Source organism: Xiphophorus couchianus, chromosome 15 (genome assembly GCF_001444195.1).
Source record: "Xiphophorus couchianus chromosome 15, X_couchianus-1.0, whole genome shotgun sequence".
NCBI classification, from domain to species: domain Eukaryota; kingdom Metazoa; phylum Chordata; class Actinopteri; order Cyprinodontiformes; family Poeciliidae; genus Xiphophorus; species Xiphophorus couchianus.
In genome coordinates this window covers 17,825,487-17,967,544 of record NC_040242.1, presented here as the reverse complement: position 1 = coordinate 17,967,544, position 142,058 = coordinate 17,825,487, and the positions used below count along the sequence as shown (strand labels likewise).

The following is a 142,058-nucleotide window of genomic DNA, read 5'->3' as shown; positions in this document are numbered from 1 at the left end:
TTAAATTAAAAAATGGAGAATTTACACATTTACCTGCAGGATATATACATTTTATAAATTAAGTTATGCTGGTTTTCAATTTTAACATGAAGGGAAAGCAGAATTTAGGGGTTTTTTCGGCACAAATCGTGAACGCGAGGCTAAATTCGTGCAGTTTCAGTTTTTTGTGCGCTCCAACCTTGCTCTGGTTGAAGAGTCGCTGGTCGTACTGAGCTTCGCTGGAGGTACGAGGGTTGGGCTTGCCCAGAGCGATGAGCTCGCTGACGTCTCTGTCCTGATCTCTCTGGAGCTTCGATCTGAGGGGGAAACAAAGATTCAAAGGAAACATACAAGAGATGAAACATTTATGTCAGAGGATTCAATAAGCAGGATCCCCATCAGTAGCAAAATGATCTTAAGGTTCTAATGAGGGGTAAACAAATAACATGAAAATAATGTAAATAAAACTCCAGGAAAATGTCAGTCTGTTGAAAGGAAACAAATCAAAATTAAACTGCAGCTACTCTTTGAGCAACAGCTGAATATTACACATTACTGTATGCAATGTTTGTAATCATTTCCGCTAGTATGCTAATAGAGGAGCTAACTTTTTTTTTGTTTAGCTCCTTTGCTAACTTTGAACACATCTAGTGCACTTAACTTTCCCTAAACAAATTTTTCCAAATAAATTCTAAAGTGTGAATTTCCTCGACTATTTTGTAAACTCTCAGTTAAAATCACATGACCTTCTTACATCTACAGTCCAATCAGAATGCTCCCTTTCAAACTGCAGCCTTTTTCTCCGGTTTGCAGCTTTCCGATGCCTATTCAGCTGTTCAGTCCCAAGCTCTAGGATTCCCTTCACATATAGTGTGTACGGAAATGCTCTAACTTTTTCTTAAATACAGTGCCAAGTTCTACTGTTGTTTTCTTCTTTTGGTGAACACGATTTGATGACTGCAGTCATTCACCTTTTATTTCTGACCAAGTTTCATCCTCGAAGACAATGGTTCACCGCTCCTTCCAGTCTTTCAGAAATGTTGGACAGTTCTCAACTCAATTTTAGTAGTTTCTGCATCTCCTTGGATGTTTTTTAAAAAATTATTATTTCTGCCTGCCAGGCATTTTTCACAGATTAAACAATCTCCCAAACATGCATAAAAATAAAAATTAAAAGAAAATTGATGAGGGAGTAACATAACACGATGTAGAATTACAAAACCAAGGCCAACTTGACGTAATACTGCCCCTTTAATAAATGAGAAGATACTCATTGCATAAGTTATCAGTACAAAACCAGAAGCTTAGCTGCTGTGGGGACTTTCTTATGTACTTTATTGCTAAAAAGAGAAAAAAACAGCAGAAGGAACAGCTACAAAAAGCTCTTTTTGAAGAGTAAACATTTGGCGTGCTTTTTAATCAGCAAACAGTATTTTCAGATTGAACTCGGGAGCCATTTTTACACAACAGTAATGGGCTTCCCTGTGAATTTCACTTTCTCTACCTTTCCAGGGACTCACACCCCCCATCACCAAACAAGCTGACAGAGCAAATGGATTCCTAACACACACACACACACACACACACACACTGATCATACATAAAACCTACAGATATGGAAGTGCTACAGCACCGCCACCGCTGCGTGATTCAGCAGAATGCGGAGCATTTCAGTGTGTGGAACTGAGTAGATGACTTCGCATGCTGTGTGTTTAGAGTGTTTTCCAGCACCTCTTATCAGGAGCCGCCCTGGAAATGTTCCTGTCGTGCTGTCGGTCTTTCCTCCTGTCGTGGCGGATTATGTCACGCTCCCTGGCCTCGTTGTCCTCACCGCCTGAGGAGAAGATGAGAAGTGAGAAAACGTTCCAGTGGCGCGAGTTGCGCTGCGGTTCAGGACCCACCTTTGTCGCCGTGGCTCTTGATCCCGGCCCTCTGGTCTCGGGCCATCTGAGCCAGCTCCCTCAGCTTCTCCTCCTTCTTCTCCTTCTCCTTTTGAGCCATCTTCTTCTCCACCTGCGCTCGCATCTCCACCGCTTCTCTGGCCTGATCGCGACATCGGCGTTAACATTTGCTCACTGCATATGGAGGCACCTGGCGAAACTACTCACACTCACCGAACTTTGTTTTACATTTTGCTGTGCTACGATCACAAACTTTAATGCATTTCATTGGGATTTAGTGTGCCCAATTTTTTTTTTATTTATGATCATTTGCCATACTGCAATAAAAAAAACTTACACTACATGCTACGTTTTTGCCTAATATTTTACATGGGGGTGAAAAAAATTTAAACAAAGTTGCAAAATTGCCCCACTCCGTCCCCATTAGTGGTTGGAACGTGACCAAATACGGAAAATTCAAGGGGTTATGAATAGTTTTGCAAGGCCCTGTATATTTTTAAACGCAAGATATTTACAACTTATCACTTTTAATGACACGTCACCTTTCTATCTGCAATATAGAGAGCCTCGGCCAGCTTGGCAAAGTTCTCGTTAATGTGAACTGTTTGCAGACCCCTTCCATCAGCAGCCAGCCGTTTGTCTAGTGGGATGGTGTAGCCCTGAAGGAAAACATCAAATTAGCAGGAAAAGATAAAAAAATAAATAAAATACTCTCAGTGTCGGTATGAATGAGGGAAGAGAAGGCATTACCTTTGCGTTCTTCCAGTTGGAGATGCACGGAGGAATCTTCCACTCCTGCTGCTCTTTGACCGTCATCTGGAACAAAGAGGGAGAACTGTCCCAAAACAATCCTACTTTGATTCATATTTTAGACCTGAAAGGCTGAAAAGCAAGATGAATCGGGAAGAGTATTTCCGTTGAATCCTACTTTTCTGCTAGGAGAATGCATGACGGGGGCCGGCGGTGACGGAGGTCCTCTGGGAATCTTCTTGTTGATTCTGGAACACAAATTTATCCACGCTACATACAGAAGTGCAACGTTTTCCTTCAGAAAGTAAAACAAAGAGTTGTGGTTTTAAAGGCAACTGAAGCGACATGCGCGGCGCGCTTACTTAAAGCGAGGAGGCTCCATGGGGTCTTTCTGCATCTCCACCATACGGATCACTCTCTGTTTGGCTCCAGAATTGAAAGCTACTCCCTGCTGGGACGGCGTATATCTAAAAGAGGGGGAGAGAAGCAAACGTTTTATCAGACGTAAACGCTGGACTTTAAAGGAGACGCACCAATTGGGGCCAAATGGAGAACGCTAAACGCTGTACCAGCATGAGAGTTAACAAGTTGCAGATTTACATTTTAAAGTAAATGCCACAAATATAAAAATTCTTATCACAACAAAAATAAAAAATAACGTGAAAAGCTTCTAAAGCAATACCAACATGATTTTAATGAATTTAAGTGGTAACACTGACAATTCAGACTCATTGTCAAGGACGATTTTCTTTGGAGCCAGAGGCTGTTTAAGGAGTTAAGCAGTCAAAAATATGATTATAATATGCAGCAACGGAGTAGACCGCATTAGATTCTTTAAAACGAGTCATGAGCCTTTCTCAGCTCATCTTCATTGTGGCTAGAAATCAAGTTTTCTAAATGAAATGATGCTAATAGTAAGCCAGCTTTGATGAGTCTTTGTTAAAAACAATAAATGTTTATTTTAATACAAAAATGGTGATCACTTAAGACTAAGAATATTGGTAGTAATATCTAATAAGGGATGACAAAATGTCAAAGCTTCATAATGTTTGATGACATAAAATGCGGGTGCCCTTAAATGGCAAAAAATGTCATCTAAGAAGATAACCTGAGTTTTTCTTAGAACCCACTGCAATCTTAATTAAAAGCTAGTTGCTTTCTTTTCTTTTTTTGACAAATCTAAAGTGTTGCAACTCATCAACCAACTAAAACACAAACCTGATGTATTGTGCAGGGGCCTGCTTGTCCGCAGCTCTTACAGGCATGGCGGCAGCAATCTTTTGAGAAACCTGCTTCTCCAGGGCGGATCGGGTTTTCTCTGTCAGCTAGGAAAACAACAACAACAACAAAAAAGCATAGAACCATGTAAAAAAAAAGACAATCTGGTAAATTACCCAGCCCCTTAGTGCTTCAATAAGAGAAAAACAAACTTGTGTTTAAGGGTTTGAAGAATCCAACAGACAGATAAGAAGTTTTTATTTTATTTATTTTTTTGCTTTTCTAAGCCTTCAATACCTATTGGCAGGTGAAGGAGGAACTATCCTGACCTGGATGACTGTAACTCAGGACAGACGCAATCAATCATCTTTTCTAATAACACTAATAAGACTTAAATGCTCTTGGGGAAAAAAATACTTCTATATGCATGGATGACAGAAACTACAACTAGAATATTTGATGGAAACCTGGCTGTAGCTCTTGACAGACAGGTAAAAGATACATATAGCACTGTACCTCTCTCACAGCCTCCTCATCAGGTCTCTGGAGCTCCTGAGCATCATCTTTAAGAACTTCCTTCGGGAGCAGGTCCGTGTATTTGCTGAAGATCACCTGAAACGATGAAAGACATTTGATTTTGCAACAAATCGGAAGACATTTTGTACAGCGAAATCTGTTACACCTGGAAAGCAACAGACCTTCTCCTTCCCCTGGCTTTGCCTCGCGATGGCGTCATATTTGATTTTTCCTTCTGCGTCCACTTGTACTGCCAGGGCATTGGACGTTTTCTTCTTCCTGCCCATCTCCAGTGGAAACTGGGCCACGTGGATTTCTGGGAAAGCGCCTCCATCTCCAAAATCCTACAAAACACAGATCACTCAAAGTTTGCAACGACTTCCAAGCGCGTAATAAAACTACTGGGTTTGATGAAAGCAGCCGGAACAACAGGTAGGCACAGAGAAAAACCTGGTGTCATATCGGACACTCGGAAGTGCGCACCTCAAGCGAGCGGGGCACCCAGCCTTTTCTGTGTCCGTAAGGAGGCGGCTCTCTGCGGGATGCCACCAGTGCGGTGGAGAGGGACTTTTGGGCCCGGAGCCTCTCCTCTGCCTCCAGCTGGTCCTGCGACAGCTGAGTCGGGGCTGGTAAAAAGCTTCACAAACAACACATACCTCCTCAGCTTTACTAATGAAAGGCATAAATAAAACACCCTCGTCAGTTTTACTGTTATATAAAAAGGCCAAATACTGGAGTCAAACAACACCGTTAGCCGGCTGCGACTGTTCCATTTTTTAAGGTTTAGACCAACAAGAGCGATATTTAACCATGTTACATATTGTAACAAATAGCTAAAAAAAACAATGAGCCATAGCTTTGTCGGACTAAAACATAGCGTGAAATAGAAACACATCACTTTTTAACCGCCTGCTACTGCGTGAACATGCTAAGCTAATGCTCACGTTAAGCCCTAGTTTTACTCGCTAGCCGCAGCTAAAGCCGATAGCATTAATTAAGCAAAAGAATAGCGGACATCTGGGATTTTTAAAACCCTACACGTTCCACCAACATAACGGGGAGCACAAATCAGATCGTAAAGATGACATATTTTTCGCTTATGAAGCCGTAAAGCTCAGTTGTTTAAGGACTCACCTAGTAAGAGACATTTTCCTTTCTTCCTTACCGATTAACTGGGCATGCGCGGTGACAGGCTGCAACAGGAAATGAGAACAGAATAGGTATGGAGTGGCAAAAGGACCAAAATTCAACAATCAAGCAAGACGTTACATGAAAACGTCCATCTATCCGTTATCATACACGATTATTTAATGGCGTTGCGAGGGGAGCTGGTGCCGATCTCCAGCGGTCAACCGGCGAGAGACGGGGCAGACCCTGGACAGGAGTACATTAAAACATCATTATTCAAATTAAATGGAATATACATTCCCGTTGTCACGAAATAAAAATGTCAATGTAGGAATTGGTAGTTAGCATTTATATTCATTATATTGTTAAAGTGTGACTATTTCAATATTGACTGTTATTATTTATTTATTTATTTATTTATTTATTTATTTATCATGATAAGCACTGTGACTATTTGCAGGAAAGCTAGTCTAACTAATCAGTATGAAAGAGTATTTCATGAGCCACACTTACAGTAATGGAAAATATTAAATAGTTAAACAACCACTGACGCTACTGTGCAAAGACTTAAAATATAATCAGTTGATGTTTTGAGTGGCACGTTAAACTTTTTTTTTTTTTTTTTTACAAACATTTCTGTTTTTATTTTTTCATGTATTTATAGAAGATATAGTTGCAGTCTTTTTAAACTTACAAATAAATGAAAATTTATCTTACAAATTAATACTGTATATATTGGTTGGATTGTGGCACTTTTTGGGGGATTGTATCTGCCTCTCTGTGCCTCTGATTTATTGTGCTATACAATCCTATGATTGAAAAAAAAAGCTTGAAGATTTTCCATCCAGCCTCCTCGCACTGGTGGCTTGAAAATTTTGTTTGCTTTTTTTTTGCATTAAAAAAGAGAAAATGTTTAAATTATGTTTTGAATGTTTCACCTCATAATTGTTCCTTACAAGGCTCTATGCTAAACAGGGATGAATAGTTTTCAAAGCATTTATTTGACACCGCTCTTTAAAGGAACAAGCTTTACAAATTTACTACAATTAATTTTATACTGTGATGACATTTGATGCATGTTCTTATTATTGAATCATTTTTTTGTTGTTTTGTTGATCACACTTGTAAAAAAAAAAAAATCATACAAGTAAAAACTTTTTTTATGATTATTATTGATTATTTGTGAAATTATTAATATGGTCACATCAGCTTCCAATTACTCTGATAATTTCCTGTGCAGTGCAACTCATGAAGCAGATGATTTCATCTCTGGAATGCTTCACAGAAGCCGTTGATTACCTCTTGTAAGGAGTTGAAACTTTTTGCTTTTACAAAGAAAGGATTCTGCAATTTATGTGATGATTGTACTACGGCTGGCTCAATTAATTCCAATTAACTATGATTCATGTGGCCTGACACTTTTATTTTCTCCATGCTTTGGAAAGCCATCACACCGTCTCTCTCGTCACGCCTCGGTCGGGCTGCAGACGGCTGCTAGGCGTCAAAGATTGATGCTTACTTCGGTGCCAGTGTTTGGAAATTAGCTGCTGTGTTTTACTGGCTCTCTTTAAGCAGCAGCTGAGAAACAGCAACTTCAAACTGTGTCAACTCGAGAGGCGATGTGTGAGTGACGTGTTCGCACAGTCATGGCCGTGTACTGTGCATTGATTCAGGCACAGCACTCAGCTAACACAATGTAAACCAAACACAGTCACTCTGTAAGGATCAGTCACAAGTTTGAAGCCACAGACAAAGCTATCAAGGTTGAACATGTGGCTGTTATTTAACTTTAAGACGGAAACCTTTAATTTTGACTTATACATCGCCTTTTACTTATTGAACGTTTCATACTTCCATACAAGTCATTTAATACTTGTGTTTGTGTATTAAACACAAACTTCTACGTATTTTGTTTGGATTTTATGAAATAGATCAAGCCAAAGGAGCACACCTATCAGCTTTTTTTTTTCAAAATAAAATCTGAAAACTTTGGCATGTTTTTTCCTCCAATTTTGAACTTGAACATATAAGAACAGGGGTTTTTGTATAACCCGATACAAAACCTTTGCCCTCTATTCCAATGCCTAAATCCTTGTACTACTTTTACCTTTATAAGACACTTTGCTATTAGATATCTGTTAGCAACTGAGTATTTAAAAAAACTGCAGTATTTCCTGGGGCAGCGCTCTTAGAAAAAAGGTTGAAAGCCTCTGCTCTCCAACAAAATGCTCTTCTTATCAAGGCCCTGACCTACAATCAGCTCTATCCTGCAAATCTGATGTCTTTTTTCTTTTTTACTGAGACATGACAGGTGGGTTGAGATTCACAGACGGATTTTTTTATTATTATTATTCAGAGATGAATAATAGATGGAGTACAGTAACCACCTCTTGGATCAGAAGAAAAACTCCACATCCGACTTCTTTCTTTTCCCTTCTAACAGAAAGCCTTCAGAAAGTCAGTCAGTGTCAGCAGGGTCGTTATAGAATTACTTAACCTTTGCATATACTGGTAGAAAAATGAGCCAACATGCAGCAGTTTCTTTGCTACTTTTAGTCACAGACAGCATTTTTCTCCAGTTTTCCTCTTGTCTCCTGAGGAAAAAAAAGGCCTGAATAACACAAAAATAAAGTCAGACAGTCACAAATTTACATCCAAACATCATATGCTCACAGTGCTGGCTCTTGGCGTAGGCCACATGGACGGTTGCCCGGGGCTGCAACTTCTGTGGGGCGTGAGAATAATAGCAATTGACTGGGACTCTTTGTTTAAAATAAAAGATGTTTTCCTAATAAAGGTACTGAAGCTGCTGCACAACATGTTATAAGTAAGGATTTTTTTTTTCATACTGCTCTAATCATAGGTAAAAATCCAATATGAAAACATGAGTCAAGCATAAGTCGTCACTTATTAAAACAGAAAAACAAAAAACGGTTGTAACTAGACTTTATGTGTTTGGAATGATTTTTATTTTGTAACACCTAACTGGGTCAACATTTCAATCATCCAAACTCAATTGTCGGATTCAGATTTAAACAAAAATAAAAAAATAAAATGTTTGTAATATTCAGCAACAGCACAAGAACCTGTTGGGGTCAAGCTTCAAATTTGTCAACTTCACCTCAGATCAGCAGCTACAGTTAACTGGTTGAACATAACCGGGTCGTCTAACAGGACAGTTATTCCAAACACATGAAGATCAATTTTGGGATTTATTAAGAAGGCTTCGGCCATACATACTAGATGCCTTGTAAATATCCCACAAATTCTTAAATGTGTTTGAGCTGCCAACCCTTTCAAGGCTGCGGATATCCCTACTGCTTTCCCTCCACTCAACCTTCCATTAATAAGCATGTGTCTGGCACTCAGTGAGCAACCAAAAAAAAAATTGTTTTGTGGCTTTTTTTCCCTGTGAACGGTGTATCCCTAAACACGCCACATTTTCTCTTCTTTACTTAACAACAAAAAAATGAATGGAAATTTACTCAGCAACCAAATAAAACTGCAGGTGCTTTATTGCGGAGATGGGACAAGAGAATCGACACAAAGAGGCCCATTTTGGGCGGCTGAATAACAAGGGTTGTAATAATTGTTGCAGAAGCTTTGCAGATGCACGTGTGAAGAAAGTGCTCCTCCGTGGAAAAAGCCTAACTCTGCTGAAACCTCCCCATTTAGCAGCCTTCCTATCTCCAAAGAGCACAGCCGACATGCCTCCATCAGCCTGCGTTTGTGCTCAGCTGGTTGCCGGGCGGCCGGAGACAGCTTGATAATGGGCCTCCGCTCAGCGCGTCTGCTTTTTATAAATGTGCACGGTCGGAAGATGAATGAGATTCCTTATTCAATGAGGTAAGAGGAAATTGGTTCTTTGGCACTGCCTTTGTGCGCGGGCTCGATGTAAACAGTGAACATATTGTTTGGGCCCTAATGGAATCCTCGGGTCGAGGACGGGGGCCCGTGATGGATGGCTCCTTATCTCGGCTCCACAAGGAAGCAAACCCAAAAGTATTAAGCCGCGTTGAGTCGCTGCGGCGCGGCTTTCTGCCCGTTGGAGTCGAAGGAGGAGGAGAGGTTAGTTTGTCTTGCGACGCCTTTTGGTGATGCTTCGCTGTTACATCTCTGTTCAGAGGCAGCAGGGCAATAAGACGTGTTCTCACACTGCTGCTGCAGGAGAGTGAGCAGAGGCGAGAGCGAGATCTTTTCTTCTTTAGTCTTCCGTTAGCTATTTGTCTTAACAAAAAAAAAATAGTCAACTCATCCTGTTATATTAAATGACAAATTTTATATATATATATATAGGCATATATATATATAAAACCTTGATTCCTATAAACAGCAGTCAATGTAGATGGGGGGTTTCATATTGCTTTAATTTTTTTTTTTTTACCTGTTATGAAACCAAGGATTATAATAAACAAAGTAAAAAAATAAACAAGAAAATAAACCTCCATTCCTATTAACAGCAGGCAATGTCATAGTTGTGAATTTCATATTGTTTTTAAAATATATATTTATTTTATCTGTTATGAAACCAAGAATTACAATAGGTAAAGTGGAGAAAAAAAGAAACAAGAAAGAAAATAAACCTTGATCCCCATTAAAACAGGCTGTGTAATAGTTGGGGGTTCTATATTGTTTTTAAAAGGTTTCTCTTTATTTTTAGATCTATTATGAAATCTAGGATATTGATGGATGGTGGGCGTACCTTTGGCCAATTTATCATTTAACTGTGCACATTCTTCAATGCAAATGAATTCTTTCTGATTAAAATGAACATTTCAGCTATTCAGAAGCTCATTAGCTTTATTAGATTGATATTGAAGGAAAAGCTCCGATGGTCTCCATTGGTTCCTTGTGGAAAAAGGAGACACATCTAAGCTGTCAACCATTGTTAGAAATCTCCAACAAGCCGACCTTTAAGAGGCTGATTGAATTTTACAAAATAAGTTAAGAACAAAAAACACTTTAGAGACTGTCGGATCAGGAGGAACCAAATTATTTTGGACATGTTTGGCCTACAGAACAGCTACTGATCATAGCTTTATCTCTTCCGTATTGCATGGTGTTGGTTGTATTATGATGTTGAGATGCTTTGCTCAAAATGTGTGTGGATTTAATTCAAATTAACCATCTGAAATTACATAAATCATCTGCTCTGTTTTAGAATCTACAACATGTCAATTTAGGTAGTATGAAGATGTTACTTTAAGTCCGTTTTACTGCCAAAAGTCTCTGAATTTATTTATTTACTTTATTTGAACATTTCTGAGTTTGGAAAGTCAAAAACTTGCTTGAAAAAAATTTTTTTTTGAAAAAGAAAAATCTTGGAAATTTTAGTTTCACACGTCCAAAAATGTCAACTTTTGGAAAACATTCCAATTTCCAACTTTTGAAACACAGAACTCTTCAAACTGTTTGTAGAATATTTTTCAGACTAATCTCAAAATGTCTTAGTGTTTTGGCAGAAATTTACTCCGTATGTTCTCATCAACAATGGCCCTAATACACCATCATAAGAATGTCTGCGCACTCTGAAGAATTTGAATTTACGTCAGTTTCAATAACACTTAATTTCCCTTTGAATCTAGTTGAATTTGAATTTAAAAAGCGAAGAGGTGTGAATATTTTTTGAGTGACACTGCGATCCCTGAGCAAATCAGAGCAGGAAGGACAAACAACTGAGGACATTGGAGGGAATATGTGACAAATCATATAACCTTGGGTTCATCAACATAGAACATAAAAGGAGAAAATTGCCAAACTTATGTTGCTGTGTTGGTTGGTGAGACCATATAAGCAATGAATAGCAGGTACAGTAAAGCTCTTCCTGTTTTTCGCCATTAGAGATTGTTACACCTGTCTAATTCTTCCCTCCGTGAGAGATTATCCAGACCGGAGGCTTCCTCTTTCCGGGTCGTGGGTCAATCAAGCATGATAGACAGACTTGACAGGCAGACTATTTCGCAGAGAGCCGCAGCCACTGTGCGCCTCTGAGCTGCTCGGGTATTGATGAATGAGTCCTGGCCTGCATATGCACAGGAGAGAAACTAATGATGAGAACATGTTTGAGTGACAGCCGGAAAGACGAGCTGCCCAGGTGCGTGCTGCTGGCACAGGATGCGAGTTTGACAGATTCAATTTGAATATTCGGCCCGCTGAGCAAAGCCCCACGCTGAATTACAATGGAAAAAGTAAAGTTGGTTCTAAAAAGGAATCGGCGTACTGTCACAAAGGCCCAAGCTGTGAAACCCTTCAATGCAATTAGAGAACACCTGGTGGCACAGAAACAAACGAGCCTTTCACAAACACACCAAATAAAACAAGACACACACCCATTTAGTACGACCCGTTAATCTCCGTGCCGTCGCGGTCGGCTGTGTTGAAGGAGGATCCAAACGCAGCGAGGCTGAGACGGCGAGTAGATTGGATGTTTTAATGAAAAATGAAGAGCAAAAAATAAATAAATACATGAAAAGTTCACAGGGACCCAGAGCAGAACAAAAAAAACACAGGAAGCAGGAACAAATCCAGCAGAGTGAAACAGGTGGAGAAATAAACATAAACTAGACTAAGAAGAACTGAATTAATTAAGTTAAAGAAAAAAAGAAACAAAGCTGATCTAATCAAAGAAAGAGACTAAAGAATGAAACTAGAATCAATCATTCCAACCGCAAAGCTCCTCAAAACAGGACAGTGGCTTCGTTTCCATGGACCACAAAATTACATTGGAAAATGGCTCCAATACCTATTGTGTGTAAGCTTAATAAAGCTACTAAAATTGCTAAGAACGTATCTCTATATTATCATATAAAAATAATGAAAAAGTTAACTATGCTTACCTCAATTTGAGAACAAACTGGAAACATCAACAAGTAGAAAAAAATGACAGAGTATGAATACTTTCTGGTGACATTGTAGCAGATCGTTTCTCAGGATGTGAATGCCGACGAGCATAATTCATAGCAATGAGTACAGTCATGCTAATCACTATGGTTACTGGTGTGCTAGTGTTATTTCATCACGTCTTATTTACCCCACTTTAGATGCCACTGAAGTATGGAAAAATGGTTGCTTGCCAAGACTTCCCATCGCGACGACTCTTAATGTGCTGTCAGGGGGAACGGGAGGAGGAACCGGTTCTCCTGGCAATTTCATTAGATGACATCAAAGCAGGAAAACTGCAAAAGAGAGCGGGAACGGGTGCTCTGTGATGAGGAAATATCAGGCCATTAGAGTTTTACTGCTGGAGAAAAAAAAAATCAGAAGTGACATGGAGAAGTTGTAGATTTTATTTATTTATTTATTTTTTATACAACGCTTTTTCTCCACAGGGGAAAAATAGCGTTTGCTGGCTTTCGGATCGTGATGCAACACAGAGCAAATACATCATTTTATCTTTTAAAAGGGTGTTTGTGTGAACGGAGGCATTTAGGAATCCCTGCCAAACCAAAAGGGGTTTTATGGCTGCCTGTCACCGCCTGATGCGAGCCTCTGAGTGATATAAGTCACTACCGGCTGTGAGTCGGGAGGAAGTTAATACCTGATGGGAATTGAGAATCCAACCAACGCCATCTTCTCTCCACTTGGAGATATGTCGTGCCTTGAGACAATATTGATTTCCCCCGCGACTCCGAGCTTTACTCGGACTTTATGGCGTAGTGGGCCGACACAAAGCAGCTGTGAAATCAAGGAAAAAACGACAACTGGCTTTCAAAACACCTTACAAGTGAAAACTTGATAATCTTAGCACACAATTTACATTTAGTTCTCTTTGCTTTCAGATCCCTGTGAAGGCCTCAGAGGTTTCACAGAGATCATTGGAGAACAAAACAGCATCGGAAATACCAAAAGTATCAGCAAATTGGATATAAATGCTATAAATTTGAAGATAAAGTTGTTAGATGACTTAGTAATATTCCAAAATGTCTCTTAGGGGAATGTTCAACATCTTAAAAACGGAAGGAGTATTGCTAAAATTGAGATCTTCCAATTTGCAGATTTGGTTTCTCTTTTAAACAAGAAGTAATAATAATGTTCTGGAGCCGCTAAAAATGAGCTAAAAATGAAGATGGTGCAGAGAAAAGCCTTCCAACCTCGATTAATACCAGTCAAAATATGCTAAAAAAAAAAATCTGATCAGTAATCCTACGAAAGGTTATATTGCTATAATTCCAATAAGGATTTTAGCTTTGATCATTAAAATGGATATAAATGAATTCCAGCATACTATTTTATTTCATGAATTTCAAATAGAAACTGTGAGGATTTGGGTTTTTCTTTGTGTTAATTTAGGTTTCTGTGTCTTTTTCAGTTCATTTAGTCTCTGTGTTGTCCTGTCTACCCCATGATTGTTCCCAGATGTGTCTCGTTTTCCTGATTACCCTCTGTGTATTTAATCCCACCTGTGTTCCTTGTGCCTTGTTGGGTCCTTGTCTGATCTGTCTTGTCGAGTCTGTTGTGAGAACTCTCTTGTTTTCCAGTTGCTACCAGTTTTGAGCGCCTTCTACTCAATCTGTGCTGCCTGGATTTTCGGACTTATACTTATTTCATTGTTAAAATGATCATTTCTTCACACCAACCTGGGTCCTCTGCGTCTGCCTCACCACCGCTGACCGCAAATCATGACAAAAATGGAGAATTATAAACAAATGCTACCCGTTTTACACTGTCCTGTTTTATCTTTTCCGATATCTCTCTCTCAGTTCCTATCAGCAACACACTTGATCGAATTAAAATGTGTATGACTAAGTTGGTGCTTGACATTGCCTGCCTTTCGCACTTGCACTTCAAAGAAAACGGATATAGAAAAACCAGAGAACTCTGGAAGTCAGAAAAGGTACGGCACAGACATGAAAAAAAGTGTCCTAACCTGATTCAATCTGTTTGACAAACAGCAGCTCTGATTAGGAGTTAACACATAGTTGTGAGCGCGGTGTAGAGATAAAAACCATCACCGATTTCTTCTCCATTCAATTCGGTATGATTTTCCATTTTATCAGAAGGATTTTTGCAGCCATTTTCAAGCGCTGAAGCCCGATTCGACTATATTTTCCTTCTAACCCCCTGCTTTGACCCTATTAGTGCTGAGTCCTTATCAGCTTCATCAGGCTGGAAATGGAGAGACACTCAGTGGCCTTCATGTGCAATGATAAGAGCTAACCAGGCTAAGAGTCCATTATCCCAAACCAGAGGTCACGACCTTGAGAGGAATGTTAGAAAGAGTTAGGAATCGAATCATGAGCTGTTATCAGTGTCTTTAGGTGAAACATCCACTAAAACACACCGATTGGCTAACCAGCGTCACCTAATGCTGCATTAACTCCTCTGATTGTAAATTTGCTGAGACACGGGACTCTTGCTCTTTAAGCTGTCCAACAGCGCCATCTAGGAGGTTGAGACAAAAAAAGGAAAAAGAGGTGTTTGCAAATGTAGTTTCCTATTTTGCGTTTGAAGAGTCTGCAAAAGACTCCACTTGCACACCGAAATGCAAATGCATCCAAATAGGAAGGGCAGGATTTGCGCTGCTGCCACACCGCACGAACAATCACTGACTCACATGCTGACAGGCACGTTTCACACCACCACACCTTCCGAACAGGAAGAGGGAAGGAGGCAAGACTTGGAATTCTGTCTCCAGTTTCCCAGCACTAAACGAATAATCAACTCTGCATGGGGTTCTGCTGTGAAATGCATCTGCAAGTCAATGCTGAACATGATCTTGTTAATATTACAATTACCGTGTGCGCTTTGAAGCAGGACGATTTTATTGGACAGTTTAGCCGTCACACGAGGTTTGTTGCATTATAAGTTGAAAAGGACTTTCTTTAAGAATTCTGCAGGAGATCAGATGACAACATCACTGTGGAAAATGCTGACGCGCAACTTACACATGTATTTTGTTTACAAAATTGCAATCAAATTGCTGCACACCAGGATTGCGGTGCAATAACAAGGCAGTATTTAATGTTTTAAAATAAAATAAAAGCAAAATAAAATCCCTAAAAATAACCCAAAAAACAGTAAAAGTAATAAAATCTATAAAAAATAAATAATCGGAATAAATATTGAAACACATCCACTAAGAATAAGCAATTCTGTGATGTCATCATTGACAGTAGTTGCCTTACCTGTAATAGAAAGATGTGATAACACCATGAACTTGTTGTCAATTTAAGCTAGTAAGTCAAATCTGTGCTACTTTAATCCAAAAATATTAGCTGATGTAGTTGATCAGCTGATTGTGAGGCCTTTGGAATAAACAGGCCTCCTGTTTGTACACAACATTGCCAGAAGTATGAACTTGAGAGACAACCCATTCTCAATCTACTATGATGTAGTCTCCCAGTCTTTTTTCAGCTTTAAGGTGTAGGAGTTCCTCTATGGAAATTGTTTACTGTTCCTCCAGAGGCGCATAAGCCACCTAGAGTAATTTGCAGATCGCCAAATCATAGAAACACGATTCTCCATCACGCGTCGACACTTTGCATTGCACCTGGTTATGTAAGGCTTGAATGCAGAGTTTTCGCAGAGCCAATCTGCAGGCTTTGGTGCTTGATTTTTGTGCTTTTGGCCCTGGGAGTGGCTGCATGCAACACGTGAATTCAGTGATTTGAATGCGTGAGTGAATATTTCTGTCACTACAATGTAACCTAACGTAAGAACTAAAACCAACAGTGAGCTGTTGTTTAGTTTTCATTCTTGGAAGCGTTTCACAAGACCTAAGGACAGCTGAGAGTGTTAATGATCGCAAATGTTAATGAAATCACCAAGGCTATCTTTTTTTTTAGAGAGATATTTTTGTTTTTACTTTTTCTGCTAGTCTAATTTAATTATCTTTATTTGTTTCTATTGCACTTTCACTATTTAAAAGGTCATCATAAGTCATCATAATTGAAGACTTGTCTCTTCTTTTGTGTTAAAGTCAACTTATTAAAGTACATTTTTATTGTTTTAGAATTGCTTTGTTGTTTAACTATTTACATTTTTTACTGGCATTTCCTTGTTACAAATAGAACAGTGATATTTTACGTGTGATTGTATTCTATACATTGTAAATTAAGATTCAGTTATTTATTTAATATTTGGTTTCGCATTTACAAGCGACACTTTTGAATTGTGATTATTTTAGAGCTATAGAGAGTATAAGTCTGGAAAGTTCTCTATAAACCAAATCTGATTCATATTTGCTGAACGAACGCCAAACAAAACGATATTATGGTGATGGAGACGCTATTTCTCTCCTCTCCGCTTCCCTAACTTTACTTTACTTGCATACCCCACCTTTACTCCTGTGTATTTTTCCAATTCAACCCAGCAGCGTCACTGGAAAAGGTTCTCGGTCCTAAAAGGTTACCATAGGTTATATCTATGTGGGCTGAACGTCACGGCGTCTCACGCTAAAGAGAGACTGAAAAAATGTAAGAGCTCTCACAGTGTTTCAAAAGACGCCGAATGAGCTGCGGCAAATAAAATGCTGCCCAGATTCTGATAATAATGATTACTGTTTAAATAGACGATCTTCGCATTGACTTCACGCTATTGGTTGATAGAACCACACAGGGGCGTGAATTTCCGGAAACCTCGGCCGCGGTCACAGGGCAGCTGCAGAGTGGGCGTCGAATCCGTCTCCCCCCGCCCTCCTTATCTCAAATCCCGACTTCACATTCTCAATCGCTACAGAAGTTGAGTCCACTCAGTTCGTGAAATTTCCCCGGGGGAAACATGACGGAAAGCTCCTCGACGAAGCTGCTGAACGGAGACGCCTGCCGCCGGACGATAAACGGGAAAACCGCGAGTAAAAATGGCTACGTGAAGAACCGCTGTCTGTTTCAGCAGCCACAGAAGTACCGTCGCTCCGGGGAGAAGGTAAGGCCCAACCGTCACGGAGAGAAGACCGGAAGAGGCTAGTAACAAACGGTTACTTTCTATTTTATATTTTATGAATTAAACATAGTATCCGATTCGTTCTATGATGTATATATTTATATTTGCCGTGTTTATTTATATAGCGGCTAAATTCTTGTGTGGGAGTGGTTTCCCTGAGCAGGAACGTGCGAGGCGCGGCTACTTGTCAGTATAACAATATGTCTCTGCTAATATCATTGCAATTACCTTGTACAGTTAGCTTCTAACGCTCTTTAGTGGGACTTGACGCAAATATTTGTATTAGACATTAGCTGTGTCGTATAGCACACATTTTCTATTTCTTGTTCGAAATGTAAATTCTGAAATGCCAGTGTTATTTTCCTAATTGTCCATTTCCTAGGGGGCTACTGGAACGGCCACCCTTACCTTGTGTAATTTCAACACTGTTGTGGACTGAGAAACCTGATCAGGGACGATTGTAGTGATGACTCCCCCCCCCCCTCACCTTCCTCCATCTCCTGTAACTTTACACCCTGTTGTTTCCATACCGTGTTCGCCGCTTAGTCAGGTCTCTGTTTACTGACTTGAGTTTGAAGAGGACAAGTGTCCTGTAGTGTCGGAGGTGGTGTCTGTTCCCAGGGAGAGGGAGGCTCAGCGGTGCTTTGACTTGTCCCATCAGCTGGATATCTCCAGGCTTGATAGGGCGCGGTCCGTTTTAATAGTTTGATTTTTTTTTTTTTTTTAAACAGTACACATTCTTCATTCGGGTGTGAGGGTGGGAACTCTCTCCAGAAGAAGATCAAATACGCTGGAGTGAACGTCATATTCCACTGGTTCAATTGTCTTCATCCATTGGGTTCATGTTTTGAGCACAAAAAAATAATAATAAAAAATCAGGTCAGCCTACAGGAGGTTAAGGCAGAGATGCAATCTTATCACAGCTCAAATTGCTTTCCGTAAGAGGTGGGATTTATGGCGTCAAAAGGAAGAATGTTTCCTAGCTAGTTACCATCTGGAGTTGTAAATAGCAATCAGTCTAAAGTAGAAATGCACCACCAACATAATATTCGTGAATGACTTCCAGATGGAGTATTTTGTAATCGCTGAAGTTGCTGGTTCTGACTCCAAACCGTCTCTTCCATCAAGGACGACGGTCGTCTGACAGCGATTTAAAGAGCAGCAGCAAAAGCAAACGATGTGGATTAGCAGCGCTTGCTAGCAACCGATTGCGTCATCTGTGGAATATGGAAAATTGAGCTATTGCATGGGTCACAACAACGTATTTTAAATCGTCTCCGAGACTAAACGATAACATTGTTGTTTTGAGACCATTTCTAAGAAATATAATGCAAGTTCACTCTCTCAAACATCTATAAACTTTAATTTTGTAAAGAACACTTTACATTGGAATTGGAAGATATTTTAAACAGAAATAACAATAATGACCAATAAATTACACATCACAAAAAACAAATAAAATGGACTACAAAGTCTCTCTAAACCACAATAGCCCTTCAAAAAATATTAATCATCAGAATGGAAATTGTTGCACTCCTTTTATTTGATCATGCAATGAATTGATTTATTGCTTATTGCCACAGGTTTAGTCATGACAGACATGGCACCTTCATAGAACAACAATGTCTTCAGTCAGAGGCTTCTTTAGATTCTTTGCAAGCCTGACTGCTACTGGAGATCCTTCCTGCTCACAGCCTCGTCACTCTAAACAACTCTGAAGATAATTTGATGATATTAGTTATGGTATTTGATTTCCCTCTGGGATAAATGAAGTATTTTTGATTTGAAGAGATTTTGGACTACCTGATCGCTGGTTAGAGCATGTCCGGCTGAAAATTGCACGTCCAAATTTCTAACCATTTTTGTGTGGTCTCGTCATAAACAGGGTTGCTGCTCCTTATATTGGGTTTGGTCAATAGAAGGATCCAAAGAGCAATGCTGTGTAATTCCACTTTTACAAAAAGTTAGATATTATTAAAAACTCTAATCCACTTCTAGCTGTAAATGTTTTTAGCCCTGAATTTTTTCTTAACACATTTGAGGTAACTCTGACGTGGGGAAAGCGTCCCGATACGGGAATCTGAAAGGCATGTAAACAATCCCTGCTGTACTTCAGATTGTCTCCACACCGGATCAGCATTTTTAATTTTATTTCATTCTTTTATTTTTATTTATTTATTTATTTTTGTGCAAACAGAATTCTGCCTTGCTTACTTATTGTCCAGCTTGAACCAAACACAATGTGCTTACACCACAAGCTTCCCCCTATTGTGTACACAATGTACCGTAATCTGATCGTCTGCCACCGAGATGCAGAACAAGCAAGTGAAACATTCTCTTCACTTCTTCTGGTGCCCACTTCACTTTAATCTCTGTGTAGCTGCTTAATTCATTGGTATCATTTGCTCTAAGAGGCTCATTTTGAGTTTTTTTTTTTTTTTTTTTTTTTTCTCCATAAACTCCCAACTGTCCACCATGTCGAGTATTTTCTCGGCTGCTTCAGAGCTGAACCTGTTTGGCAGACTTTTGAGTGCACAAACGATACACACTGTGCACTTTGAGCAGCTCTGAGGTATTTCATTGAGAAGCATGACCGGTCACATGAGAAGTGGCTGCTCAGCTGCTGGGCAGAGCTCGTAATGAGCGACTGCTCTCGAGTAGAAATTCCTCCCGTTTAGCTCGAAATTCTGCTTACATGTTCTCCTCCGACAAGATTTAAGTTCTCCTGCATTCCAAGATCAATACATTTTCGACTCTGGATTAATAACTTCTTTGCTAACCGGTGTGTGCAACAGACGGGGTCTTTGTAAAAGAAAATGCATTGGAGTCTCAATTTACTGTTTAACCTTTTCTAAGATAAAGAGTTTAATAAGTAATCCCTGCTGTTCTGTAACCCACGAGGAGCCTGTGTCCTTTTCATGACATTTCTGACCTCAAGGATAGATAAACGGTTATCTTTTTTAATAATGTGACGTTATGTTTAACGTCACATTATTGTTCAATTACGTAAGTAGTAATTAAAGTTGGCACATTCCTTTTTTGTATTTATCCTTTAAAACTTAGCAAAAATTGGATTGAGAGTTCTTCGAAAGTTAGAAAGTCAAATTAAGACAGGAAAATGTGTAGAAACCCCGTTTATAGAAGAATCAGGGCTTCTGTGCAGCATAAACTTTCATTTGGACTTCTGCCTTGGAAGTCACTGAAAACGTCCCTTTCTTGTTCCTCAGAAGCAAAATGCGACCCATAATCCCAGTTTGTACAAGAAGCCCTTTGTGGAGTCGTTCGAGGAGACGCCTCTGCTGGTGGCTGTGCTCACCTACATGGGCTACGGCATCCTCACCATCTTCGGCTACCTCAGAGACTTCCTCCGCCACTGGAACGTCGAGAAGTGCCACGTGGCTCGAGAGAGAGACGAGCAGAAGGTGAAGCAGCTTTTTTGCGCGTTTGATACATGGAAAGTGTCGGATATCGTAGTGGATTCTTTGAGTAGTTTTGACAGAAATCGAAGCGTTTCCCTCTGTCTGGTTTGTGTTTTAACAACGATTTAGCAGTATTTTCCGGAAAACGCTGCTAAAAGAATCTTTCTGTTAAGAAGCTACCGGCCCTTCACTGCAAAAACTCTACATTTTACCAAGTGGTTTTTTTGTCCAGTTTCAATTGCAAATGTCCCAGTACACTTGAAATGAGATAAAAACTAACTTACAAGTAACTTTTCAGCAAGAAATAGGATCTTGTTTTGAGTCAATAATTCCTTAATTTTGATGAAAAAGTGCTAGTCATGACATTTTTCCCACATTGTAAGTTGAAGTGTATTGTTCCACTGGGAGGTTATTTCACTTGTAGTTAGCACTTTATCAATATTAAGGAATTATTGACTTAAAACAAGCTCCTACTTTGTGCTGTAAGTTATTATTATTTTTTAAAATCTTATTTCAAGTGTATTAAGATATTTGCACTAGAAACTAGACCAAAAATACTTGATAACATTTTGTGTTTTTGCAGTTTTATCATTTTGTCAGTGTTTTACGCCTTTCATTGCCTTCAGACCGATTTATCTTGTCAAACTGTAAATATTTCCTTTTGCTCGGAACAATGATAACTTGTGCGTACTGGAATGCCACGATAAACCTAGAAATATTTCCTCCATTTTCCACAGGATTTCGTCCCTCTCTATCAGGACTTTGAAAACTTCTACACCAGGAACCTGTACATGCGGATCCGGGACAACTGGAACCGGCCCATCTGCAGCGTCCCCGGAGCCAAGATGGACCTCGTAGAGAGAGTCACCCACAACTACAACTGGACGTTTGAGTAGGTTGCTGCGTTGTGTTGACATTTGTTTGTTCATTTTGAGGAAAGTATGTCTCACAATAAAAATAAGTTCATGTTCTCTTCTGCCGACTGGGCTACATTCCACATCTGTCATTACAAAGTAGATATAGTTGTGGTTTTCCCCGCGTACAGTGGCAGTTTGTGATGATGCTGATCTAGGATCACGCCCAGTGGTTGCGTAATTTGCACCCTGAACAGAGTGACTTCATTTGTGATTCAGGAAGTTATTTTGTACGCACCAGTATCTGTCACATGGTCTTTATCTTAAACTATAAAGACATTAAAACAACGTTTGTTGTGTCTAAATGTGGTTACAGTGACCCTGTACATCAGCTTGGAAAGCGTTAAAAGGCGTGGCGCCAATCTAATTATATCCCACTATCTGTGATCGTCTGTCATCTCAAGAAAATGGAATGCGTCTTTATCACATTTATGTACTGACCACTGATAATTCTGCTTATAATTCTGATAATTCAAAACATTAACGTTAGTGAATATCTCAACTGTTTCACAACAACTAAAAGGAGTGCAGGGCATTCATCACTATTTATGTAGACTAACAGCTCTGTTAAAATTCTGGCTGAGTCATACACCTTCCTGTTTATCACGCTGGTATGAGAAGTACCTACAAGAGCGCTGGAAGCTTTTTAAAAAATTTTTTAAATAAACTCTCATTGTTAGTATAGATGAAGACAAAGGCAGGTAAAGCATAAACGGTTAAAAATAAAAGCAGACGCACCAAGCAGACACGCAAATGTAGTCAAAGTCTGACCCAATCTTAGCTTTTATATTCTTTTTAGTAATTATAAATAACTAAATTAGAATAAAAAATAAATAAAAACTGAACTTTCACAACAATTACATGTTTATAGAGAAATAAACAAAACACTTGATTTCTCATAAACAACCCAAAGTCATACAGACTTATCTATCTAAAGACGAAGAGATGTTACCGAATCCTCCAGGTTATTAGACATATGTAAGATCTACAATTTCTTTCTACTATATCATTACTAAAACTGTCTCCGTTGAATATTGAATGAGAAAAAGCTCAGATTTACTATTTGTCTTTAAACCAAAAATGTATTTAAAAAAAACCCCAAAAAAACCCATAAGCATCTGTCTGTCATGGTCTATCATTGTTTGTCATCCAGGCTGAAGTCGCATTTTGTGGGAGAGCAGTCAACGTTACATAGTTCCTCTGATATAAAGGATTCCACTATTATTATTACTATTATTATTGTTGGAGTTGCCATTTTAAAGTGTCTGTAGCAACTGTATATGAGCGATTGGTGCAGTTAGCATTAGCAAAAACAGCAGTCTCTTTTTATCGCCTGTAGTGTTTATTTACCGTTCACTGCTATCTTTGGGGAGAAAAAGACAATTGGATTCCACTAAATCGTGAAACAGAGTGGCTTTGCTATGATTTGTTCATCTTCCTGTCATTTTCTGATATCTAACTTCCTGTTTCAGGAAGCAGCCTGAATGAAAACAAACCCGTCACTGCAAAAACATGGTTTCCTTTCCAGAAGCCTCCTACATTCTTTGTGCTTCCTCTCGCTTGATTTTTCAAAATGCCAGTGCAGAAAACGGCTAGCTAAATCCTCTTCCTGCAGTAACAAACTCCTGACTGAAGAGTGTTGTTACCGTAACCTCCAGACGTTTAGGTATGGTGCGTTCACAGACTCGGAGGGTAGGGGGAAAAAAATGATATGTTGTAGTTTCCAGCCAACTGTTTACAGTGAACGTAAAATCAATGCTCTGGCAATTAAAGCAGACATTCTCCTGATTTTTTGACCATTTATTTATTTATTTATTTATTTTGGTTTCAGGCACACCGGCAAGGTGGTGAAGGACGTCATCAATATGGGGTCATACAACTACCTCGGCTTTGCTGAGAACACTGGCACTTGTGCTGATGCTGCTATCGAAGTCACACAGAAGTATGGAGTCGGCGTGGGAAGCACTCGCTGTGAGATGGGTAGGTTAATCATCCTGTAAGTTGGTTTTTGGAGGAATTTCCAAAATTTAAAAGTTAATTTTATGTTGATTTTTGTTTCCAGCCGCTACATCAGTTTTCAACAAATAACAGTAATCTATTTCATAAATAAAAGGGTGCAGCTAGGATTAAAATTGAACACTCTCTCTTCTTTTTTTTTTTTTTTTTTTTTTTTTTTTTTACAGGCAACCTGGACATCCACGAGGAGTTGGAAGAGTTGGTGGCCAGGTTTCTGGGTGTCGAGTCGTCCATGGCCTTTGGGATGGGCTTTGCTACCAACTCCATGAACATTCCTGCTCTCACTGGGAAGGTGGGGGTGGGAGAGTTTTTGTCTCTTCCTTTATGTTTTGTTTTTTGTTCCCTGCTGAATCTGGCGTAACTCCTTCCTTTGATCCTGTCCAGTTATTGTGGCCTTCTTCCAGCAACAAGTTTCACTGTTACTGGAAAACCTGCCGCATCGTCTGCGTAAATGGTTCAGTCGCGTGTTCAAAGAGGAAGGCCGGCAGCTTCCGGTCCAAGCTCTGAAAGCACTCTGAGTGCAAAGGGTTGACGACTGATGTCAGGGCCGCTTTGACTGGATTCATTGTACGCAGCGCGAGCCAACAGAATTGTTTCCTGACAGAAAACAAGTGGAGAACAATTAAGAGTCGGAGAGCGGAGCAAGACGCGCACAAGTTGAAGTCACAAAGGGTTCATAAATTCCCAGCTCTGACTTTCTTTGCTAGTTTACATCCATACGAGCCCACCTTTACGGCTTAAATCTGCGTTATGCAACATGCTTGTTTGCTCTTTGGCCACAGGAAGTTACGTAAACTAAATCATTTCTTTTGTAGAATGTTTGCCTCTGTATTTATTTCTATGGGCTTTTCAGGTTTAGGGACATCACTAATTGAAATCCCACAACATTCACCATGCAGAGAAAGATAATTGTGTGTCTATTTGACTCTCTGTTTAAGTTTAAACTCAAAGCGCAAAGTAGGGATTGAACTAAGACTAGTCAGGGTTCATACAGGTGCTTGAAATCCCTGAAAATGCTCAGATTTCATTTCCACGTTTGGAAAGTGCTTGGTTTCTGTATTCGGTCCTTAAATGTGCTTTATACTCGTACTGCATAGATTTGTAAGAAAATGCAATCTAACGTTTTAAAAGTCTAAATTTGGGAAGCGTTATTTACAGTTGAAACCAGATATTTTAAGACGCAAAATAAAAAAAACAGACATATTGTTTTTTCTGTCTGTCTGAAGTTAAATCAGACCCAACTTTTCTTGTTTTGGGTCAGTTAGAATTACCAAAATTATTTGTGTTTGCCAAATACCATGTCATTTAACAAAAAACTTTAGGATTTTTTTTTTCTAACCTTCTTTTTGTGGATTGTGTTCAAGCATTTAATTTGAGCAGGAAAGTCATCTGAATAATATAATCACGAGGCCAAAAAGGTTGTTGCTCAACACCCAACAACTCAAGCATATGAATCCCCGGATTAGCTGGTTTTGCAAGTGATGATGATAGAGAATGTTTGCACGTGGGTGCATAAAATAAAATAATGTACAAAATGGAGGCTAACTCCTGGTTCTTGCCGTAGGGTTGTCTCATCCTGAGTGACGAGCTGAACCACGCTTCGCTGGTACTGGGCGCTCGGCTGTCTGGCTCCACAATCCGCGTCTTCAAGCACAACAGTGAGTGACTTCTCTCACTTCTGTCTGAAATGGAAACGAAACACACGGCATGAGAGAACACCCAGAGTGTGTAGAAATGCTAACCCTCTTGATTACACCCACTCTTTCGACAGCATTCAACAAATTACCTGTAAAAAGGCTTTATCCAGGTGGCGAGGACAGACGTAATGACATGGGTGTGTGTAGATCGCTGCTAATTTCACATTGTCTCGACTTGCCCAGCTCACTCTTCCACCAAGTTTTTCGACTGATATTCTAAAAGATGAGAGAATCTATATAATTTTTGTTTTCCACAAGTCTGCAAAAATTCAATTGGCATTCATTTCCCCAACGTCGACACTTTGAAGAGCTGCCACTTCCTGCTTCTCAATTTGTGTCGATTCATTTATTAAATAAAAAATATATTTTCTTCTTTTTTTTTCCGGAAGTATTTAGATTTCTTTTTACATACCTCGAGTTAAAATGTCGACAATTATGCTCTTCATATTTATCTCTTTCCTAGGGCCACGCTGAGAAAATATAAACAAACAATAATTTTGCCAGAGTATAGTAAAAAAGATTGCGAGAGAAAAAAAGTCCTAATATTGCCAGAATAAAATCAAAATATTTTGGTAATAAAGTCAGAATACATTGACTTTATAATAAACTATTCTCATAATTTTATTTTTTAATTTTTTTCTCAGCATGGCCCTAATACTCTGTCACACTTGCTAAATAGAAGGCTCTGCTCTTTTAGCACATGAAATGCGAGACTGAACTATAATTGTAAAATTGCTATTATTTATCAATTGGGTATATACAGTATATTTTTTTTATCAGTTGCACCGGCGGTGATCAGATATATGGATTTCAAATGTAGTAGTTGTAAATGTTCTTTTCTAAAGTCTTCAGCTGGTAACGTAACTGTTCCCCTCTCCTACTCTCCTCTGCAGACATGCAAAGCCTGGAGAAGCTGCTAAGAGATGCTATTGTTCACGGACAGCCCAGAACCCACAGACCCTGGAAGAAAATCCTGATTGTGGTGGAGGGCATTTACAGGTATGTCTACTGGTAGCGCGAATGTTGGCTGAGCTCGTAACTCCATCAGTTCGGTAATTAAGTTAATATGATTGAAAAAGAGACTGAAGATTTTTCTTTCCTCCCGTTTTACTACCAGACAAACCATTTTCAGGCAGGTTGTGCTCTAAATGAAATAACCATGAAATTGCCGTTAGCCTTCCGAACGCAGTAAACATCTGAAATATTTTCTACCAAGTCTGACGCAGACAGAAGCAGATTGAAGAATGTCTCTAAATATATTTGCGTGCTCCAGATATCACAATGGTTCTTTCAAATGCACTTGTTACGGAAGCTGCGTTGCAATTGCTTGCTTAATAAAATCCAAGGAGCAACAAAGATAAACTCACTTTAACGAGTGTTGCCGTTTGGTTGGAAAGGAAGTTAACACTTTTGAATGCATTTTATTTCATCAAAATGGCTGCTGACATCCCTGCTAGGTATTAGTTTCCACTAATCAGGACCAAGCTATTGCCATGCAGTTTTTGATTTAACTTTCTCTTCTTTATTTAAAAAGAACCCTGTGCCTTTTAAAAGAACATTTGTGCATTATTGAAAATGTATTGAGCAATTTTCTTGTATTTGTGTTGAGCGTAGCATTTTGTGTTGTGAATTTTTGGTATCTAATAATATTGCGCTTTAATATTATTGGATGTCTTTCAAGGTAATGGATCTTACCTTGAAAGGTGCGTTCAAGGTGAAACGAGTTGTTAATGTTGTCTTTTTGTTGCGTTCATCGAATTCATTAATTTACAAAAGTTCTTTGTCTTAAGACCAAGTGATAGAAATAAGAGAAGGAAGATTTCAAAAGTAAAAGTACAGAACAGTTTGGATGAGGAAATGAAAACATGCTTGACTGTAAATCAATTCAAAACTCTTTATGAGAGAAAAAAAATAAAGTCTTACACTCTTTTGAGCTAATGATGAGGAAAATTGTATATTTTGAAACTTTTATTGATAATTTAATGTATAAAACTGTAAAAATTCATTATGTAATCTTTGAGAAAGGGACCAGATTTTTTTGTCATCTTCCTGTTCCTTTTTCACTCACGTATAGTAAGGGTTGTTGTAGGAGAGTGTTTGTGGGTTGGTGGTGAAATTTAAACTGAGTGAATAAACCGACTGATTTAGATTTCTTTAAACCTCAAAGCATGGAGGGGTCCATCATCCGCCTGCCAGAGGTCGTCGCCCTGAAGAAGCACTACAAAGCGTACCTGTACCTGGACGAGGCCCACAGCATCGGCGCTCTCGGCCCAAACGGCAAAGGAGTGGTGGACTACTTCGGCCTGGACCCCAAGGACGTTGACATCATGATGGGAACCTTCACAAAGAGCTTCGGGGCTGCTGGTGGATACATCGGAGGCAAAAAGGTCAGCAGCGAAACCTCTGGAGGGATGGCTGTGAAATCCCGTAAAAAAACGTTACCCGTAAAAGTAGAAGTTGTGATTCAAATAGTTTGAGTGCTTAATCATCCTCAGCAGATTGGGCAAGTTTCCTGTCTTTCCTGCGTCATATGCTGTTGGTCAACACTGTTGCCAAAAAAAAAAAAGAAAAGAAACAGAAATCCAGCTTTTTGTGTTTTTGAAAAGTTGAGCTGGGATCATCCAGTCGTTGTTTTAACCACTCAAGAAGAAAAGGCGTACTAGATTTTGTTGTTTCAAAGCACTTTCCCTCCAAATAGCAGCGCTCCTAAGGTCATGAAAAGTCTATAGAAGCACAATTTGCTACTTTCAAATTTGCGTTTCCAGACAATATTTATTCCAATTTCAATATGAGGAAAAAATGTCCAAGTACCAAGTTGTATTTGTCCTTATATACTTAAATTACACATGTTTTCTTCAATTTGCCACATCATAATTCACAATGTTTTGACCCCCTAATCCTCTTTAAACTGGGTCTGTACTTCTAACACCAAACACAAATAAAAGGTGATTTAGATGTCAAACTAAGCGCTAAAACAGATGTGTTTTTTTTTACATTTTCTTTTTACAAACAAGTAGAGGTTTCAAAGTTCATAAACTATTTTAAAGAATCCGTTCTCATTTGAGAAAATTAAGTCTCATAGATGTTGAAATGGACCTAATCCAAGTTGGTAATCAGAATCCACTTTCAGCGTTAATTTAAGATTGGGAGACAATGGAGATAAAACCAACGAGCACTTTAAATTCAAATGTTTGGTCTGGAATTATGAAATTGGATCATGAAAACAAGAAATTGGTTAGGAAACGTAATATTAGACAACAATGTGTCTCTGTAAACCTAAAAAACTAATTTGACTGATTTCTCTGTCAGGAGCTGATTGACTACCTGCGCAGCCACTCTCACAGTGCTGTGTACGCCACCTCTATGCCCCCTCCTGTGGCCCAGCAGATAATCACCTCCATGAAGATCATTATGGGAGAGGATGGAACAACTCTGGGTATGTGTCAGAAAAGCACCAGTAGGAAAAAGCTATCAAATTAAACCAATATATCACCTCGCATTGAGATTCTTGCTTTCTTTTGATTAGAAATATGCAACCTGCATACGTGGTTTCAGTTTCTTGGTTTTTAAAAAAAAAAAAAAAAAAACTGGCTGCGAGTGTTTGGTTCGACCACAAGATGGCGGTAAGCCCGTACTTTACATTGCGGCACTGCAGCAGAGAATTGATTCCCCTGCCAAAGATTGTTCCTCTCAGTTCCCATGAGACCTGCCAGACTCACCAGCACATAAAAAGTAGCTGGACTGCTTTATTACAAATTAAGACATCTGTGATGTACTTCTAAACACTGCATTAAGCAAAGTCTAATTAAATTCAAAGTTCTTTTAAACTTGTTCGCTTTTGAAGAACGCTGTTATTAGAAGATTCCTTTCAGTAAAATGACATCTTTTTCTTCATAAGTTCACCTTTCTTTTTGTTGTTGTTAATCTTAGACCCTCCCCTTGTTTCTTTGTTCAGCTTTGGGCCAGACTATTGGAAAGTAGTACAATAGTGTACTTTTGGACTGCCCTTTTATCACTTTCACATGTGTGCTCCGTTTTTTTTGTTGTTGCTTTCACACTGTGGGTGCAAAGCAGCATGATGCCTCAGGACCAGAGGCCTCTGCAGACCCAACTCTGCTGGACTCTCCTACACACACAAATAAACGACAAGGTCTTGTTATTCTTTCTGGGGCGGCACCTTCTTTACTTTTTACGAAGCTTGATTGATTCAAACCTTCCCCCTCCCCTCCGTCCCTCAACCCGTCCAAAAGCTGATCTAAGATCAGGTTACGCTACTTTCAAGCCTCCCAGTTGATGGGTACAAGAATAACAACTCCCGCTGCAATCTTTGTAGTGTGCTCTTTCTACAGTAGTGTGTCTTCTTTTGTGTTTTTTTTTCCAAGAAGAGAAGGCCTGACCTTGCAGCAAGGATATTAGCTTGACAAGTTTTTCCCACACCCTTCCCCCGTGGAAAGAGCACCAGTGACAGTATGATTAGTTGCAGCTCAGTCACTGTTTGCAATTCAAGCCCTTTGAAGTTTCAGATGCTGACACAGAGTCAAAGTGACAGTCGGAGTTGCCTGTTAAAGGCCTGTTGGTTTCCATATGTCGCGCACAAAAGGGACGCCAGACGCATGCCTGAATTGAAAACGGAAGCTTTAATTAAACGTGAACGAGACGGGCAGAAAAAGCGACGCGTTCCCGTCCGTGTTTCCCCCCCCCGAACAGGACGGCTAAGGCGTGTGAACGCCAGCTTTCTGTTTTTGGCCAACGGATCACTCTGGGCCAGGAATACCTGTGGATTTCTTCACAATGGAAAATATGTGCGGGTAAATATAAAGCCGGAGTTTGTTGTGTCTCAGGTTGCTTTGAAGCTCCGCTGTTTCTGTTGTGGCTTTTTGAGCGCGGCCCGGGCAGATGTGTGTTGCTGTTGGCACTTTGGGGCACATGGCTATTTGTTTGGTTGGGACGCAAGTTGTGTGAATCCGCAGCGTGACATGGCATCGTCCAATATCTGTTTAGTTTCAGCTTGTTGACTACGAACCAAAATAATTTTGTTTGTGTTCAACACTTTTTTTTCCTTTTTTTTTTACCCCCCCTAATAGATAACGGTCAAGGTAAAGATTTTCTCTTTATCTGTTGAATTGACCTCTTACATGAAAGAGTTGGGTTCGGATTTCATTTTTCAATTTGTGTCAAATGTGCTGAAAATCATTCTTAATTAAGGATGTTTTCATGAATAAAAGTTGGATAAAAATAACGTTTTGCTACATTATGCCACCTTTTAAAAAACGAAAAAAGAGCAAAAATGTATATTCTGATTGACTATTGTGTCACTACTTTACTTTCCACTCAGGCCTTCCACTTCTTTTTCACGACTTGAAATACATTCAAGCAGATTAATGTGTCTGTCGAGTGCGGAAAAAGTGCAAGAGAGTTCTTTCAGCCAGCTGGCAAGTAGTACAAAGCATCAGGTTGGGGAGGGGAAGCGCTTCAGTAGTCACTGCTTTAAAAGTCGTAAAAAAAAGTCTGATCAGTTTGGACCTTTCTTTTTTTGTTTGTTTTCTGCTATTTCTCTAACAACACTTCAAACCACAAGAACATTATGATGCAAAATGGTTTAGAAACAATAACCCTGGAATACTTTGATAATAATGATAACCGGCCCATGCTTGCTTTAAATTAGCAAAACTGTTAGAGACAAGTTTTATAAAGTTATAACTCATTTTTAAAGGTGTTCGTTGGCAGCGTTTGTCTTTTGTTTGTGTATTTTTAAGGAATTTTTATTTTTGAAATTTTCTGAAATCATATAAAGAAATAAGGACCATCTGTTCTCAAATAAAATGCAATTCACAAATATAAAATCCCAATAATACACATCCAATTTTGAACTACACATACACTTTGTGAATAAAGTACTATAAATTGGTAGTTTTCTTATTCATATTTTCACATTGAGCCTCTTGTCTTTACGTTTTCTAGGCGCTGATCGCCTCAGGCAGCTTTCGGAGAACACCAACTACTTCCGCAGGAGGCTCTGCGAGATGGGCTTCATCATCTACGGCAACGACGACTCGCCCGTCGTGCCGCTGATGCTCTACATGCCGGCCAAAATCGGGTAAGCGTCGCCGGTTTCAAGTCCCCGTCGAAGCCATTGGTTTAGTTTTTTTTTTGCCGCCTTGACGCGAACAGCTCGGGTTGCCTTTGTGTTTCAGGGCTTTCGGCCGGGAGATGGTGAAGAGGAACATCGGCACCGTGGTCGTCGGCTTCCCGGCCACGCCTATCATCGAGTCGAGAGCGCGCTTCTGTGTTTCAGCCGCTCACACCAGAGAAATGCTCGATACCGTAAGTGAATCGCAAGCTGCTGCTCAGCGGCGATGTTGGTTGAAACGATGGAGCTGTAGGCCAGACTAGAAGTTGTATTCTAGTCCAGTTTTCAAAAAATACAAAATGAAATTACAAGGAGAAGGATGACGATAAAAGCTTATTCTGATTCTGACATGATCAAAATAGGGCCTGTCTTAATTTATGAGTCAGGAAAACTTGTTTAGGAAGAATTCTCTAAACTTTCTAGGTTTGCACTTTCTACCAAATAAAATAAAAACCGCCTCACTGTGGACTTTGTAACCTTCTTTTCTTGACTTTCTCTAAATTCCTTTCCATGATTTGTGGTTCCTTGAGTTGCTTTCTCACTGGAATACCTAACCTCTTTATATATATTCTGTCTTGCACCTCAAATATTATTTAAAGCACCTGCAAGGCCAAACCGTCTTTAAATATTACTGCGTAGCGTAGCTTTAAAATTTGTCATTTTTATTGAGCCTTTGCTCCACTTCTCCAAAGACGCTTTGCTCATCCGTCAGAGGAGCACATCATCAGCGGCGTTTGTAAATCGTCCATTTAACGGGCATCGGCCTGCTTTTGTGAGGCACACCGAGGAGCTGCTTTTTCCGTCTTTGGAAAAGCCAGCCTTCTCCATTTCTCTCTCCCTGTTCCTCAAAGCGTGGAATCAGGAAAACGAAAAAAAAAAGGTCAGGAGGAAGGTAAATTGTTTCCAGGTGCCCTGCAATATGTTGCAATACTGATAGGGTCTCTGGTGGAAAGGAGTGGTGAAGAGAAGGGGGGGGGAGTTTTTTTTTTTTTTTTTTGTTCAATGCTGTTTTCGTTTTTTTACACTGAGCCTTCTGTTCACCTTTCACCTCCACTTTCCTCTACTCTGACATGTCAAAACATCCCCACCTACATTTGACAGGCACAAATAAAGTCTCTTTGAGTCCTTATTAATATCAATCTCCTATTTCCTGTTTTTTTTTTTTTTGTTTGTTTGTTTTGTTTTTAAGGCTCTGGAGGCCATTAGTGAAGTGGGCGACCTGCTGCAGCTGAAGTACTCCAGACGGGAACAACCTCTTCCCTCTATGGGCTGGATGTCTGAAGAGAGCCTCCTTCAGGACTGAACCAGCTCCATCTTTTATTTCCTCCTTTCTAACCTCTCTGCACAACACACATCCCATTAGATGAATTTATCTGATAACAAACACTTGGAGCCAGTGTCACCCACTCAGCTGCTCCGTATCTGCGAGAAGCGAACCTGTGACCCGCGAACTGTTCGCACGTCTCGTCACGAAGTGTTTCCGGAGCATTGCTCGCTTCCTCTCACGTCATGTCTTAAATCTTATATATATATACGTATATATATATATATATATATATATATAACGTTTTATTTGTGCAATAAAAGAAGAGAAAAAATTTCAAGAAGCCTAAAACAAAGTAGGGGGAGCTCTGTTGCGGAGAAGAGATCTGATCCTAGCCTTTTTGTACGAGACAAACCTGATGTGTGTAGATATTATTTATCGCAAAAGCAAAGGTGTGTTATTTCTCACACACACACACAGACGGTTCCCGGTGTGTATTGATCCGATCGCTTCTACTTGAATCTGCTTATAGAATATTGGATTTTCTTTTTTTTTGTTTTGTTTTGTTTGTTCCCCCCAACCAAATGTTGTTGCATATGTATAGATATATTTCCTATATTTCTCTTGAAATGCGAAGCAGATGTTTCCAAAAGAAAAACATGTAACGGAATGGGGGGGAGAGACAAGAAATTTCCAGGAGCAAGACTGACAAAATATTTTTTTACCACTTATTTTCTATTAATAGTCCTGCAGCCTAAGTTTTTACTGTTTACACCTGCACTCAAACACTTGGGCCAAGTGTCTTTAACATTTCTTTGAGGTAAATGGCCTACATGTATATATTTTCCCCCTCCATTCTGCTCACTAAAGTGCTTCTATGCCGAGCATGACGACGCGCTGCAACTTCGATCTGTATGCATGATGATGCTGCTTCAAAACTCGTCCGATATGTACAGAGCAGTTTTTATTTATTGAAGAAAGGCATCTTCTCCTTTTGCCATCTGTTTTTGAAAGGCAGCTCTAAAACATGCTACAGTTGAGAGTATATATTTGAACCAATCACACGGTCATAACATCCGGACTGTACCACTGACAGGCGCTCTAAATGCCGAATGACGTTGGTAGGAAAGTTTTATGTATATCTACATAAATATATACTCTGAATGTTCTTTATTTATTGTTTTTTTTTTTACCATAATTTTTACGTTTTGTGATCATCCACTGAAACAGCATTCCATAATCATTTTTTGCTTTCAGTGTGTAGCTGTCATTTTGATCTGTTATGTTTGTTTTTGGTAAACAGTCTGCTGTCCAGTTTCAATGTGAGTCACTTTTGTTCCGTCACTACTGATGTCAGACCAAGGTGGTGGTTGTTGGTCAGAAAGTTGTCTGTTGTCTGCCAATGTGTTCTTTTATGCTGATAAAAAAAAAAAAAAATCAAAAAACATCAACGGCTTTGTTTTCTTTTTTGCTTTTTTCGTCCTCTACACATCCATCATACCCCACAGTGGCGCATTTATCCGATTTATCCTCATCCTTTAGTAATTTGAACAGTCACTTTGGGGGAAGGGAGAGGTGAAGTTTATAAAATGTGGAAAACATGATTATAAGTGCATAAAAAAAGTGCTCTGACAAAGGATTTTCTTCCCAGGAGACGTTTCTCGTCGAGCGGACCGTTGGGAGTTTGCAGTTGCGCCTTCGTTGTAAATTAGTTTTATTGTTGAAAGAAAAGCTCAAATTGGTCAGGCGCTTGCACTAAACAGCAGAAACTGTTTGGAAAAGCCTGTTATTACGAGAACTTCGTCAACATTCAACGCTACATAACTGCAAACGTTTGCAAATTGGGAGTAGTCTAATGCAACGGCTTCATTTAGCTGCACCAGGTAGAGATACATCGCCTCAAATACCTGGACGGTCCACAGGAACATTTCATTGTGTATTGAAGATATTGTGGGTACAAAGTTCAGACGTCATCCAAACTACAGAAACGTAGCCAAGACCTTGACTTGTCCTACAGATACAAATGGAAGCATAGTTTGCAATTTTCCAAATAAGGACCTACGCTACCTGGTCATGGTGGCTATCATCGTTTGTCACCAGATTACCGTGGAAACAAGTGGTCAATAAACCACGGTTGGTGTCGATTCGACTTCTGAACGGGGAAATGACTTAAAGTACAACAACGCTTTGGTTTCGGAGGGAGTCCTGGACGATGCTGGAGTGGCCCATCATATAGTTGCCTGACTTGAACTTTGTTGAAAATCTCTGGTGTGGTTTGAAAAGGTGGTTGTGGCAGCCCAGCCTAACATTAGAAAGGAACTGGAGGATTTTGCTTGTAATTAATCGGGTTCCTCAGGAACACTGCTACTAGCTGCTATCTGACTACTAATCACGTTTGCAGTAGCTATGTTTTTTTATATATATATTTTTTGAGACTTGAGTAGTCATGAAATGTAAAATTCAGCGTTTGATGTGGAGAAGTCACTCATAATATTAGTTGTGAGCTCTTTAAATAGCTTTTTTTTTCACATTATTATTGCAAACAGCTGCTAGTTTGTTCGTTTTACCAATAAACCCAATGTGCAGCTGGTGTTACTTACTACTTTCCATATACAAATCTGTGCATTTAGTCTTTAATGAATACGTTCAAAGTCTGGGTTTTGGGAACAAAATAATGTGACCTTTACTTTCCAAACCAAACTGTTTCGACCACAGGAAACTGATCAGCCACGTCTGTCTTTGGAACTGTATTCTGGTTGACGGATCTGTAAAGCCATGATGTTTCTGAACCATGCTGCTAGAAAACTGTGCCACAAAAATTAAATCAGTTTTGAAGTTGAATGCTTTTCTGACTAGCCTCGTTTTATTTACTGAAATAAATGAGGACCGAAACTTTTAGAGCTAAAATGGCAAATTACAAAGGACAAGTCATTAACTTTATTCGCTAGACTTTAGAGGGTTTTAATGTTTTAGGGTGCAACAATTTAAAATAATCATGTTTCAAATCGACTTCAACTATAAAAACACAGTAGGCAGATATCCCTGTCATTAAAAAAATAAACCCAAAGTGGAACAGCAGATTTATTTACATGATGCCAACCGGGAATGTCATCATCGACGATACTCAGGACGCCATTATGGATTCTCATCAATCGGGGAAGGAATACAAGACCATTTCCAAACAACTGAATGTCTTTTTTATACCTCAGTCAACTGACTTGTCTCGGTTTCTCAATTGGATTTCGATCTGGACTTTGACTAGCTCATTCTAACACATGGCTATGCTTTGATCTGAACCATTACATCATACCCGGATTGCTTTCCTGATGTGAGGTGGACTTCTACGCCCGTCTAATCTTCTTGAGCCTCTAACAGGTTTCCTTTCAAGTTTGCAGCTTGTATTGAGCTCCACCCATCAGCTCAACTCAGTTTCCCCGTTCCTGCATGTTGTTGCCACCTCCATGTTTCACTGTGCAGTTGGTAAGTTCAAGGTCTTCATGCTGCTCCTTAATAAGGTCTGATTTGTGGACTTGTCTACTTATTGTTGTGGTTTTCTCGTTTGTTGTTGCTGGGTGTGCTTGCGTCCTCTCTCCAGAACCTCCAGGTGTAGGCGCTGGGGACAGTGTGTGTGTGTGTGTGTGTGTGTGTGTGTGTGTGTGTGTGTGTGTGTGTGTGTGTGTGTGTTTGTCTGAGTGCTGCCATCACACCTGACTTGCTATCAACTAATCCACATCTGAGTAAAAAGGGTCTCAAGATAATTCCTTGCCTGGTGGTCAGCCACTGATGGTAGAAGTCAACCTTTGACCTCCATTGACATTTTTTGGTGAAAACTCATTGTTCTTGGCATTCATGTTTGTCTTTTGCAGTCCTCCAGAATGCAACTTGGACACTTACCTGACCAAGCTCTTTGAGTGGCTTCCTCCTCCGATTCCATCTCTCTCCCTCTTCTAGAGCGTACATTTGTCTCCAGACACAGCCGTAATGCTCCACTCGTGAAAGTAAATCTGTCCGGCTTCTACTTTGCACTCAAGACAACAATTCTGGGTGCTGCTCTGCCAGCAGGAAACATAAAAAATAAATAAATAAATCGTTCCCCTCAACTCCTTGGCCTGCCTGCTCTCCAACAGACCACCTGCACCTTCCAGGAATCCTCGCCGTCTGGATCGCACCCAGCGAGACATCTCCAAGTCGGACTGATCCGTTGTTCCCTCAGAACAACATTCGCCAAACCCACTTACTTCTGTTGTAAATAGACTTTTAAATCTAAACCGGATCTCAATATGTAGACTTGTCCAATTCTCTCACCTGAACTCTGGATTTCTGTAAGACTTTCAGATGATAAGCACTTAAACTAATTGATCCCTGATCTGCCTGCTTGTGTTTGTTGGTCATAACGAGGGACGTTCGATATGTCAGAATTAACATCAGGCTTGGCCGATATTAGTCGTTCTTTTAACATATCGATATCGGCCCAAAAAATAAAACTGGGCCAAACTAATATTTATCTCCATCTTGTTGCTGTCTGTTTCTGGTATTTTCCCCCCCAAAATGTGTCAAAACAGTAGAGAAATATATATGATGTGGGCAAATATAGTTTATCAGAAATAATAGCAATATTAATATTAGATATTGATATGAACCCGAATTTTCATATCGATATATCCTTAATCATAACGATGTTGTTTATCCACTAATGCTCTCTGATTTTTGAGTCCTTCCTAGTACACTGAAATTAAATGACATTTGTTGATTAGGTAACTTTTGAATGCAATCGTATTTTATTTAGAGCAGATATTTTATTCAGAGTAAAGTGAATGAAAAAACAAAAACAAATGTACACCACATTTGGACTTTTTTTTTTTTTTTATCAATACACTTCACTATTTTGAGACTTTGTGATGGTCTGTCACATTATAAAAAACAACTAGTGAAACAAATTGAAGTTTATGGTAAAGTGACTTACTATGAAAAGTTGGGTTTATAATGCTATGCAACTGACTTTGCCTGCCTTCAGTCAGTTTTACTGAACAAACTATTGCTTTCACCTTGTCAAGCTCCTCAGTGGCCCCACTGCACCCTCTCCACACAGCTGTGAGCAATCCCACCCCCAACTCCCACAGCGTGAAACCTCTTAATGCGTGCGTAAAAGAGGCAAGTTTGCCTCAACCGTTTGGCTAGGCGGGACGCGCGCACAAACACGTCGTATAAAACCGTTGGATGAACCTTGGCTTGATAATGGATTAACGAATCAAACAGACAACCAGCGAGAGGAACCCTTAACGCCCTGATATCAATGTATTGGAAGAGAAAACCCATCCACCCACTGACGAGGAGTGAGTCACAGTTTAAAGCAGCTGAATAAGCGTGCGCCGGTGCGGACGGGGAGATTCAGCGTGGGGTATTACACTCTTTTTTCCCCCCTTTTCTCGGGTACTTAAAGCCCGCAGCCGCAGCGGTTTTTATGGGGAAGAGAAGCGTGGAGCTCGCGCCGCCGAACGGACCCACAGCTGCTGCGCGAGCCTCTGGTGTATCCGACATGGACGGTGCGCGGGATGCCGTCGCACGCTGCTGGTGCGCATCTTTATAAAGAGCGACGAGACTTCAAATCTCCATCTGTTCTGAGCTAAAAGTCAGACGAGAGTTTGACGACGAGCGTTTGTCCCGAACCAGCCGGCCGCCTCACCGAGAGCAAACCAGAGAAAAGTACTTTTAAAGGAACTTCAAAGGGAACACCGCCGCAGAGAAGATGCGTGGAGAGGTCGCGAGGAGATTTCAGATGCTGCTCGCGCTTTGCTCGATTCTTCTCGTCAGTTTGGGAACGGGCTTTCCAACAAAACGCAAGAGTTTTACCCATAAAGTAAGAAACTTTTAGTTAAACCTACAATTTTGTTGCTAAGAACGTTAAACAATAAAAATGGTTTATCTTGATCAAATCTTCACTTAGTTAATGCATTTTGGTTTTTATATCAGCTTCCTGGTTATTTTTTATTAGCAGATAACTTTTCTTTTAAAAAAAAAGAGATAACATGGGTTGTAGAAAGTTAATGTAATTCTGTTATTCCAGAGGCGGACCAAAATTGTACAGGGCCTTAGACGGAAGTTAAGTTTGATACCTTCCCAACAGGATTGGGTGACATGGACTTAAGTTTTCTTGTAATATTATTTATCATGATGCTTCTAGCATCATGATAAATGTGATGCTAGAAGTTATTTTATGTCCTCATCTTTTGGCAAAACATCTGCAACTTCATTGTCAGATCTCCACAAATGCAAACACTACTCCACTACCTCTAAAATAATTTGTGTAGTTGATATTCTAGCAGCACAAAATAAGAGCATTCTTCACCATTTCTAGGATACTAATATTTATTCATGCTCTCATGAAACTAAGCCAGTGGAAAGTGGGGGGATTCAAACAATCACAACCACATCTCAGGCTTCATTGTTAATAAAAAAAAAAATCATTAACTTTTCATCATTATAATTAACTCCATGTAATTAATCACTTATTGCCTCTTCCTGCTTCCCAATGCTCTACCAATATTGCCTTTACATATGTTTGAAAGATTGTCGCAAAAGAAATTTTGGGGAAACAAATGGTTTCGTTTTGAAGAGCATCAAAGTCTTTTGAATGACACCAAAATCAAAAGTTATGTTAAAAATAATAAAGTGTCACCAGTTTTGTATCTAAAATTTGGGAATTTGGGGAAATTTCATGATTGACTTGAAATTAAAACTTAAAATTTGGCACAGTTTCAGTATGTATTTATTTATTTTTAGATATTTTCATGATACTTGTGAAGGAAGTTGGATTATGTAAAATATGTTAAGACAATTATGATCGATTGTAGTCCTGTTATTTATAATAGGTACAATAACATTGGCTTTGGGTAAATTTGACCCAAATATGATTTTTTTCCCTCACATATGTGACCCATATCTGACTTTTCATGGCTGTCTGAATGGCCCATTTCCAATCTTTTCACCCAAAATACCCCCAGTTTTGTCCCACTTCCATACTAACTTGTATAAATGTCTAACAGTTTTCAAAGCTTCTGTAGTCAGAACAGTCATATTGCATCGACAATGAAGTGTCCATCACTACTACTACAACTTTTAGACATTTTGACACGGATATAGTTTTTTTTCTCAAATGTGAAAAGAATGTACCTAATTGCGCAAGTTGATTTTGGTTTTAAAATGAACTATAAGCGAAGAGGCTGATTTAAGCAACGCTGTCCTGACTTGAGATCCTCCAAATGTAAAAAAAACAAAAAAATGGACGTAACAGGAAGTAAATAAATAAACCAGTATAATTCTGAGTATGTTTTGTTTGTAGAAATTCACGGTCTTGACTTGTAGCACTCCAAACTTTCCATGAGGGTGGCTGATGAATCACTTCAGTGATCATTTTCGTGCCCTTGGGGGCCATCTGCTGGTTTGGGGGCCAAAGTGATCTGTTTAGTTTGGCTACGCCTGGGGCCAGCTCTGTATTATTGCAACAAAAAAGCAAATCTTAAATGTGTTTCCAATAATAATGCTGAATGAGTATTATAAACAACTTACTCCTCTTTAAAATGTTAATCTTTTCTCAATCACTCCAGTAGGATTTGTGTGCAATGTAAAAATAACAGCTTTCTTGTGGAATATATGGCATAAGCATGACATGCACAGTTTAAGCGCTGTAATTTATACTCTGGTAATTGATTACATGAATCTATCATGATTTAGTTTTCCGAAAATAATTAGCTGATTTCCACCTTTCGACTCAGATCACGTTGCTCTGTTTTTCCTCCAACTCTCTTTCCATGTATAGTAACATTTGTCATGACCGGGCACACACCCTGCCGTCATAAATCCAAACTCGGTGCGTAGCTTGGCACGCCGCGCAATGTGTGTGGCGTGTCTATCTAAGGGGAATGTTTGTGTTATGCGCAGACATATTTGGAAATCAAAGTCTGTTAGTGGATGTGTGTCTTTGATCTCTCCATCTTGTGTGGCCTCCCATTGATGCCCTGTTGGGACTTTCTCTCTCATCATCTGTCTGATTGATGTAAAAGCATAACGGGGCAGAGAGAAAACAGAAGGAAGGAAAAGAAGGGAGTCATTAGAGTAAGATAGAGGAGAAAAGAAAATCCCTGTGGAGTGTGTGACGGTTCATTTCTATCCCAAGCAGTTTGTGGAAGATGACTCCCTACCTGTGCTTGTGACCTGCAGGGTGTAGCAGGCTAAGACAGAGGGGAAGGAGAAAGTGGAAGCTAAGATCGGTAGAGTAACTAGATGCTTATGTAACCAGAATAAGGCAGGCCTTCAGTATCTCCCTTACTGGGGCTCAGGTCAAGTGTCATTCGTCTGGCTGTTTACGTTGGCTCTTTTTTTGTGTGTGTGTGTTAATGTGGAATTTCCTGTTTTTGAGTTTTGCCCCCATCTCTCTTCAAAGTGGAGAAAGAGGAGGATTGTGTCGGAGTGGCCTGTTTTCCCCAAATATCAGGACCTGTTTGCTCTGTTCACTCTCTGCCCTCCTTTGCCACCCCCCCACCCCCCCTTTCCAAAGCTCCACGAGCTCACCCCAGTTCATCTGAGCATGCATTCGCTGTCCTGTTTCTATTTGACAAAGATGCCGATCAAAGAGCATCCATAGTTTATTGTTCTTCTGTAATGGTTTGGAAACAGCCAAGTGCAGGGGCCTTTGATTTCTGCGCACATAAATCAGGCCTGCCACTCTGCGTGCCTTCCCAGACTCCCCGCCAATCCTACCGGATCTCATCCCTAGCCCTTTACTTTGGTCCCCCCCTCATCCCCATGTTGGCTTTGCCCAGCCTTCCAACCTTCTCTTCCCTAACCCGAATGTGTGTCATCATCAGCAGTAGCAATGGCAGTAGCCCTAATTGGGCGTAATCTTTTAAATCGCTTTCAAGCGGCGCTCTCTGCTTATCTTCAAGAAAGACTGCAGTCTCCAGGTCAGGACTGGTGTACCCCTATGCATTTTGTGCAGTCTCCCTGTTAAACACGCCACATGCCATCAGCCACGGGGCCTTTGATCAGGGGAGCCCCACTACCAAGTAAGGAGGAGAGGAGGAGAGCAGGATCACAGAGAACAAGGGGGAGGAAGAAAGGAGGAGGAGAGTGATATACAGGGCGAAGGAATACAAGATCCAGATGTGAAACAAGACGAGATGAGGAGGGTGTGAAAGTATGTGGCCTCTTTCATGGCTCTGGACTTTAAGCTTTTTGTGTTTTCATGGTTGCGTTGGATATATGTGAGTCTTAGGTGAGAACGGTCTGATCCGATATAACAGATATAGCATTGTTGGACAATATTACAGTGTTGGACAACGATTCTTTGTAGGTATTTGAATAAGCCCTGAACATTGGATTGACATCTTCTTTATGGTTATTTTAGGTGGAAAACTTGTTGTCTTTGTTGAGCCCAGAAATAAAATTATGTCCTATGTCTGGGAGAGTAGTGAACTAAAAGCTGGATTTTATTCATTTAAAACAATACTGATAAAAGTGGACGTTGCCAACTGCCTTTAGCATCTTATGTTAGCTATTAGCATCATTAGCAATATTAACTGTGAACAAGAATCTCTGTGTGCATTATCCAGAGAACATAGACCCTTAAATCTGAGATTTCCAAAAGACACAGCTTGACTCTACTCTGTTCAGCAACCAGCTCAGGGTCAATTTGCTGCTCTGCCGATTCAACGAAACGTCTATAAGGAGGGTATGAATTGATGCTCTGTTTAAGACAGCTCCTCTTTGTACCTGGAAAAAGTCATGTACAACACAACCAACTGCCAGACCAACCTAAATAAACACACAAATCGCCTCTGCATATCCTTTAAAAATTGACTTTTGGTCCTCCTTTTGCCTTATTTTAAACATCTACGTCCTACATTTAATTGAAAATGGATAACTTTCAGGATACCTCCCTCTGTAACAACTTCCACTATGAAGAATGTGGTTAGTGTGATCTAATTGAGCTTAAATACTGAGTGTTTTTTGTTGTTGCGTTTGTTTGTTTTTCTGACTTGCAGGTTCCCAGTCAGGACATGCAAACAAAAATTGTCCATTTTAAGTCACCAGCAAAAGTTTTCAGTGAATCTCTGATGAAACTACCCAAATCTCGACTCAGCCTGTTTGATCAACTCAATTTCATTTTCATTTAGATATTTATACATCTATTTTATCAACCATGTGTTTCAAAGCAGTGATGTCCTTTGCATGTCTTTCAGCTAATTTCCATTTGTGGTGGGGGTGTAGTATTTTACAATTTGGTCAAAAACGTCAGAATAAAATGAAATACCAAAAACCTAAACATAATACCAAGTAACTTCATATCACAGCACATTCGAATGCTTCTTTTCCCATGAGTTTTAGTAAGAAACACGCATAACTAACACGCAGTAGTTACATTTTTTGCAAAATATTGAAGTGAATCTTCATCCTAAAACATGTCATAATGCATTGCTAAATGATTAAGTTTTTGTTTGCATCATCTGTCATTTGTATTAGTTTAATTAGTCTACTTTTGCTAGACGTTGAGCTGTTCACTTTTAATTTAATTTATGAATTGTGCTTGCTTGAGATATTCCCCAATAATGGATTCCGTCTAGGGTTGAAAGGAAAAATGATCCTTAATATCTATCCTGTTTGTCACCATTACTTTAAGTCTATTTGAGGAACAAGGCTGAGTTCATCATTTATCATGTCTGGGCTGAGTTATCTTCTTTGCACGCTTCATGTGTCTGCACTCTCGAACGGTGGCACGAGATCTTTATGGGACAATCGCAGGCATCGAAAAGTACATTGTCTTCTGGAGGCCATAACTACAAATCATCAACTCGCTGTTCATGCGTTCAGACAGTTCTCCTCTTTGGCCTTTCAGCTGCCCCTGTTTTGCTGGGCATGACCGCAAGCTGGATCATCTCCAGTCGTATACAAGGACCGGCATAGCATATGACACACATTTTCACCGTTCGTCGTCACTCTTTCTGTTAATTCACTGTATGTGACCCTTCAAGGTCACTTACAGTGGGGGAATGAAAACAGCATCAGGTTCAGACACCCTCGCATCAGCCCAGGAGTCCCACGCCTCCCAGGCCCTCTAATTAAAGCTAAAAGAGGATCTCGCCAGCACAGGACCCCCTTTGTCCACAGTTTGGATGCCATGACTGTTGTGGGAAAAAAAAAAAAAAAAAGGAACGAATGCTGGTTGATCACTTGGCTAGTAATTTGGATGCCTCAAGTCTTTTACAAACTGCTGACATCGCAACAAAACGAAGAATAGTAGTTATTACAAAGAAGTACTACACTGGCTATGTTCCCCAAGTCAGTAGTTTGCAGAACCAAGTCTCTACCAGCGTTGCACATTGCCTAGCGCGATAAGCACTGAATGTATTATCCCTTGATAAATTAACAAGGTGCTTGATCATTTTCACTTGCATGGTTGTTTGTTTTTTCTCATATCTCTCTTTCTACCAAAGACTGATTGACAAAAGTCTGAAGACTTTTGTCTGGTGCATTGGCCTCAACTAGCCCCTTTTTTGAAAGACAACTTTGTTTACAGGGACTTCAGTGTTCATTTTATCTGTTGTTTCGGTTGTTTTGTTTATTTATTTTGGACATTTAAAATGCCTTCCAGTTCCAGTGATAAATGTTTGTCAGAAATTAAAGTTTTATTTATCTCTGGGATGACGTACTGTACGACTTGAAAATGGTCTCACAGCAACAATATCTTTCTCCATCGCAATAACATCTGGCACAATTAATCGCCCAGCAAAATCTGTTGTCACGATAGGCGACAAATATGGACATGTTTGCTTATTTTTGCAAAACAGGGTCAATGTCCAAAAGAAACATGGACTTCTGACCCAGGATCAAATATTTTAGCAAGTTTTCTTTTCAAGATTGCCCAGGTTTTAGAGCTCCATCCAGGTTTATAGCTCCTGTAATTCCCATTAATTACTTCCCTGTTCCTACTGAAAAAAACCTCCACCCCCACAGAAGGATCCCATATTTGACCGTGGGATGGTTCTTTCAAGATGATGTGGGTGAAAATACATAACAAATTTGAGAAAATGTTATTTGACAAAGTTTTGAAAGGTTTAAGGCGTACCTGCGAGTCACTGTAACTGTTAAAAAGTGATATTTATCACAACCTTCTTGATGAAATGTTTTGTGCCTGTGCCAGAGAGTTCAACTGTATATATTTTTGTGTTTTCCATCAGATTCATGGCCATCCAGTTCACACTGGTGGGATCCAGCATGTCTCTGAGGAGCAGCAGAACCAGGTCCAGAGCATTCTGCCTGAGCCGCACAGCCACCAGAGGAGGTGGTCTCACCCCCAGCACCGCTCCGCTGGTGTTCTACCACAGCCCGAGCCCGAGGAGGAGACCAAGCCTTTTATCTTTGACCTGAACAACTTTCCAGACCTCGCCAACGCTGACATTAACTCTCAGAACCCCAACATACAGGCACGTGTGAAGAGGGCACACACGCTTTGAAATGTTAAATTAATACTTTGTTGAAGCAGCTTACTGTATCTGTCTGTAGGATAAATTATTAATGCTGTCAATCCATAGAAAAACCGAATCAGATGAATCACATTTGGACGTTTTGATTAATCGCACCTAATCACCAATTCTATGACCTTGAAATGTCAAAATGCACGTTTTTAAAACATGTTTAAGAAAAGTTTTCATCGCCTCAAACTAAATGTCTGAAGATTTTCAGTTGTCCAGGTTTTCATTTTCAGGAAGATTTTTTGAAAAAGTAATTTGTTTCAATCTTAGTTTAGAAATGTTAACTGATTGTGCTTCAACGGAAGGATAATTCGACGGAAGGATAATTCACTGTCGCAAAAAAACTGCATCCAACCAGGGTTTTATCCAAACGTCCATTGTCATGTTGTTTAATAAAAATTTTTGCCACTAGTTGGACAGAGGGAAGAGGGGAAGACATTTAGAAAAGGAACCGTGGACAGGATTCAAACTCAAAATGTCCGCATCGATGTCTATAGCTTAGCGGCACCTGCTGTAACCGTTGTGTTTTTTAAAGCAAAATTTGCCGCTGAGCAAAACAGCCTGACTCCTCACCAATCTCCTCACTCGACATTGCTAATAGTAGCATCTTTGAACTAAAGCTTAAATTAATTGCGTGCGTTATCGCATTACCACTGACACCCCTATAAATTACTAAAAAGCTTTAAATTAAAAGAAAAAAAAGGGTGTTGCGGAGAAAAGTATGGGTTAGTTTACTTTTTCTTTAAAGTCTCCTATTCTCATGTTTTTGCTTCATACTTCTGTTGAAATTTGAAGGCAGATATCTCTATAATCATGTATGTATTTATTCTCACAATTTAGGATAAACAAAAAGTTCAACATTTTCAAATAAACTTATTCTGTCCAACTCTGGGTAGCTAAAGGGCCATTATGACATAAGATATGCTGATCAGCTACAGCTAACGTAGCTTTTGCTTCTGCAGCTTTTCCTCCTGTTCAAGTCGTACTCGCTTCGCCTTTTCAGTGATGATTAAATCTTTTGTGAGTTACCATATAAACACTTAAAACAGCAGGTTGTACAGTTTATATTCAAACAAACATAGTTTTAGGTCTGATGAATGTGCTGAATTTGGCTTTGGGAAATGCAGTTGCATCTAGGATGAGTCATCTTTGGGTAATAAGAGGTGTTTATCCAGAATGAAGCTTCACTACTTCCCTGAGAGAGTTGTTTGATCTACTGACTGCTCATGCCCACTGATTGACTTTAAATCTGTGGAAAGATTCAGTCATAAGCTTAGTCACCTAATGATTTGACAGGAGTGGGTTTCGGACTACAGCTCGCCAGTTATGTGATGCTTTAAACGTGCATAAATACTTTGCTGAACTTAACGTTTGTGAATGTGTATAAATTCAAAATCAAACTTTGTGCAGGAAAAAATGAAACTTTTTAGAGATACATAGAGAAATCAGCTGTTGCCTAGAATTGGAAAATGTTCATGTTTATTGGCTTATGAAAATCCAGCTAGAAAGTCCAAAATCAGATCTGTTTTCTTATTAGTGAGCTTACCATACTTATGACACTGAAAACACCCCTCTTCGGTGTTGAAGTTGTTTTTTATTATGTTTAAAATGCAGCTGAAACTATATAATCCAAGACATGTTGACATAAATTTGCTGTTAAAAATGAGAGAAAGAGACGTATCAGATAAAAGAGTGAAATACAACAGTGCTTTTATTGCATCATTTTGAAATTTTAACACCTGTGTGACATGAAACACATTGGATTTTGAAAGACTGGCAGCTTTCTAGAGTCAACTTAAACCTCCGACTCCTTTAGGAAATACAGAGGGAGACTTCTAGTGACCCATGTTGAGTCATCTGTACTAATTACCAAAAATAAATCGTCTCAAGTTGTGGCAGTATCCACAGGTCAAATCTTTGAAAAGAAAGTCTGGAAATTGGCCCAAAATCAGTTTCACCGAAGCTTTTACTGTCTATGTTTGGAAGCACCTGGTTAACGAAGCTTCTCCAATTGTTCCACGCAGGTAACCATAGAAGTTGTTGACGACCCTCAGATGGAGGTAGAGATGGACCTGGCCAATGAGAAAGACTGGCTACCTTCCTCCTCCCCGTCGTCCACAGTGGATTGGATCGGAGGCAAGAAGCTCTTCTGGCCCCTCTTCTGGAGCTACACCGATTCCAGCGAGGAAAGCAACAGTCGGTCGGGCGCAGAAGACACCGGCGAGGAAGAGGGGGAAGACGATTACTCTTTAGATTATGGAAGCGAAGAACCCCTTCCCAGCGGAGTGGGGGGAGACTGGGACACTCACTGGAATGAGGGCTGGGATCCCATGGAAAGCTATTTTGGTAAGCTTTACATCTACTAGAAATGGCACAAAAAAATAAATAAAAAGCTTAAAGTAAAACAAACATAGCGGAGTGATAAGATCAGAATGGATGGACAAGAATTACTTATTTAGTAGAATTGCTTTTCACTGTCAGATTGAGCCGAACGATGCCAGCATATGAGGAAGCACGAGCACTCGACCATGAGGACATTTGCGGGCCGCGGCCGCTTTGAAGTCGACACTGTCGTGCCGGTCTCAGAGGCCCGGCGTTTGAAGATGCCTTCCGATGGGCTCGCTAATAACAGCGTGAGGCCGTCACTGTTCTCTGGGACAAAACATCCCTCTGCTTGTGGACAATTAGAGGGCAGATTGGGAACAGAGAATGGCAGGGACCATTTGGCCGGCTCTTTCATCCCTCCCCGGGACCCTTTGGGCCCCCTCCCTCCACTTCTCCCTAACCTCCCCCCGTTTTACGCCCTCACTGTCCTGCGCGGCGCAGCCTTTTAGGCGAGTTCAAGAATTTGGGAGGCTGTAAGGGCACCGCATAACTTGTTATGTGTCTCAGCTTTCACAGACAACGTACTCAGGGATAAAAATAGTATAAAAAAAAAGAAAAGAGAGAGACAAAGAATCGTGAGGTGTGCACTATCAGAGTTTGGAAAAGGAAATGAATCCCAAATGCAGAGCCCCAATCGGATTGGTATTTAGGCAGTTTTCAGGGTTGTTCGAAGCTCTCCTCAAATAGATCCAAATATTTTATAGTTGAGGAAGACTCTGCAGGTGAACGTACCGTCTCTTCGCTTGTCAATTAAGCCATTATGCATTTTTTAATCTCTTTCGATGTTGCGTATACAGGAGGGAATCAGTAAAGGGCAACAATGCAGCCTAAATGGTCACATCTAACGGCATAGTGAACATAAATTAAGGGTGCCAACCTTAGCTCATTCTGTAATTACAACCTCCCTGAGACCTCATGCCCCTTTGGCCACATGTTGAGCTGGCGTTGCCCACAAAGTCAAATTGGGTGCCTGCTACACCCAGGCTGGTATTTCTGCACCCACCTCGCCTTTAATCAAGAATGACTTGTTTTCAGTGTTATTAACACCACAAGGAAATATGGTGCGGAGGCGGACAGCCACAGCACAACCTCTCTCCCTCTAATTTCACTCAAGCCTGCTTAAAAAGAGCAACGGATTGCATGGGAAAGGTTAAACCAGGAGAAAATTGTCATGTGTATAGCCTAAGACGTTTAGGAAACTTTGAAAGCTTGTTCTGGATTAGAGCGTTAGAGTACACAGATTCCTGTCAAAACAAAACTTGTGTTTTGTTTTTTTTTTGCTCTGTTTTTACACTGATCTAATCACAGAGCGTATAGCTGGCTTTGATCTCCATGAAATAAATCGCAAGCGCTTATGCTGGGTTTGGAGTGCGTGGTGATTTTTGGATTTGTTTTCTCTCCCACAGAGAAGGAGACAGATGAATGGACTCCTTGGTCTCCATGCTCAGTGACATGTGGACACGGTGAAAGAAAGAGGACGAAATCCTGTGGCTACTCCTGCACACTGACTGAAGCTTCAAAGTGTGACCTGGAGCCTTGCCCTGGTAGCGTTTTACTTTTAGCTTCGTTTTGAAGAATTTTTGTTTTTTGTCTGATTTCTAATCTAATTTCACCCGTTTCCTTTTGTCCTCGTAGGTGACGTCAACGCTGTGGTGGAACCATTCCCTTTTGAGATGGAGAACGGCACTGAACCGTTTGGAACAGGTGGGTTCTTTCTAGGAAAAACTGGAAGAAAATCTGTTGGAGACTGTAAAATACATAAGGGTAGGGTGAAGGTACACTTTCTAGTAGGGCAGCAGCTCAAAGCACACAGTAGAGTTGGGCGGATCAATCCAAAAAAATCAATTATAATGATACCAAGTCAAGATTTCATTTTGATTTTCTCTCTAATTAAAATTTGTTGCACTGTATTTAGGAAAAATGCACACAAATCATGCTAATTTGGCATTAAAGTATTTTGTAGATACCTATAAATTTTGTCAAAATTATGTTTGAACAAGTTGATTCAAAGGAGAAACTACTAAAATCAGAAGTTTGATCATATATGCATGTATTGATATCAGCAGTACTGGCCGTGCATTTAGCTGGCATGGGTTCGATACCAGAAAATGCTGTATCACACACTTCTAACATGCAGCCAAAGTTAGAATGGGTCAGATCAAGTCACACTGTTGGATTAGAATGGTGAAATCCATTTGAGAATCTGTGATAGAACTTGAAAATGGAGGCTCCAAGGTCGTGTCTTGGCATTCTTAAAAAGTCTGAAATTTAAGTATCTAAAATTAAGGCCCTAAAATGTCTTTAATTTGTTTAAAAAAATCAAGTGGCCTCAAATATGTTAATCAAAGGTCTTAAATTTTTGTTGCAGCAGAACTATTTAACATTGTGTCGTCTGTGTGGTTTTAAAAATGTTTTCACACAGAACGTTTCTGTCAGGCAAAAATTTGAGTCACGCGCAAACATGGTCTTTGCTTTTTGTGACTTTGAGGGTTTGCGTTTGAGGCTACCTGTAAGCAATATGCCACAGCTAGTTGTGGCAAAACTTACCAGTTTTTCTGTCACTGGTAAGTATAAATTTATTGCCAGTCGGCTGGATGACATTCGTCTTTGCCATTGACTCACTTCTGTTGTCAACTCCATACCAAGGTAGGTGCTTTATGTGCAAAAAAGCATGGAGGTGGGGATTAAGACCGTAGGCGACTTTCTTTAAATTTCTGTTATGATACGGTTCTTGAATTTCATTCATAAAGGCCTTAAAAAGGTTTTAAAAACTCTTAAATTCCAGAAATCCTATCATAGATTCTGTCCATATAATCTGACTGACTTTAGGTTATTTTGCAAACAGAAACAGGCAAGAAAAACTGGTAGAGACTTACCCTAAAAGACTTCAAGCAGTAGTTGTTAGAAGGTCAGTTAGCACTTAACTTCAGCTTCACAATTATCCAGTACTTCGTGTTGGTCTACTACCAAAAATCCCAACAACATTACTCAGAAGTTTGTGAAAAAGCATTGGGATTGTTGGGTAGTGAGTCACGATGCTACATAGCTGATATATTTTCCCTCGAGAAAGCAGATTGTTCTTGTTCTGAACTGTAATATAAAGGTTTAGGAAAGGCACCCATAAGATTTCAGCTTGGCTCCATTCTGGCACCTGTTCATTCTATCAGCAGAGCTCCTGTAAACTACTAAAGACACAGCTTTGCTTCCTCTGTCCTCTTTCCCGACAGATGTGGACAGCTGTGAGAAGTGGCTGAACTGCAAGAGTGACTTTCTCCAGAGGTATCTGCAGCAGGTCTTGTCTGAGCTGCCCAGCTGCCCCTGCTCGTACCCGTCCGAAGCGGCGTACACCGTGGTGAGCCTCTACGACGAGACCCGAGGGCGGCCTTTCCGCTGGCGCGACGCCAGCGGCCCGACGGAGCGGCTGGACATCTACAAGCCCTCGGCGCGCAGCTGCATTCGCTCGGCGCTTTCCAGCGACTCGTCCACTCTGGCGGCGCAGCATTGTTGCTACAGCGACCGCGGGCGCCTGATCACGCGGGGGAAGGGCGCGGGCACGCCGAACCTCATCAGCACCGAGTTCTCGCAGGAGCTGCACTTCAAGGTGGACGTCCTGCCTTGGATCCTGTGCAAAGGGGACTGGAGTCGCTTCCACGTGGTGCGGCCGCCGAATAACGGACTGAGTTGCCCAGAAAACCCCCATGAAGACGTGTTTATGAATGAACTTGAAGAGGCCAGAGAGTACTGAGTTACTACAGCCAAAACAACTACAGTCCTAATTTATGATGAAACAGCCTCTGCTAAAAAATAAACATAAAGCCACATATGAGCTATTAATCATGCAAAACCCTCAAAGAACCTTTTCATTTGTGATTGTGTACTTTGATGAGGTTTGTGCCCACAGCATCATTGTCCTATATCCAGACTCGGCCAACTGATTTACATGAAAGGATGAGGGGGGGAAAATGGTCGGTTTTCATCTTCCCACACATTTGGTGTTGTATCAATTTCTTTCTTTCTAAAGTTCATTCCCTCTGAGGCTTGTTTTCTTGTGTCCTGTAGTTATTGTCTAATATTGGATGATAACATATGGCCTAAATCCTATATTGCTTCGTAAAAATGTAAATGTTATGTTAATAAAGTGGTCCTTTTCAAGATACAAACAAAGGTATGGTAAGCTAATCACTCATCTTAACGCTGCTACAACGTAAAAACCCTCAGACCTTATGAGGATTTTAACAAATGGACACACAGATCCAAAAGACAACACGTGCATTCGGTGCTTCTCCTCTCCCCGCCCCCATCACTACTGCAAACTATAAAGGAATATGGATCTGAATATGAGTGATTCGAAAGGCAAAGTGACTTTTCGCAGTCAATTGTCCTTGTAAGACTTGTTAAGAGAGCATTACGAGAGTAGCCTGTAGGCGGAAATGATCCAGAAAAATCCCATTCGATTTTAAACGTTTTGTGGCGCTGACTCGCTTTCAGCCGTTTGCTTTCACGACCAGGAAAAATACATAATCCGGGTGCCAAAGAGATACAAATCAGACTGTTGGTGCCAGTGTAAATCCAGCCTCCACATCTCTACCGTGCAGATGTAGACGAGGAGCAAGTTGGGCAATGGTTAGATTGTGCATGTAGGTGTGTCTCTACAATGTTCTCAGGGGGGGGACTAACTGATCATGCTAAATGAAATCGGTTCATTTACCTCATCAACAGGATACTTTGTGGATCTAGTACAGAAGCATGTTGGGGCAAGAATTAGTCGATGTGTAATCTAGATAGAAAGCGATGAACTGATGATGCTTTTTCAGAAGGCATTTGGATCCTTTACGTTTGGTTAATTCTTTCAAGCTGCTGGATAGAACCGGATTGGATAGAAAAGACATTCCTTCCTAAATAAAGTCAGGAAGTCGGCTGACACAGGATATTGGTACTGGCAACAGGAATAAGGCGGTACGACCAAATATTTCAGGCTTTAGCCATTATGTATGGTGCATGATATTAAAAAAAATAAGTTTTTACCTGTGGCCAAACATGTTTCAGCTTTGTGATGGATACACATAAAACGTGACCGCTGGACTTGTCCTTTCTATCCAACCTTATTCCACGGATATTCGCAACAAACCTCTTTTCAGGAAATCTGCCTCCATGCGCATACAGGCATTTGTACTTTGAAATAGCCAATTTTAAAGTAAGGCACTTTATTTTATTTTACTTTGTTGTTTTTATTTTTTATTTTTTGCCATTTATTAACAATTGTGTTATTGTGAAGGTAAGCTCAACAGAAATGCTGCGTTATTTCATGAAGTTTCATAACATGTAAGAAGTGTTGATATATATATATATATATATATATATATATAAACAAAGCATGATCTTTTTGTGATTTCTGGGTCTAGTATTACGTATTATGGTGTTGTACAGTATTTATTTGTCTGTTCTGTTTTGTTTTTAAGTTTGCTGAAGCTTTGAACTGTCTCTACGCTCAGCATGGTGCACTAATTGAATTGAACAAATGAAGGCACCCGGTTACAAGGGAAGCATTTTTGCCTCATATCACTTTAAACAGCAAACAGTGTGTCTGTGTTTCAGGTTTTTGTTTTGTTGGACTGCTCTATGAATATGTTGTTGCAATTATACTGAAGAAATATATAAATATATATATATATATAAAGAGTTTGCATTCATCGTCTGACATCTTAATGTGTTTTCTTTCCTCACACCTTAGATAAAGGTGATTTCAAACCGCCTTTAGTTTGCTGAGTCGAATTTTCCAAGACAATTTCCGAACACATGAGACATAAGTCACCATAAAACAGTGTTACTATTTTAAAACAAAGACAGAGACTTCTGTTTAAAACTGTTTTAGCGTCTTATGTTATCAATTAGCTTGGTTAGATACGTGTGAACAGTAGTCTGAGTGTTTAGCCTGGATAATGCAGAGCCAGACTTGAAATCAGCTTTTGAATGTTCAATAAAAAAAAAAAACCCCAGACATTTAATGATCAAAAGAATAAAACAGTCAGCTCCTCCTGAATCCTGCTCCAGATTAATTCTCCTCCTTTTCTGCTAGTTCAACAAAACGTCCTCAAGTCAGAATTGATGTCCCGCGGCAGACATAAACTTTTGCAAGTTGAAAAGGTTGTGTGTGTGAAACGGCCAAAGCCACAAAAGCAAAATGACCAGCACCCGCCAAAGTCTATTTTCCATTGTAATAGCCTGACAGAAAAGCCAACGGGCCGAATAGAAAATAATATTTTCAGTAGCTTCTTACAACTTTTGTCGTGCTTCTGACTTAAACACCTGAGTTAAACACTGAAAATCACTAGCTTTGCATCTTCTTCCCATTGCAAAAGAGTGTTGTGGTTAGCACAACCTGGAGCATATATGGTTCATTCACTGATCAGAAAAATAATTACATTTTCTCAGAAGTTGGCAGTCAGACATTATCGAGCTGAAAATCTATTGATTCCGATTTAGTCACCTCAGTAATACTGAAAATTGTAAACTTTGAATTTAACAGCTTCGACACTGAAGAGTGTTGTGATGTGACTTAATAAGTATGGTGCGTTTGGTGATTACAAAAAAAGATTAGACGTTTAAGTTTCCAACCTTGGTCGGTAATGTCAAGAAGAGTGTTGCATTCTGCGTGATCTGGAACATGTAATGCATTCACTGATCAGTAAAACCCTGGATTTTTTTGAGTTCCCGAACATCGTCACAGTCCTAACAATTGTCAGACCAACAATTTACTTGTCTAAAAAGAACAACACCAACAAATTAGTCACAGTTAAATTCTGATAAGAAAATAAGTGTGTGCTCCTTTTAATGTTGTTTGTTCCATTGAATGGGATTTAATGAGAAACCACAATGTAGCAAGCCAAAGGTCCGTGTTTCATGTTGCTCAGTCTGTCCACTGCACAGAACTGATGGAAACTAGAAAGCTGCGCAATCTGTAAGAAAAAAAAAACAGTTAGTGGTTTTGTGAGTTAATGACCACTCTGATGAGGAGCAATCAGAATGAGCCTGTAATCTTTTCCCGTCAAAGCTACGTTTTCCACATGCAACAGATCCTGAAAATAACAGGAGCCGGCTACATGTTGCAAAACTCGCAAACTTTGAATGCAATCGCTAATTTCATCCGAGCCACGGGGTTTTCCCCCCTGCAGGTTTATCTGATGTGTTCAAGTCATCGGTCATACGCATTCTCTACTCAAAACAACCACCCACACCCCTGCATTCACTCATCCGGGGCTTCTTCTGGTGGTTTATGAAAGCGACAAATTTTCAAAATGTGATGAGAGGAATCATGGCCGATGCTAGGACGCTCAATTGAACACGTCGGCCAAAATTCAGCTGTTTTTTGTAAAAGCTCTTAAGCCCCTTTATGCCTTAACTTACAGCCAGCATCCATGTGGTTTCTAGGCTGATCTATGCCGGCCACAACGTTGTCTGAGGCAATAGTCTTTCTAGAGGATTAAATAACCTTGAGATTATAAGATGAAAGGTCAGAGTAATGCAAAACCGTAGGCTTAAGCAATGCAAACAGTACTCTCAAATGCTCTACTTTCAGTTGGTCATGACATCCATACTTCTCTTACGGTTCCCTTTGACCCATGATTAGAGGTTCATACTCTAGCTATAAAAACAAATCTCAACCAACAAAGACTCCGAGTAGTACCTGTCCCGCTGCAGTTTTTTGCTTTTAAACAAACAACAACAAGCATAATTCCGTCCCCCCATGTGGTTCTGACGTTGACTACAAATGGGTAGTGAGTGAAGGAGAGCCAGACAGATGCTGACCACATTGCTGCCACAGAATAACAGATAAATAACCACAGATGTGTAGACGGAGGAGAAAGTCGGAGCAGTGGGGGGGGGGGAAGTGAGGAGAAAGAGAGAGAGAGAGAAAATAGGGAGGCGAACGAGGGACATGAAAGACGAAGGGGGTGGTTTGGAAACACCGTGGCTAGGAGATGTTATCTGACACACTGAATGAAGCGGGAGTTTAAAAAAAAAAAAATTATTTTTACGGACAGATGCGTTTTTTAAAAAACAGCGAGGTGAGTCCCCCCCCACCCCGCAGCATGTGAAGGGGGCATGCGCATCACTTGCAGAGAACGCTGTGATTACACAGAAGTTTAAAACTGTTCGGTTGGAATGAGTTTGGCTAAACAAAGATAGAAAAAATAACAACGACAACAACAAAAAAGGCTGAACGATGAGTCAAAATTTCTAACGCGGGGCTCTGCTGCTCATTTCAGATAGTTAAATGATTCACCTCTGTAGTTGAGCGCTGGTGGCTACGGCCCGGTGCCAGCCAATGGTGGTTACAGATATGTTTACTTTCGTAGGCTGGCAGGAACACGATATTTCCTCTGGGTGCACCGCGGCTGCCTGACCCTGCACACAGCGTGGCCCCTGCTCCTGTTGCAAGCTGCAGCGACCCCAACCCCCAACGGCGAGCGCTCGCACGATGCCGCACCAACATTGACCTGCAGAGGGTTTTTTTTTTCTCAAAATCATGGAAAGCACACATGCACACACACACACCATATGCATGTCGACAAATTCATACGTGCGTTTTAGCAGCTCCATCTACATGGGAATGCCAAAGGGCTTTAGGATTTTAATGGATTATCTCCAGCTTGAATTATCCCATTCCTTAACCCACTTGACACAGAGGAACTCCTTGTTCTGGAATGATCAGCAGCACTAATCTTAAAAATGCAGCTTCTGTTCAGGAGATCACCAGAAAGAAAGAAGCTTCGCAATAGCTATAGCTTTTAAGGAGGTTCTTTTTTTGTTTTTGTTTTTTTCTTTTTTGAGATACTTGACAAATGTCCAGTGACAGTAAAATCATTGTAGGACTTAAAAGTGCATCTTACATTCAGAAATAGTCAAGTAAGGAGATTCACGTCATCCGTTTATTTCTGTTTAAATATCCCCAGTGTATACAATCTGCATTTATAGGTTGAGCAAAGATATGTGGTCCAAAATGTCGACACTCGCCCCCCACAGACTAGGGTTCGATGGAGAGACTTCCTCCAGAATTTGGGATTGGAGGTGCTGGAATTGCTAACTCAACTCTGTTGAACTCTTGCCTCCAATAATTTAAAGCCTTGTTCTTCCAATGAATGATGATGCCACCCCCATACCATAACACTGCCTCCACCAAAACTGTCTTGGAGGCAAATCTGGGAAACTTCTCATGAACACCATCCACACACTCCGCTCGGCTCCTCAAATGCCTTTTAATTGCACGTGTGTGTCCCTAAATAAGCAAGCTTTCCAACAGTAAAGAATAATTCATGGCAAAAAAAAAAAAAGCACTAATACAGCAAAATATAAATGATCAATAAAGAACACATTTCCTGACTTTCTGTAGGCTTATTAATTTTGGATCATAAAAAGGCGGTAAACTCAATGTTCTGTCAACCTTAATGTGATTATTTTACACTTTTCAAAAAGTCGAAATTTTGAAAACCAATGTACAGTGAACCCTGGTCTAGTCTCGGTTCAGTATTTGAAGATTTAATTTTCTTAGAGAATATCAAAAATATTGGAAAGAAAACTCAGCTTGGGACGCTGAGATGCTTAGCCACTAAAAGCTTATGCTACTTGGCTCACTATTGGCTGGAATTTGCAAAGCAGCCAATCGAGGAGCGCCATTCATTTCCCTTTGCGCTGATTGGCTGTATCCCCAATTAGGAGATCAGAAAGACAGACAGTGGATGGTAGCTTTTGCGACAGCGCTGAGACGGTTTCAGCTGTGAGTATTAACGGACACTGAGACATATTTGATGTTTGAACTATTAAAATAGGCAGTTATGGTCGTTTTTTTGAGGGGGTCCGAAACATTAGTGGATTGTAGCTATTTGACCGTAACCCAGAAACGTACCGTGGATCCAGCACCCTACGAACTGACCTGTCCTCTTTGAGCTGCTTTACCTTTTGTCACATCATAATAACCACAAATGTAAATATATTACATTGGGATTTTATGGGATTTCAAAAGAGTAGAAGCCCAAAAGAACTGAGCCTCCTGCACTCGACCACTAAATCCAGTGAAACCATTGGAGATATGGTTTAATTAGTCACGTCATTCAATTTCCTCTTGGTTTAAATCTGGCTGTTTCATTGAGGGCCAGAGAGAATTAGTGAACAAACAGCATCAAGAAAACCAAGAAACATGGCAGACATAGAAACTGCGCTAGTTTATGAAATAATACCCCGCGCTTTGAAAATGTTTGTTGTTCTATCCAGAGATGCTACCTGGATGGAGGTTCATTACAGAACAATCCTGAAAGTGCAATTTCTTCTATCAATCCTGGAAGAAAACCTATTAGAGGCTTGTTAGAGGTTTTCCCTCCTTCTAGCCAGACAGCAATCTTAAATATCCAGCCAGAGCTGCAATGGAACGGTCAAAGTCAAACTACGCTAACGTGTTAGAATAGTCAATTCAAAGTCCAGAGCTAAATTTAATCAAGAATGCGTGGAAAGTCTCGGAAAGAATGCTGTTCATAGACACACTACTTCCAATCTGACTGGGGTTCAGCTGTTTTCTATTGAAGAATGGGCAGAAAGTTCAGCGTCTAAATGTGCAAAAGCTGGTAGAGACGTACAACAAACGACTTGCAGCTGTAACGGCAGTGAAAGGTGGTTCTACAAAGCACTGAAGGCATTTTTATTTGCAAAAACTTGCAAATCGTGTATCATTTTTCCCAGTATTTCCCGATCCCATACTACCTTGGGTTGGCATATCACCTGAAATGTCAATGAGAGGCATTAAGGCATTTGTCCACATATGTACATTTCTGGAATATTTTGACAATCGCAAGATTCTGAGGAGCATGTGTATATGTGAGCTACAGTTAGCAACGTAGCTTGTCCAGAAATCTTTACCAGTGGACTCTCAACCAAACCAATTGGTTCCCAAGCCTTACCAGTGAAAGGTCATGTCTAAACTTGTCAGAGTGGTTTTTTTGTGCCTCATCCTCCGTCGATTTGTTGCAACTGAAGCGACAACTGATGACTTTCTTGTACTTTTAGAACATTTGGATATATTTTTTTCTTTCTGATTGTCCAAACTCCCCACCTCAAGCCATGGCAGCTTTTTTTAATTTTTTTACAGAAGACGACCAACAATGAGTATGACAACCCTAACACTCCACACTGAACATCAATATCCTCAGAGAAGTCTGAATAACTTGCATTCTTTGGATGAATCCAGACTCTACAAACTTTTGTTTGTTTACTCATGTCCAGAGGGAGTCTTAATTTCCCCCAACTAGCACTCTCTGTTGATAATATAATCAAAAGAAAGGCCAACACAATACATTTGGACTTGAGGGGGGGAGTGTGGGGTGGTTGCCTGCATTCAGTTCTGCAGCGGCAGCCAGCCAGTCATAACAACATCAAACAGCCCCCGTAGCCTGCAGTGCTTACATGGAGCCAAGACCCTGGACCAGAAATATGATTGCTCCATCTTTTTAAGATAAGAATGCAGACGAGCTTAAAAGTTATTGCGGACAATATGTCCAGGTATGAGGCGGCCATAAAAGTTGAAGAGGCTGCATCGGGCTGAACAAAATTGGAATAAAGCGGTGGTTAAGATCAAGGCAGGAATCTTGATATCTTGTCTTGGATCAATATGAATAATCCTCTTGTTTTGGAAGGAAATGGAGGGAACGAATGCCTCATCGCAACACACAGGTGCGCTTTCACAGAGAACACGTTATGATCTGGTCTGCTGCTGCTGCTGCGTGTATACCTTTCCTTCCAGCCAGTTCAAGAAGAGGACAGTAAAGGGAGAATGGAACACCACCACCTTCTGGTCTCCATGAGTAAGTGCTGTTAATGTGTCCATAAAGTACTTCACTTATAATTTGCAAGTTATTTATAATCACTATAATTCTGTATGTATGACATCAGAAACCAAAGACTAGTGTGTGGGTGCCTGTGATTGTGCATTCAGTTGGAACACATGGACCAGCAAACACTGTGTGTCATACTTGACACTGTTTAGCACTTGAGTGGCCACGTGTTCGATCGGAAGGCATATTAAACTGAAAGAAAGTTGTTCCATATATTAATACATGTACTTCCACAGGCGAGAAATCAGTTAATGGGTCAAACTACTTTCCTGCTTACTCTGTCATGGCTCCTTAGTTAGTTTTTACCATTTAAAAATCCACCTAGTGTTCAACCAATACATTCACACGAGCAAAAATAAATAGCGAATTGGAAATGCAATGTTTATTTGCATCACCTGGTCCATTTCCTTTTCTACTCTTCTTTGGCAAGTATGTGTAATATTCCGGGCTGATTCAGACAATTACTGTGTTTTTTTCAGCATCCTTGGAGATGTGTGCAATTGCATGAGCTATAACGGGGTTTGTCAGCTTCACCAGCCCAGTGATAAGTAAGAGGGAAATTATGCATAAAGCACGTCTCGCTACGTAGTTGCATGCTGTAGTTGGCAATATCAAACCTCCTAAAAGCTGAAATTATCCCCTGCGTCATGTGCAGAATGAGCTGAAGTGTAAATCTTATGCGAAAGCTACATAGTTTTTTTCCCCCAGTTACTGTGTTGACTTATTGCTATTTGTAGGATACACTAGCAAAAAATCTTTGTCAGAAGTGGGATTCGAACCCACGCCTCCAGGGGAGACTGCGACCTGAACGCAGCGCCTTAGACCGCTCGGCCATCCTGACATGACACCCCATTGTTCCGCACACGTATTTCATAGTGGGTGCCTGTAGTCCTGCGTAATGTTTCTGTTTTCTATGTTTTGGTACTGTATACTTCATTTCCAAAAACAACATATACAGTATTTAATTTTTACTTTAAGAAGAACAAATTTTAATAAAGTCATCTACGTAATGTAAATGTCTTTACAAATCTGAGATTTTTGCCTCGTAGTCCCTGCTAACTTAAAGGTAAGATAAGATAATACTTTATTGATCCCCTAAGGGAAGGGGAGTTTGTTTGTCCCAGCATAGCACATAATAAAAATTAAAATACATAAATAAAGCAATAAAAATAAACATACAATGCATACCTTCCAACGAAAACGGTCATGAACAATTCACAAATGGAGAACTCGACATAACTTTCCACATCCGTCTTTACACCTGTTCAAAGAAAAGAAACAACCATGCAGGCCCCAGCGAGGATCGAACTCGCGACCCCTGGTTTACAAGACCAGTGCTCTAACCACTGAGCTATGGAGCCGACCACAACGTCGTAAAGCGTCACGTACAGTAATGAACGCCAAAAAGCGAGGTTGCATACTAGTCTTACATAAATTTTCTGAGAACTACTCAGGAACTAACCAGGTATCGCCCCACTGCGAACGACTTAGCCGTCCTTTGTTTGAGATTAATCGTGCTCGTCGCTGAAAGTGGCATTTATGGCAGTGTTTGCTGTACTTTTGAGTGTCGGCGCAACAGTTTTTACATGGCTGTTCTTTTCTCTTTTCATTGCATTTCTCGCCTACTGTTTTTATATCAAATACATTCATATGAAATATGACCACATACCAGGGCCGCCGAGGAACAGGTAAGCCAAGGTCGCTGGAATATTAGCATAGATTAGCAGCGGAACAGTCGTACAGTAACCACAACTCCTTGTTTTTGTCCCTTAAAGTTTCTTCTTGGGACATTCGCCGACGTTTGTGACGATTATGAAAAATGACGGAATTGTGCACAACAAACTTTTGGAGTGGTAAGCTAAAGTGTACCTTCGCTAAATGGTTATTTCTTGGTGGATAATAGCAAACAAATTGAAATGTAACACGTTTCGCATTGTCTGTCTTCTGTCTGGTCTCGATATGTTAGCTTGAAATTCCCGTGACAAACTGCTCGCTGTCTTTGTCGTCATAGTTTTATTATGTCTAATTTCTTTTGTCTTTTTCAAACTTACATCATTCTTGTCATTTCCAGGGCCGAGACTTATGGGCCTGTTTACAGAATGAATATCCTGCATTACATTATCCTGGTTGTGACCTGTCCAGAGGCAACTAAGGTAAAAACGTTAGTTTAAGCGAAATTCTCATTCTACATTTTAATACTTTGTATAGATTAAATCACACAAAGTCAACGCATACATTTTCTGTTTTCAGGAAATCTTGATGTCCCCTAAGTATCCCAAGGATCGATTCCTCTACAAGCGAATGTTTAATCTCTTTGGCCAAAGGTAGATCAATGTCATTATTATTGTCTCTTGAATCTTTTTACATGTACACCAAATAAACAGTCAAGTTATGAAACTGGTTTTACTAAAAAATAAATTTATTACACCCATTGACCTTGTCTACTGTACATTTTAAGAGGTTCCAACCACAAACTTCCGCACATACATTCCTGACAAATCAGCACAAAGTAGTTCCTCACTTTGACGTGAACAGCATAGCTTTCGAAACATCTCACAAAATATCTTAGTAGTGTGGTGTGCTTGTGTAAGTAGTTCACTTTACTTGGATACCGCAAAATGAAATCCAGTGCAACCAATTCACCTCAGAAGTCGCGTAATTAGTAAAATACTTGGATAGTAAATTTAGAAACTGTTACTTTAATGTCTCAGAGGGTTGATTTAGAGAACGCTAGTGAACATACAACATCCTATAGTGCAAACATTAGGTCAGAGGTTATGACAAACTACCTGTTGCTGCAATTACAGCTGTAAGTCCTACGTCTCTACCAGCTTTGCACGTCAGATGCTAAAATTGTTAATCATACTTCTTGGAAAAAAGAAAAAATTTTGGTCTCATCTGATCTGTCTTTGTTCTTCCACATCATTTAAAATATTTTACAATATATTGAAGTTTGTGGTTATTTACATTTCGAATGATGTTCTTGTCGCATTCCCAGGTTTATAGGCACCGGTCTGGTCAGTGCAATCGATCATGAGACGTGGTACAAACAGCGGCGCATCATGGACCCTGCTTTTAGCACCTTGTAAGTTAGTCTCTGAACTGATACTCAGAAGCCACTTGTCCAGTTCGTTTTGTACAACACATCTCTCCGGTTTCGATTTGTTCCACTGTCTGATGACATGACGTCTGAGGCTCTGCTGGTGTCTTCTTTAGGGGACGTTTCTCAGTCTGAAAGCTTTTCTTTCAGGTACTTGAGAGGCCTAATGGGGACCTTCAATGAAAGAGCAGAGAAACTCATGGATAAGCTCTCAGATTTAGCTGACAGTAACATGCAAGCCAACATGCTGCAACTTGTCAACTGTGTCACGCTCGATGTCATCGCTAAGGTACCGTCTGTATTAAATCTCCTCCTTCGACGTGAGACGTTCTGATTATAACTATACTGTTGTCGTTGTAAACATGCGTTGCTTTAATATATTCCAGGTCGCATTTGGAGTTGATTTAGATCTCCTGTCCAACAACTCGCCTTTCCCCAAAGCCATCGAGACTTGTCTGAAAGGGATAGTGTATCAAGTCAGAGACTCTTTATTCCAGGTAACGCTTTACATTTGTTTTAAATGAAGTTTATGCGAACAACCCTTGGGTTTTCACATCAAGGTGAAAGTAACTCTGCCGTTCCAGTTCAAGCCAAAGAACTGGCCGTTCATCAACGAGGTGAGGAGAGCCTGTCGCCTGCTGCGCACAACCGGAGCTCAGTGGATCCGCGACAGAAGGACGGCCATGCAAAACGGAGACGATGTCCCGAAGGACATCCTCACTCAGATCATTAAAACTGCTGCCACAGGTGGTGATCCGGTCTCGATAAAGGATGAGATTTAGAATTATTTGGTTTTACAAATTGCGTGGATAAGAAAAGAATCCACACTGCTTTCCTTTTAATCCTTTTTCTTATTATTAGACTTTGGACTGCTCCCTTCTTTCGGTCACTGTCTTCCTCTATTTCATCCTGTCCTCAGCATTATATTCTCTGGTTAGCGGCATTGTTTTTAGACAATGCTTGTCTCTCTTGCAACTATCCTGCTGTGACAGCTCTCCTTTGACATTGCTTTGACCTCAGGTACTTAAACTCATCCGCCTTCAGTAACTCCTCCACCTCTTACAATCTTTTTGTTTCTGCATTAAGCATCTATTTCAAGAAGAATTTTGTTTCTCGCTGTTTCTAGATCGAGCGAATGAAAACGTCTTTTTCCTAAACAACAAATGCCAGAGTAGATTTATGGCTGACGTGTCTGTTGCTTTTGTTACTGCAGAGGAAAATATGCCTGAAGAGGATGAAGAGTTTATGTTGGACAATTTTGTAACATTTTTTATTGCAGGTAAGTGTTGGGTTTTTTTCCTGGTGCAAGAAATGTATTTTTATTCATTCCTATCCACTAGGGGGTGCTGTAGCATCATCTGCACACGTCCATCCCACCACTTTTTGCCTCTTTGATATTCATTTTGTTCTCTCTTCCATGTATGCCACACATATACATTTGACTTTATACGAACACACAGTTTACAATGTAGAGTGTTTTACTTTGAAACTTGATGTTTAGGTCAAGAAACGACAGCCAATCAGCTAGCATTTTGCATCATGGAACTAGCAAGACATCCTGAAATACTGGATAAGTAAGGACAAAAAAACCCAACAACATCAGTTCGCAATATTGGGTGAAGCAAGTTTTTTAAATAATGTCCATAATTTTCAGAGTGACCAAAGAAGTGGATGATGTCATCGGGATGAAACAGGAAATAAGCTACGATGACCTGGGGAAGCTAGTTTACCTCTCACAGGTACTTGATAGAGTCTGGATGCTTGTCTACCACCAAACATCTGCTCATTGCGTTTAATTAAATAACATGCAATCTCGTGTAAGCGGTTTATTCAATGTGAAGAGTTTACATCTCATACTAAAGGTGCTGAAAGAGACACTAAGAATCTACCCGACGGCTCCGGGCACGTCTCGGGAAATTCATGGAGACATGATGATCGACGGTGTCCACCTGCCTGGAGGTTTTACCTGTCTGGTGAGTCTCTGATACGTCATATACATGATATATCATATGTATCCGATATTATTGATATGTCAGATATATTACACAAAATCTTACCGAGTATTTTTGGTCTCGTTTCTTGTGCAAATATCTTAGTACATTTACAGTAAGAGAAAACAAACTTACAACTAGTACTTCTAAGGAATTGATGACCTTAATCAAACTCACATTTCTTGCTGAAAAGCTACTTGCAAGTTAGTTTTGTCTTATTTCCAGTGTACTAAGATATTTGCACTGGAAAATAGACCGAAATGACTTGGTAAGATTTTGTGTTTTTACAGTGTTTCTGTTCCACTTACAACAAACAATTGACTTTCATGTAACATTTCAGCTGAGCTCCTATGCAATGGGGAGGATGGAAAAGTTCTTTAAAGAGCCTCTTAAATTTGATCCAGAGAGATTTCATCCAGATGCTCCCAAGTAAGTTAATAAAACAAACAAACAAAAAAAAACCAGACGTAACACGATGCCAGCTTTATATTTCTTTTAGAGAAAGGAGGACATGTTTTCTCTTTTTTGTTTTTACAAGGCCCTATTACTGCTACTTTCCCTTTGCCCTCGGCCCACGGTCATGCCTGGGAAAGAACTTTGCTCAGGTGGGTCTGACAGAACAAAAATTAAAAAAAACAATAACTTGCTAATTTACCCTCTTTGAACATTTTCTCTTTCGTCACGCCACATCCACACACTTCAATGTTTTTATTTAGATTCGGATGACCGATTGTAACCCGGTGAAATGTGTCGTCCCAGCTCAAACAGACTTGGTTTGTTTTCAGATGGAGGCTAAAGTGGTGATGGCAAAGCTGCTCCAGAGGTTCGATTTCAGCCTCATCCCAGGACAGACCTTTGACCTCCAGGACACTGGCACCCTGAGGCCAAGGAGTGGAGTGATCTGCACCGTCAAACACAGGAAATATAAAAACTAAGCGATGCTAAACGTTTCTGCCACTAAAATTAAATGAAAAAAAAATAATCCTAACTGTTAGGTTTCTTCTCCTGCCTCAGACAGAACTGATTTTTTTATCTTGCACTTTTATTGTTGTGATTAAGAGTGTTTTTATGTAAAGTTGAAAATAATTTGCCTTTATTTAATTAATATTTTCAACAGTGCTACACCTTTTGTGCCTCTAACAGTAACATATAAATATCAAATGCTATCAGCGCACATCAATAACACTAACTGTTGTGGTAACTGATGAAATGTACTCTTTGTTTTCTTCCATGTGGTTAATTTTATTTATTTTTTCCATGTTGTCTGCTGTGTTTTGATATTCCTGAAAGTGTACACACGGGGGCGCTGTAATCGTGTTAGCAGAATTATGTAAGCATTTGTTTGATTTTATCATGGGAAGCCATACTGTTTCTAGAGCAACGGCACGGTCCAAAGTATGCATGAGCAAATTTCGGTCATAAAGATACTGAAACGCAAGAAAGCGCAACAGCGAGCAACTTTCTAGCAAAAGGTAAGTTTAATTAAAAAGAAAACAAAATCCAAACGTTTTTGGGAATGCAAATAAAAGGATTAACCGTGGGGTTGTTTAAATCTTTGGTGATTGTTGTTGTTGGAACAAAAATTGTGATTTCACACTCCTGATTAAATTATTATTCTGACCAAAAATTTGAAAAAAGCTCCTAAATCTAAAGTTTGTCGATATGGAAACGAAAGGGTTTGTCTGAAAAAGAGCAGTCCACAGTTTCTAAGTTATCTAGAAATTCTTAGTTTCTCTTTATTGTGAGAACTTCTGCAGAACCCCTTTTTAAATGATGGCGCAAATATGGATTCTTCATAAATCAAGAGAACTTCGAACAACCCTGTGCGTCCTCAAGATGAGACGTTAAAACATAACGTCTTCAGTCAGAGGCTTGAACTGTGGAACATCCTGGCATTGTACCGTTTGATTAAATGGATGTCATTTATGATGCATTTTTGCAAAAGAAGGATCAAGTTCAAGTTTAATATGAGTGGGAAATTTAGGAGACAAGTGTGCTTTTAGAACTAGGCTATGGAAAATTCCCAGTACATCTTCATCTAGTAAACAGAACAAAGAGGGGAAATTCCACGTCATATCTGATTGCTGAAGTGATTTGCCCTCTACAGCACCACCTGCCTGACCTGAAATGCAACATGAACTTTGATTAGACTGTTTCTGTTTCAGAGTTCAGGGGGAGTGACCTGGATTGGATCATTTTTTACTGTCCGTGAACAAGCCCTCAGCTCAGTTTGGGAAAATGGCGGTTTTCCACCTACTATTGGGTTTGCTTGGCAAAACCCTCATCCTGCTGTGCTGTCTGCTCTTCGTCGCCTTTCTGGGTTACTGCCTGTACCTCAGGCACATTCACATGAAATATGACCACATACCGGGGCCGCCGAGGAACAGGTAAAGATAAGTGGGGTTGTGTTTGCTGCCGGTCTCTGCAAAACATTTCTTCTGACTTTCTCTTTTTCCTTTTTCCGGACAGCTTCTTCCTTGGCCACTCGCCAACCCTTTTGAGGATTATGAATAAAGATGGACTAGTTCATGACAAGTTCCTGGAATGGTAAGCACAGGAAGTTCACACAGAACTCTAGTACCACTGAGCTTTCCGGGAAATTTCTGCTTCACTAAAAGAAAATCTCTAATCAGTTTACAGTATAAAGGATTCCCGTTGCATGTGCGCTTTCTTCAAAAAAAAAAAAAAATTATCAACATGTCATTTTCAGGTCTGAGACTTACGGACATGTTTACCGGTTAAATTTTCTCCATTACGTCACTGTGTGCGTGACCTGTCCAGAAGCAACAAAGGTGAATATATATGTGTGTGTGTGTGTGTGTTGCAAGAGAAACGGTGTGAGAGTTCAGGAACAAAGAAGGCGTGTCTCTGCAAGTGTGAAACCAGAAGTAGGTAAATCTGTATTTATCCTGTATGTCATTGGTTCTTGTTTCAGGAAATCCTGATGTCCCCAAAGTACCCCAAGGATAAATTTGTCTACAATAGGCTCTTCAATCTGTTTGGTCAAAGGTTGTTCTTACATTCATTGAACATTAAAAAAACCAATAAATTCTGTTTTGGTGCTGTTATCCATTCAGTTTGTGAACCAGAAGTTGAAAGCATTACATTGAAGCTAATCCTTTGGTTTTTACAGGCTTTTTGGCAATGGCCTGATAACAGCTCGGGATCATGACATGTGGTACAAACAGCGCCGGATCATGGACCCTGCCTTCAGCAGCTTGTGAGTCATTCAGTCTCTGTTTATTCTATGATCTTCGAATAATTCTTCTCAGGCATAAGAAAACAGAAGATTTTTGGGGGGATAAACCTAAATCAGTCTCCCTCTTGTGCCCCCTTGCCACCACCACGTTTCACATTTCTCCAGATGTTTGCCCTATCCAACTTCTCATGGCTCTTTTTCAACAGTGGTTTTCTTTAAATGGGGGTACTCTGTAGATTCAATATATGTTATTTACTTTATATTTCTTTATAATGTTATCCTACCATCAAAAACATATTCTTATTGTTGGTCTGATTCTTTCATGCATGCCTAAGAAATTCTTGAGTCTCCCATGGCAACCATTCGGCGGTGACTAAACGATCGCTCCCACAAAGCTCCTCCTTGCAGCTGCGGTCTCCAGCTGAACTACCGCCCAACAGAGCTTCTCCTCCAGACTAGCCAGAAGCAATTAGCAAACACCTGTTGGAACTGCGAGTCTGCTGAGCTCATCATACAAACTACTTTTCAGTCCAGAATGGTTGTAAATGGCATAATGAGAAGCATTGTTGTGCTGAAGGCGGCATGTTGGAAAGAACAGCAGCTTCTTAAAGAGACAGAGGTCAATTTTAAGTCACCTAGTCAGATTTATTTTAAGTCATATTTCATATATACAGCATTTTACAGCTATAACACGGGACTATGTACCTAGAAAATACATCATTCTGCCTCTACGCTACTCTTTCATGAAGGACAGATTTGTAGAGGGCAGCAGTATAATGTGTCTCTTTAGCTTATCCAGATTCATCATTGGCCTCTTGGCTGCTTCTCTGATTAAAACGCCTGAAAGTTTATTTATTCTTTTCATTTCTTGCCGTTATCAACTGTTCTGTGTTTGTCTATCACATTTAACCCCAATAAATTCAACAATGTATTGGTGAGAAGTTTGGGGGGTGGGGGGATGTAAGCAGCGTGAATCCTTTTGCAAGGTTTCTTCTGTGCCTGACGTTTCTTGGTTTGCATCTTTTCTTCCAGGTACTTGAGAGGCCTAATGGGGACCTTCAACGAGAGAGCGGAGAAACTAATGGATAAGCTCTCAGAGTTAGCTGATAGCAACAAAGAGGCCAACATGCTTCAACTTGTCAACTGCGTCACCCTCGATGTCATCGCTAAGGTAAAATTCGACAAAAATCCTGCCGTAAACTCTTGACCACCTGGCTTAATGAGAAAAATGTGTTTCTTTCCCCGTCAAACCTCAGGTCGCTTTTGGGATGGAGCTAGACCTCCTGAAGAACACTTCACCTTTCCCCAAGGCCATCGAGATTTGCCTAAAAGGGATGGTGCACTACGTTAGAGACGTCATGTATGAGGTAGCAGTTCAGTTGTAGTGGAATTTAAACGTGCGCGAGCAGAGGACGAGCTCTTCAACGATCGAGGGCGCTGTAACTGGAGTTTGCTCTTCCAGTACAACCCCAGGAACAGAACGTTTGTTAACGAAGTGAGGGATGCCTGTCGCCTGCTGCGTACGACCGGAGCTCAGCTGATCCAAAAGAGAAAGATCGCCATGCAAAACGGGGAGGATGTTCCGAAGGACATCCTCACGCAGATCATCAAGACTGCAGCCACAGGTGGGAATGAAAAGATGGATGATAAGATTAACTGTTGCTCTAACGCAAAGTTCATCATTGGGTAATTTTACACAGCTTAGCATGTGGGCTACTTCCCACAGTACCCAAGATGTTGGTTGACTTGTCCATTTTCTCCCTATTCCAGAGGAAACCATGACAGAAGAAGATGAGGAGTTCATGTTGGACAATTTTGTGACATTTTTCATTGCTGGTGAGGAGTTTTGGTTCTTTGCCATGGTGGTTTCTTTACTCGTAAAACTGTTTGATTAAATATAAAATTAGATTTGATATAGTCTGATCCTGCTCTATGCTAACTTAGCAATTCATGTTTGGGTTATGGGTTAGAGTCAGCATACCGGGACAGGCTATGATCACCAAAAGTGGGTTAAAGTGGATAACTACGTTACATTAAAATCTGCAAAAGAGTAGGTTTGTGACTAATTGTGTTTTGGATCATTGTGATGTGATGCTTTGACCCAGTTATGCTAAAATCTCCTCTTTCTAGGTCAAGAAACAACAGCCAATCAACTAGCGTTTTGCATCATGGAACTTGGAAGACATCCTGACATCCTCGAGAAGTAAGAACTCAAAATTTGCTCTGTCGCTGCTTCTGGTACAGTTAGTGAGCCATGATGCTTATGGTGTGATTATACTTTACAGAGCAAAGAAAGAAGTGGATGATGTCATTGGGATGAAACAGGAAATAAGCAATGATGACCTCGGGAAGCTAATCTATCTCTCACAGGTAACTTTTAGCTGCTACTTCTATCTCTTTATACACGTTTCTAACTAATTTCTGTCTTTATTGACGTGTTTGTTCCTGTAATTGTTGCTCAGGTGCTGAAAGAGACTCTTAGGATCTACCCGACTGCTCCAGGAACGTCCCGTGACATAGAGGAAGACATGACTATCGATGGCGTCCGCATACCTGCCGGAGTCAACTGCATGGTGAGTCCTTTGCTGTTGAATGTGCTTCATTGGAATAAAAATATGAATCAATGCAAAACTAAAGACACAATAAAATCACAACAGGCAATGATGGTGAATTTGTGGCTCCACTTAAACTTATGACTTTGAACATCGTGGCTTGAATTCATGAATTCATGTCTGCTTTACAGTCCCTTTCAATGGCCTTCGTACCACTTGAAATTCTTCACACTTTCTCACATAACAACCACAAGCACTACAATGTACTTATTTGGGATTTAAAGTAAAACGGTCTTTCTTTTGTTATTCTGGCACTCTCGTACTCAGTTTAGCTCCTATACCACTGGGAGAATGGAGAAGTTCTTCAAGGACCCTTTGACATTTGATCCAGACAGATTTCATCCAGATGCTCCAAAGTAAGTAAAACAACACCATCGCATCATGACAAGTTTCTTTTTTTTTCTTTTTTTTATTTCGGTGTGACTTTTGCACATCTTTGTTGTGCCAGGAAGAAGAAGTAAATATTCTCTCTTATCTTGTTTTACAAGGCCCTATTACTGCTACTATCCCTTTGCTCTGGGTCCACGGTCATGCCTGGGTTTGAACTTTGCTCAGGTGGGTCAGACAGAGTCAAGATATTGTGCTACCAAAAAATACAAATGGTACGTACTAAGTTGAAAAAGAACAAGAAAATACTTATGTGTTTTCAGATGGAGGCCAAAGTGGTGATGGCAAAGCTGCTCCAGAGGTTCGATTTCAACCTCGTCGCAGGACAGACCTTTGACGTCAAGGACACTGGAACCCTGAGGCCAAAGAGTGGAGTGATCTGCACCATCAAACACAGGAAATATAAAAACTGAGCGATATTAAGGGTTTACAATAGAAATCACAGCAGTCCATGGGGTAAAAGATGTTCATAACGTACTACAAATTTCTTTGCGTATTTAAATTTGTTTGCGCATGCATTAATCTTTCAGCTTGGGTATTTTTGCCGATTTAAATACCTGGAAAAGTTTATATCGGGTGGAATGTTTTGTGCGACATGGTTGTCAGTTCACTGTAATTTGACTTACTGACAACGCACACATGGGGGCGCTGTTAGCTCTTTAAAAAAAACCCTAACAGCGGAACATCATCTGTTAAACGCACACAAAACTGAAACTCCACTTTAGAACTGTTTAAATGAGGTCTACCTTTTCAACAAATTGCATAGGCTGTAGTTGTAAAGCAGTGATAACATGTGATTGTTTTGCTCAGTCCAGACTAAAACCACACACACTATCACTTTCTCATGTATGTAATGAAAACTTTGTGGCTTGATGTTCACAAATGGATGAAACCAAGTATTCAATCAATTTTTCACTCCTTTTCCTGAGGCAATGCAATTTTTGATTCAATTTCGTGGTTGTAGTTAATGCGATTTTATGTATACTCAAATTTGTATCATGTGAAAGCCGGGTCACAAACAAATCCCCCACATTTATTTTGTAATTTTTTAACATGTAACTAATTTTACCGTTTCTTAAATTGCTTTAATTGAAACAAACAAACCCTGGATTTATTTTTTTTTCTGGCATCTTCCCTCTGAACTGGATGTTAGACATACAAAGTCTCTCCTTTTGCCTATTTTTTCTTTGCTCTTTTCTGTGTATCGGTCTTTGGTAATATTTGACTTTATATGTTTTGCTTTTGCTTTCTTGAATTTACAATAAATAAATATCAAATTTTTGTTTTGGTGGAATTTTCAAGTAAGTTAGCTTAGCAAGCAGAAGCTTGTACATTTTCTGCACTTCATGCTTTAAAATAGACACCCTTATGTAAAATTTTCATAGGTTGCTGTTATGAAACAATTCATAAACAGTGAAAAATCTGAGCACTGTAAGTACAGAGCTTGCTCATGCTGCTGAAGTTGACGTAGATTCTACATAAGGAAATATGTTTCCTTGTGTAATTAAATTCTTACTGAATGCCAAAAATATAGAACTTAGGTGTAAATAATAAGATAAAATGAAGCATGCAAAAATAAATAGTAGACTGTGTGCGTATTTGTGCATATATGCACAAATTAGAGCATATATAGAGCATTATATATAATGCTCTATATTAGCTGATGTGTGCAACATTCAGTACTGAAACAGTGATTGTACAGAAATTTGACAAAATAACAAAAAGGTAGCAATGACAAATATTTATGCTTTGAACCATTCTGGCAAGACATGAAGGTCAGACACAATGTAGGCAACAGAAGAAAAAAAAAAAAAAAGACTTTAGACAAAATGTTTTTGAACAGATAAGTCTGAAATTGAATTCACAGACAACAAAACAGAGGACATGTTTGGCATAAAAAAACTAATTTAACATTCCAGGAGAGGAACCTTACTCCAACTGTGAAGCATGGAGGTGGAAGTGTCCTGGTTTGAGGATGTTTCGTTGAGAGTGGGACCTGGTAGTTCACCATCATTGAATTCAGCATGATTTCTTCTGGGCTCTATGGGCAAGAAACCGCACAAAACTGGTCAAATTTCCTCAGATTTATGTCAGTGACTCATGGATTGCTACAGGACGCATCTTACTGAAGTTATTTTGGCCAGGGGAAGTTTCTTAGCAGCCACTAACTTACCATTTCCTAACATTTTCATGAGTTAGAATACTGAGGGAAATCTTGGTAATGTTTTTTGTGTGACTTTTAGGCCCTAAATAAACAATGATTAGACATGAATCTGTAATCATTTATTACAAAAAGAACATATTATTTAATGGAGCGTACTGGTTTTTTCAACATGACTGAATGTTTCAGATTATCAAACAAATTTGATCATCTAAAATTGCTTTTTAATCGTTTTAAGACGCAATTTTAAAATTATTTCAGATAGTGAAAATGCATTAAGAACATGGTTCATTATGATTAGGACTTGTACATTTAATCTTTTTTAGTCTTTTATAAACAAAATTTTTTTATTTATCTAAATGTAATTGTACATTTATATGCAATTATAAATATAGTGTATAATTGTCTATATATTATATACAATTTATATAAATTATATATATTTATACAATTGTATATACTAGTATATACAATTGTATATAAATGTATATACATCTGTAAATTGTATATACAATTGCCAGCAATTGTATATACATTTATATACAATTGTATATTTATTGTAATTTAGGCTGCCATGGCTTTATTATCTATACCACAAAAACTGCACTGCCTCTGCACATAAAATACGTCTTTTCAATATTATTCCATTTACATTTTAGAGTATTTTCAAATAATTAACCATTTTTTCCTGTTTTGTTTTTTTTTCGTGGTGGCCTGAACGCACCGTGCTGTTGCTTTAAGAGGGCCGAGCTTCCACAGCTCTGAGTCTGAAGCGCACTTTTCATCTACCTGCTGCCTTGCCTCTCTCCTCCGTCTTGATTGGCCCTCTGGAGCCAAATCCCTTTGAAGGATTTCAAACCCGAAGACTTTGGACACAAGAGGAGGAGGAGGAGGTGTTCGCTGGAAACTGGGCAGGGTGGGAGAGACGGAGCCCTCTCAGTCCACCGAACGCACCATCTCATGACAGAGGTTTTATCCGCGGAGAAGCGCTGTTGCTGACGGCTTACCGCGTCCAGACGGTGGGAAAGGTGGAAAGACACGGACTGAATTCGCTTTAACGCTCGCGGACCTCTCTGAAACTAACCCGCTTTTTTCTTTCTTCCTTCCTTCCTTTCTTTCTTTTTTTTTGGTTATTATTTTTGTATAAGCACTTGAATGGAGTGATGGTGTCTAAGCTGTGGGACGCGGTGTGCTGACTGGACTTGTCGCTTGAGTCTAATAGGACCAGACCGGGAATTCCTCCGAATAAATATCTAAACACAAACAGTAATTACTGGAGAAATGTGAGTACCAACAGTTGTCTCCGAGCTCCACCGAGGCTTTTATTTACCAGATCAAAAGGGTTTGGAGGGAAGAGCATTCAGCTCAGGCACAGGTTGCCATAGCATCCCATTAATATTTCCACTCCTTTCAGAGCCTAACAGCATCTTCACATTTTGGACAATGTGCTCGTTTCTCAACACCATTCCTCAGCTCAGGTCGGGTCTAATCGGGTCCTCGCAGTAAATTCCGAGCCACAGGTTTCACAAACTGAGATTCAGACTACAGTCATGGCTAAAAATCCATCTGACGGGGCCAAGGATGACCTGAGCCAGCTGACGGACGATGACCTGCTGCGGTGCAGCAAAGAGGAGCTGGTGAGGAAGCTAAGGAGGGTCGACAGCGAGAAAATGAACTTGATGATCGAGCACGGCAACATGATGAAAGACATCAACCGGCGGCTGCAGGTGCACCTGCACGAGATCCGCAGCCTGAAGGAGGTCAACCAGAAGCTGCAGGACGACAACCACGAGCTCCGGGAGCTCTGCTGCTTCCTGGACGACGACAGGCAGAAGGGCAAGAAGCTGTCCCGGGAGTGGCAGCGCTTCGGCCGCTACACTGCCAGCGCCATGTGGAAGGAGGTGGGCGCCTACATGATGAAGCTCAAGGAGCTGGAGGCCAACCAGGAGAGCGTGTTGAGGGAGAACTCGGAGCTCAAGGAGATCATCCTCATGCTGGACGAGGAGAGGAACGGGGCCGGCTCCAGGAGCTCCATAGACAGCCAGTCTAGCCTCAGCAACCTGAACGGCGGCGCGGGGACGGTGAGGGACGTCGGAGACGGGAGCAGCACGTCCAGTACGGGGAGCGCGGGCAGCCCGGATCACCACAATCACAACCACGTACACAAGCCCTCGGAAAACAGCAAGATGCCCACCATGAGGAGGTCGATGGATGATCTGTCAGCTCCACATCATCACAGGAGCATCCCCAACGGACTCAACGGTGAGTACATTCAAGGGGGAAACTTCCTAGTCAAGCACTCGTCAAAAAAATTCCAAATCATAGGAGGTGGTCAGAGGGCCCGGTGCTGCCGGATGCAGCCTCTCCTCTCTGACTGCCCCAGGGCACCTCTGGCTACTATCCAGTAGCTTGCCATGTGAACATGCGCATGAATGAATGTAATCTGAAGTCCTGTGGGGCCCTCTGGACTTGATAAAACACTATACAAGTAAAGGCCACTTACAATTACCTCTTACCATTGAGTATCTTGGTCTACCTTTATCGTCACGCTATCTTTGGGGTGATAAAGGTGGACACTGCATCCCTAAAAGACCTCCCCAGTCCTGAGCTAACCCATCCTCTGAGGTCTGCCCTGATTTAGGTCAGTGCACTCTTGGTTCTCAAGAAGCCTTAATAGCTTTGAGATGAGGCACTAGCGATCACCGCCGTCTCTGTGATTGGAGGAAGAGAGAGCACCTCTCTTCTTCGGGCCAGTTTGACATGCGTGGCACGGGCCCAGACATCAATGTCCTTGCAAAATCTAAATGCACGACCAGAAAGCCACAAATGCCCTGATGGGACATGAGGAGACTAAGCCCCGTTTGGCTCCTCAGTGATCTGTTTAGCGAAAGGAATAAACTGCTTCACTGGAGTAAAAAAAATTAAACAAAAATAACAACACAAGTCTCAGTGGGGCTTTATTTCTATTTACAAGGACAGGGCAGGGTCATGTAGGAGCAGGACTCGGATCAGGTCGCGAGGGCACATGTTATCCATCAGACATTCCTGGAGTTGTGTGCGTGATAAAGCCGTGCAGGTAACAGATACAAAAAAAGATGAAACCGTGTGCGAGGGAGAGCAGAGGAAGCCCTTAATCCAGATCCAGCAGCTAGGGCAGTTTTTGACTCCTGTTATGTAACCTCACTGTTGTGCCTGCGGAGTCCTAGAGCCGCTCCGAGCTGCTGTTTCAACAGATGTGTGCGACATTGTTTGGCCCAAGGGATTTACCACAGAGTCATGTACGGTCCTTGCGTTTATCATGCGAAAACCAGGAACGCCTGTGGATTTTATTGGCATTTTAAGTGATATAATATGCATCAGTATGAATTGGAAGATAATTGATACGTGGCATCACAATTATGTGTAGCCCACCCCAGTCAATATGTAGAACTACCATTGCAATTACCAATGCAAATCTTTTTTCAAATTTATGCCAATTGTTTTGCGAAATACTAGCAGGTCATACTCAGACTGAATTACCACATTTCACAATTAGACTTTAACTAGATCTTTCCGGCACATCAATATGCTTTTATTTACATGCTGTTATTTATTCTTTTATTTGAGATTGTTGCTCTGCTGGAGGGAGATTTGTGGGGTTTTTTGCCCTTTTGTCCCAGGATTGTCCTTCTTTCAGCTCCATCCATCTTCTAATCAACTCTGGCCAGATTCTCTGTCACTGCCAAGGAAAAAAATCCCCACATCATGATGCTTCTCCCACCATGTTTCACTATAGGATCACAAGTTCAGAGTAATGTGCAGTTTTAGTTTTCCACCGTACACATGTGTACTGTGCTTTGGCCACAAAACTAGATTTGTGTGTCATCCACCAAACTTCATGCAGGACTTCTTATGGCTTCTTTTTTTCTAATTTTAATATAATAACACACTGGGTCATGATTTACCAGTTGGATGCCTTCTTGATTGGTTGCACTGGGTTTTTATTCAGGGTATCGGAGTAAATGGGACTGAATACAAATGCACTATAATATAAATGTAATCAGTAGTTTTTGAAATAAATATTTAAATATGCATCTTGTTCCTTCTGCTTTACATAGTATGTGCTAAATCATTTGCATTTCACATAAAAATGTGAAATGCAAAAAAGTAAAAAGTTCAGCGTGTATGTATTAGGGGTGCACCGATTTATGAGCTTTTTTTATTTTATTTTGGGAGATCCATGACCGGCCAATCTTATCCCCTTATCTACTGCAGCAAAGGTCTAAAAATCAACCACTGTCCTCTTCTGCTCTACCGTGAGAGAGGTTTGACTCACAGACCGGCCCACCAGGTCACATCTGCACGTTTGCAGTTAACAATAGTCACCCCATTGTTGCCAACTCAGTTACTTCCTTTTGTGACATTTAAGACAAAAAATTGGCACTGGCACAACATCGGAATCGGCAGATCAGGCTTTTAAAAGATCGGTAATCAGTGATCGACCAGAAAACTGCAATCGATGCACTCCTTGTATGTCTACTTTTGCATGGCACTGCAGATATGTTCATTTGAACGTTTCTGTCAATTTGATGCTATCTGGTGTAGCACATGGCGCAGCCTCACAAATCTGTCATCCTTGTAAACAGATGAATTTCGAAAGGAACACAACTGACATCTCCTAAGATGCCATTTGATAACGGCAACAAAGCAATCCTCCCCTGATGCCGCCTCGCTGTTTGTTGCACGTTAGATCGCTGGGAGAGGAAGCACGCGGATCAAAACACAACTTTCCTCTTCAGTGAATAATTCCGTTCAACACTCTCAGATACAAACCTAGTCATGACACAAGCTTCTCAAAACGCCAGACTGGAGGGAAAACTGTCTTCTTTTTTCCCCCCTTCCACTGGGAAAGATTTACTCAGTTGGCTGGTTGAAATCTGAGAGGAGTGACCGTGTTGTGAGGTCGGATCTCCCCCCATGGTGTGAGGTCTGGAGTGGCTTTTATTTAATGCTGTCCAAATGCCACAGGCTCCCCTGGGCATTCAGGACACCAGCTCCGGGATTGCCACTCAAATGCTAAATGAACAGCATCTGTCTGCTTGTGAGATGTATATACAGTCAGGGAGGAGGAAGAGGATGTGGATAAAATAAGTGTTGTTATAGGGTACTGCATCGTTTTTGCCAAACAGTACCTTTCTCTGCTGAATTTAGTCCTATCCTCATTGGAAAATTCCTGTCTTTTTAATGATAAAGTCTGAAGAGGAGCAGAATGGCAACAAGGGGTTGGTTGGGACGCTTTGGAGAGGCACGATGGGGTTTCCTGGAGGAGCTATTAAGCTCCATAGAGGCTGCCTTTTGCAGACGTCCCACTGTCTGCTTAATTGAATTTCTTGAGCACTGACACGTCTGACCACCTCCAACCCCCCCACCCAGCCCTTCTCTTCTTACTTTGTGGTGAAGAGTGACGACATCTGTTTAGAACAAAAACGTAGATAAATCAGCAAGGGCAGCTTTGAGTGCCATGCCACGGGTTTCGTAACCTACTGCATAATCATAATAGGCTTTTCGAAGTCTGCAATCAATTTTGGAAGCCATGGAACCCGATTCCACTCAAAGACAGACTGATTCGCAGGCTGTCGCAGAGAATTTACATAAAACTCCCTCGCAGAGCCTTAAAAACTGAACTGAACACAGCACAGGATTAAAACAAAGTGGCCAAGCGAGACGGGGTGCTTTGACAATGTCCAGATGAGCTGCTGATAAAAATCCCCTCTTGCGATAATGCTTGTTGACCTTTAGCAGGCCTCAAATGTTCCCCTGGCCTTTTAGCCGACGGTGGCTTTGAGAAGCAGTATTTGTAGTTCAGCAGATAAAAGTGCTCAGAATAAGGCAGCCGATGCAGTTTCTCCCAGTCAGATGGGAAAACATCTGGGAGAAACATAGTCTGCTATCAGAATTTTTTAAGCAGAAAACTTGGGAGTCTACATTATTCTGCCATTGTAAGATTCTAACAAAACTAATAAGTACAGCACTAATTTAGGAATTGCTGCAGTCATGCTTTGCTGAACATAACATCTGCTTTTAAAAAAATTGAAAAATTGAAAACTTTGCATTGAAATGTCTAGAATGTTCATTTAAAGTGAATGCCTTCTCTTGAGGCACAGCAGTTCTTGTTTTACATGTCACTGCATTTGATGCGTGTTAAATTTAGGTATTTATTGATATCTGCATAACATTTTGTCTTTAGTATTCTCTTTGAGTTCGTACTCAGTTCTTCCAATGTCTGTAGAAACAAACCCCTTCACTGCTTGTGCTGCATGCAGAACTTTAAAAAAACGGGCGTGTAGACATCTGATGGCGGAGACAAGGCACAACTTCCCGTCAAATAGAGTAGCCCGAAGGACTCATAAAAAAATAAATAGTATTTATTTGGCTTTCTGTTGGATCCTGGGTGATCCCATCTGAACAACAATAATGTACTCTGAGCAACTCTGAATGTCTTTTCAGATAGTCTAAACTACTTTGTTAGCATTGTAATGCCATTTTGAAAGAGACTAACTATTTGCTGTTCCTACAAGAACCGCTGGGTCTGTAGTAAGAATCTGATGGGAAAATAAGCTCAGGAATGTCTTCATGACACCATATAAATCAGGGTTTTAGCGTGGTATGCCTCGCTACGTGTTGCTATTTTGACAACTTTATTGATAGGAGATAGTGAGAGGTCTCAAAGTGTATAAATCTTTGATTATCTTTATGGCAGACTCTTACTGCTGTCAAGGTTTGGGGCTGAAAATGTCTCACCTCATTCGGCTTTTGTTAGTTATAAAATTTAAACAGACTGATTTGGGTTTTCAGTCATACACACAATAGAGAAGGTGAGTGGCCAAACCCAATCCTTTCAACAGGGACTGAAAGATTCTTACTATTAGATTTTACTTAATCTTTTTTTATTTCTTAGGATTACCCAATGCTGTCCTTGGCTGTGACCAGCATAAAACCACATAAAAGCTAAGAAGGGGCAATACATAAAGCAGGAGTTTTATCACCATGTTTTCTGCAGCCAGGTTATTACAGCATGACCAGGCTTCAACCCCTAACCCCTAACCTTCCCAACCAAATTCAGTAGCACCCAACCTAGACATTCATTGGGATATAGTACAGGGTGTTAGGGATGCTTTCAGGGGTTATCCAGTCTTTGTATAACCCAGGCAAAAGCTGTCTCCACATTCTTGGCACATGCTCAAGCTTGTTTGCGGTACAGGTTGGACTCAGCCACGACTGCTTTTTGTCTCTGATCCTCCTTGTGGTGTTTATGGACAGGAACTCAAGATAGTGTTGGAAGAGAAGAAGATATCCGTCTTGGGATCATGGTGTTTTGTTTGTGAATGACATAATAGGGAAAGTTCGATCAGGGCGTGGTCGTTTGCGGTCTCTTGTAGTGACCTGTCTATGTCCTAACCCTTGCTTATGGCCAACGGATAGAAATAATTACAAAAAGAACAAGAACTCTAATACAAGCGGGTGAAAGGAGCTGCCTCTTGCCAAGTGGATAAATTGAGAAGCTTCATTATCTACAGAGAAGCCACAGCTTCTCAGCATCAAAAGGATTCACCTTCGGTGGTACAGGCATCTGGATTAAGACGCATCCTGGGTTCCTCCCTTTGGAGGTTGTCCAGGCACATCATACTGGGAAGAAACATCAGGGAAAATTTTGAACTTACTGGAAAGGGTGGAATACCCCCTGAATGAACTGGAGAGAGCTGCTGGGGAGAGATGTCTCTGGGTTTCTCTGCTGGACTTGTTACCCTCAAGATCCAACCTTAGATACACAGGAGGTTTCATATCTCAGGTTGGATGGAAGGATTTTCGGGCATTTATTGCAGTGATTTTGTCTCATGATAATAATCTTAGAGGATTGTACTCAGTAAACTTTGCTTATTGCAACGTACGATAATTTTAGTGTCTGGACTACGTGGAAGGTTCTGTTATTATAGGCCAGTAATTTATTTTGCAAATTACTGTTTTTTGTCTCTTACATAAATGGGTTGAACTTTGTCTCAATGGCAGCTGAGCCAAAGAGCCAACTATTACTTGACAAGTAAGCAAATGCATTTGCTGGGTCAAAAAGGCTTAGTGCAGTTACTAAAGGCACTAAAGGAGAAGGCATCAAACTTTGTTTTGACCACTACCTGCAAGCAGTCACCACAAAGTGTCTTGGCTTTAAATATTTTAGCGATAAGCTTATATTCTCACTTTCTTTTTCAGACCTATCAGCTCTTGCAGCTATGTCTGGCTCTCCTCTCGGAAACCAGTTGGGTCGGTTGGTGATTAACATTCATGAGACATTTTCATAAGACTTTATTTGAAGTATGCAGTGTGACCTGGTCAGTGGAGTATATGTTCCTAAGAAAGAAGTTCCTCTGAAAAGTCAAGACCCTCTCAGTCAACACAGTTCCACACATTAGGCCCAAATTAAGTTCTAGTTCGACCTTTTAATTAACTTGTTGATTAGATATGAAATATTTCACTTCCTCATTGCAATGCTTTTCACTTATTGTTCTGTTTTTATGTATTTGTGTATGTTGGGGACCTAAGTAAATAAAAAAATAGCTCACTTAGTGTGTATCTATGTGGGTTTCATATCAATTAATTTCAACAACACAAATTGTTTGAACGCCGACATTTAGGCCGGACTAAAGAAGCTTTCTTTGTCACTTTGAATGCAAAGACCTTCATTAATAATCTTACCGACTTAATGTGGGAAACCTATATCTGTTCTGTGTTAAATTGCAGTATCTGTTTGGAGCTTTTCTTTGTGTGTACCAATCAAAGTCCAGTGTTGGAATGCTGTGTTTGGCTTAAATAAACCTTAGTCACACCCGTGCATTCCTGAGTTTCTATTTGAGAACTCCTTTCTTTCGGAGGAAACCAGTGGGTGAGCTACACAATAGTGTTTTCTTCTAGGCAGCTGTTTCAAGTCTTTGTGTTGCATGTCTGGATTGCTGGAAAAAAAAGACAGGTCAACTAAGCAGGAAAAGGATGTTTCGGTCGCCAATATCCTGTTTGTCCACTCTCATGTTCAAGTTTCTCTGCTCAAAGTATGTAGACAGGTTCTTGTAATCCCCTGTCCCTCTAGATTACTCAGACTTTTTGAGATGATCCTGAACACACACCTCCATGGTGGAAAGTCATCAGCTACGAAGATCAGTCTAATCCATGTAAATATCAAAGACAGATTAGGTCTTGTAAAAACTTGTTGGAATTGCATCAGATATGGTTTTAAGTACTTCCCTGGACATCTCTGGGTTATGTTTCCCTGCGATGCTGTCTGTCTGCTTGCCTGTGTGAGGCCTGGCTGATAAAGCACAGATAATAGAGTGTGCACACACCCCGACACACACACGCGGGAGAGGTTAAGAGAAAGAGCCATGGGGGAAACTCAGCTGTGTACTGTCAATGAAAAGCTTGCCTGTCAGGACGTCCCACATTCCAGGATAAACAAAAGAGGAAGTGGGTCTCTCTACTCTTTGTGACACAGCAGGAATAACACTGTGTAGAGAGACAGAGCGAGAGAGTGGAAATAAAGGAATCTAGTCTCCAGATTTCTTTTTGAACTTTGGTATCAATGTCTTATCCTACCTGTTTGGCAGACTTCTCCAATCTCTCTTTCTGTGTCTCTCTTTCTCACTCATTCGCACTCCATCTGAGTTCATCTTTCTCACAATTCCTGTGAACCGGCTGTCTGATCCGCTGTCCTATCTGTCCCATCAGCACAGCAGCCAGCCGACAGAATGAGGTTACAGAGTCAGTGTGAGTCTTGCCCTGCACGGACACAGCCTTGCTCAGAGTAATGCAAGGACAGTTAATCCAGCAAAGAGTTCTCCATATAAGATTTAAGCAAATTTGTGTTTGCTGCTTTTTCTCTTCCAAAGGCATCCAAAATCTTGTAAGATATGGCATTGTAAACTCTTTAAAATTACTGGAGATGTTCCACAACACCTATAAGATCAGTTAACTGTGAATGGGTCATTTTAGGTATCTAAACAAGCTAAAGATCCAAAGGTTCTAGCCAATCGTGAACAAAAATGGTTTACCAAGTCTTCTTCCAAGTCTCAGATCAGTAATCCACTGATCTAAATACTATTGAAAACTTTTTTGACTTAACTGTACCAATAGACTCTGATTGATGTAGAATGATTGGAGGAGAAGATTAAATGATGTCCTGGTGGCATAAGGAGGTCTTGAAAGGGTTGTTAGTAGGGGTTACATCTGTGCCACCCCGAGGGTCTGTTCAAAGCATTTATCTCTTAACCAAATAGATGTACTGATTGTGAGAGATTGAAATACAGAATGAGTAGAGGCTTCACACATCTTTACCAGGTCTGGCACTGTATGTAATTCTCTCCAAGGGTATGTCAAGCAACATTTTGTTCTCTTTATCCTTAAGATACTAGTAAGTTAGGAAGTTTTAAAGTTTCTCTCAGGAACAGACTATCCTCCTTTACAGTAAGGCAAATACTAAGGTGCTTGGCTCTTTCCTCTCCTCATCTTTGTCTTTGTTTGTGCTGATCTGAGTGGACGTCCTTCTTTACTGATCGCTGGGCAGTGTGCCGCTGGAGGGCTTGGGTGGTGCTCAGTTGCCAAGGCGACAGCAATGATCAGTGGGGCGAGTGGACGTCACCCACGCCTAGCCTCACGGTTAGTGAAGTGGAAGGGAAATAAGACGCAGGGGGATGGGATAGGTTCGGGCATAGTTGCCCTCCATGCTGACTGACCCGTGCACAATGATGCAAGCTCCACCGTAGGTTAGTAATAAGTGTGTCTTCTTCCTGCGTCGCCGTTACTCGTAAGAGGATCCCAGAGTGCACATTTGTTGTTTACTGAATGCTCTTACTAAAATGTAAAATACTTCTCTACTAATCGTTGTAAGGCAGAATTTTGACGTTTCTTGGATGTCAATGTCTGCCTTAACAGGGAACAGTTCAAAGATCTTGGTGTCTTGTTTATGGGGCATGATAGGATGAAGTGCTAGATGGATAGACCGAACAGTCTTGTCAGTAATGTGTTAGTGTAAAAAAAAAGGGTGAGGCAAGAAGTTCTTGTTTTACCAATCTGTCTATGTCAGTTCTTGGATACAAGCTGACGGGGGTTTTAAGCTTTAGAGATTGGTCGAGAAACTCTGCAATCCTTAGGGAGCTTGAGGTTGAGACACTACCTTTCTGCATTGACGAGTTCGTTTTTGGCGTGAGCATCTGATCAGGCCGTCTCCTCAACATCTCCTAGATGTTTTCCAGGCAAGCCCCACCGAGTCCCCTGGGGAGAAGCAGCCTTCTCTTTGTGCTGACAACATGCCTTATTAAAAAGGCCACATTAAACAGAACACAAATACACAATGAGTTCTTTGTAGTTTTAACTTTTCAGGACTGCACACTCATCATAAAGTTTTTAAGTATAGAGTTTATTGAATCCCAAGAGAGACTTAGAACTTTTTAGTGGAATTTTAAATCTCTTCTGATCAACGAACACCCAATCAAATTACATTGCACCCAAGATTTTCATAATAGTTTATCTCAATACGTAACTCACCAGAGTACTTGGTTACAAAGAAAATTAAACTGAGATGCAGTGGTTTAAGTGCACTGGTACAAAATGATTCATTTCTTGGAGAGGATTAAAAGCCAATGCGTAGGTACAGAGAGCTAAATCAATTCATTGTTGCACTGTTTTTCCTGATCTCAACCTATGAAGCTTTGGCACCAAAGCCAAAATGAAACTTTGTTACACATTATTCCATGCTATGCAGTTAGCTCACTGATGCTGAACTGAAAGAGAAACTCTTGAATTGAGTGTTTACTGATGAACCAGCGTTCATTTCTTTTTGTACTAAAAGATGCCTAAATGTAAAGTAGCTGAATACATTTTTCAACTTCTAAAATAAGAGCTTCTAACCCTTATTGCACTTCATAAACAAACACAATTCATGTGAACTTGGATAGAACACCTGGTTGTTCAGAGCAGCATATCTATTTCTTGTCCTCTGTAATTAGCCTGACCTTACCTGACTTTGTGGCGGATTACTTTTCTTTACCCTTGGCCAGTGACCTATTGATCTGTGCCACATGCCAGATTGCAGTAGGCCCAGAGCAGCTCATTGTGGATGCAAATGACAGACACAAGGAGGAGTTGGAAAGAGTAACTGGGTTCAGGTGGCACGGCGACGATAATCCATTTGGGGCAGAACCTAAAGCCCACTATCAGCAGTTTGATTCTGTCTATGCAACACAACCACTGACCTTCAGCTGCAGCTCAGTCCCAGGTTGCCAGAAGTCAGCAGCTCGAGCCTGGAAGGAATATTTGGATTTTCTGCCTGTCAGCTCTTTGGTTTGGGCCTCTGTGACACTGGTGGAGTCAGCAGAGGTCTTTCCCTTTAGTTCATACAAAGTGCCGTCACCTTCCTCCAACCCCCCATTCTGACGGCAATAGATTTGGTTTCTTGAGTGCAAACGACCTCCGTTTCTAACATGACACATAGGTCGTCGGACCAGGGACATAAAGTACCCATTGGGAATGTGTGTGGAATACGCTCTGGTAAATAAATATTTAAGCGCCTCAGCAGCATGACTTCACCGCATAGCTGTTGTGCATGCAAAAACTTGCGAAACCGGCATTGGACCGCTAAGATGGATGAGATAATTTGGAGTTTTGACGGTCGGCTGAAGCATCTGGAATGAATTTTACAGTCTGCAGCTCTATTGCTCCATCCCCTGGAATCTTTTTTCCTTCTATTTGGATGGTTTCAGGTATCATTTCTTTGCTGTTCTGCAGACCAATTTCCTCTTGCAGGCCGGGGTGTGTAACTAAACATGTGTCTGCTTTAGTTTGGACTGAGGGTGACGGCACACCTCTCTCTTTCTTTCTTCCTCTCTCTCTCTCTCCTTGTTCTTGATACTTTTAACCTGGGACGAGGTCGGGACATTTGGATGACAATCGGAATCGTATGTTAGGTGAATGCAGAAACTGGATACCCTGGAAGGCAAAGAGTTTGAAGGGGTTGGAATAAAGGGGGAGTGTTTTGTTTTCGCTTTCAGACTTTAGATAGTAAAAGTGAGAATGTAGCTAGTCTGTTTAGCGGGTTTGGCCTGGTGATCACATGTCAAACGGCTACTGAAATTCCATCAAGAAGATGCTGTAAACACCCCCGCCTAACAGAGCCAGCTTTTACCTTTTCGTGAACTGACCCGCAGCCTTTTGCTCACTTGAACTGAGGCGAATGTTGGGCATTCAGTTCCACTGACTGCGATGATTGTAAAGCGCTTATGCAAAAGCTGATCATGCAAGTGGACGAAAAACAGGCTCATCTGGCAGAATCGATAACTGGCGGCGGAGAGAAAGGGATACGAGCACAAAAGCTCTTCATCTTCTCATCTGTTTGCGTGTATTATGGAATTAGAGGATAATTGCGTTAGCATTTATGCCATGTAACAGCCACCAGGGGAAAATCTGTAGATGTTCTAGGGCCCCTTTCTGATCCTCTTAAACGCCAGAGTCGTCTTTGGGGTTTGCGAATGTACAAAAGATGCCCTGATTACATACTGACTGCTTGGCTGTAGGAGGAGATTATAGCATGAAACGTTAGAATTTTGCCAGTGACGGATATTTAGGAGAGAGTGTACCACTTTTTATGGATAGTTTCTGTCCAGATGGCTCTTTAAATTCACAGAGTTGGTTAGTGTCAGGGAGGCAAATGAAGCCAGTTATTCATCTCACTTACACACTGAGAGGAGCAGACACCCATGACAGCCAATTATTCTTCTTGTCTGCACTGTGGCTTCTTTAGTTCTCATCTTTACTCCTCCACTGCTATTGGGAAGAGTTCAGCATCAGCACATCTTTTCACCGAGGCTCCAATCTGCAAGGCTGCAGGGGCTTGTTAACACTTCAGCTTTAAGTATTTGTTTTTCCTCCCGTCTTAATGGCGATGTAATTCCTCTTGTGGTATCAAAGAAAGAGAACGATTCCATTTTCACTTAGTGCCGTTTTGAGACTTGGCCGATAATCAGAAAGGTTCCGGGATAATTATATTTGCATTAATTTGCATGTAAACAAAAGACCGTCTCAGAACCTTTCAGGGGAGTTTTCTTTTCCTGTTACTTTAGTTCACCAGTTTATTGCGCAATGGTGAAAACTCATCTTGTTAAAAAAAAAAAACAGACAAAAAAAACGATACATTAAATTTCCCCTCAATTGTTTCATAGAACCTCTACCTTTTTCTTTGGATCAGTTTTTCTGTCCTAGTGGAATTTTGGAGCTTTACAATTTACAGCATAAACTATAAGAAAAACATTTTTGGTCTGTAGCTAAATTTTATTTGTCTTTTCAAGGTAGCTATCTAGGCAAAAACAAGCACAATAAAATATGATAATTCAAATGTACAGAAATATGTTGCTTGAACTTGTATCTTACAATAATTCCGATAATGTCTGAGTTAGCAAATTAAGTATCCAGAAATATTAAGTTCTCTATAGTGGCTTTAGGAACTTGGACTGGCAACAGTCGTCAATAAACTCACATTGGTGCCAATAAAACGCCCCTTACTCGTGGCTGTCTTTGCCAGCATCCATATCCATTCTGTGATTTGGTTTTCTTCAGAGCAGAAAACCAAACCCAGCCATGAGCAATTTCAGATGTCTCTCAGTCTCATCACTGGCAGGCTCTCCTATCTTGCTGAATCTCGCCTTAGTCAACAAAAGATGTAAAAGGGGATTAAGGCATTGATTTTTGTAGCTGCGCCGTGGCTCGCTACACCGTGGCAGAGGGTTTGAAGACGATGGCTTTAAAGGATTTTCAAAGTAGGATCCAGTGCTACATCTCTGCCCACCGCTCCTTTAAACACATGGCACGTAGCCCTGTGTATGATGGATGCGGCGTAAGCCGAGGCCGTCTCTGAAACCCTTCAGAATCCGCGCGCCTAGTTGATGAAAGTGCTCTTGCAGCGGCGCAACATCGGCCGATGATTGGGGAAAGACGGAGAGCGGTCTGAAAGATTTTTGCTGAGGTGAACTTTTGTGAAAGATGTAAGGCTCGAGATCCAGGAGCAACGGAGGACACTGCAGAGCAAGCGGCGTTCTCTTTCTGCTTGTTGCTAGGATACAAGGCCTCTATTTTTCTTTTTTCCCCCATTTTTTCCCTCACTATTATGTGATGTGCTGTGCTCTCCTTTCACCACAGAGAGGCACCTCGTTTGGCTTCGCTCATCTCCACTGTCCACTTCTCAACGCTTTTGAAAATTGATTTATTTTTTTTTTACTTTGACAAATTTCTCCTGATATCTCTTATGTTGTTCTCTGCAAAGCTTCTAAACAAGCTCAATCCTGTTGCAGGAGGAATGCAGATGGATAGATGCTGTATTTCTTGCTGTTGATTGCTGCTATGCTGCGCTTCTTTAAGGAGGAATGCATGCTTTATGCCCCAAGGGGCCTCCCTGTAGTCTGTTGCATAATGTAGTAAGATACACCAGTTGGTATTAAACTGGGAACCGTGAGCAGGACTGCGCCAGCCAGGCTGGATATGGTGGAGTTTATGCAACCTGAAATTACACAGAAAGTGTCCCCTGCAAGCACTTTCCATGCAGAAGTTAATAATTAACTGTTTGCAAAACAGAGGAGATAGCAAGAACGAAAGCAGAATCTTGGCTGTTGCCACGGTTATGGCAACGCGGTGTACCGGATGGATGAGGTGCCCGCATGAGTAACCATCAGGGAGAACGCTGAAGTTTTAAAAGTGAAGAAATACGTAAGAAAAAGAAAAAAAAAAAAAGGAGGCTTGAGGCTGTGTAGGGTCAGCAGAAGATCTGAAGGCTCAAGCAGCAAGTGATGGAAATGAATAACATTTGAACAAAAAAGATGAGAGGGGGGATAGATTGCAGCAAAGACGAAGCTGTGAGGAAGAAAAAAAGGAGAGCATGCGCTGTTGAAGGAAGGGAGGAAGTATGTGGGAAAGAGACGTTATTAACGAGACGCAAAGCCCAGACAGATCTTGCACCAGCAGCGCTCCAAACAGCTCAATTCATAAGAGCGACTCCTTTAAAGAGCCAGCGCTGGCCATTTAAATCTTTAGTGGGTAGTTTGTAGTTTGTGATCAATTTCAAAACACAGGTTTTCAGAACGCTGTGACTCACCGATACCGAGTTGAACCGATTTTTTTTTTTTTTGCTTCAGTTTTTTCTTTATTCTGTCCTTTTTTCCGTCTTCTCTGGAAGAAACACAGTAAAAATGTTTCTACATTCTTAAATTGAACGTAGAGACGTCAATTAACCTCACATGCCTGTGGAGTGCTTAGAGAGACATGCAAACTTCATTCAGAAAAAAAAAACATTTGAACTCAGAAACGTACTTTTGCAAGGTAGCAATGCTAACAGGCTACTGTTGCACATGGCTTTAGCTGTAATTAACAAGCTTACATCTTGAACTTTTATATTTCATAATTAGCATGTGTAGCATGCTAGCGTTGCAAAAGAAACTCTCAGTCACCGTTTATTCAGTTCCCTTAAATCTGCAAACATTTCCAAACCAGAGCGTTTTATGATTGAGGTTAAAGACTGAAAACGATGAAACAGCAGTTTGACTGTATTTCTGTTGATTTAACTGATATGTTGTAGAAAATGGTTTACTTATAAGTTCCTATTTATCTATTCTTCCTCTTATTCCATTTTAAAATTCCTTAGTGATCCTAAAAACTCATCTTCCCTCAGTAAAAACTTCCACACCAATGAGCGGTGCTGATTTCTCTTTGCATCTCGACCTACAAGCTGATCTAGCTAGTAAAGTTATGTCACCCCTATGTTTTTAAGAGCATTCAATAAATGGCAATAACTCCCGGTCTTAATGCTTAACTGCATCTTTCTGCTGTGTAAGTACGTTTTTCCTTGACATTTACGACTCGACGCTTTAAACCCCCTTTCTGCATTTCATTCAGAAGCGAAATCCATCATAGGACAACATTCTGGCAAACGCGAGCGCGTATTTCTCCGACTTCATCTGCTTCCACGCTGTGTCACCATTAAATATCTCAGCGGTGGTCTGAGAGTCGCCTTATTTGCAGCTCTTCTTTTTATGAATTACTCCCGTCACAGGGAAGCATTTCTCATGAAGCTCCCCTGCTTGTGTAAAGGCGGCAGATGTTGTTGCCTTTATGGGGAACTACGGCACAGAGACTTTAAATTTCTGAAGAACATGAATCAGAGGAGTTCACCCTGACAGGATCTTGGCCGATGGTTGTGCTGGGTGGAGCGTATTGTCATTAGGTTGTAATAAAGCTGTAATAAGAAGCAGTTGAGGGGGTTAAGAAAGGCGGGCCCATCCCTTTTTCCGCCTCAAGGAATTCCATACAACAGGAGGAGAAAGTTGATAGATGGGTCAAATATGTGACTTCCCTGGAAAAGGAAAAGCACAACAAACAAATTCCTTCATGTGACTTAATCACTTTTCCCGTTATGTGTTTATTTATTTATTAAATAGCCTGCAACAGTGGACGTATTTAGATCTCTACAAGCTGCTGTATTATCATTATTGTGTTTTTTGGGTTATTTTGCTGATGGCGCACAGATTAAAGAAAGCACTCGATCCATTACTCGCCCCATTTGATCCACTACATGCTTTCAGGGATGTTGGACAATTTCCCACAACACGCTGTTTGTCCAGCAGGCCAGGTCGCCGTCCTATCAGGGAGGAGGAGAGTAGCAAATTCACACCTACAGGCGCGTTTACGGCCAACCGGGGTTTCAAACCGAACGCCGTTCCTGCTGCGACGAGAAACAGGGTTTCTCTCTAACCAGAGAGGCTTTATGTTTCAGAGGAAAAGGTTTGAGTGTTTTGCCAAGGACAAAAAGCTAGCATATGTCGCTGTATACTAATCTAGGGCTTTTACAGTAAGATGATTAAAGGTTTGATAACCCTGCATTTAAAAAAAAGAAGAAAAAAAGACAACACTAAGGGCTTATTTAGATCCTGTCAGAGCTGATTTACAAACCTTTTTTTTTTTTTTTGCACAAATCGCGGTATAATTCAGATTTTGTTTTGCTTAAACTTAATTTTTAACCGTTCCCTCGACGCTGTCCGCTTCGCTCTGGTTGTGTTGGTTAGATCCAGTGAGGCGGTGGACCACCTGCTGACCGCTGTCTGGGCCTGACCGTTGCCGCTCCCCGCTAATGTGAGCTGACACGGCGACTCTCAAAGGACAGCTGGCTCTGCAGACGACAATGAACACAGAAGAGTGTCAGACCCAAAACTTGTGTTTGACTTGAGTGGGATGCTATATTCTGAAAAAAAAAAAAAACAAAACTAAATATAATTCTCATTTTTAGTCATTCTTGTCTTTTCAGCTTTAAATGCAGCAGACATGTCTTGTTGTTATGATGATAATTTAAAGTTTACAGAATATTAGTGCATCCTTTGGTGTACTTTTATAACCTCTCCCTTTATATTTACTTATTTTTAACACTCAGTGCTGCTGCAAAACTTCAATTTCACTTACAACAATTAACTAATTATTCCTAATGGAAGTTCTGATACACAGAAATTATAACAGAACAAAACAAAATCAGACAAACAAACAAAACAAAAAGAGTCACTGAAAGCCTCTTTCTCAGTAACACTGTAGTATCTGTTATGGTCTTTGCTCACCATGACAAATCCAATGAGTTTATGTCAACAAGTGGGAAACAAAATGCCTTTATTTGTCCAAATAAAAGATGTAAGGGTTCCAGATTTCATTCCCAATGCAATATTTCCCAGCTGTCCTCCTGGGGCATTCCCACATTGATCGGAATCGGTCAATCTGTGCATCCCCAATTCGAAGGTTCATAAAATGGCGCTCGCTCAACATTGCAGAACGCAGCGGCGACAGTTTCAGACTTTGCTTCCTGTTTCTCCACGTCATTTCTTGCTCCGTTTGGTATTTAGAGAAGAAAAAACAAAACAAAACAAAAAACAATGGCTTCAGTTTCATCGGCTTCAAAACGACATTGCGTGTGTAGCCAACAACAAGCGAGAAAGTGTTACTTGATGACAAGGTCCTGAATAGTAAAATTACCAGTTGATGGCTCGTCATTAGCCTTTATGAGCTGTTTGTGTGTGAGGGCGTGTGCGGGTGTGGGCATTTGTGTGTGTGTGGCCAGATAGAGTCCCACTGTGGTCTTCATCAGATTGATTCAGGCCAGGTTAACCATCTGGCTATAAACCTCTAGTCTCACTTGCTAATGGAATTTCATCCTGTACACACACCACAAGCATGTGTGTACATGCTTGTGGTGTGTGTGTGTGCGTGCGTGGGCGTGTGGGGGTGTGTGTGGGGGTGTTTAACGCTTAGAAGAAGCAACACTAATAAACCTAATGGTTGTGAAGGCAGACGGGGGTTTTAGGCCTATTAAAAAGGACAGACTGCTTCAACTCTACAGTGGCACTTATGGATCGCAACACTTATGATGCCTCTGAATAATTTATGCCGCTACTTAAAATTCTCCCTACACGCTGTCTGAGCTCCGGTTTGGACATAAATTAAAAATATGCTTCCTCGTCGCATCGGTTTTAAAGCCCGTCAATTTTAAAAATCTCTGTGGCAGCAAGAGTTTTATTGTTTGAGAAGCGCAGAAAAGGGTCGATGTTTGGAACAGGAACGCCTGATGAAGCTGTTCATCGGCTACACTTAGATGTTTATTGGCATAATTAATCAGTGTCATGTGTTTGGAGCAGGGTTGCAGGAGGTTGCTGCTGTGTGTGTGTGGGTGTTTTTTTATTTTTATGGATTGTTTCCTTGTTTGTGTGCTTAGCACACCAGATCGCGGCGCCTGTGTCTTTTCCCGCTCACCTTTTCTATCTCTTTGTTTACGAACTGACCTGTCGTAATTGTTACACATCACGCAACTAATTATTTGTGGATTACAGGGGTCATTTCACACAATCCTCATAATGGCTTCCAATTATTCCTATGAAACAAGAGAACGCACTGAGCTAATTATATCCTGATTTCTCCATTTTGTTGCCATTTCATTGAGATTCTTCAGCTGCTTTTGTTTGATAGCATCTAATTTTACATTTGGCATCACCTTTTCTCACATCACAGCTTCTTCTTCTTCATTGGGAGGGCATTGTGTAATTAACTAAATTATTCAAATTTGCCATCACAGCCTTCACTAAATAAATTAAAAAAAGAAGACTTTTTGGTTTTTGCACAACACGTGCTACACTTAAAACCAACCGGTTCCAATCATCCTCCGATTTATTGGCGCGTCACTAGGACTGAGCTGAGCTGGGAGCCGTTGCTTTAAGAACCGAATGAATAGGTTTGAGGCCAGATCCAATATATAGGAGGAACAAGTCAACAATCAGACAAGTTTGGACACCTGAGGAATGCTTGGGAGCTCCCATCAAACAAATGGGTTAGACGTGTGTCCCATCAGCTCATCTGTCAGCCCTGCAGGTGGCAAAAACAAACAAAAAAATGTAAGAATAGCCAGAAGCATCTGCTTAATATTTGCTTATTAGAGCCCATGAGACTTTTCTCAGCTGCGGGTTACTGGCAGTTTCAAACGTTCCAGTCGACTCGTCACTTCCCAGAAGTCCCACTTTAGTGTCCAAAAACATACATAGATGTGCTGTTGCCTTTCTTCCAAAGCGCACCACGTGACCCGTCACTTTAAGGATTAAAGATGTCATTTCTGTGCCGCTGCCACTTATAAGACTCTTGGTTAAAAATAGATTTTGCATCTGAACACGTGAGAAGGTGATTTGCTCCCTCCTTGGACGCATTTCACACAGTTCTGGTCAAGAACACATTGGTCACTTTTAAGTTGTGTTTAAACTGAAGGGCTAAGCTAATCTGCTCTGGGGTTTATGGTAAATTACACCAGTGGTCACCAGACACAGCCAAGACAAAGAGCTTCATTTTGGAAACTATATCAAACATGAGCATGAGCTAATTCCAAGTTTGGTTTTTGGCAACACCAGATCATAATGTATTCTTTCCATTTTTGAGAAATCAATCACATGTTGGCCAAGCACTGTGATATGTATGGTACTGATGTGATAACGTACAAACAAACGAAGCGCCGATAAGCTAACGTGGGTATGTGCTTGTCTCAGTGGTAGTAAATGCTGAACTTGTAGGTTTCTTGACTATTCCAGTTCAAATTCAAATTTCAGGTGGCTCCTTTTATTTCTACATTGAACTGGGGAACTTGGAAAAATCCAGCTTCTCTGTGCAACGCAAACACAACATTAGGCAGTTACCATTTTACAATTTACCGTAATTCTTTATCAATAAACATTTCCATCAGTGTAAGTGTGCATAGATAATTGTCTTCTTCTATGTTCAGGATCCGGTAGTGTTTATTGAGCCTTTGTTTGTCCTGTCTACCCAGATTTTCTTCTCTCTTCGATGCACGTTGCGTCTCGCTGCCGTTCTCATGTTACCCTTCCAGTGGCTTTATTTTTTCAGACGACAGCAAAGTCTAAGCGCTGTCATCTACATTTAGTTTCATCCAACGCTGCCGGACCGAGCGGGAGTGCTGCTGAGCTCCGGCCCAACGTCACTGCTGTTCCTAGCTGTGGTTGGGATGAGATAACCGTCTATCCGCGCCGCTCTTACGTAATTGCTTTTTTTTTGTCTTTGTGGCCTTTACCGTGCCAATAGCCCTCCACAGATCCCTTCCAGCCTACATGGGTAGGCGAAAGGTTGCTAAAGCTCAAGCCAGCACAGGAAATGTTCTCTTTAGCCATGTGGTTTTATTGGAATGATCTTTTTTCTTTCTTCCTTTCCTTTTGGATTAGTGAAAAGTTCCAATATTACGTTGTTTTCAGACAGTCTCTTTCTCCGTTTTCCTGCATGTTGTCGCAGGTAAAAAAACTTCATCTGGAGATTTACATCAAAACAGAAGAGCAGGGAGCTTTTGTCCACACTTGTGTACAGTAGCAAAGCCACAAGTTGAGACTTGCCTGGCCTCCTTTTCTCTCTGGGATTTGGATTCAGATGAAATCATAGTTTATGATTTCATAAAGGGGGGGAACTCTTAATGGCACCACAACATGATGTCATTAGAATGAAAAAGATTGTTTTCACTGGATCTGAAGAAGCAGTCCTGGTTTGCAGATTGCCTCAGAGGCCCTCATGGGAGATGGGATTTTAGGCTGCCGATAATAACGGGGTTTTTAGGGTTCCGCTTATGGAAAGATCGTCCTCTGTGTTTACTGTGTAACTGCGCGCCATCAGGCCCTGCTTACATAAGCAGAACCTTTGCCAGCTCAGCAGTCAGTCAGACGGGCTTTTAAAAAAATGCAGATTTATGCAAATGAGGTCGCTGAGGGGGATTGTGGCGTCGAAACCCTAACAACCGGGAAAGGAATGGGGTTAAATAGGGCTGCGGGGCTCCAAGACGGCTTTCTCCACCCTCGAGGCCCTCCGTTGTTGTTTTACACACCGCGTTGGCTGGCGGCTCGTACGTGATAAAAGCCAGCTATCGCATAACAACCACCTACTCCGTGTTTTGTCACGGTACGATCCCTAACTCCGCTGGATTTTGCTGGGATTTTAGGTGATGTGCCAAGTGCAAGTTACTAGACCTTGTAAGTCTTTTGCAAGTTTAGAAGTTGACATTCTTGTCAGTGTTTCACTCCATCAGTCTTCCCCTCAATTCAGAACAGCTTTTCATGCCTGATGCTATCGTCACGCTTTGGTGTGTTCAGGGTGATGGAGTTTTTATCGCATACGGAAAAAAAAGTAAATTTTTGTTCCCGTGTCTCCAACAGACTTCTGGCAAATTCCAAAGGGAACTTTTTTAAATACTTTCTTTCAACCCTGGCTTTCTTCTTCCATGGACGACGAGATGGCTGAAAAACTCATCCTGATATAAGTATTTCCTATCAGTCTATCCATAATTGTCGATATCAATAATTATTGATCTGAAATACTGCCAAACTGGTGGCATGACCTTTTCCTTTTGACTACACGGCACGATGGCGAAACCTGGAACTGCTGCCGGGAAAGTTACTCAACCGGTTGTTGCCAGGAAACCACAGAATTACTGAGTTGCTAGGTAACCAAAGAGTGAGTGAGTTAGTTGACGCCACCAATCTACCTTAGCTGGCTGTTAGAGGCCAACAGATCCCAGAATGCTTTGCCGTTCTGGATCAGAGTTTAGTATATATTCTACATATTGAATAGTCAATTTGATAGAATTGTTATTCTATCCATTTTTGATATTGATCAAGTGTCTATCGCGATACAAATTGCTATTGATTTTTGATTTATTTTCCAGCTCTTAACAGGACATATTAGTTGCGTACATTTTAAGTACTTATAACTTCACCACAATACATATGAATGCCACACCTTACGTATTGTATATTTCTGAGAAACACTTTTAGCTATCGGTTTCCATCCCACCGTAAAATCAAGAAGTACTTTACGTAGCGCCCTGCATGAATACTCTTGCAGGACACTGTAGCTTAATCCTGCAAGCAAATGAGTCGCAAACCCCCTAAACAGACAATTTCATCATTCCAGCTGCAGGACAGCGAAACATGTGAGAGGATTTCGTAGCCATATGGCTGTCCGCCCTCTCCGTGGTATGAAAGCAGAGACTGACTTGACTGATTTAGCAAACTGTTGCATCACAATCTAACATCAGACGGGTATTGTTACCCAGGACCATTGATGTTGATCGTTCCTTATGTAACTGATGGGGATGCTGGAGGGCACTTGAAGGTGAAAAAGACAAGAGGTTACGGTACAAAATATTCTGCTAAATAACAAAGAACATAATTTCTACATGGGCGAGTTCACAAGTTGCACAACACATCCAAAGGAGAACAATAGCCCACAGCTAATCTCCAAATGCCACATAATCCCTTCGGGGGTTTTTTGTCTTGCGATGAATGGCCACTCTGCTCACACATGAATTGTAATTACGATCTTGAACCAAATATTAGCCCGCAGCTTTGATTTCATGGGATTAAAACCAAACGAGCCTGCCCCGACTGCCTTTCTTCTGGCCCAATCAAATGATTAGGATCTGGCAGCTTTAGCTGATGTCTCACTGCAAATACCCGCCGTCGGTGAAAGGTAAACGTATCTCTAAAGGACATTAATGCGTTCGCAAATTAGTATGTAGCTCATGCACAGACGCACACTGGACTTGTCACAACCACAGTCCTATTTTTAGCCCAGCCGCGCTGGCCCGGAGGCGCGAGGAGACATCCGCTGACCCTGCAGAAGGTGGTGATGTCAAGCCGAGGAGATGGCAGAGAAATGCATCACTTTCCCGGACAGAACGTGTGACAGCAGCGCTGTCTGCTTCGGTGTCCATAAATAAAGCAAGCAAAGCGGGAATGTCTCTCTCTCTCTCTCTCCACCTCCGACAGGGACGACGTTAACTGAGCGATCGATCCTCGGACATCGGTTTCCACATGTCCCGATTCATTAAACGGCACCACCTGACCCGCATGCGGCGCTGAGTGGCTGGCACATCATGATTACACGCATAACGAGATTCGATTATTGCGGGTAATTAGATTAGGTCAGTAATGACTCCCTGTCATGTTGTTTAGCTTTAATGGTCTGATTGATTTGTGCTGTGCGTCACATGTGGGGGCAGAGGGGAAATGAAGCGGCCTGCTGTTTGGTTTTTATTTTAGACGGGACTCCTCGCTTTGCGCTTTGTTAAAAACAACACACCCAGCAAATAGTCTGTAACAGACATCGGGTGGTTTTAAATTATTATAATATGACAATACCGATTTGGTTTCAAGCTATTTACATAAAAAATATATCATGTGATGTCATTTTTTTTACTTAAAGCAGAAAAGGAACATTTAGTCCTACGTCTGCCACAATACTATGTTGAACATAACACTATTAAAATTGTTACCTATAACATTTATTTATTTTATTTTTATTTTGACATCGCTTTAATGACTTATGTTATAACTTTTATATTTAGGGAGGCAGTGCAAGTAGCTAATATTAGCTGGAAAACCTAATGGCTTAGCTTTGTTGTGCTATCTACAGTTAGCTGCTAACAGACATGTTGCCTTGTCAACAGCTCTACATTAATAAGAGTGATTTAAGCCCTTTTAAATTCATTTAACCCTTTGTAAAGTCTCTTATTTCTTCCCTAATTTTATGGTTTTCATTTTTATTCCTCAGAATTCCACTTTCACCACGTCGGCCATATTTATATAACCCTAAAAAGTGTGTAATTGTGAAGTGAATGAAAACAATTTGGCAAATTAGCAACTAGACCTCCACATTTACTGTTATTCAAGTTTGACAAGTATAACAAAGTGCTGTGATCCAGCATAACATTAAGTGAGTTGATGGGGTATTTAAAAGTAGTTCACCCTCATTTTTTATAAAAAGAAATAAAACATCATGTTCAAAACAAATAATCAGATGATCTTCATATTCTAAACAAGTTAAATCTCCATTTTAAAAATGCTCCAGATTTGAACTCGACACAAAATATGTCATGTAAAGAAACCAGCAAATAGTACAACATTGTGTAGACTTTCATATTGATCAGAACTTTTGTTCATTTTTATTTAAGTGTATGGAGATTCATTTTAGATTTTGAATAATTGCTCCCATTTCCTGTTTGCTGTGAAATTTCCATGAAAAATTTGGTTTAAATAATCGGCTGTGTTTTCTTTGTTGCTGCCGCACCGAAAAGACATTTCAGCTCTTAACTCTTAAAGCAGAATTAAATGTTGCTAACAAGAACTTTGTGTCAAGCATATTAAAGTATGAGTCAGATATTCAAATGGAACTTAAAGAAATTTTTTCATTTATTTATTTTTTTTAATCATCATTTTTCAGTAGAGAACACAGTTTGGATTCTGTGGTCACGGTTCAAGGTGTCCTCACAGCTAATCAGCTTTCTTCTTTCCATACCTTCAACCTACAGTGAATCAGAGGAATGAGATTATTTTTTAAAAAAATAAAGAAAAAAAGAAACTTAAACGCTTCAAGGAAGGTTGTTAAAACCCCACCAAGAAAACAAATGAGTACAAAGTCGATTCCACCTAGTCCGTGTTTTACGGTTGCTCAGAGAAGATGTCCTTCGGTTGCGTAATCCAACCGACACTTTGACTTTGACACAAGTCCCTCCACATGCACTGCACCTCTCTAAGCATGAAGTCATTCTCAGCTGTCTTGACATGCCAAGACACACATTTCTACATCCTTATCTACATAACAAATGTGCTTTTTTTTTTTTACCCGCTTCCAGATCACTCTCCTACACAAAAAACACTGTGCATGGTGAGGTGAGGTGCTCTCTCTCTCCTCCCAGAGTGGGTGCCATGTCTTGTCAGATGGGGTTAGCTCCCTGCCAGCTGATGAGCCAGTCGAGCCTTTGAAGCCCTTCCTGGGGCTTGTGGGTTACGTGCTCGGGTTGCCAGGTTCTGCCGTTCCCCTCATTAATGCAGCATGGGTACCCACTTAACGTGCTCCTCTCTGTTGATCTGGCCAGCTTGCCCCGGCCTTGACCCATCGCTGCCCAGCCGAGCAGAAGAAGCACGTGTTAACTCTGAGAGGACTCATGCATACATGCACTTATATACTGACACAGTAGCAAATATTAGGTCAGGGTTGTTGTTTTTTGTATTGATTTGCATTGTAAAAAAAGACTAAAGTAATTGGGGCAGAAACATTGGGTGCAGCTGTCCATTGATCTTCTGCTCTTGCTATCCTCAAATGCACATAAGAGACACTTTTGATAAGAGTCTTTTAATAAAGCATAACTTCAAAACCACTTTAGGTGCACCTTATGGCGCAGCGTGTATTTTTAACTCCCATTGACATGACTGCCTTTTTTTAAAATAAGTATCAGCAGCTGTAGAGTCAATGCTAAGTAGAATTAGAAATATATAATGTCATTATTTCTACAACAATACATTTCCACCATATTTCTTTGTCTTATTCCTATGCGACTACCTTCTTAGTTCTCAGACTGTAGAAAAAAACCCAGAGATCCATGACAGAACTTACATCTCCACATTCTCCCCTAACGCCTAAATACCGGATTCAAATAAATTGAGACACGACGACAAAGCAGGGAAAACATACCCACTCCTGATACTGTTGAACACTGTACATTTTACACCCTTCATCCCAGTACACACTCACTATTCAAAAGACATCAGAGGCTGCATACCGACAATAAATGCCTGTCAGGACCTGATGTTTTTCTGTTTGTGCTTTAAGCTGATGAAATGCAGTATGACATATTTATTCATAAATATTTATGCTTTTGGTTCAACAAATAAATTTAAAGATGCAGTATGATGTAAAATTGACTCTTCTGAGCTTTTCATCATGTTATAATGTTATTCCCTCATCAAAAACATAGGCCGGAGTATTGCCTTGATTCTTTCATGCATGTTTGAGAAATCCCCTTAATCTCCCATGGCAACCATTCATCTGTGCAAAACGCCCGGTTTGACCTAGCGTTGCCTTCGAGACACGTTCAAGCTTCAGTTTCCAAGCTTACGAGCCTCCGCCTCCCTCCCCACTCAGCTCCTTCAGACTAGCTAGCAGCCATTAGCAAACACCTGGTGGAACTGTGCTTCAGCTGAGCTCATTATAGGAGCTGCTTCTCAGTGAAACGCTGGTAAAAACATTGTTAAAGGGTTTACAGAGGAGCCATATTGTGATGACTTCCTGAAAGCAGAGTTTCAGAAAGAGCGGGAGTTTTTAAAGAGACAGAGGCCCAATTTCAAGGCATTAAATCAGAAAGTAAATAGTAATATTTGATATATGTAGCATTTGTATAACTGGAGGTATAATAGTTACTTGACAGTACTATAAAATGGCCTGGAAAATGCATAATACTGCCCTCATTAAGAACCTATTGACCATAAAAGGGAACATATGCTGCAGACTCGTTAATAGTGCAGTTGGACATGGATTAGAAATCTGTTAGTCCCTTAGAGTAAGTTTAGCTTTTCAAGGTGCTATTAGTACCTTTGACATCCAAGATTTACAAAGTTATTTACGCTTTAAGCTTAGAAAGAAAATTCTTACGTCTGCCCAGTTCTCTTTCTTCCAATCATTGCTGCCTTCATTTATAAGCCAATGTGAAGCCGTGGTGCCTCATTGCTTTAGCTTATTTTCTTTTCATTTTTTTTAGGGACTTCTTTTTATATTTTACTTCCCAGCATGATATCCAATGCGTTGCAGACTGACGTGGCTTTGTTCAGTTGTTGGTTAGCCGGGACGTTTTGGTGCGTTAACTGGATGCAGTAGAAACTCTGAGGTTGGCCTTTTCTGGAATCCGCTGCAGTTGGAATAAGTTGTTGCCGAAGGAGAAGGAGAAGAAGGGAGAGCTTGGACTGTTTCAACTCTTTCTTCAACATCTTGAGGTAATTGACCCAACCTGGTCCCGCCTTAAACACACACAAACGCACGCCTGCGCGCACGCACACACACAGTGTAATCACAGATGGGTTTAAAAATCCCCTTTCTTCCACAACCCTCATGCACATTTTCCCTCCCTCCCACACAAACTCATGCTGTCAGCTTAGACATCCTTTCAAACCCACGCACACACACACACACACACACACACACACACTTCCAAACGCAACACATAGGCATTCACTCTTAGCACACATGCACGCACACACATTGCTTAGAGAATATCCATGTCTCTGTGCTAAAACACTGAAATACAGCTGTGAATAGGAGATGAAAGCCAGAGCTGAGCCAGGAATAATAAAAGCAGGCTGATTTCAGCATGCTGTGGGCTCCTAAACTGCTCTGGGATCTGACTAGAAAACATGAGGGGATTCCAACGCATGGTCCTTTTTTTTCAATCGGAGTATTTTACCCAAGCTACTTTGATGTTGCAAAGACCTTGGAGTCCACACCAGTGGAGGACAGTTTATTGCGTCGTTCCCTTCAGCGTGGTATTACTGCCTAATTTTAATATTCTCATATGCCGAACCTCCGCAGCAATATCCAATTCCTGCGACATTTCCTACTAGCATACCTGATGCGTCTTCTTCTGCACTCCTCAGTCTGTTTTTAATAGGCAGGCGTGTTTCGAACTACAATAAACGTTTTCCCGCCCCAATGTCCCGTAATGGGATTTGTGGCATGCACCCCAAAAGGCGGGATGCGCAAGTTATGAACAGATGAAGGGGAATGCGGCCAATTTAAAGAGAGTATCACCAATCCTAGCAGTTTCTATTGTAATCATAATCAAACGCTATAAATAATGTTTAGATTTACTCCAACAGAGAAAAAGGTGACGGGGAAAAGGTCGCTGGAGATCATACAGCTGGAGAGTTTTGGGTTTCATCTAAAATCCTGCTGAAAGGGTGTTAACGTTGACTTTACAGGAAGTAAAAGATTACAAGCCCGTTGGCTATTACCCATGTTGGTTTCGCATGATGCAAGAGGGAAGACACTTGAGGTGAAAGAAGGACATAACAACTTAAGTCCGTGAAGCATGTATTTCTTCTACATATTCTATTCTCCACACTGCAGCACAGCTAACCCTTACAGCAAGTTAGACAAGGTGAAAAGCTGAGAAAGAGTGTTCTAGCCAGTTCAGTGTAGATAGGTTTGTCAATTCGCAGCAAGCGCAAAGTTGTGGCTTCGTCCTCAGTTTCCTCCTCTAATACGTCGATGCTCTGCAGCTGCAGACAGATTTGCATATCCATGTATGAATGTGTGCCTGTTTGTGACTGCAGTGGGTGAATGCGGCTCCTGTGGGTAGCGCTTTTATTGGTCAATATGTCTAGAAAAGTGAGGTATGAATTATCAGTGTACTATTTAACAGGTAATTTGGATCAAAGATTTTGGGTAGCAAGTTTCTCACAATAATTTGCTTGAATTTTGGCCCATTCTTCCTAAAAGAACTGGTGTTACTGAGGCAGTATACCTTTCACGGTTTTATAATGGCTGGATTATTTTTTGGTTGATTTGCATATTTTGCACCAAACACCTCTGACAAACAATAGTTTTGGTCATCTTAGCTGACCTAAAATAGGAAAAGCTGAACCTAACGTCAGACAGTAAGCATAAAAAGGCTATTTTTCTACACAGTGTATGTAAATATCGGGTTTCAAATGTATAAGATGATATAAGGAGATTATCATGAGACAGTAATTCTGGTGTAGGGAGGTATTGTAAAGTAAAGCTTTATTGGGTCACCCCTAATAACCTAATCATGTTGTTTTAACAAATGAAGGAATAGTTTTTTAAAATGTTTTTGTATTACGACTAAGCCGAGTTCAAGTTAAGTTTACGCTATAAAACTTTAACACTCCCATGCTGTGTGACTTGAATAGATGCTATTATTCATATTCTGGGTGTGGAGTTGGCCCCAATCTTAAGAGGAACTGCAGCTATCTGACTTGAAAAATGGCCAAGAGTAAGTGTGATGCGTCGCAGAAGAAACAAGATTAGCTGATAAGCTGTTATAGACAGATGGAGATGGGGTATTCTGAAGCCTAGGAGCAAAACAAAGCAGGGTCAGCAGAGGTCAGGGCCTTTTTTAAAGGAATGGGGCTTGGATTTCTTTGGGCTGAACTGTCCTTGTTTGGTTTTACTTGCCGAAATGACTGTCTGGAAATAATCAAACAAAACTGTTGCGATGGTTAACGCAGGAATAATAAAAGGATGTAGTAAGAATGGAAATATATCAAGGGGAAATGAGGAGTGGGGCAGAGTTAAGGAGGGAGTGGCCAGTGGAAGTGGGTCACAGTGGCAGTGACGTGATCCAGAGTGACGTGCTGAAAGGCGCATGGACTTGCGCCACTCTGTGCCTCACCTTGTCCAGTACTCACACACACACACGTCTCAAAGTCTGCAGACTGTTGACTACTAATCTGAGCATATTCTGCATCTTTTTCTAATCCTTTAGGCAGCACATAATACTACGTTGAGCTTAAACCAGACTGGAAGTAACATCACCCTCAGTGTTGGGTTGTACAAACCAGTGCAAGTAGGATAAGATAAGCATTTTATCTCAACAGTGCAGCTCTGGTATGATCAGAAGCCGTTCCTGAGGAGTTGTTGAGAGGGAAAAGGTGCGATGCTTGAGGGAGCAAGGAGTGACGATGGGGCTAGAGGGAACAGTTGAATTTCCTCCCTCACCCTTCTTCCTTCAGGGTGACTCTGGAGCCCTGGTGTTAAAGACTGGCAAGATGTTGCATTCTCCCTGCAGCTACATGTGTGTTTTGGGAAGAGTTGGACTCTCCCGCACGCTCATATTTAAATGGCACAATTATCACTCCAACTATAAAGATGGAGAGTTTTCCTCTGGACTCCATATACTGATGCTGAGGGGAGTTTTGCAGATGCAGAGTTTAGTCATGGGCCAGTTAATGGTATCAAGCTAACCTAAATTTTTAAAAATGTAGCTTCAAATGAGATGCTAGCAAAAGCGCTGGAGAAACAGGAGATTTTTCCCCCACTTATTTTCAACATAAAGAATTCAGCCCTGCTTCTCCCTCTTACTGTTACTGTAGCTAGCTAGCAGTGCACAGTGCACTGCTAGCTAGCTACATTAAGTCTTCCACACACCTTTCTTACAAAATACAAAAATATGAGTGGCTAAGATTAAGCTAGGATGGAACAGGATGGCCACCTATCAACCTTGTGATGTTTTTAGCATTGGTGTCAGCAAGCTACGAGTGACAGACAGATCTAGTGTCACTCATAGCGTGCTGTATTTTACATAACCCAATTAATTAACCAGTTGATACAGGCCTGCTGTATTTGGGTTCCTCTATAAAAAACGCATATTTGGAATATTCTACAAGACATACTGTTAATTAAAACTGTCAAATAATTTTTTATATATATATTGACTCGTCTTTCATGTCTAAATAGTCATGAAAGAAATTCAGTCAATAACATTATTATAATATGCAAAAATCAGTGTATTTTATATTAGTTTATGTATTGCAGTTTTTTAATATTTTTCTGCAAATACCATATGATAATAAAAACAATGTATTTTTACTCAGTGTTATCGTATCATGACATTTCCAAGCCTAGGTTAAGCCTACGGGGTAGAGAAGCATGGCTGATGCCGCTAATTTTCAAAAAACACTTTCACACATTTCATTACTCTGTAGTTGTTCCTGTGAAACAAATGTACATTCACCTTTTTTTGTTTGATTCCATAACTTAAAGAATAAGTGGTATTTAACCACTCTATGTAGTGTGTTTACACCCCCCCTCTCCCCCCCGACCCCCTCCGTCTTTCGGAGTCCTCCCCTGTTGTTGTGTGAGCGTGATGGTGATGACTGAAGACCGAGGAGCCTCCGTCCTAATCGGCTTGAGATCTGGCTGCAGGTCAGGCCAGCAGATGACTGCAGATTAGAGGGTCACAAGGCAGTTAGAGAGGATTAGCAGCTCTGGGCAGTCTAACCTCCTGCTGTAGGTGTCCAGCCGTTGGTTGCCAAGCTGCACTGACTCTCTGTGAAAAGCCAAAGGTTTTCTGCTTTGACTCTCAAAAGGATTCACTACCCTTGAACTTTTGTTCATGCATTTGTTACATCGCAGCCACGAAGTTTAATGTGTTTTTTGGGTGGGTTTTAGGTGATATATCAAACAAAAAAATAGTGGATAGTAACACATGACACATTCATTTAAAAAATGTAAATTACATACTGAAAGTGGTGGCATTCATTTTTATTCAACCCCCTGGATGACTATTAAACAGAGACTCCAAAAATCTGCCTTATACACGGTGGTGGCAGCATAATGCTTTTCTTGAAAATGGACGAGTAAGCTCACGCTAAGATGGAAGTGGCTACGTACTGAAAGAAACCTACGTTAGAGGCTTTGGAGATGCAACAACTTCAGGACTAAAATGCAATGGATTAGAATGGCCTAGTCAAAGTGTTAACCAAATGTATTTGAGAACCAGAGGCTTTGAAGATGGACGTTCTCAATCCAGTCTGACTAAATTGAGAATTGTCTACGGTTTTATTTTTCTATTGGAAGTAGATGTGCAGAATTGTCAAGAATTTCAATCGCTATACAAGCAACCTCAAAAGACTTTTAACCACAGCAAAAGGTTTCTGTACATAAGTCTTTACCCAACAAATTAAAACTTAAAAGGCACACTTTTCACATTTTTACTGGTAAAACAGTTTGGTAAAACAACGTTTCATTTTCCTTCCACTTGACAGCCGATAAGATAAAATCCCAGCAAAAATCCATGAAGGTTTGAGGATGTAAAGTGACAAAATGCTGAAAGGTTCTGGGGTGTGAGTACTTTCGCAAGATGCAGCAGACAAGACTATTTTTCTTCATGCCTAGTTCATTTTGTCGTAAGATTTTGAGACAACCGTATTGTGTTTCTTTCACATTAGGGGTGCACCGATTGTAGTTTTCTGGCCGATTGTTGATTTACTGATTTTTAGAAGCCCTCACCTGCCAAACGATTTGGACCAATCCAGTAGTGATTGATTTTTAGACCTTTACCAAGGTAGATAAGATCGGCTTCACATGTAAGTATCCGACCACCGATCTCTCAAAATGAAGGAAATCGGCGCCAATAAGCCGGCTGACCGATAAATCGGTGCACGTCTACTTCCAATAGGAAAAGAAATTCTGACTCATGCCTGGTATATAATGTCTATCTCACCTCAATGATGGATAACATTTGTCATCAGTGACCTTTCACCTCAGCTTTGTTGCACCAGTGTGCCCTCTCTGTGCCACTACAGTCCCGCTTCGTAAACAAGAGTGAAATGAAGCTTTGTGTGTGTGTGTATGTATATGTGTGTGTGCTCGCCTCCTCGCAACTCAGCTTTTTTCTCAATAAATTAAACAAGCCTTTTAGACAGCGGGCTCTGAGCCACCTGCCGAGTCAGACTGCACCTCTCCCTCACACGGCTCGTATCCTTCAGCTTGAACTCAGTAAACCTGATCCAGGTTAGCACAGAGTGCTGCTACGTAAGGAGGACCCCCAGTCTATGAGTTTATTTGGCTCATAGACTGTGCAACAAATGGCTAACAGCTGCAAAAAGACATTAAAGCTTTTTCAACTTGAGTTGTTTTTTTTTAAGGGTTGAAAGACACATTGAGATCAAAATCATTAAAAAAATATATTTAATGAGAGGTTTTATGTAGTTTTGTTTGAGAAAACTTGACCTTTCTTTTTCATTCTTGTTCGTTTTTGCTTAAGACTCAACAGCTGATGAAATAGCAGAGCAATGAGTAAGAAGTAGGGATGCACCAATATGAAAATCCAGTAGTACTGCTATTATGACCAATAAGCAATGTTCACAAATATTAATTCCCCACCCTTTTAACACCATGAAAACATAACTGCACCACCGATTATGCTTCTCTGCTTCAGTTAAACACCGTGCGCAGCATCATTATCCTGTCACCAATCAAATGCCACAGGTCAGTCCACTTCCCTCCCCTTCTCCTCCGAAAATGCGTAACTAATGGCAACCAGATAGAAATAAACATGGGTTACAAATATTGACTGATCAGGGGTTCCTGAAACCCTGATCAGTATAACACTAGGACTGTAAGGAAGTGGTCGCAGGAAGCTGAAAAGGCCGAAAAGGTTGTTTTGAGGGTACCGATTGGATTGCTCTTTGCCAGCCCCATGGAGAGGAAATCGGTGCCATGAAAATGTTACTTTCCTTTGTGTTTATTGAAGTGTTTTTGAACTGAATAGCACTTTACACCAATCTAATGGTTCAATAACCTAAACAACAGATTTAACACAATAAATATCTTTGTTGTTGAGCTCATTTGTCTATTTATTCAACAATGCTTATTTTGTCATTGCATGATTAATTGTGACTCATTGCAGACCGTGCAATTAACTCGATTTAAAATGTGTAATCAAGTCCCACCACCAGCAACAATACATTATAATTGACTCCTCATAAAAGCTCTTTATGTAGAATTAGCATGGAATTAGGTGTTTTTCTAGATTCTTATGTATTTTAAATCCAAATTAAAGATGCAGCAAATGATCATTTGTTGCTACTGCACCCTAGAACATAATTTAATCACTATATAAAATAAGAGCTGGAACAAATGGTTCATAAGATCCAGTCACCTTAGTTTTGAGTCAGTGTTGATACTGCATTGGTTCTAATGAATTGACAGTACATAATATTTCAAAAACAGAAAAAGTTAAGTAGCCCCTTTTAAGCCGGCTGAGTGGTGGTATATAGTAACGGGTGGACTGGGGGAAAAGTCAAAGTCTGCTTAATTCAAGTTGAGCTATTTTGAAACTAGAAGGTCAGCTCTCTGTGTTTTTTTTTAATCTTAGACTGAACCATTTGGAGAGCACTCTTGCAGACAGACTTTTCTTGTTGTTTTCCTCTTCTTTTTTTTTTAAAGTCTTATTTGAGCATCAACCTTTTTCTGCCCCACTGGCCCGCCTGTCTGCCTCTTGTTTTGTTTTTTTTTCCCACTCCAGGTCTTTGAAATGCTAATCGCTTCTCCTCCGTCTCGTTTTCAGATTCCTCCTCCAACTACATCAGGCAGCTGGAGACAAAGGTCCGGATACTGGAGGACGACAACAATAAGCTCCTCTCTCAGGTGAGACGCAAACACGCAACATCTCCCCTACGAACCCCGTCAGGATTTCACCAAAACTCAGCCGAAAACGTGCGATCGGTAGCTGCGGTGACATAACGCGCTCGCCTGATGCCTCTGCGAATACGTTCCCTGACAACAGGCCGAGGCTTGTTAGCTACAGAATATGTGTACCCATGTTTAATTCATAGGGAGCCTGTAATCTGCAGTTGCGAGTAGTGATCCTAGCCCCAGCTGTCGTAGAAGCCGGGGAAGCGGAAGAAAGATGAGAGGAAGAAGTAAAAAAAAAAGAAAGAAGAGGGGAAAGCTTTAAGTGACAGTGACTGAGTAAAACTTTATCTGCCCCATCTTTTTCCCCCAAAGTTGACCTCGTAGTGACTTCCCCCCGCAAAAAAAAAATCAGAGGATTAAATGTGTGGAGCATGAAAGAGTGAGGAGGTGGAAGGGGTAGGGGGGGTGCAGCAGTGTGGTTCACCAGGAGGTCTCATGTCAGTCTCCAGAGGAGTGTGTTTATCCACACTGCACTAAAAACCCCGGCACTAATTAGCCCTATAGGACAGGGAATGAAAGTTTGCAACATTCAAAGGACAATCATTAATTATTGGGATAGATGTCATTAAAAGATAGAGACGAGCATTATCATTTCATCATAAGGTTTTAAGATGTGCGGCAGCTCGTTTGAATGCCAGCCCGACTGCAGACAGTCAGGCTGAGGTTGAATTTTCCATCCTGAAAACCCTTTCACTCCTTTTTAAAGAAAATTTTTTTTTTTTTTTTTTTACACCAACTCTTCTTTCAGTAGTGACGACCCAGCAGATTCCTGTGTAGGCTGGAGTCACCGTTGCCAAATGAGCCCCATAATTAGTTCCTAAGTGTTACAATTAGGTGTTCCACGTGAGGCAGGAAGAAGGAATAATGGGAGGCTCCTCTTTTTTTAGCTGACATTCGGCGAGTAACTCACCCAGAGCTGTGAAACTTTTCCACGCAAAACTCGGAACTCGTTTTAGGGAGATTTCATGAGATTACCCAACACAGAAGGGTAAATAGTTGCAGAGTGAGACACAATTGGAAGCTTTGAAAAGAGAAAGACATTTCCTGCAGTAATAGCCGCATGCTAGCATAACTCGATTAGCTTTGCGAAGCTACAAAGTGACATTTCTGTCTCTTCTTCCTCGCAAAACATCTCAAACTCAATGAGCGTGGAGGGAGAGAATCTGTGAACAGCAATTTTGAAGCCTTACAACAGATTTTCAATTACCTTTAGGTTTTGACTTTGATTAGGCCACTTTTTAAACACAGATATGTTTTACGCTAAAACTGTTTGGCTATATTTTTAGTACTATTGTCTGCTGAAGGGTGAACCTCCAGCCCAATCTGTAGTGTCTTTGCAGCTTCCAATAGATAATTCCTGTCTTAGTTGGAAGAAAAAATCAGGCCCCACAGCATGATGTTGTCACCACCATGCATGACATATAAAATTGAAATGGCTATATCACCTTTGAAGATCACTGATTTCAGATGAAAAATGCAAAAACTCACAGAAAGTTGTTGGGATATTATAAATGAAGCAAAGCAACCATAATCATAATCAGTAACTCCATCACACTTTTCAACAATTATATGGCAGTGTTTGGTTTACCTAATGCCATGGAGCCCTGGTATTGAACAATGTCCTTTGTCTTTATATCAGTTAGAGAGAAAAAAACCTTCAGAATCATTTTTCACAATTTTATCACATGAAACCCTCATGAAATACAGTAAAGTCTGTAGTTGGAGCATGACGAAATGTGGAAAGGTACAAGGTGTTTTCATTACACAACCAGAAACTAATGACGCAATAAATCTTTTCACGTTGTGTTTTCTCTCTCTAGGCCCATAACCGCTATAGCTTATCACAGATACAGACGAAAAAGGTAACCTTCTGAAATCTTCCTGAATGTTGGCTCTGCCGCTCACCAACACTTGGGGCTTCTCTCCTTTAACTCCTGCAAATGTTTTGGTGATGGGACCTTTCGCAGCTTTTAGCTTGAAACTTTCTACTTTCTAACGGACGGACACAAAGCAACAGATGTCAGCACTTTATTTATTCTTCCCCTAGTCAGCCACGGCCTCACTAATTTTCTTTTAGGGTTTTTTTTTGGCTTCTTACTGATGAAGAAACATATATAAAATCTCTTCCATCCGCTAGATAAGGTTTGCAGAGGTCATTTATGCCTGATCTTATCATTATAGCCTACACATAATGATTCACTCAGCAGAACAACAAAACCCCATCATTGACAAAGATATACAGTGTTTGCGTGATTCATCAATTACTCACAGCACTTCGTCTGTCATCACACAGTCGACCTGTGCAACAACGTGTAAAACCGGTTTCATGTAATAATGTGGTGGAGAAAATCCATTTGACTCATTTTGTAAATTTGCAAAGTTCCTACATTTTTTTTCTCGACTGAAATGGAGGGACGTAGAGCGGATCAAACCCCGCCGAAGAGCCTCCCGGAACCTGTAAAACAAAGCAGGACGTTGGCCAAAGAAAATGTTATTTTCCTGTTCTGTGTGTCTCGGTGCTTACATTTCTTGGAATAAAGAAAAGCAACCACACCTTAGCAGATTACTGTAAGGAGTTGGCGTCGCATGTAGTTTTTCTGAAGCGCTGCCCGTGATTTTAGCTTTCTTCTTTTTGCGTGTGGTTGCCACTGGATCTCTGTCTTTGGCACCGTCATTCCTTAACTCGCTTTAGCTGTGCAAAATTGTTCCTCTGCAGTGGAAATGTAGACCTCTGTCTGCTAGAGGACCATGTCGCGTCCAAAAAGGGCACAGCACACGGAGTACACGGATGCAAGAACGAGGGTTCAAAAATAAGATAAAACTAACTTACAAATAACTTCTCAGCAAAATATCTACAATTTTTGTAAAGTCAATAATAGAATAGAATAGAATAGAATTCAACTTTATTGTCATTGCACTGTCACAAGTACAAGCAGCGAGATGTAGTATGAGATGTAGAGATGTAATTCCTTAATATTAATCAAAAAAGTTCTAGTTTCAATGGCAGACATTTTCCTTGTAAGTGAAATTAACTTTTTCCATCATTATTAAGGAATTATTGACTTAAAACAAGCTCGTATATCTTGCATGAAAGTTACTTTTAAGTTAGTTTTCTCTTATGAAAAGAGAAATATTTCTCGTGCAAATATTTGAAACTGAACCGAGATTACTCGATAAAATTTTGTTGTTTTAGCAGTGTAGCGGAAGACGAAAAAAAATTCGACATCAATCTCTGTAGCCCAGGAACAGTATGCACAATTTGGAGGTGTGTGCGCTAATTCCACAGCTGGGAGTCCATTTGCATTGAAGCTGTGGTGCCAACAAATAAAGCTACTTGAATCACTTCACTGTTTCTAATTTACTCCAAAAGACTTCCTCTCTAGAGCCAACAGAGACTTTCCCCAAGTTCAAACCGATTTTCAACATCACCGTGTGATTTTAGTCCACTTGTGATTCGTAATTTTTGCACATCGTCTTGTTTTTAAGGTTATTCTCCTTTTATGCATTTGGTCCACGGTAAAAGTAGAGTTTCATGGCATTATGAGTAGGGAGGCATTTAAAAATATGACATGGAAATCAGTGGTAGATCCTTCCTAAACCTTGAATAAACCACTTCCTGTATGAATGCAGCATGTTTTTTATATTGAGTAAACTAGCTGGTATATTCTAGAAGCGAACATCGACTTCCCTTGTCAAACATACCAACCTGAGATTGTTGTTTTCTAGCAAACAGAAGTGTGGTTTCTGTGTCCAGTCCTCTCTATGTGCCTCTTGCATGTTGCGCTTATGACTCATATTGGTGACCCAGCTGCACATATGTGGGTTTTAATGGCTAGAAAAACCTTTGTCTGTCTCTGGATCTGCTCTGCCCTGTACTGTGGACCCCAGGCGAACGAACGCTACATCGTGCTTTGGTGCGTAAACCACACTGGCTTGTTCTTGCTCGTCGAGACGTCTGGTGGGCTGAATTATTGAACGTATGGGGGCAACACAGGTGGATCTGTGTATGCATTATGCATGGTTGACAACTGGTGGGAGTGCGAGTGTAACTGAATAACAGAAAAATGTCCGTTCGAAGCTAAGAGACTCGTGCCATTTAAAAGAGGGAGACTTCTTTGAAAGAGGGGTGACTCTCTGGATCTTTTGTCATGTTGATGAGCAGCTGGAAATGCTGGGTTGGATTTGTTGACTTCCTGAACAGGCCCATTAAAAGTTGAGTGCAGCTAAAACGGAAAACAGTAGCCTCTTATTTCAAGAATGTTCACCATCCAGACCGGAGTTGCAGAGAGATATCAAAGGGATTGTTGAGGAAAGAACCAAAAGAGAGCAGGTGTAAGAAAATGGAAAACGTAGATGCATCCAAAAATTGCTTTTTGGCTTTTCTCACAGAGAACTGGAGCACGGGACACTCAGACTCACTCTTCATCCTCACTGTTATTGATTGGTGGAAAAAAACACTGAATATTTCAGCTTCGGCAGATTCAGATGGTAGCCCTTCTAACGTCTGCGAAGGTCTTTAAAACACTTGTGATATGTGGAACCTTTGTTTGTCAGGATTAATGTGTTAATTAAGATATAAAGCTAAAAGAAAACAAGTCTTAAGATTTCAAAAAAGACTCATTTTGTGGTTTTCTTTGACTGTTATTCTGTTTTGACAAAAAAAGTGCCACTTTTTGCAATTTTAGGGTTAGGGTTAATTCCCATATCTACAAAACTCACCTCAGCTGATTGCTGATTTTCTTACAGATACAAGCACGTTTGTTCCCATAAGTAGTGCCTTTTGGTTTTGCCACACTTAGCACCTACTTCATTTGAGTCGAGCTTCTCATTAGTTATAGACGGTTGAAAAAAAAACCTAACCTTTCTCGTCGCTGTCCTTTCCGCGTCACTCCTGCCCTTTGTAACTCAAAGAGGGAATTGATGGCCGACATTTCTCCGCTTCAGCCTGTCACCTCCAAGATCACGGTGATGGATGGATGGAGTGAAGAAAGACCCTGAGTTTTATTTATCCTCTGCTGTCGAATATCTTTATTGGCCTAAATAGTCAAGGTCGGAGCGTGCTTGGAAGTAAAGCCAGATCTATCTGCTGGGATGGTTTAAAAGATTCCCGTGGAACATCGGTTTCCTTTCTTACCAATTAGATTTAGATGAAGTGTTTGATTTTATGTAGCACGTGTTTATCACTTTTCTTCATCTGACATTTCGAGGCTCTTGACGGAGCCCAGAGTAAAACATTGTGGGCTTGAATACAAAAAGCTACAAAGGGTAAATCAAGCAGTGCCAAGGGAAAGATAAGGAAAGGTTAGAGAAATGCCACGGAGCAGAGAAGAGGTACGGAATGCCGATTACGGGTTTACGCACGGAAAACTTAAGTGAGTGCCCACCTGAGTGTTTTGCTTGAACAGTGATAAAAAAAATTAAAATAAAAAAAAAAGCTTTGTAGCCCCCAGGCCACAAAGGAGTGATCGTGTGATTTAAAAAAAAAAAAAAAACAGCAATAAAAGACACGGCTCACTAATGGGAGGGGGGGAGAAACAGCCGTGCGTGACATTAAAAATGTCACAGAGCCGTGATCCTGCCAACAGCGCCAAGCTGGGCTGGTTTGTGCCCAACGGGAACGGGGAGTTTCTGGGCTGCTAATGAGAACAAAATCTTAAGAGCGCTGCTCTGTTGTGCATTGTGACCGTAAATGAGGGCACAAAGTGATCCAGCCCTCAGTGTGGCGAAGTGCCATTAACGCAGGGAGCAGCTGATGTCAAGCTGATGAGTAGAGCGCAGGTGGTGTCGCTGGAAGGGAGATCGCAAGGTCCAAAAATGGTTTTGGTCTTTTACAGCTAGGTTTTGAGGACTAAGGTTACATTATGTTTGTATGCGTTAGATTTAGGATTCTTAGATTACCAACACAGCACACTGTTCATTTCATTTGTTTGGATAATGTATTATATTAAAAAGTCTTAAAGTAGGTACTGGAAATTTTCCCCTTTCCAGTTTGTACATTCACATTAAAAGCCATTTTCTTGCCAACTTTTTTCAGGCGTAAGAAAAAGTTGCGCCTGAAAACTTTTTCCAGGTTTTTTTTTTCCAGGTTGCGCTTTGGGCTATTCAAGCCCGAAATGTCCCCTGTCCATGGCAGTGGACATTTTGTACCAGCCATTCATCAAATCAGGAGGCTTTGTAACCACTTAAACTGCCAGTTATCCAAAATAGTTTTTTTAACATAATGCTGTAAGAAAATATGGTTGTGACTTTTAAAAGTACAACATCTACCAGAAAGAGGTTGCTTTGGTTTACATTGGTTTGATCCAGTATCATAATCTCATAATCAAGTGAAGATCCACGCTCCACATATCAAGTGTGCAATATAAAGTTTTTGAAAATAGCATGCAATCAATGTTTGATTTAACTGGATTTTAATAATTACCTCTATAATTCATCAAAATGCTTAACTATAGTGAGATTTTAATTTGATACACTATGGCACCGAATTGGCAACTCGTCTGAATAAAATCGGGGTACTGATTCAGTCCTCACTTTTTTATTTTTTTTTAATTTAGCCTCGGATTAGTTTTTGTAGTCCTTTTGATTTGGCGAGTTGTTTTCCAGGCCTTCTGGCATTTCTTTTGCCTTTTTACTGTTTTTTCCACTCATTTAGTCCAGGCCACTTTAAGAGAATTAATTTTGTTATAGTTGTTGTTGAGTCGCTTAACTCTCGCCAGTGAGTCATTCAGACAGAAAGAAAAAAAAGCTTTTGAAAGTCGAGATAAGCGCTTTGTAACCAGCATTCTGTCAAAAGATGCAGTTTGCTCCAGTTTCTTTAATGGAATGTATGTAGATGTATTTCAGAAACGAGGCAAATGTCAAAAAGCTGAAAACTTAGGGTAGGTTCTGCGTCGGATCTTTGCAGGAATTTTCCCCTTGTTTTTTTAATATTTGCTGTAGATGTTTTTTTTTACACCAACTTATTTGTATCTCTTCAGAAAATGTTTTTCTTAAAAGTGTACTACACACTTCAAATACCTAATTTATGATCGTTCAGGGGAGCTAAGTTGGGAAGAAAGCATTTGAAAGCTGGTTGTGAGCGACGCACCATCAGGTTTTCTCTGGCCGCCACCAGCTTCTGTTTTTCTCTGTTTTCTGAGGTCTGAACTGCAGACCCTGATTTTGACAGATTCCAATTTTACATTCTGAAGATTATTAAACGTGCAGCAGGTTCTTGGAAAGAGGAAGTAGTTTGAATCCAACAGGAACATACAAAAAGTACGAGATTTGTTACTATTCACGCGTCAGATCCCGGAGGTTTAGAACCATTTTTTAAATTTCGCCCCCCCAGAAATTTCGGTTGATGCGTTCACATAGCAAAAATAACGCGAGTTCTCATTTCTGATGCATTCAATGATGAGAGGAAAAAATATTACACACTTCCGTGCTTGACCAGCCAATAATCAATAAGGGCTGATCAAGGACAAACTGGCCATTCTGATCTCTGACCACTTGATCTGCGCTTCTCTAAAGTTAATTAATTAAAGTTAATCTAAAGTTAATAAAGCGTTACAAAAATCAGAGATCAGAATTTGCCGTTATTCTCATTGGTGCATGCCTGCGGATAATTGAATGGTATTTCCACTTTCCTCTACCCTCCCAAGTTAGTTATTTTGGTCCATTAGGATGCATTACAGTTTGGTTTCATGCTAATTTCCGTTTCTCGGCATTGACGTCTTTTTTCTCTCCTGTCGTTTTGTGGTGTGTGTGTGTGTGTCCGTTTCGTGCCCACGTGTGCCCAGCAGTGCAACCCGGGTGACCTCCGAGTCCTGAGGAAGGGAATGACTCTGTACCACTCCGAGTCCCAGCTGTCCTCGCTGCCCCAGCGCCAGGAGGCCATGCACATGGTCAGTACCGGGAGAGACACACTCAGAGACACCGACACACACTTACCTGCTCAGACAGACGCTATAACAACAGGCTGTCACTGCCACACTGCCTTTTCTGTTCAAGTGCGCTTTAACTCCGGGGTTTCACTTCGTACGAAAATAAACTCAGACACGCCTAATTGTTGGGAGGAGGACACTGGTGCCTGCAAATGTGAAATCAAATCGGGTTAGCTTTAATTCAGTTTCCTGCAAACTCTTCAATTACGCCCCCGCAGGCAACCTTGCTCTGTGTTACTCATGAACTCAATCGGTGGGATGACAGGGGATGGGTCACAGTCACAAGACAAAGAGGCAATAAAAGGAACTTACCGGGAGCCTGAACCCCGTTCTCTTGATCCCATCTCCCGGTCCTTGAGCTTTTCCTTGCCTCCCCGGAGCCTGTTTGTTCTGAATCCCACTATGGAAGTACTAACCCTCTTCAATCCATCTCTACCTTTGACCCTGAGAGTGTCTGGGGAGGAAAGGCTTGGTAATTGTTTTTCTTAGTCCACTCGAAGGAAAGCCACTGCCCAGAGGACTGGATCTTTATGCGAGGCAAGGCAATTTTATTTGTATGGCATGATTTGTACACAATTCAAAGTGCTCTACAGGAGCATAAAGGAATGGGGTAAAGAAAATGTAATTCAAAATAAGAAATTCAGGAAAATACCAGTTAATAAGTGTGTCTCGCAGGCTAAGATTTTAGCCTGTCCACTTGTAGATGTTTTCCAAATTGACACAGTGACTGTAAGTGGCGACAGAGAAAGATAATGTTGTACATTGCAAAGAAAATTTAAGTTTTAAAAAAATACCTTCTCTTTTGATGTTTTCGTTGAGAGATGGTGACAAAACTGGGTTTTGTCAAGATTTTCATCTCCATGATATTACAAAAACGGGGACAAAATGATGAGTTTGGGGCTGGCTTTAGCATCTTATATTGGCGATTAGCAGGTTAGCTTGGTTAGCATTACAAAAAAAACAACTTGAATATACCTGTAGAGGCTCTATCTCTATAGACAGAGACTGATACCTCAAAAACATAAATCAAGCTACATCGTTGTTTTCCGTCCAACCTTCCTGTTATCTGTTACAAGCCTTGCTCTCTCTCAATCTTTTACAGCGTCAGTTAACCACAGACAAGTCTTAACATTTGGTAGAAAATATAATTTCTATTTAGTAGCTTTCTACATTTCCGTGCTTCCTCTGAATACATTTTTGAATGTGTTGATACTCTGAGCTAGAAGTGCCTGGTAATGATGCCTTCACAGACTTTAAATAATCCGACATTTGAGTTTCCACTCCTCTGCTAGCCTTTCCGATCAAGCTGAAAACCAGTCAGTAGCCTCTTTCTCAACACATCTCTAATAAAACCTGTTGCAATTTACATTTTTGCAAAGCCTAACATCTAAAGCAGTGCAAACTTGTGAATGTTTCTTTCAACATAAGCCAACATCACTACAGAAAAAAACAGGGGACATATAATTACATCCCATATTTAGCTGAAGTTTATCCATCCATGGAGTTTAATAAACAAAACCGGGACAGACGGGACATTGTGAATCCCTTTCACTCTTCATTTTACTGTATTTAGGCTTTTGTCTCATTCACACAGTTTCCGGTCTGTGAGTGTGAGTGAGTGAGGGCGGGAGGTTGTCAGGCTAAAAATGATTGGAGAGATGAGAAGGAAGGGGTGTGTGTGTGTGTGTGTGTGTGTGTGTGTGTGTGTGTGTGTGTGTGTGTGTGTGTGTGTGTGTGTTGGGGAGCGGTGGGGGTGAAACGACCTGCATTCATGACTAACCCAAACACTTTTCCAGTCTGATCTGATTATGTGTTCTCAAACTCCACGCCTCCGATCTAACGCTGTTTGATTCGTCCCTCCCCTGTTTGCAAGGCCTGTTGACGCAGTCATTTCCCCAAATGACCGTTCATATGAGCAGTAAGCACCATCCGTCTTCTTCAGGACAGAATAAAGTGAAAATGCTTGTTTGAACCGACTTACGTGACTGGGCGATCTACCAAACGTGCAGGATGATCTAGCTTAGCTGTTTGAAACATCTAAAACATTCAGGACTTCTGGTTGAGAGCATTTAGAATATGTATTATGTATTTACCAAATAAAAATTCAACATTTTGTCTGTTTTTGTAGAATGTTCAGAACCACCCTTCCTGTTATCTGCCAAAATTGTCACGTTGTGGTCCCCATCTGATTCCTCCACGACTTTTAACTAACTTCAGATCAGATAAATTAAGACATAAAATATGATCTTTTTCTGTGTTCTTAGGAATCTGGGAGAATTTAACTAAAAATTTGCCTTAAGAAAAAAAGAAAAGATGCTTAGTGCCTAACCAGAGATAACGACCTTTATCTATGCAGAGAAAACAAATCGACCCCATTTTCCTCAATGTGTTTTTTTCCTTCTTTCTAGTCTGAAACAATCCTAACAAGTATCCACCTTGTCCGACGTGGAATTCACGGCTATTATTCGTTATCAGAATGAGTTCACAGAGGGAGCTGACAAACGCATCGCCATCCAGAGCCGGTGGAGCTGCGTCTGATGCTTCGGGCCCCGATGCCAGGTCACCCTGAATGCCGCCATTGTGCGTCCCTGAGAGCTCTGTGACCCCTAAACAGAGAGCCACTGTCTGGAGTTAGCCGTGGGGAAGTGTGTGTGTGTGTGTGGGGGGGGTGGGGTTGGGGGGGGTGAGATGAGTAAAACAAACACCCCGGTCTTCTCCTTCCCGGCTCACCGCTCCCATCACAGCAGGTTAAATCACGCCATTGCAGGTTGCAGACCTGGGAACTGAATTGGGAAAAAAAAAAAAAAAAGCCGACAAGGGAGAGAGGTGATTTGAGTTGCGATGAAAGGGATGACATTTTCGGTGCCACAGTAAACGTGTCCCTTTTTTTTTTGCCTCATACTGACCCAGGTGGAAAGAGGAGCGCGGTGAACCTTGTTTGTTTTGATTGATGCTCCTATACGAGGGAGTGCAGGGTTTAAATCTCCGAGTGACGCCGCGTGTTTAGGACGTAGACCCGCCGCTTGACCTTTGCAGCCGCTCTAGCTGCCGCCGTGTTTCGTTTACCGTGACAGTTTGACAACATGGATGTACGGTTGTTGCCTTTCTGCAGGGCACAAACCGTCTGCCAACAAGTGAGTCGTCTCCTGCCACCGGCTACCTGTCCTGTGTCCAGAAGCCCGAGGCGGTGGTGCACGCCATGAAGGTCGGTCATTGTAACGCTGCAAAAACACAAAGTCTCACCAATTTGGTCTGCTCTAGTGCAAATACTAACATGCAAGTAACTTAAAAAAAAAAAAAAAGCACCAGGTTTTTTTTTGGCAGATTATTTCACTTGTAACAAGACATCCTCCCAAGTTATAAGTGTAATAATCTACCAGTGGAATAAGCACTTTTTCATCAAAATTAAGAAACTATTTACTTAAAAAAAAAAAAAGCTGAAAAGTTTCTCGTAAGCTAGTTTTGTCTTATTTCAAATGTATGAAGATATTTGCACTAGAAACTAGACCCCAGAAAATATCTAAGATTTTGAATTGAGAATGTAGCCATGGAGATGCCTCCTTATTCAAGTCACAATCTCACAAACCTTTGTTTTTTTTTTTAAAGTTGTTAGCCTCGGTGAAACCAGACCCTCTTCTGTCTCTCCGTTAGGTTCTAGAGGTCCACGAGAATTTGGACAGGCCGGCTCCCGAGGACTACGAGGACGATCTGAGTGAGAAAGAGAAGGCCATCGTGCGAGAGATGTGTAACGTAAGTTCAGTGTTGCTTTGTATCCGTCTGCAGAGAACAAGCCTTAAATCTCCTTTGTAGATTGAAACTGCAGGGATTTTCCCCCAAAGAATTTAGAATTGATTTGTCACTTTATCGCTGACCGTCTTTACCGCACCAGCCATGTTTAGCCTGCTTTAGTCAAACTCTAGTTGGTTTTCCTGGAAGGTTTGGTGTGAATGCATAATCAAACTCTGATGCGGATAAAAAAAAAGTGAACCCTGGTCCGCCTACAAACCCGGGTCTCGGATCGATTAGCAAAAGCTCCAAAAGTAGAAAGTGGACTATAGCGCAGGGTATTGTGGGTAAATGCAATCAAATCAAACACGTGTGTCTAGCACGAGCTGGAGAATTTATTTATTTTTTTATGGTGTTTTACCTACAACTGGTAAAATCGGACACCACACCATTTTTGTTTACGTTTCACGACGAAGGGAGTTGCGTTCACGTTCTCTTCAGACGTTGTTCCCTTCAGTAGTTCTTGCTGCAGCACCTCCGGAGGCGAGGATGTGAACAGCTTTTCCAATTAGTTTGAATCGTTTGACACAATGCAGCGAACGCGAGTTTCACCGGCTGAGAATGTAACAGATGTTCCAATCGAACCGTGTCTACCGGACCATCAGTTGCAAAAACACCACTTTGAATGGTTAACCCTCCTCTTTGTCCTGGATAGAAATCTCTGGAAGTTTCTTTTAACCTAACCTCTCTGACCTGTTTGGATTTTTTTTTTCTTTTTCTTTCAAATGTTTCAATCCTCTGATTCAAAATACTTTTTTTTTTCTTTTTTGAATGAGATATGTGCAATGCAGTGGATCCTGTGTGCGTTTTATATGGATTCTCACAATTTCCACATTAGAACCCCCCCCCCCCCACACACACACACACACTCCACTTTAAGTGCAGAAAACATGGCCGATCGTTTGAACTAATAGGGCCAATTTAGCCCTGTCACCTCACAGTTTTGACTTGCAGTTTTGACCCAGAATACATCATCATCATCATCATCATAATAATACACAGCACAGCTACAATCCTAACATCCCGAGCCGCCTTGTTTTGTCCCCTCTGTCCCCTTTCTTTTGTCTTCTCTGAAACGAAGCCATCAGTGGAAGCTCACAGTTGAGCTGTCAAATCAATTCCACCGTATCAGCAGGGAGAAGAGCTCTCTCCTCCAATCACACATTCTCCCTTATCTAGTCTTCCTCTTTCTCTCTCTCTCTCTATATTGGAGCTGTAAAGGCCTTGTGCTGAATAAAAGGTGCAACAATGAGAGAGAGAGAGAGAGCCTGGCTATCTGGGCCCTGCAGAGGTATGCAGCAGGCCAGGAATCTAGCAGAAGGGGATCGGGGGGGGGACGCTACAATGGTGCTTTTGTAATAATATTACCGGGGGGAGGCCGCCGCCCCCACCTCGTTTACAAAGCTGGAAGAGAGGAAAAGTAATTCAGCTGCTTCGCATGTACAGGTGCACTAATAAAAAGTGAATTTATTTCAGTAGTTCTATTCAGAAAAGTGGAACTTGACTTGAATTATTGAAATAAAAAAAGAACTTTCAGATGATGACCCTAATCTCCCGAGATGCACATCTGCGGGGAGGTGTGTGAAGTTCCCCTTAGTGTGTGAAGTCCTTCGAAGTTCTCTCTTTCTTCTCGATCACACTGCAAAAACTCAAAATCTCACCGAGTATGTTTGGTCTAAGATGTCTTAGTACACTTTACATAAGGTAAAACTAACTTTCAATTAACATTCCAGCGAGATATAAGGACTGGTGTTAAGTATTCATACTGATTAAAAAGTCCTACTTCCACTGGCTGATTATTTCACTTACGATAAGATATTTTTTCTCATGTTACAAGTGGAGCTAGTACTTTTTTCATCAATATTAACGATTTATTCACCCAAATCAAGCTCCTCCACCTTCCTGAAAAGGTTAGTTTCATCTTATTTCAGTGTGCTAGAAAAGAAGACCGGAATTACTTTTTTGGATTTCTGAAGAGCGGGTTGACCCGGCCGCTCCCCTTCGCCTCTCAGCGTCTCGTCTCTGCTCTCCGTTTGTGCAGGTGGTGTGGCGGAAACTGGGCGACGCCGCCGGATCAAAGATGTCCATCAGGCAGCATCTCTCTGGGAACCAGTTCAAGGGCCCGCTGTAGCACCGACGACCCGACTCGCCTACATTCACCCGGGGGGGAGAGAGGGAGTCGCCACCGCATTAAACCTGCCAACACCACCCATCCCTCCGCGCTCCACCACTGCCGACGGAGAATCAGCTGCCCCCTCCCGCCCCTTGTAGAAAACGCCCTCTTTAGGACCGACTGAGTCGGCTACAGGATGGACTACGTAGTTTTGATATTTACATGTGCAGTGAAATTATTACACAACGTTTCTAACCAGTCGATGGTGAAGGCGACTACTGGCAGCTAGTTTGGCCACTTTCCGTCAGTCTCAAACACTCGCGCCGCTCTGTTAGCCTCTCTCGAGGGAATGGCGGCGCTCCTGTGACAACACGGTTTCAAGCACAGACGCGACAAAGCCACAGGAGCCGAGGCCTCACCCCGCGTGCTACGGGGGCTCAAAAGTGCCACAATGCGACAAATAATTTGTCAAATAAATACTCTGAATTAGCGGTGGGCAAAATAGACTTAAAGTTTAATTTTTTTGGTATTACTGTTATGACAATTAAAGCTACTATATTTCCCATCTTTTTGGTTGTGACTGTGTGTCACAGCAATCAGAGCCGCCACAGACACAAATAGTGCTCCTGAAAAACATTCCCACTTGTAATAAGCTACTTTAGTTTACCAGCTTAGTGATCTGTATCACTAAACTTGCTCACAGTAATGGTATTTTCAAATATACTGATTCTTATGTTGAACAAACAGTGGAGAAAATGATGAAGCTAACAATCTCAACAGTAATTACCGTCTTGGGTGATTTTTAAACATCATTAATCGGAATTTATGGTGACAACGCTAAATCACAATTCTTATCGTGATAGGAAATTTATCACGATAAATGGTATACGATACGATAAATGTCATCTACGGTAGATACATTTTAAAACAAACCTCAGTATTTACATAAATGATTCAATAGTTTATTAAATTAGTTATATAAATCAAACCCGTTTTGATATTTATTTATTTCACATTTCACATTTGAGCAATGAAATTAATTCAAAATGTGCTGCAACACATAACACACGATCTGAAAAAAAAGTCAATTCAATTTTACCAGATGGTTTTCATATTTGTTTTTTTTAATTATTATTATTACTTTGCATTTTTTTAAAATTATTTCAACATTTATGCAACTATAAATAAAAAATTTTATTTCTTGTATTTTCACGTCCATATTTATTTTACAACTTTTTTTGCGAATTTTGGCACTTTTGTTCCCGCAAGCAGCAGGGCTGAGAGGGCGACAGTGTGGCTGAATTTTTAGATAACTTTTAATAGTAACCCCTCTATAAATAAATGTAAAAAGAAAATTAAAAAAAACTAACTCCTGTCACACAGACCTTTCCACACCCTACTGGTCAACGGGTATAATTAGGATTAGCATCCTGAGACGTTAACTTAAGTGAAACCCACTGTGATCTTGCGCCTTTTGCTCGTGAGAGTCTATGAATCTAATTACGTCTAGGGATCGCTGTTGACTTGTGTATAATGTGTATAAAACCATAGCACTACTTTGTGTTGATTTGACGTTTTCTCTGTTTTGTACACTAGCGTGGCCACGTGATCAAACTTTTTTTTTTCTGTTTCGAAAGCACACTCAGTCTGACCTTCAACCGGGTTTGCTTTTGGTATTAACCGTGTATTATTATTATTATTATTATTGTTATTGTTATTGTTATTATTATCTTTTTTTTTTTCCAAATCAACCTTTATAATACCTTCTAAATTGAACCTCTGAAAATGTACCGAGGCCATTCGGGTTCTTCAGATGATTTTATGACTTTGTGGAAAAAAAAACAAAAAGCTAAAAACTTTGGATGCTGTGTGCTTGTCAGACAATCATGTTCTCAGGTTGGGAGGGCGAGAGCTTTACCTTCACCCATCTCTGAGTCAGTGTGTGTGTGTGTGTGTGTGGATGTGTGTGTGCATGTGAATGAAGACCGGATGGTTTTCTTGCGGCTGTAGCATCTGGTTGCAACACGATGCATTTTCTGAATCCATGCAGGAGCTTACCAACTGCAATAAGATTTTTGAAGGTCTAACCGTAGGTGCGCTACGATTTTTTATTTTAAGGAAATTGCTCAATTAGATTCTTTCTGTTCTGGATTCAGCAGGTGCACAATTTCTTTCTACCTTTACCTTTTCGACCTTGGAATATGAGAAGTGTGTCTTCCCTTCGATGTCTTTACACCACGAAACTTTGTAAAAAATGAGTATTTCTTGATGTCAGTATGAGCAGTTCATCAGCGTATTTATTGCCAGGTTTAACATAGAGGTTGGGGGAGCAAACAGGTTCATGAATTGATTCTTTCTGATCGATCTGTAAGTTTTATCCGACGGCTGTGACATAGGCCTACGGACGGAATTGGCTCTCTGGTGATATTTGTTCCAGTTCCGTCACCGACCTTTCTATCCCTAAAACGGTAAAAGAAAAGCAATCAAAGTCTACATTTTAAAGTGTCCTTTTTTTCTAGGAACTGCTTTAAAGCCATGGTACAATTTTGAATACTTAAAACAAAACAAAAAAAAAGTGGCGTTTAGTTTGAAATTTGCCACATTTTCCTTGATTATGTTTCGATTTGGTACCCAACTATGTTTTATTATTATTATTATTATTGTTTTAAACTTTTCTCTTTAATGCTCCTTTTTACACCTGTATGCTAACACCCACAATCCAAGTCTCCTAGGATTTCCGATCCAAACGTGAATCTTGTAGCAACTAGCATGACTGTAACTGTTTCTCATGAATTTCACTGATAAAAAAGAAATAAAAATAATCAGCAATTTTCAGGTGAAATGTACATGAATTAGGCCACTTTTAGAAAACTCTGGGGGAAAAAAATAAACAAGTTGCTTCATGCTGCTGTCGAGTGTTGTCTTTATTTGAAGAGAACGATTCCTCCCCAACATAGGGTGACCAAGAACGCCCTCTGCTGGTAAGGAGTTATCCTGCAGTTCATTTACTCATTAGCATAAACGTTGCGTTAGCCAATTACGTCACAACACCGCTTTGCACTTTAGCTGTCTTTGCTTAGGGAAGTTTAAACACGGCGTCAGAATGAGGAAGGCTCACTAAATTAGACAGTAAAAATTACACACGGTGATTATTGTCGAATTCAGCAGGGTCCACATTTATTGTAATCAACATTAAAATATTTAAATAGACGCAACAAAAATCTAGTTCCAGAGGTTCCAGTGATGTAATGTCGCTTTTTAAAAAAAAATCTTCTATAATAACAAGTACAGCATTACTGATACTAATTTTAAACGAAGACGTTGTCTCTACGAAAGAAATGGACTTTGTTGCCGTCAATAAGCAAATAAAACACTCGTTCACTAATGTTTAAGAATTGCTGACTAAATTAATTAGTATCTGTTTTTGGTCCTTTAAGTTTATATAAATGTATAATGACTAACAAGAGCAATCAGAATCATATATATGTATAAGTGTCTAAATATTGATGACATTTTTTGTTTTCACATCTTTTATATCTGCGCAACGACGCCCCCTGCTGGGCCATAGAGGCATTGAGTTTGGTATTTCCCCCCATGTTTATATCGTCACCTTCCCTAAAAATAATGGCCTAAAGTGAATTTTTTTTATTTATTTATTTCGGCCAAAATTACTTTTGGGCAAAAACATTACTTTTTTGGAAGGTGACGATATATTTGAAGCCAATTATTGTAAAAAGACCCATAATAATTTCTTTAAAGAATTCCCGTTTTAGGTCAGTAACTTACCGTACTTGAAGCATTCCTATTTGCTAATTTTCAAGATAACGACTTTTTAAAAAAAAAAAAATCACTTTCTAGTTTCAAGGATTAATGTTGTGTTCACTTCTGACAGGTATACACCATGAATTTCTCCCATCGATGCCATTTCTGTCCAGTCTTTTCCTTATTGTTAAATAATAAACAATACTGTAGCTTTTACAGAACCTAGTGAAGCTGGTCGTTATTTGGGTGCCTTTCTGGATTTGTGAACACTTACACTAATTTTTACCTAAGTTTTGTGTGATTTCTTGATTCTACCCGTCAGGCAGTGTATAGGATTAGGAACAGCTTTTGAAATGTATCTAGTAATTTATTTAATTCATGCTTTGACAGCAGAAGGATGTTTCCACTTTTTTTTTTTTTTTTGCTCAATAAATGAAAAAAAAAAAAAAGTCGTGTGAAACATTAGTTTATCTGTGTCTGATATCAAAGTTTTAGATGTGCCCCCCCCCCCCCCCTTTCTTTCTTGGAAGAAATAAGAAAACATTTGTCATGTTGCAGTTTGTCTTGTTATCCTTCCTTTCACCACCAGAGGGCAACAAAGTCTGTCTGTTCAGTCACAGTGGCACTCTCGGTTCAGGCCCGGTTCTAGCCATTTGGGCCAACTGAGGCGCCCTAGCCTCAAATGTTTTGTTGTCCTCACCCTCCAGTGTTTATCTATGAGCTTCTCTTTAGCTGACAGAGAATGTAATAATTAAATGTGGCTAAAATGAGGAAACAAAGTACAATACAAGAGGGAGGATAACATTGAACATATTTTAATCTAAATGCCACTGATTCCAGATCATAACCAGCTGATATTTTACAGAAGAGGCTCAGTCATATTTGCCTCCGATTAATCATGGAAGACATTAGGACTTCATCCAGAGGTGTATCCACAGGAGGGCCAGTCTGGGCCATGGGGACCCCTAAAGTTGCGGCCTCTCTTCATCCTACCGTGTGCTCTCTGTGTGGGGCGGGGGCTCCGGGCGTGGCCTCCTGTCGTCCTGCTGGGCCTCCATCTGCTGTGGAGGTGCTTAGGTCCTCCGATTGATGGCAAGACAATGAGTTTATGACACGTGTGGCGGTGAGTGACAGAGGGTCCCATCCCAGCCGGGCCTCCACGACGACGACTAACCTCCCATTTGTAGTCGGCTCTGTGCCAGGGCTAATGGGAGGAGTGATCCTCCTGCAGTCGAATGGGACTTGTAGTTTACAGCTGGATGGTAATTTAGGACAAGGAGCTAATCTCTCTGGCTTCTGTCCTGAGAGTCTTTGTCTAGGAAGCAGAGTGTTCTGTTCAGACTTCTTGCTGAAAACTGGATGATAAAAACTGGAGTTTCACATCTGAGCAACAATGCTGCTGTACCTTTGGACATTTTGAAAGGTTTATTGCAGTTTATTTTTACATGTTTGACCTGGATAGTCAACCTATTGTTTTTGTCAGTTTCAGTTCATCTTACATTGGCTGTCCTACTCCTAAGTGCACTGACTGAACCAGTCGAAGTTGTGTTGTTTTTACATGTTTTACCAAGCTTGTGAAGCGATCAGTGAATTAGCTGTAGTGGTGCAGAGTTACTGAATGAATATGTAATGCAGTACATTTATGTCTGTGTTTTAAAAAAGAAAGTAAAGCAAATGTAAAGTCAATTCAGGACTTTTTCTGTATCAGATCTGTACTAAATCTCAGATATCTGTATCGGTGAAAAAAGTGGACAAGTGCATCACCATTAAAGAGCATTTTTTTCTAAATTTGTTTAGTGCTTGTGTAACAAGAACATTTTACAAATCCCACAAAACAAGGACAAAATGTGAAAATAAAACTTTTAATAGTCGCAGAACTGTTTGCAGCGCGAAACCAGCATTTTTGAAGTTATGCCAAAACAAAAACAGATTATGGGCCGACAAACTCCAAAAGCCTCAACTACTGCGTTTTCCCTAAGACTGGACACAATGTGACAGAACAAAGTGAGAAACAGAACGCAAAAACAAATGCAACTGGGAAACATTAGGAGGCAAAAGACATGATTTCAATGATAAGAAGCCTAAAACAAAACCAAATAAACTGAAACATGTCTTTACGATGTTTGACACACTTTGGGAGGAGAACAGGGTGCTGCTGTTCCTCAGTACATTCTCAGTGAAGGACTCAATAAGTAGCTTCCTGTAGATATCAAAATCTTTCCAAAAAAAAAAAAATACTTCCCAGAAATATTTCTCCTGGTTTTCCAAACAATGGTGCCCAGACCTGACTTGTCATTTCCAGTTTATTTCCAACCACGTCAGCTGCTTGTCTGAAGCCGCACTGAACAGAGACCTGTCACTTCTTTTAGTTTGTGACAGGAAAACTTTGTGGTTCAGTCTCCAATCAGCAGCTATGTGTTTGTAAATTCATCTCATCCACCCGCCGCGGTTGAGGGGCATTCCAGGTGGAGGAGGAAGGGGCACTTGGGACTGTCCTGGAGGCACGGGGGGCGGAGGAGGGTACCCGGCAGGGGGAAGCGTGATCCCCGGCGGCGGCACGTGGCCTGGGGGCATGCGGGGAGGCGGTGGCGGAGGGTAGCTGTTGTAGCCCGGCGGAGGGTAGGCCGGGGCCAAACTTGGTGGTGGGTAACTGGATGGAGGAGGCGGAGGACCTGGAGGCGGTGCCGCGGCCGGTTGGTAGACGTGCGGGTGATACGGCGGGATGGGTGGCGGGTAGCTGGGCGGCATGGGGGTGTAGGGCGGGCCTTCTGTCTTCATCATGGACTGCAGGCTCTGGAAGCCCTCTCCAGACATGTAGGAGCTGGTGGTGGACATCAGGTAGTTGGATGGCGGGGGCGGAGGAGGGCGATGGGGCAAGGGAGGGGGCTGGTGCGGGGGCGGGGCGTGTGGAGGCGGAGGAGCAGCTTCGCTTCCTGGTTCCGCCTCTGCAGGAGGGGCTGGGTGGGGAAACAGAGAAAAGCAGAAAAATAACTAACAGGACTGAAACGATTAATCGGATTAATCACAATTAATCAGTTATTGAAATAATCATCAACTAATTTAGCAATCGATTAATCATTAGCAGACTCCGAAAAAGGCAATTTGCTCACTGAGAGCAGTAAAGTAGTCAAAACTGTGCAAAAAATTTATGAATTCCTCAAATAGCAGTTTTCGATTTGCCTGGTTCAAATTCTCTAGGTGTTCACATGTTGATGTAAAGCGTTCGCCAAAGGAATATGTTGTTGCACTTTAGGCAATAAAATGTTTATTTTCTTATTTAAAAAAGGAACTGAACTATTTATTTGCATCTATTAATGCATTTCTAATATCGTACAAAAAGGCTCAAGTCTTCAGAACGGGCCAATTTTTTATCCGAGTAATTGTCAGAATCACTAAAATAATCTTTAGTTGCAACCCTAATTAAAAGCAGTCACCATCTCAGCGGTGGAGGATGCATCCCCCCTGCCCCTCCCTGCCCTCTCCACCCACCAACATAATCCCAAACAACCTCCCTGTTCCCAGACAGGAACGCACAGCGGGACCAAGATCAGCCAACGCCGCCGCGCAGGAGGTCTCATTACCCGGCTGAAGCTCTCAGAGAGCTCCGGGTGAGCGTGGGAGCATGTGGTTTGCGTTTTGTCCAGGCGAAAGGTGATTACAGAAGCAGGCTAACAATTTTGGACTGCTCCCGGAGCCCGAACTGGCCGCAGGGGAACTGGCGGCTCATAAAGCAGGTCTGTTTACAGGCACAAGCAAACAAACAGACAGCAGAGCTTTCCTGGATGCCAGCGTGTCCCCAAGTTCAACTCCATGCCCTGAAGCCCAGATGAAGAGCATGACGCAGGCGGTGGCCATGGTTACCTGGGGGAGGCTGGGATGTAGGCAGGGGGGGCATGGGGCTCTCCAGTCGCGGGATCTTTGACCCAGCTTGTTCTGCAAAAAATGTCAGAGAGAGTTACGAGAGTTATCAATATGTGATTTTTGGTTTAATAAAGTTAAACAAGAACGAATGACTTGAATACTGTCGAATTAAAACAGCAAAGTATACTGCATCTCATTGGGATTTCATGTGATGTACTGACATAAAACTGTGCACAAATGTTTCTGTTGCTTTTTCTTTTTTTTTTGCAAATTAAATTTGAAAAGGGTAGCAGGCAAGTACTGACCCAAAAATCCAATCCAGTGTAAGCACTGGACCCTTTGGGATATACGCAAAACTATGGACAGACAACTAACAAATACACATCCACCGGGACACAGTGTTCCTACAGAGAAACAAGATGGTGGCTGCATCATGCTGTGGGGATTCTATTCTTCAGCAGCTTGTCAGAGTTTAATGGAGCTAAACGCAGGTCAACCCAAGAAGAAAAACTGTTAGGGTCTGCAAAGCATTTTAGACTGGGGCGGAGGTTCACCTTCCAAGCAGAATGAGCCGAAACATGAAGTCATAGCAACAATAAAGTGGTTTAGATCAGAGTGAAATCATGTGTTAGAATGGACCAGTCAAAGTCCAGACAAGGGCTACTACTCAGTTATTTTTTTACCCCCCGAAACAATGCTAGTCTATTTTATTTTATTTACAAAATTGCTCGTTTTTTTGTGACACTACCAGCATAAAGAAAAATAAATACATAAATTGGCTTTTATGCATATGCAAATAAAAAAAGCTGAAGCATTTAGACAAAAACAGGTCTCAGCTCCAAAGGAAAAACAACTGTCAGCTACATATTTTAGTTGAAATATAATGAGAAATGTTACTTTATTAAAATAACTAGTATTTATTAAAGGTGCCTGTCATTGACTAAGTTGAAGTTCTCTCATTTTTTCCCCAGATGCAGGCAGCCAGTGATAGGAGCAGAACCTGGCTGACTTAAAGACACACACACACATACTGGATTGAGGGGACTCTGTGCACACACACTGCACTTTGGGGAAAACAAACTGCTGTAACTTTTGCTAAGCAAAAAAAAAAAAGAAAGAAAAATTGTGTTGACTAACTATATTTATAATAATGTCATTATGTTAATTAATGATGGCAGTCCAAACGTAAATATAATTAGCGAGACTTGAAAACTGATGCTGACGGTTGTTTTCACCCAATCTGAAAGAGCTTGAGTCATTTTACAACGAAGAATTCATGTGGAAAGCTGGATTTAGTGTTTATAGGGACAGATGGTCCTACAAATCTAATAAACAAGGTATTATTGTCCTCCCTCCTAACATTTATGGACTTTATACTTTTGTGTTTGTAGGTGTAATTTCACAAAGTTACAAAAAAAAAAATAAATAAAATTGAACTGCGACATATAAAAAGCAGAATACCTGGAGGTTTGGGTTCATCCTTTGGAGGAGTCTGAGACAAAAACAGACACAAGGTTGAGATTAGCAGAAGTCATTTCTTCATATTTTTTAAGTCTTCTCTTCTCTGTTAGCTTGCTTACATGCGAGCGTTTGAGTTGGCGTGCCGGGCTGCCAACCTGAGGAGAGGCCTTCTTGGGCGGTGGAGGCGGCGGGTTGGAGGCCGGGGGCTGCCCCTGTGGGACTGGGGGAAGAGAGGTGGGGGTAGCTGGCGCTCGCTCTTTCTCCTGGATCTGCTGAGGGATGGGCTTGTTTCCCTGGGAGTACAGATCCAGGATCTGGTGGCAGATGTCTGCAAGATGGAGGGATTGTGACGGATGGATGAGAAGCGTCCGAGAGGTGAGGGAGGAAAGCTGAAGGAAGGAGGGGAGCACCTTCCAGAAGCTCGACGGGGACATCCTGGACGAACTGCTCCCACCAGCGGCGGGACGACTGCTTGGCCGTCCACTCCTGGATGTCGAACTTACACAGGCGGCCGGCCAGGTACATCACAGCCACGGCGATGATTTCTGGCTCCCACTGCAGAGACAGCATGGTGCAAAGGCTGGAGGGAACACACACACACACACACACACACACACACACACACACACACACACACACACACACAACAAGGGTCAAATCTGTCAATATTATCAGGAAAATCATCAAAATAATGATTTATATGATGGAATATTAGGACTGGACTAATAAAATAAATAAAGAAATAAAAGTCATAGTATTTTAAGAATAAAGTTGAAATAATACCAGCATAAAGTCATAAGAATATGAGAATAAAGTTATAGTATTACGAGAATAAAGTTGCAATAATACAAAAACAAAGACGTATTATGAGAATAAAGTTACATTATTACAAGAATAATTTGTATAAGAATAAAGTTGAAATAATACAAAAAAAGTCATAATAATACTACGAGAATAAAGTCAAAAGAATGAGAAAAAAGTTATAACATTGAAAATAAAGTCAGTATACAAAGTTATAGTATAACAGGAATAAGTCGTATGAGAATAAAGTTGAAATAACAAGAATAAAGTTATAATAATACGAGAATAAAGTCAATATTTCAAGAATAAAATCATATTAATAAATTCGTAAAGTTATGAATTTAGTCTTTCAATTTAGCAGCTTTATTCTAAAAATATTATGACTATTTTCGCAGGTTTAAGAAGAACCTTCAGTTAACTAGAGTAAAAACAGGCCAGAGTATGCTCACCTGTCGTTGACAAAGGTCCAAGCCATTTGTAAAACCTTGCAGACTTTATTCTTCTCCCCTGCAATACAACAGCAGAATGTCAGCCTGTTCCTGACTGAATCCATGTCCCAGACTTTACTTTTCATCAGCGGTTGAAACGTTTGAACTCCCCTCCCCCCCTTTACCTTTAAGCTGCTTGACGTAGCGCAGCAGGAACATGTAGGGATGCTCCACCTGCAGGTCAAACTTGATTGTCTGGAGTAAAATCCTCTCCAGAACCATCACCTCCTCCTGTTACAACCAGAAGGTTCATTTAAGGCACAGTTCTCTCAACAATGGACATTTGATGCCGTTTTACAGCACAAATAGACAGATTGATCTCATTTTCCCTGAAAACACACATTGTAAAAGATATTTATGATGGAAAATTACATCTCTAAGTTACTTCTGCTCCGTAAGGTTAAACTCTGGGGCTGTGATGTCACAACAAACAGGTGGCTGACAAGAGATTGCAGGATAGTTACAATCTTCATTTTATTATTAACAAAGAAGTGAAAGTACATCCAGAGTTTTGCGCTCGGCCTTCACGACCGACTGATTAGGCGTTTGCTGCATCCAGTTTAGACGTAAGCGGTTCTTTCTTCTTGACCCAGAAAAAGGAGAAAGAAAGTGCTGCGAGAGACACTTAATGAGCATTTTAATAGTTTATTAAGGACTCTGGACTCCATTGTAACATCTGGAGTTAAAACAAACTTGGACGGGTCAAGCCTGGATATTTCTGCCCTGAAAACACACTCTTCACAAACTCAGTTGGAGTTTTATGAAGCATTTCTTTTTGTGAAAAAGACAAAAAGCTTCCTTTTTTTTTGTTTTTTAGAGAGCTAATGACTCAGATTTGCCAGAGGATATTTATTTCTATAATCTATCCCTCAGAACTAGAACCTCATTTCCTTAAATTAGCGTAAAGTAATAATAACAGCTATGATGTTGGATAATGTTGAAGGCATAAAAAAAATAAATAAATTACCCAGATATTTATTTGAGGGAAACTATTTCTGCTGTCTTGTTTTCATTTATGTAAACAAATAAAATGCAAAATGTTATAAGAATATTTCAAGCTGATGTAGATTTAAAAAACTGACATGTCGAAGGTGGGAAATAATATCAAGTGGAGTTTATTTGTACTTCAGAACAAATATGAAAAGGAGAAATGTAAATAAATACAATTATTATGTGCAGTTCTTTATGTAACTGCACCCTGAAGAATCCTACTGTGATTGGGTGTGTATTGTAAGAGGCATGCAGTTACTTAAAACAAGTAATACATATTTTTTTCATCATCACTTCTATTGTTACCCAATTAGCACCAGTCAGTATTGTGATAACATTTGAAGGTCATATCACAAACCCCTAAATCCAAGCATTTTATTTTATTTTTTTTTTGTTCCTGGTGTCTCAAAGATTGGACACGAGACAATAATCAAATTTGCAGACCTTTCTGAGCTGAATGTGTTCAGATAAAGGTCAGCGGTAAACTGAAACAAATGAAAACGTCACCTTTGGATCATCGCCGAACTGAGCAAACTGCACATCGTTCAGTAAGCTCCGCGCCGTCTTGATTATGTCTTTGCACTTCTTTGGGGTCTCCTCGACTTTTCCAGCCAGGAAAAGACAACAAGCTCCAGTCACCTGTGGGACAAAAAAAAAAAAAAAGTCCCAGCATTCATTTCCCTAAGTTCTGTTTGCTTTTGGACATCGGGGAAAAGACCGAGGATGATCAGAAACTGGGACTCACGTATCTGGGAAACTGTTTGAAGGAGTGGAACATGTAGAAGCGATGGAAATATATGATGCCGGTGGCCAGAGTGTCATAGTGTCTGCTAACAGTCAAGGAGTCTCGCACACAACGACTTCTGATTAGCATGGTTACCATAATCACAACATTAACACAACATTACTCTATGAAAAACATATTTAGGCTTCTCAGCAAAGCATTTAACCAACACTCATGATAAACTAAAACAAGCTCAAGAATTTCCATTTGTGTGATTTATCCCTTTTTTTCCCTTTCCTCTCTCTCTTTCTACCAAAGACTAGATGACAAAAGTTTTCAGTCTGGTGCTGTGGGTTTCAACCAGCCCTTTTTTTAAGGGTAGTGTTGTTTACAGATACTTCATAATTTCCTTTTATTTGTTGTTTCTTTTGTTTTGTTCATTCGTTTTGAACAGTTAAAATGTCTTCCAGTTCCAGTGTTAAATGTTTATTAGAATTCCAAGTTTATTGATCTTGGAGAATATGTTCTTGCATTATTATGCCATTGCCAATATATTAGTTGAGAAATGTCTCAAAACAACAATATTATCATTTATCGCAATAACTAGGACAATTTATCATCAAGCAAAACTTGATATCGTGACAGGCCAAGTCCATTTGTACAGCTTATCTGTTTGGTGTTTGTTTATTGCACTACTTTACCTAAAATATCTAAATCTAACGTGACAGAGATACAAGATAAAGTTTTTTCCTGGTATAAACGGATCAAGGATACAGGCCGAGGCGAGTTCCCACGTCGAATATGAAGCGGGCTCCCTCCCTCCTATACCGAGCCTCCGTACCCGGGTCAAGGCCCTCGGACTGAGACGGGGTGTGGGCTAGGTCCTTCTTGTCCCAGTACCAGCATGGCTTGATGTGGTCCAGAGTGGCTTGGCCGCTCAAGTTCTCCTTGGGTTCCTTCATTGTCTGAGGGGAAGAGGTGGATGGACCTGCTGCACTGGACTGCGGAGATTCAGAGGGAGCGGGGGGAACAACCAAAAAAACAATAATTAATTACTTGCTTTCAGAGAACAGCCCTACCAGTAAGAATCAGCATTTTATGTGAGCCCCGAATTCTTTAAAAGTACAACTTGTGCTAAAAGTTGCTTTGTTTAGTTCATTTTTTGCTTTTAATATTTGGTCTGTGGAAATAGACGCATCCTGTATAAAGCATGTGGGAGATTTATTTTCCATGTTCACCATAAACAACCCAAACAGAACCGGTGAGGAAGTGTGAAATTATCCAAATTATACATTAAAAAAAGCCACAGAAATGCTTAACCCAACAAAGAAAACTTTAAACTACACATTTTATTGATCTACTGGGCATGGCTGGGAATGAGAGTCTGGCCGTATTGTAGCTCATTAGCTGGTTGGGAAATCCTAGGATTGGCTAATTAACAGCTTTAAAATATAATTTCTCCAAATAGTAGTGAGAGCTTGTTCTGCTTTAATTTTCACACCACGACAGTCAAGTTTTGTTGAAAAAAATATATATTCCCAAATTCTCAGACATCCATGTAAGCAAGAACTAGCCTTTCTTCTTTCAGCCAGCTGACCACCTGTGCGCAGTAAGAGGCAGAAAGGGAGGCAGAAGAACCACATTATTCCATCCACTACACATCTGGGGAAAACTAGTGCCTCCTGCACGTATTTAAACATAGAAGTTGTTTAAATATAATCTCAAAGTAGACCTAATGTTATTCATTTAGACATATATGATAAAACTCTCCGTTTCTCCACTGTATTAGAGAGCAAACTGTATGGCTAAGTTTAACCAAACGTGTTGCAACAAAAACAAAAAAGAATAGAAAATAAGAACAATAATTGTATTTACTTAGCATAGTAATGTCTTAACTCCTGTATAGTTTATATAGAGAGCAACAGCGTAGCCTGGTTTACTATGAACATGTAAAATATAGGATTTAGCTTATTAGCATAATAAAAACACGAGCTACTACCTAACATTTACTATAAATATGCCTGAAATGTTCAAAACTACGCTTCATAATGTGCAAAAAAAATGCATTTGACAGAAAATAAAATGGGTGAGTTTGTAAAATAAAAATATACAACACAGAGAAAGACAAGAAGTGTGAATTAGGCTGGTTAATCTGTTCGCTAGCATTGGGTTAGCATGTTAGCACGAGCTAATGCTAAAGGCATATCAGCCTGTCAAAAGTGTTCGCAATTCTCGCTGTTCGTCGCTTATTTTTTCCATCTAATGAGCCGCGACGCTTACCTTTATCATGTATGCGTCGGGATAAACCACATACAAGAGACGACAGTTTGAATAATCCGCAGTTATTCACACTGTATTAACCAACAAATGAGCAACCAAAAATCCCCATTGTAACAAGGACGACACCGGTTTCCTGTACGTCGCTATCTCCTTGCCTACGTCATTACGCAGGAGATAAGATACACGTGCGCCATGGAAAAATACATTTCGGGTTACAAAAATATATTTTCCCGAAAGTGAAGTGCCTAATTTAACCAGTGAACTCTCTGTTATAAGATTATAAGAATCGCTTTTCTAGACCATCCAAGTTGTGAGAATAAGGAGGCTGTTGTTTCGAATACTATCCACTAGAGGGAGACAAATATTGACTCTACTGTTTTAATTGTCTACAAAAGCAGTCCAGCAATCATAATTCACTACAGAGTTCAACATTTATTCATTTATTGTCTACTTCTCAACCTCATAATTTCAGGAGTTTCTTAATCAAATGTGAAATGTTGCAGGTAATAGTTTTAGTATTTTACTCATTTATGGAAAAGAGTAGACTATGGAAGAAAATGCCTACGAAATAAAGAGAGATTTTTAAAGTCATTGCTATCGTACTAGTCTAGATCTGTGGTTCTATACTTCCATAACAATATAAAATTATTTGAAATTTGTTACAATAATATCTCAGATAAATAGGTAATTTTTACTGTTGCAGTTTGCAGCAATAAAATGTTTCAGTTTGGTAAATAATAATGGGTAAAAGATCGCCTAGAAATGCTCTAAAAGGAGAAAGACAACTATTGTCTGGCTTTGTGCTGGTGATATCTTTCCCCAATCAATGGTATTTGTCATTAATTAGTCAGCTGTGTCAGTTATGAGGCAAATACTGCACACATTTAATGCAATTTAATACACAACTGATGTTTACCTTCCACACATGCCATTGTTAAAAACAAATCCTCTTTAAAATCTGCACACACTGCAAAAGAAGGGGAAGATGAGACTAAAAAGGGATGTCTTTGCAAATGTGGAGGGAAGCCAGCTCCGCACATCACCTTGAAAACACTGTGACACATGATGATGGTAGCATCATGCTGTGGGGTTGCTTTTTTTAATCAACAGGAATATGGACGCCAATCAAAGCTGATAGACGCATGCTACACTGATCAGTAATTCTTCCGGTTTGTGGACTGTATTGTTGAGTCGAGTACTCTCTTGTGTCGGTCCATTAATCCCAGCGAGAGATGTCCAAGTTTATTGCCGCGATGTGACTGTATGTGAGAAAGTTGAAGGTGATCCGAATAATCATCAAAACATTGTGGGAGGCGTTTGCCCTGCAAGGCGGAAATAATCCCTAATATCTCCTTTGGATGTTTACAGTGACTACCTGCAGGTGGGCCCGCTCAGCCTGTGTCACAAGAGCCGACCACGAGCAACATCCCCTGCCCGCTTCGCTCCCCTCGCGGCCTCACGTCTGAGAAAAGCCAGCATTGAATCATTTACTCGGCCCCACATTAAAATTTGGAATCTGCATGCATTATATATTCACCCCTGCTCGGACAAATCCTCTTAACTGTGGGAGAAATTGTCAGGACGGGTCCTGTGGAAAAGTAAGAGCCTTGTCTGGTTGTATTGCCTGTAGCAAGGGAGCATCTCAATCTGTCACTCAAATCCACACACACACACACAAACACACACCCACCAACCACACTCTGAATAGCTTATAAATAATATATCCTTATACTTTCTTTATTAATATTAAACATTGCATAATGAAGCAGCGACTATAAGCAAATCCCACAGCAATATTCATATTACCACAAGCTCTCCTGGAGTGGACCTTTCATTGTTTATGTCAGCGCTGTCACATTGCGGTTAATCACATCAAAAAGGCTTTGCATGCTTTATTTTTCACCTCTGCAACACTAAAATCACCCGTTTTTCTCTCAAAACTTGCAGTTCGTTCACTGTGCGGTGCTCTGAAGAAAAGTTTCACCCCTACATGTTTTGGTTGCTCACCTAAATGTTTCATATCATCAAGAATATTCTAAAACCAGAGATAAAGTGATGAAACACAACATGCGGTTTTTAAATCCTCACCCTCCCTTTTGAACAATTATGAAATAACTGCTTAAGTAGTTTTTTTGCGGATGGGGGTGAGTGCAATTGGACTTAGTTTCTACGGAAAAAAAGTGGTTAAATTGTACCTGACTGACCACACGAAGTAGGCTAAAAGATCACAGAAATCCACCTCATAGTTCCCCAAAACAGCTTGATGATCCTCAAGATTCTTTGGGCTGACAAGATGTGCGGTCCCATTACGTCTATTGTAAGACCAACACAGCATGTCAGAGACTTTATTCATTAATAAAAATCAAACATGGAGGTGGATGTCTGCTGGGCTGGACGATGAATTCTGAAGGTCATCAGAATGTGACCTTAAGCTTAAGGCCACTTTGGTTTTATGCAGCAGGATGATTGTGTGAACACTACAAAAACACAAAATCTTACCAAGTATTTCTGGTCTAGCTTCTAGTGTAAATATCTCAGTACACCTGAAATAAGACAAAACTAACGTACAGGTGACTTGTTTTAGCAAGATATGGGATATTGTTGTAAGCCAAGTCAAAAGTGAAATAATCTGTCAATGATACAAGACATTTTAACTAACGATTTGGGTAAAATGTCTTGATCCACTGGTAGATTATTCCATTTGTAACAATATTAAGGGAATGTGACTTAAAATAAGCTCTTGATTCTTGCTGATTGCTTGCCTGTAATTAGCTTTGTACTAAGACATTTACACCAGAAACTAGACCGAAAATACTTGGTAAGGTTTTGTGATTTTCATGCAGTGAAGAAAACTAACAAGTCCACATCTGAATAGTTAAAAAAAAAGAAAAAAAGAAAAAATCAAAATAGTGTATGATAATTAATCCACATCAATGCAAAACACTCTTTGCTATTATCACCTTGGAGAGCGATTGTTGTCGACAAAGATGGCAGAACTAATTACTTTTTCATGTGTGGATGGCTTGCTTCTCTTAATAAATGAAATCATCCTTTTGAAAATTATCTTTTGTATTTACAGAGGTTACCTCTGTCTGATATTAAAAAAAATAAAACGCTTTTCTACAGCACTGCATACAGTCTGGCTATTTTTAGACGCCCCCCCGCTCTTTTTTTTAATGTTTCATTTTTATTTTGGAGCGACATAAAAAATGGAAAGGATAGTGACCCAGAATCAAAAGCGGATATGAGCGGAATCCGGTCCTTTTTTTTTTTTTTTTAAACATTAGTCCCCGAACTCGTTTCATCCACCCCAACATGAATAATTAGTGCCTGAAATCGTCTTGTGTGCCGGAGATCTTCAGCTTTCAGCTGGAGGAAAGCTGAACGGAAGTCCTTGCCTCTTTCTTTTTCTTCTTCTTCTTCGTCGGACAAGAACCTCCATTTGGGCGCCGGCGGCGTGGCTGTTGGCCCCGCGGCGTGTTGAGGTTAACTCGTACTGAACGGTGACACTTGCCACGGCGGATGCGTGTCTCCTCGGAGGCAACACTTTGGACTTAAAACCTTTCCTGTGTCCACAACCGAGACATGTTATGTGGCCCTCTGCAACCCAACTTAAACTGCCTTTTGCCCCGAGCCTGCAGATACAAGCTATAATGGTAGCATTGATGTATTATTGAGACACCCACGGGTGAGGATCACAGGCAGACGACATGGTAAGGGAGACCGTGTGAACTCTGGGTAGTGTCTTCCTTCATGTTACTCTGCTGCCCCCTTTGTTACACCACTATTACTTTCATGTAGTGTCGCGTCTGAATTTTGGGGGCCACGCGCCGGCCCGGCCAGTGAAACCCCAACTATGGTCGCCATTGTGTTTCTGCACGTGGCATCTGCCCAGGTTACATCTCCTTGAGCCAGAGCCGAGATGACATTTCATTTATATAAATAATTACTGTCCTGAAAGTCCCACAGGCCAGCCCCGAAGCAATCAAACTTCTAATGCTCTTAAAATTGCCCACCATGTTTTATTAATGGCCGCGCCGCAAAAAAAAAAAAAAGCATATCGTCATGGCTGCACACTTCTCTCCGCCGATTAATGGAAAAATATATTGTCAACTTTAAACGGCCATGAGAGGCTTTCAAAAAAAACCCAAAATTATTTATTTTTTTGTTCAGCAATTGTATTTCAACCAAATTACAGCTTAAACACACGTTTGAATCGCATTCTAACATTGAAAGGTTCAGAGAAATACAAAAAAAAAAAAAAAAAAAAAAAGCTAGGCTACAGTGTCTGAAAGGCACTTACCTGTGCATATATATACGCTGAATACAATGAAGCGTTCAGTGACTGAATGATTGTCCATTAGAGTCGTTAACCAGCTCTAAGTGGACCTGATCCGCTCTGGATTCTACACAGCGGCAAAAAAAAAAAAAAATTCAAAACCCTTCAACTTTTCCACGTCTTGTCACGCAGCAACAATATTTCAGGTGATAGACCAACACAATGTAGCTGTAATTATTACGTGACAGGAGTGGGGCGGGGGGTGGGGTAGGGGGGAAGGTTTTCTACCTTTATTACAAAAATTTGAAAAGTGTGGTGTGCATTTGTTTTTAGCTCCTCTTTTCCCCTCACGAATCAACATTTTGTAGAACCACCTTGACTTCAATGCAGGTGTATTTGTCAGATGTATTTCTCACAACTTTGCACATGAAATGTTCGCCTGTTTTTAAAATATTAAGAATACAAGCGCTGTAAAGTTTTTTTTTTTCTCCAAAGAGTTTTTGCGACGGTAGGCAGACAGGAAGACATGCGGCAAAGGTCGCTGGGACCGGGAGTCGAACCCGCGACGTCCGCGTCGAGGACTAAGGCCTCCAAACGTGGGGCGTGCTAACCCCCTACGCCACCACAGCACGCCCCGTAACGTCTTTTTAAAGTCCAATCAACGTCACCACAGCATGACAGTACCACCGCCATGTCTCACCAAAAGGTATTTTCAGGGTAATGTGCTGTGATACTTTGCTTAATATCCATAGTGTTTTGCATGTGTAAGGCTACAAAAATAAGGTCTTTGAGTTCATCTGATCAGAACAACTTCTAGAACTTAAAGGGGCAGGGTTAGGGTTAGGGCAGGTCAGTAGGACGATTCTGTTGGATTCAGGTACATCGAACCGGGGACACGAAGACTGTGAAGACTGGAGTT

General features: G+C 40.7%; 7 protein-coding genes, 1 long non-coding RNA gene and 2 other non-coding genes across 15 annotated transcripts in view; 5 read left to right on the top strand and 5 right to left on the bottom strand.

Annotated features, from left to right (window-relative positions):
* snw1 (SNW domain containing 1) overlaps positions 1-5,639 on the bottom strand; it is a 7,021-nt gene extending 1,382 nt beyond the window's left edge. The window contains exons 1-12 of the mRNA XM_028040753.1: positions 5,499-5,639; positions 4,848-5,001; positions 4,547-4,708; positions 4,365-4,460; positions 3,849-3,955; positions 2,993-3,097; positions 2,809-2,878; positions 2,631-2,696; positions 2,423-2,539; positions 1,881-2,022; positions 1,711-1,813; positions 179-296 (exon numbers count right to left, since the gene is read on the bottom strand). Coding sequence (XP_027896554.1) covers positions 179-296; positions 1,711-1,813; positions 1,881-2,022; positions 2,423-2,539; positions 2,631-2,696; positions 2,809-2,878; positions 2,993-3,097; positions 3,849-3,955; positions 4,365-4,460; positions 4,547-4,708; positions 4,848-5,001; positions 5,499-5,512 — 1,254 coding nt within the window. The 5' untranslated portion in view covers positions 5,513-5,639. The remainder of the gene's footprint in view (positions 1-178; positions 297-1,710; positions 1,814-1,880; positions 2,023-2,422; positions 2,540-2,630; positions 2,697-2,808; positions 2,879-2,992; positions 3,098-3,848; positions 3,956-4,364; positions 4,461-4,546; positions 4,709-4,847; positions 5,002-5,498) is intronic.
* Positions 5,640-17,103: 11,464 nt separating this feature from the next.
* sptlc2b (serine palmitoyltransferase, long chain base subunit 2b) lies at positions 17,104-34,259 on the top strand. Its single transcript, XM_028040365.1, has 12 exons — positions 17,104-17,354; positions 20,600-20,794; positions 21,529-21,683; positions 23,537-23,685; positions 23,889-24,013; positions 25,286-25,379; positions 26,312-26,417; positions 27,586-27,805; positions 28,728-28,854; positions 31,380-31,515; positions 31,613-31,742; positions 32,738-34,259. The coding sequence occupies exons 1-12, from the start codon at positions 17,211-17,213 to the stop codon at positions 32,849-32,851; spliced, it is 1,695 nt and encodes a 564-aa protein (XP_027896166.1). The 5' UTR covers positions 17,104-17,210; the 3' UTR covers positions 32,852-34,259.
* A 3,689-nt stretch (positions 34,260-37,948) lies between these two features.
* ism2b (isthmin 2b) lies at positions 37,949-53,416 on the top strand. Its single transcript, XM_028041031.1, has 6 exons — positions 37,949-38,669; positions 45,046-45,291; positions 47,364-47,685; positions 49,131-49,268; positions 49,360-49,428; positions 50,952-53,416. Exons 1-6 carry the CDS (start codon positions 38,559-38,561, stop codon positions 51,467-51,469), a joined length of 1,404 nt encoding a protein of 467 aa, XP_027896832.1. The 5' UTR covers positions 37,949-38,558; the 3' UTR covers positions 51,470-53,416.
* A 6,945-nt stretch (positions 53,417-60,361) lies between these two features.
* Positions 60,362-60,444, bottom strand: trnal-cag (transfer RNA leucine (anticodon CAG)). Its single transcript has one exon. It is a non-coding gene; the product is annotated as a tRNA-Leu (tRNA).
* A 447-nt stretch (positions 60,445-60,891) lies between these two features.
* trnat-ugu (transfer RNA threonine (anticodon UGU)) lies at positions 60,892-60,964 on the bottom strand. Its single transcript has one exon. It is a non-coding gene; the product is annotated as a tRNA-Thr (tRNA).
* A 71-nt stretch (positions 60,965-61,035) lies between these two features.
* On the top strand, positions 61,036-66,627 carry LOC114158715 (cholesterol 24-hydroxylase-like). The gene is made up of 15 exons (XM_028040492.1): positions 61,036-61,291; positions 61,379-61,456; positions 61,675-61,756; positions 61,854-61,927; positions 62,602-62,688; positions 62,854-62,992; positions 63,090-63,200; positions 63,288-63,450; positions 63,917-63,982; positions 64,205-64,277; positions 64,358-64,442; positions 64,566-64,676; positions 65,035-65,123; positions 65,233-65,299; positions 65,480-66,627. Exons 1-15 carry the CDS (start codon positions 61,143-61,145, stop codon positions 65,627-65,629), a joined length of 1,524 nt encoding a protein of 507 aa, XP_027896293.1. The 5' UTR covers positions 61,036-61,142; the 3' UTR covers positions 65,630-66,627.
* LOC114158714 (cholesterol 24-hydroxylase-like) lies at positions 66,051-72,175 on the top strand. 2 transcript variants are annotated; one of them, XM_028040490.1, is made up of 16 exons: positions 66,051-66,166; positions 66,860-67,081; positions 67,164-67,241; positions 67,405-67,486; positions 67,630-67,703; positions 67,828-67,914; positions 68,926-69,064; positions 69,150-69,260; positions 69,356-69,518; positions 69,664-69,729; positions 70,024-70,096; positions 70,179-70,263; positions 70,356-70,466; positions 70,773-70,861; positions 70,994-71,060; positions 71,156-72,175. In XM_028040490.1, exons 2-16 carry the CDS (start codon positions 66,933-66,935, stop codon positions 71,303-71,305), a joined length of 1,524 nt encoding a protein of 507 aa, XP_027896291.1. In that variant the 5' UTR covers positions 66,051-66,166; positions 66,860-66,932; the 3' UTR covers positions 71,306-72,175. The 2 variants fall into 2 exon arrangements, with proteins under 2 accessions (XP_027896291.1, XP_027896292.1); XM_028040491.1 differs by lacking the exon at positions 66,051-66,166 and having other exon boundaries at positions 66,844-67,081.
* Positions 72,176-73,804: 1,629 nt separating this feature from the next.
* ccdc85cb (coiled-coil domain containing 85C, b) lies at positions 73,805-123,576 on the top strand. Of its 4 annotated transcripts, none has more exons than XM_028040136.1 (7): positions 73,805-75,315; positions 108,542-108,621; positions 110,490-110,531; positions 116,451-116,555; positions 119,707-119,799; positions 120,246-120,344; positions 122,422-123,576. In XM_028040136.1, exons 1-7 carry the CDS (start codon positions 74,604-74,606, stop codon positions 122,509-122,511), a joined length of 1,221 nt encoding a protein of 406 aa, XP_027895937.1. In that variant the 5' UTR covers positions 73,805-74,603; the 3' UTR covers positions 122,512-123,576. The 4 variants fall into 4 exon arrangements, with proteins under 4 accessions (XP_027895937.1, XP_027895938.1, XP_027895941.1 ...); XM_028040137.1 differs by having other exon boundaries at positions 73,806-75,315; positions 116,454-116,555; XM_028040140.1 differs by lacking the exon at positions 110,490-110,531 and having other exon boundaries at positions 73,806-75,315; positions 116,454-116,555.
* On the bottom strand, positions 118,938-119,699 carry LOC114158537 (uncharacterized). The gene is made up of 2 exons (XR_003598422.1): positions 119,501-119,699; positions 118,938-119,377 (listed from the first exon to the last, which is right to left on the bottom strand). It is a non-coding gene; the product is annotated as an uncharacterized LOC114158537 (long non-coding RNA).
* Positions 123,577-128,098: 4,522 nt separating the features above from the next.
* On the bottom strand, positions 128,099-137,014 carry ccnk (cyclin K). 2 transcript variants are annotated; one of them, XM_028040828.1, is made up of 11 exons: positions 136,861-137,014; positions 135,355-135,581; positions 134,602-134,683; positions 134,364-134,495; positions 132,992-133,097; positions 132,828-132,885; positions 131,988-132,157; positions 131,733-131,905; positions 131,578-131,608; positions 130,117-130,188; positions 128,099-129,212 (listed from the first exon to the last, which is right to left on the bottom strand). In XM_028040828.1, the coding sequence occupies exons 1-11, from the start codon at positions 136,867-136,869 to the stop codon at positions 128,683-128,685; spliced, it is 1,590 nt and encodes a 529-aa protein (XP_027896629.1). In that variant the 5' UTR covers positions 136,870-137,014; the 3' UTR covers positions 128,099-128,682. The 2 variants fall into 2 exon arrangements, with proteins under 2 accessions (XP_027896629.1, XP_027896628.1); XM_028040827.1 differs by having other exon boundaries at positions 131,697-131,905; positions 136,861-137,013.
* Between the last annotated feature and the right edge of the window lie 5,044 nt (positions 137,015-142,058).

What these genes read in the sequence shown, in the direction of transcription:
- sptlc2b (XM_028040365.1), top strand. Translation starts at nt 17,211, where the DNA reads ATGACGGAAAGCTCCTCGACGAAGCTGCTGAACGGAGACGCCTGCCGC. An exon ending in GAGAGAGAGACGAGCAGAAG is followed by an intron (nt 20,795 to 21,528) that starts GTGAAGCAGCTT and finishes CATTTTCCACAG; the next exon opens with GATTTCGTCCCTCTCTATCA. An exon ending in GATACATCGGAGGCAAAAAG is followed by an intron (nt 27,806 to 28,727) that starts GTCAGCAGCGAA and finishes TTTCTCTGTCAG; the next exon opens with GAGCTGATTGACTACCTGCG.
- ism2b (XM_028041031.1), top strand. Translation starts at nt 38,559, where the DNA reads ATGCGTGGAGAGGTCGCGAGGAGATTTCAGATGCTGCTCGCGCTTTGC. An exon ending in CTCAGAACCCCAACATACAG is followed by an intron (nt 45,292 to 47,363) that starts GCACGTGTGAAG and finishes TGTTCCACGCAG; the next exon opens with GTAACCATAGAAGTTGTTGA. An exon ending in TCCCATGGAAAGCTATTTTG is followed by an intron (nt 47,686 to 49,130) that starts GTAAGCTTTACA and finishes TCTCTCCCACAG; the next exon opens with AGAAGGAGACAGATGAATGG.
- LOC114158715 (XM_028040492.1), top strand. Translation starts at nt 61,143, where the DNA reads ATGGCAGTGTTTGCTGTACTTTTGAGTGTCGGCGCAACAGTTTTTACA. An exon ending in CCTGTCCAGAGGCAACTAAG is followed by an intron (nt 61,757 to 61,853) that starts GTAAAAACGTTA and finishes TTCTGTTTTCAG; the next exon opens with GAAATCTTGATGTCCCCTAA. An exon ending in GACCCTGCTTTTAGCACCTT is followed by an intron (nt 62,689 to 62,853) that starts GTAAGTTAGTCT and finishes CTTTTCTTTCAG; the next exon opens with GTACTTGAGAGGCCTAATGG.
- LOC114158714 (XM_028040490.1), top strand. Translation starts at nt 66,933, where the DNA reads ATGGCGGTTTTCCACCTACTATTGGGTTTGCTTGGCAAAACCCTCATC. An exon ending in GACCCTGCCTTCAGCAGCTT is followed by an intron (nt 67,915 to 68,925) that starts GTGAGTCATTCA and finishes CTTTTCTTCCAG; the next exon opens with GTACTTGAGAGGCCTAATGG. An exon ending in CCCTCGATGTCATCGCTAAG is followed by an intron (nt 69,065 to 69,149) that starts GTAAAATTCGAC and finishes GTCAAACCTCAG; the next exon opens with GTCGCTTTTGGGATGGAGCT.
- ccdc85cb (XM_028040136.1), top strand. Translation starts at nt 74,604, where the DNA reads ATGGCTAAAAATCCATCTGACGGGGCCAAGGATGACCTGAGCCAGCTG. An exon ending in GCCAGGAGGCCATGCACATG is followed by an intron (nt 116,556 to 119,706) that starts GTCAGTACCGGG and finishes GCCTTTCTGCAG; the next exon opens with GGCACAAACCGTCTGCCAAC. An exon ending in TCGTGCGAGAGATGTGTAAC is followed by an intron (nt 120,345 to 122,421) that starts GTAAGTTCAGTG and finishes CCGTTTGTGCAG; the next exon opens with GTGGTGTGGCGGAAACTGGG.
- ccnk (XM_028040827.1), bottom strand. An exon ending in GTGGGAACTCGCCTCGGCCT is followed by an intron (nt 134,684 to 135,354) that starts GTATCCTTGATC and finishes GACTGTTAGCAG; the next exon opens with ACACTATGACACTCTGGCCA. An exon ending in AGTTCGGCGATGATCCAAAG is followed by an intron (nt 133,098 to 134,363) that starts GTGACGTTTTCA and finishes TGGTTGTAACAG; the next exon opens with GAGGAGGTGATGGTTCTGGA.